The 144,179-nt window shown below is 44.1% G+C and overlaps 2 protein-coding genes and 1 non-coding gene across 6 annotated transcripts; 2 read left to right on the forward strand and 1 right to left on the reverse strand.

Annotated features, from left to right (window-relative positions):
• Window positions 1-58,908: 58,908 nt before the first annotated feature.
• On the forward strand, window positions 58,909-81,233 carry Cep68 (centrosomal protein 68). Of its 4 annotated transcripts, XM_029483147.2 has the most exons (8): window positions 58,909-59,025; window positions 60,632-60,758; window positions 65,928-66,280; window positions 67,822-69,324; window positions 69,907-70,029; window positions 72,415-72,511; window positions 77,696-77,866; window positions 78,799-81,233. In XM_029483147.2, the coding sequence occupies exons 3-7, from the start codon at window positions 65,969-65,971 to the stop codon at window positions 77,860-77,862; spliced, it is 2,202 nt and encodes a 733-aa protein (XP_029339007.1). In that variant the 5' UTR covers window positions 58,909-59,025; window positions 60,632-60,758; window positions 65,928-65,968; the 3' UTR covers window positions 77,863-77,866; window positions 78,799-81,233. The 4 variants fall into 4 exon arrangements, with proteins under 4 accessions (XP_029339007.1, XP_021031220.1, XP_085685220.1 ...); XM_021175561.2 differs by lacking the exon at window positions 60,632-60,758; XM_029483148.2 differs by lacking the exons at window positions 58,909-59,025; window positions 60,632-60,758; window positions 65,928-66,280 and adding an exon at window positions 66,299-67,243.
• A 627-nt stretch (window positions 81,234-81,860) lies between these two features.
• Window positions 81,861-106,574, reverse strand: Rab1a (RAB1A, member RAS oncogene family). Its single transcript, XM_021175562.3, has 6 exons — window positions 106,327-106,574; window positions 92,500-92,572; window positions 89,484-89,579; window positions 85,200-85,295; window positions 83,831-83,962; window positions 81,861-83,676 (listed from the first exon to the last, which is right to left on the reverse strand). The coding sequence occupies exons 1-6, from the start codon at window positions 106,347-106,349 to the stop codon at window positions 83,479-83,481; spliced, it is 618 nt and encodes a 205-aa protein (XP_021031221.1). The 5' UTR covers window positions 106,350-106,574; the 3' UTR covers window positions 81,861-83,478.
• Window positions 106,575-113,383: 6,809 nt separating this feature from the next.
• On the forward strand, window positions 113,384-113,486 carry LOC115032609 (U6 spliceosomal RNA). Its single transcript, XR_015045091.1, has one exon. It is a non-coding gene; the product is annotated as a U6 spliceosomal RNA (small nuclear RNA).
• Window positions 113,487-144,179: the final 30,693 nt, after the last annotated feature.

A 144,179-nucleotide genomic window follows, 5' to 3' on the forward strand; every position in this document is an offset into this window, starting at 1 on the left:
GTTTCAGGCCAGCCAGAAATATATAGTGAGACCCTGATTCCAAAAAAATTGGAGTGGTGGCACATGCCTTTAATCCCAGGACTTGGGAATCAGAGGCAGGTAGACCTCAAGGCCAGCCTGGTCAATAGAGCTAGTTCCAGGACAGCCAGGGCTACACAGAGAAACCCTGTTTTGGAAAAAAAAAAAAAAAAAAAGACAAAAGACAAAAAAAAAAAGAGAAGAGAAAAACCTTTCTCTCTCCCTACTCATTACTGAGGGGTAGTGAGATAGGCTCTCGTGCTCTGTCCTGGTAAGCCCCAATCTCAGGGCCTTTGGCTCAGGTTCAGTGTGTGCAGGGTAACGCAGAAAGGGAGAACTAGAGAACCTCCTGGAATTTCTCAAGTCAGATTCTCAAATTTGAGTTATGTGTCATAGGTGCTATCAGCCATTTTCTGTTGCTAATAGCATAGCACTCAAGACTAGGGGAGTTAAAAAGAAAATGGTTCATGGGTCTGGATGTCCAAGGTTGGAGGCTTGAATCTAATGATGTACTCACAATCTGGAGTGGAACAGGGCAACATAGCAGCTACGACACTGCTAGCCCCTTCTAGCCTCTCTGCTGATGCAGGTATCAGGAGTCAACAATGAAGGCTTTAATACTAATGATTTTAAAAAGGACACATCTCTAAAGATTGTAAAGATCACGAAGATGTTTGGATCATCTGCCTCTTACCTCACCATAGACACTAAATTCCAGCGGGTTCAAATGGCTGTTACAACTAAGTTTCCCAGGACTCCGTACAGCTGTGTCCCAGCTCTGCCCAGAGCAGGAAGAGAATGGCTCAGAAGTCTTCCGTCATCAAAACTAGTTTCAGAGATGTTCTGAGCTCAGTGAAGAACCACAGTCTCAATATGTTATTTCTCGGGTGGCTAGGATATAATGCATATGCCTTAACATTCACCCCTGTGCTCCAGAGGCTGGAGAGATGGCTCAGTGTTTTTAGAGCATTTACTGCTTTTACAGAAGACCCAAGTTCATCTCTGAGCACCTTTATTGATCCATTTACCTGCAACTCCAACTCCAGGGGCCCAACACCTCTGGTCAGCTACACACATATGCAGATACACACAGAGATAGATACATATGCTTATAATTTTTTTAAAAAATCTTCAAAATATAAGTGTGTGTGTGTGTGTGTGTGTACAATGCAACACTTTCCAGTATTTTAGAAGCTTGGAGAAAACACCACAACAGTGATGAATTAAAGACTCTCACCCTCACCCAAACAAAAAACCTGCTTCTGTCTCTATGGCTGTGCCTACTCTGACATGTCATATACCTGGGATGGTAACATCATTTTTCTTTTATAGAGGAAACCCCAGGTAACAGTGACTGATGTTAAATGTGACCCCTACCCAGTTCCCACTCTTCTCACACATCAGAGGGAGCCTTACAAACCATGATCACTAAAACAACAAATTCAGCATAGAGCATGCGGCTCATTCTGTCTGCTCAGCAGGGTCTTCTCCATTGGGGATTGAGTCGGGGAAAGATGGACATCTGGATTCATAGATTAAATAGAACACACACTGATTAAAAGAGCCTTCAGACCCTTCCATCATAACTGATGTTGATCCATGGATCTAAACCACATGCTAAGTTAAAATGTGGTGGAATCCTGGGAACATATTCTGCTAATACTGGTCTGGCTGTGTGACACTGTGTTGCTCCATCAAGGCACAATGCATAGTGTGTGCTGTGTGAATGACTCTCCCTACAGTTGTGAAGTGCACAGTCTTCATACTTGTACATGACAGCCCTGGGCTGCAAAGGTGAGTGATAGCTTAAAATTTTGACTCACACTCTGTTGTTGTTGTTTTGTTTTGTTTTGTTTTATTTTGAGATAGGGTTCTTCTAGCTGTCCTGGAACTCACTCTGTTGACTAGGCTGGCCTCAAACTCAGAGATCCAGCTGCCTCTGCCTCCTGAGTGCCGGGATTAAAGGCGTGATCCAATTGCCTGACTCGACTCACACTCTTAACATAAAGCATATTTCATCCTGTTTAAAAACAAAACAAAACAGATTTTTGGTTTGAGTTTTTGTTGGTTTGGTTTTTGTTTTTTACTTCTTTTCCTCCTAACAGGTGTGGGTAATGAGTGAGTCTTAGAGGCAGTAGGATTGTGGTCGAGAGGAGTCTCCTTATTCATATTTACCACTCACATGGCCTTTTCTCTTTCTCTGTGATGCCCATGTAGCAAGACACCTTGCTTCATGCTAGGTACTTTGTAGTTCTGATGTACTATCTTTGTCTGAGATAGAGTCTGGCTACACAACCCAGCTGGCCTAGAACTGTGTAGCCCAGGTTATCTCAAATTCATGATCCTATTGCCTTAGCCTCTAGAATGCTGGGATTGTAGGCATATGTACCATGTCTGTCATTGGGTGGATCTTTGATCTCTGTTCCTCTGGTCACCTAGGCTGGTTGACCAGCTTACAGGCTCCTTCACCTGACATAAAGGTGACCACAAAGCCTAATGAATGGCCACAGGGTAGCCAGGACTAGGTGAGGCTACATTGCAAAGAGTGGAGTATTACCTGTAATATTATTCAATTTATTTCAGGTTCTTCCTAGGAGGTTAATGGAGCTACCCACAGTGTGGGTCTTCCCCTAATTAACCCAGTCTAGGAAATCCCTCAGAGATCTGCCCAGAGGCTTGCTTCCCTAGTAAATCTTGATCCGGTCAAGTATAATATACAATCTCTCCTTTCCAAGACCATGTCTTACTCCGTATCCCAGGCTGTCCTGGAACTTATTCTGTAGCACTGGCTGGCCTCAAACTCAAGGCAATTCACCTGCCCTCATCCGTTTAAGGAATAGGTTTGCAAGCATAAGTCAGCAGGCCTGGCTAATCTTTTCTCCCATAAGTGGTTTTTCTCAGACATTTTGTCACACAATGGAAAGCTGACTGACACCGGATAATGTGCCACATCACTACAGAGAAAATAGATAGCTTGATCGGAAAAGAAATAGAAATCTCCAGACTGTGCCTAGAACTATGAGAAACTAGAGAAAACTAACGTCTCGACTAAAAAAAAAAAATGTTTAACAACACTTAACTGTGGTTTTCCATACATTCTCTTGGGATATAAAAATATTATCCTTGAGCTAAACCAGAGGTTAGTTGATAGATTGCTTACCAAACATGAACAAGGTCCATCCTACCTCATAACCAGTCATGTGCCATAATCCTGTTATCCCAGCACCCAGAAGGCCAAGGTCATCCAGAACTGCACAGTGAGCTTGAGATTTGCACTATAAGGGATGCTGCCTTAAAAAAAAATATCATCTTCATCTTTTTTCTTTGTTCTGGCTGTTTGACACACAGGGAAAATCCATGAACTTCACAAGGATTGCTACTCAATTAGTTTTCATCCAAATGTTTTGAAAGGGATGGATTCTCACTGTGTTTCCTGAGTTGGTACCAAACTCCTGGACACAAACAGTCCTCCTGCCTCAGCTTTCTAAGTAGGTAAGACTAGAGAGATACACAACAACCCCTGACCTTCAGAGACTGTATTTTGTGTGTATGAATGGGCATGAATGTCTATGTACCACTTGTGTGCCGGATGTTCACAGTAGCCAGGAGAAGGCATTTGATCCCCAGGTGTTGTGGATAGCCCAGGCGCTAATTATATTTGATGTTAATTCCATTCTCCTGTGAGTGGCTTTGAACAAGGAATGAGTCAGCACTCAGGTGATTTTCTGTAAACCTGCTTCCCACCTTAATTTGTAAAATAAAGGAGAGTTGATGATTGGGCAGATAAAAGGAAAGGTGGGAAGGGAGAAGGAGAAAATGGAAGAGGAAGAGGACAAAGAGGAAGAGGAAGAGGAAGAAAAGCAGAACAGAAGCACACGGCTTGGAGAAATCATAAGTTCTAAGGGGTCTCATAAATGTGGAAGATGGTAGTGTAGCAGTAGATCTGCCCAATCTAGGTGCACAGCACGTAATAATATTAACTGAGTCATGTTTTCATTGCTAGGGCATATTTGGGTGGAGATTTACCACAACACCCAGGAACTAGAGTAACAGAGAAGCGAGCAATGGGAGTTGACTCTAAGTCTGCTGGAAGAGTATCCAGTACTCTTACACGAAGCCATCTCTCTTGCCCCACTCAAAAGCATTTTTTAAATTTTTACAGAGATAGAATTCACATACCATACCAGTATAGTTAAATTGTTTTAAGGTTTCAGGTTGTGCAAATAACATCATAACTTTTAGAACATTTTATCATTTTCAAAAGAACCTCCTACTCATCAGAAGTTTCCTTCACTGACTCGGTCCCTTGCAAGCCCCACAGCCTGAGACCGTCAATGTCTGGGCTTTGTTTTGTAGAAATATAGTTGTAGCAGTCAAAATGACCAGACCAAGTCTACAGCAGCCTAAACAAGACTAGCAGTTCTCTGAAAAATAACCATAACAAAAAATAGCAGTTCTCAGAAAAAATTCTCCTGCCCTGCCTCACACTAAATTCTGAGAAAACCACAAACTGCCTTGACCTTGCTGCCAGAATTCCCTGAGACATTAGTAGCTGACCAATGAGTTTAAAAATATATTGCTGCATTGCTGACCAATCATAATATGACTCCACCAAAAAAAAAAAAAAAAGTATAAAAGAACTGTGCTTTTTGAGCTCAGGGTTGACTCTCCCTGAGAGGCTGAGCAATCCCACGCACGTCGGAACAATAAACCTCTTGCCATTGCAGCAAGTTGTGTTTTGGGGGGGTCGCACACCCAGTGTAAGGCCTCAGGGGTCTTACATTGGGGGCTCGTCCGGGATAGTGCTCCCCCAGACCCACAATTGGTGAAGAGATCAGAGGTACGCTCCAGCAGGTCTATGTTACTTTCTGTTTTGTGTTGTCTGCGTCTGCTGTCTGTGTTTGTCGTTTGCAAGGCTATTTTGGTCCTGGGAAGGGACCAACCAGTCTCAGGTTCTTGGGGGGGGGGGGGGTCTTGGGAGTGACCTGTCTGATTGGTCGTTGTGATGGGCAGACATGCCAGGACGTCACAGGCCACAGGAAACTGGAGGATGCTCCAGAATCCCTCTGGGAGGTTGGATAGGAGGCGGTCCTTCTCTACCCAGAGATTCAGCTACCACCCAATATGAACAGTATCAGGCTTCTGTGGGACTCGCATATTGGACACCCTGTGTTGGTCTTGTTTGTCTTGGTTGCTTTCTGTGATATTACTGTGATGCTTTATCTGGACGAAACGATGAGACTGATGACTTCTACTCCCTTGACTACTACCCTTCACCACTGGACGGACATAAAACCTAGGGCACACAATTTGTCTGTTGAAGTTAAAAAGGAAAAGTGGCAGACTCTGTGCGCTTTGGAGTGGCCTTCCTTTCAGACTGGAGAGCCACCTGAGGGCTCCTTCTTTTTAGATAAGATAGAAAAGATTAAAGAGAAGATCTTCTTGGGACCAGGGGGACACCCTGACCAGGTTCCTTATATTGTTGTCTGGGAAGATTTGGTCCTGTCTCCCCCTTCATGGGTTCACCCTTTTGTTTCACTTTCAGAACCAGGTCTATCGAGAGTATGTGCCATGAAAACTGAGATGAAAAAGAAGACTGTTCTGCCCTCTGGAGATACAGACCTACTTCTTTTAGATCCTCCCTCCTCCTTACCCCCCCCCACTCAGCCCCCAGTACCGGCCCTGCAGGGAGTGGTAGCTACCCCAGAACCCACAGCACCCCTGGCTCTGCCGGTATGGGCTCTCCAGGGGAAGGAGACAAGCACAACAGGAGAGTGGGCCCAGAAGCTGGGACATGGAGCGAGTGGGTGGGGACCCTGATGCCTCTATTTTACCCCTCCGGGCCTACGGCCCCCTAGATAACCAAGGCAACGAACCTCTCCAGTATTGGCCATTTTCCTCGGCCAATCTCTATACCTGGAAAATTCAAAACCCCTCATTCTCTGAAAACCCCCAGGCTTTGACCAATCTTTTGGATTCTATTCTCTTTTTCTACCAACCAACTTGGGATGACTGCCAACAGTTGCTGCAAACTCTCTTCACAACGGAGGAGAGGCAACGGATCCTCCTTGAAGCTAGGAAGAATGTACCCAGGCCAGATGGGATACCTTCCCTTCTGTCCAATGAGATAGATACTGGGTTTCCCCTTACTAGGCCTTTGTGGGACTACAACTCTCCTGAAGGTAGGGAGCACCTGAAGGTGCCAGACTCTAATGGCAGGTCTCCGAGGGGCAGCATGATGCCCCACCAATTTGGCCAAGGTAGGGAAACAGTCCAGGGCTCGATGAAATCTCCCTCAGCGTTCCTTGAACGCCTGATGGAGGCATTCCGTCAGTTTACATCCTATGACCCTACGGCAGAAGAACATAAGGCTACCATTACTGTAGCCTTTATAGATCAGTCAACCAAAGACATTAAGAAGTTGCAGAAGTTAGAAGGGTTACAAGATAAGTCGTTGAGGGAACTTGTGCAAGTAGCTGAGAAAGTGTTTTATAACAGAGAGACAGAGGAGGAAAAAGAAGAGAGAAGGCAGAAAGAGCAGGAGGCTAGGGAGCTGAAAAGAGACAAGAGACAAGAAAGAAATCTTTTTTTCGGCTTTCGGCTTGGAGGAGGCTACGGTGCAACTTTCTTCAGTCGTCCTGAATCCGGGTTCATCTGACACCAGCTGCCTCCACCATGCTGCCCAAGTTCAACCCTGAGATCAAAGTCATGTACCTGAGGTGCACCAGAGGCGAGGTTGGCGCCACATCCACCTTGGTCTTTAAGATCGGTCCTCTGGGTCTGGCTCCAAGAAAAGTTGGTGATGACATTGCCAAGGCTTTTGGTGACTGGAAAGGTCTCAGGGTTACAGTGAAACTGACCATCCAGAACAGACAGGCCCGGACTGAGGTGATGCCCTCTGCCTCCGCCCTGATCATCAAAGCCCTCAAAGAGCCACCGAGAGACAGGACGAAGCAGAAGAACATTAACACAGTGGGAACATCACATTTGATGAGAAATCTTCATAGAATCCTGGCCACTAGTAATGAGACAGAGTTATGATTTTAAGATTAAAACCATGCCAAAGAAAAAGGGGGGGTGTAGAAATATAGTTTTAGCAGTCAAAATGACCAGACCAAGTCTACAGCTGCCAAAACAAGATTAGCTATTCTCGGAAAAATAACCATAACAAAAAATAGTAGTTCTCAGAAAAATTCTCCTGCCCAACCTCGCACTAAATTCTGAGAAAAACCACAAACTGCCCTGACCTTGCTGCCAGAATTCCCTGTGACATTAGTAGCTAACCAATGAGTTTAAAAATCATAATATGATTGTTGAACCCTCCACAAAGAAAAAAAAACAGTATAAAAGAACTGTGCTTTTTGAGCTCAGGGTTGACTCTCCCAGGGTAAGGCCTCGGGGATCTTACAGTTTCTATAGCTTGTTCTACTCTTTAAAAAAAACTCAAGTAAATGAAATGATACAACATTTTGTTTGTAGATTGCTGGGTAAGAAGGTAATTGTGGGACACTAGAAACATTCACTTCAGGGAGGGAACCAATGACAGACCAGTGTATAGTCGGTCCAACTTGCTAAACCAGTGAGTTTTACTGGGGTTAGTAGCAGGAACATAGGTGAGAACAGTTAGTTACAGGAGCAGAAATGACTCAATAATAATAATAATAATAATAATAATAATAATAATAATAAAGCTGATATATCAACAAAGTGTACCCCAGTATGGGTGACAGCTCACAAGAGCTGGTAACTTGGAGCTCACTCTAGCTTGCCTGCAGCTCAGGGGGTTAAAGAACACCCTCTCCTGGTCCATTTGTTGATCTGAGTCGCCTCCAAGCAGCTCAGGTTGTCTGTGGGTCTCCCTGGAAGTTCAGATGAGTCCTTGCTTCTTTCAGGCTGCTGGGCTTTTCTGAGAAGGACTCTCAGCTCGCTTTACTGTTTGCATATGCCTGGGGAGGGAGGGGCCTAATGAATCTGATCAGTTTCATGGACTTCCTGAAGCTATTTTTAGATGTTTATTTCCTTGCATGATGGAATACTTCATCTCCCTTTAGAACATCTTATCGTTTCACCTCCCTATAAACATCATGTCTTAAAACCTCCCCTTTCACATGCTATCTTGAGAAGTTCCCCCCAGAGGGAACTGCTGCCCAGCAGATAAAGACTCTTGTTCAGCCTTCTGAAGAGCTGTCAGACTATTTCTACAGTGGTTTGGCCATTTTCCATCCTACCAGCCATTATGAGGGACTTTGGTACCTTCATACCCTTGCCAACATGTTTAGCCTATGGTATGGTATATGAAGATATGTACACATTTACAGGTTCACTCACATATATGAGCCAGAGGTCACAGTCAGAGGCCCTCCTCTTTTCTACCTTTTTAACAGACAGCCTCTCACTGAACCCTGGCTGGCTGGTCAGCAAGTCCCAGGGATCCTCCTGTCCCTGCCTCCCAGCACTGGGCTTACAGGCAAGCACCTCCATATCTGGCCATTTCATGTGGGTCTATGGATCTGAACTCAGGAGTTCATGCTTACAACAGCAAACACTACCCACTGAGCCATCCCCCTAGCTCTGCTGAGCATCTTTCATGTGCCCACTGGCCATTTACATATTCTCTTTGGCTAACAATTTATTACTATTATTATCATTATTATTAATGTATTTGCATTGTGAAGAATATAAATTTCTATTTAACTATTTTTTATAAAAATTATACATTTTATGACTTGAGAAGGATCCTCTTTTATCAAGTTCTATAAAACCTGGTTGTAAATTTGAAGTTTCCTCTTTTAAGTTAAAGTCATTTTCACAATAGCAGGCAGAAAGAACTGAGTAAGTCTTTGAAATGAGATTATTCCTGGAAAATTTGTATTTCTAATTCTGAAGTCTAAGGTCGTTATTTTTGTTGTTTTGCTTTTTGTAGGTTTGCTGTTGTTTTTTGGTGGTGCAGGGACCTGAACTTACAAGTGCTATGTAAGCATTCGACCAATGAACCCTGTTCCCAGTTCCAAATGTGTTTTTAATACATGTCAGAACTGATAAGCATCACTTCAGACTGGATCATTACCATTCCCTTAAACACTCAGATGTCTCTGTTCATTGGCAGGGATTACTTGGAGAGACCTCAGCCTCCAGGAAAGGATCCAGCTTCCTCTGCGTGGCTCAGTCCCAAAGCTTACCTTATAACATGGTAAGCACTTGGTAAATGTCTGTGAAGAGAGTAGAAGGAATGAGCAATGGATGGAGAATTGGTTCCCCCAGGGCACGAAGACGATATCCACCGCAGCTTGAGTCCAACAGCAGAGCTGTGTGGGCGGGCTTTCTATCAGCAATTCTGTTCTCAGACAAATGAAACTTCTTCTATAAAAACAGGCCCATGTCCCTCAACAGAGGAATGGATACAGAAATTATGGTACATTTACACAATGGAGTACTACTCAGCTATTAAAAGGAATGAATTTATGAAATTCCTAGCCAAATGGATGAACCTGGAGGGCATCATCTTGAGTGAAGTAACACAATCACAAAAGAACTCACACAATATGTATTCATTGATAAGTGGATATTAGCCCAAAACTTAGGATACCCAAGATATAAGATACAATTTGATAAACGCATGAAACTCAAGAAGAATGAAGACCAAAGTGTGGACACTGTGCACCTTCTTAGAATTGGGAACAAAACACCCAGGGAAGGAGTTACAGAGACAAAGTTCGTAGCTGTGATGAAAGGATGGACCATTTAGAGACTGCTGTATCCAGGGATCCGTCCCATAATCAGCTTCTAAACGCTGACACCATTGCATACACTAGCAAGATTTTGCTGAAAGGACCCAAATGAGACGATGCCGGGGCCTAGCAAACACAGGAGTGGATGTTCACAGTCAGCTATTGGATGTATCACAGGGCTCCCAATGGAGAAGCTAGAGAAAGTACCCAAGGAGCTAAAGGGATCTGCAACCCTATTGTTGGAACAACATGATGTACTAACCAGAACCCCGGAGCTCTTGTCTCTAGCTGCATATGTATCGAAAGATGGCCTAGTCGGCCATCAATGGAAAGAGAGGCCCATTGGACTTGCAAACTTTATATGCCCCAATATAGGGGAATGCCAGGGCCAAAAGAATGGGAATGGGTGGGTAGGGAAGTGGGGGGCCCTATGGGGGACTTTTGGGATAGCATTGGAAATGTAATTGAGGAAAATATGTAATAAAAATATTAAAAAAAAAAAAAAACAGGCACCAAGCCCCTTGCTTAGCATTCCCCAGTCTTAAGATAGCCAAATACACACTCACAGTGTGAAGGGCTCTGCAAGGGAGCAACCATTTCTAACTACACATGGACAACCCTTCGTGCAAAGAACAAGGTCATGTGACAGCCTCAGTCTCCTCAGCTGCTGTGTGAGACGCTCTACAGGGTACCATGTCCCAAGCAGCCTCAACTTTCCTAGGAAGCATTAAACAGCATGAACCCCAGCTGTTAGCCTCGCATACGCAAAGCCCATGTTCAGTTACCAGCACCACACAAAACAGGGCACGGTGCTGTGGCCTGCGATCTTAGCATGGGGGTGTAGACATGAGAGGAGCAGAAAATGGCTAAGTGAGCTCAGTGCTAGCCTGTGCTATATGAGACCCTATACCCCCCCAAAAAAAATAGTAATATTTTCAAGACAGGATTTTTTTTTTTTTTTTTGTAGCCCTCTCTGTCTTGGAACTCACTTTGTAGACCAGGCTGGCCTCAAACTCAAAGATCTGCCTGCCTCTGCCTCCCAAACATTGGGATCAAAGGTGTGTGGCCCCACTACCTGACCAAAAGCAAGTAACATTTTTTAATTAAAATAAATGAAAGGTATAGTCTTGATATGCACAATATACCAGATATACACCTATTTGTAGAGATTTAGGAAAGAAAAACAACTAAGATCTCCATCAGATTCCAAATCCAACCAGCTTCTGAGAGTCAGAGCCAGAGCCAGCGACAAGAGCACATCCACTGTCAGGAAACCTGGGGCCGGATAAGAACGTTGGCAACTTCCCCTGGCACATAGCATCCCTTTATAAATACTGAAGGTTATACATACAAAGTTACAAACAGTGGGAAGGAGTAGAGATCTTTAAAGAACTATGTGATGGTTTGTATATGTTTGCCCAGGGCACTATTAGAAAGTGGCACTATTAGAAAGTGTGGCCCTGTTGGAGCAGGTGTTTCACTGTGGGCATGGGCTTTAAGTCTCTCATCCTAGCTGCCTGGAAGTGAGTATTCTGCTAGCAGCCTTCAGATGAAGATGTAGAGCTCTCAGCTCCTCCTGCACCATGCCTGCCTGGATGCTGCTATGCTCCCACCTTGATGATAATGGACGGAACCTCTGAACCTGTAAGCCAGTCGCAATTAAATGTTGTCCTTATAAGAGTTGCCTTGGTCATGGTGCCTGTTCACAGCAGTAAAACCCTAACTAAAACAAACTAAATAAAGTGGTATTGCTCTGCTGGTATTTTGTATTTCCTGACAGAAAATGGGTCAGGGACCCTGTGTCCTGCAGCCACTTGTGCAGTCACTATGTGTCCTTAGGAAAGTCATATAACTTTCCTGCCCTCAGTTAGGTGTCTGGTCTCTTAGTTCTTAGTCTCCTCTAATCCTTTGTGATAGAATGTGAAATGGAAGGAAGGAAGGAAGGAAGGAAGGAAGGAAGGAAGGAAGGAAGGAAGGATGAAAGGAAGGGAGGAAAGAAGGGAGGAAGGAGGGAGGGAAGGAGAGAAGGAGGAAGGAAAGGATGGAGGGAGGGAGAGAGGGAGGGAGGGATGGAGGGAGGGAGGGAGGGAAGGAGGGAGGGAAGGAGGGAGGAAATAACAACAACCAGGAAGCCAAACACTGTGGCACTCACCTTTAATATCAGCAATCAGGAGGCAGAGGCAGGCAGATCTCTGAGTTCCTGGCCAATCTGGTCTACATAGTGAGTTCCAGGCTGCTAGGATTAAATAGCAGAAGTACCTTGGCAGGAGTCAAAGTATGGCACCAAGGCCACACCACACAACAGATTTCATGAAAGAGATTTACTGGGGAGGAGGGAGCAAAAGGATGGCTCAGAGCAGGTACATTCGAGAAAAACAGACAGACACACAGACAGGGAGAGAGGGCTGGGATGATGGGGACCTTTTAAAGGCTATGCCTGTTGCATATGGAGAATGTGTGACTCATGGCAACAGTGGAATGGTGTTGAATTTGGTAGCAGTGGGTGATGACATGACACTGAGACCCTGAAGACAGGCTGGGAAATCACCTGACTTCTAACAAAGATCACCCAAGGCTACATAGTAAGATCCTGTCTCAGGAAGAAAAAAAAAAAGGGAGGAAAGAAAAGAAGAAATAAAGACAAGAAAGGAAAGAAAGACTTAATTTGACTTTTGTCTTTGTGATTATGAGTGTGTGTGTGTGTGTGTGTGTGTGTGTGTGTGTGTGTGTGTGGTTTGGAAGGGGGTATGCACACATGCACGTAGGTACCCAAAGAAGCTACAAGTGGGCATTGGCTCCCCTGAAGCTGAAGGTGTATACTGTTTGAGCCTCCAGTGTGGGTATTGAAAACTGAGCTCTGGTCCTCTGGAAGAGCAGCAAACACTCTCTTCAGCCCCTACCACCATCTCCCACAGCTTTGTGTTTGTGTTTGTTTGAGACAAGTTCTCACTGTGTATCCCAGGCTGACCTGGAATTCATAGTCCTCTTGCTCCAGCCTTCCAAGAACTAGGTGCTCTCTCTCTCTCTCTCTCTCTCTCTCTCTCTCTCTCTCTCTCTCTCTCTCTCTCTCTCTCTCTCTCTCTCTCGCACACGCACCATGGCATTTTTCTTTCCAGTGGTTCCCAGTCTGGGTTGCACGTTAGACTCCACTGGGAGCATCTCCATGCCATGTCACACCCTGTCAAGAGTGATCTTCATTGTCAGTGTTACTGGGATTAGCTTCCCTGAGGAGATTGGCAAGGCTCGACTCTGGATATGCCAGGGCATTTCCAGAGAGGATTAACTTATGGAGATAGCTCTACCCTGGGTAGGTGGCAACATTCATGAATGGAGCCAGAACAGAATGGAAGAAATAGAGAGCAAGTCCCTCTCTCTGCATTCTTTACTCTATACAGTGAGCTTCTCTGTTCTGTTCTACCATAGTCTTCCCACCGTGAGGGCTAAATCAGCTGAAATCATGAACAAAACACTTGTCTCTAACTAAGTGTTCTCTTGGGTACTTGTCACGGTGCAGTATTTACACTTCTGTTGATGTGATGCAATGTTATGGCCAAACCCAGTTCATAGAAGAGATTATTCTGGCTTATGGTTCCACAATGGCAAGCAAGGTGTGGGGGCAGGAACAGGAAGTTGAGAGATCACATCTTAACCACACACAGGTAGCAGAGAGAGAGAGAGAGAGAGAGAGAGAGAGAGAGAGAGAGAGAGAACAGGAAATGGACAGTGGTGGATATAAAACCTCCAAGCCTGCCCCCAGCCATACACTTCCTTGAGCAAAGCCCTAACTTTTCAAGGTTCCATACCTTTCTGAAGCAGTGCCACCAACAGGGAACCAAATGTTCAGATACATGGACCTAAGAGGGACATTTCTCCTTCAAACAATCATTCATGGCCACTGTAAAACTGAGCAATGCACAAACCAAATCATCACACTTTCTCGGGGTAGGACCCACGCCGTAGTATTTTCAAGCTTCCCATACTCCAGTGTGGATCTAAGGTTGGACAGGGCTGGTGGAGCAGCCATGTGGCTAGATAGTGACATCAGCGTCTGACAAGCTTGCCCCTGAGTCATGAGCGTCACAGACCCAGAAGCTTCAGCACCCATAGGTGCTCCTGCGCCACTATCTTTGCTAGAAACTCGATTCCACATAATTCTCCAAATGCTTTAGCTAGAGTGGCCAGGAGGGGAATTATCTGTACAGACTCTGCTTGGTTTGCATCTAGCTACCAATCAGGGCATCTTGCTGGGAATTAGAGATAATATTTTGGTGCAATTCTACCCTGGTGGTTGTTCTCAAAACAGGATTTCTCTGTGTAGTCCTGACTGTCCTGGAACTGTCTCTACAGACCAAGCTGGTCTTCAACTCAGAGATCCACCTGCCTCTGCCTCTCCTGGGATTAAAGGTGTGTGCCTGCATGCCCAGTTTTCTACCCTGGGTTTTTTTTTAAGATTTTATTTATTTATTTTATGAATATGAGCACACTGTAGCTGTACAGATGGTTGTAAGCCTTTATGTGGTTGTTGGGAATTGAATTTTAGGACCTCTGCTCGCTTTGGCCCAAAGATTTATTTATTATTATACATAAGTACACTGTAGCTGTCTTCAGACACACCAGAAGAGGGTGTCAGATCTCATTACGGATGGTTGTGAGCCACCATGTGGTTGCTGGGATTTGAACTCAGGACCTTTGGAAGAGCAGTCAGTGCTCTTACCCACTGAGCCATCTCACCAGCCCTCTACCCTGGTTTTTAATCGTAGGATAATTATAGCCTTGTTTTCATTTTTCCTCTTGATGACTGCCTATGTTTCCATTAGGATTAGAGGGTCCCCAGCCTGATGTTGAGTAGAAGCATCTGAATTCTTTCCAGTAAAACAATCTTTGACTGAGATGCTGCCCTCTTGCTACAAATGGTACCAACTAGAGAAACCTGTGTCTGCTTCCTCTGAATGCCTCAGATGACACCTGTGAAGAGAAAAGAAAAAGCCACATTCACAGAGATAACAAAGAGTGTTATCCAACCAGTGTTTCTCTGCCTTGACTTCCCATTAAACTAACCCAGGCTCAACAGCTGCCAGTGCTCACAGGTCAATGGATCTAGGCCTGGGGCTGAACATTGATGTGCTATAAAAATGTTGTGGGTGATTCTATGTGCGAAGCTTGGGCTGGCCACGTTAGCACTGCCTTGTGATGTGCACAGGTGCCTCTCTCACTGTCTGGTCAATGCTGCTTACATGCAGAGGCTCCAGGAGTTTTCAGCTTCTGCAGAGGTGTGTTCTCAGCCATCTGCCCCTTTGTACAACCGTTCACTAGGCCAGTGGTTTCCAACCTAATGTCACAACCTTTGAGACAGTCCCTCATGTTGTGGTGACTCCCAACCATAAATTGATTTTTGTTGCTTCATAACTGTGGTTTTGCTACTGTCATGAATCATAACACAAATATTTTTTGGAGATAGAGGTTTGCCAACGAGGTCACAACCCACAGGTTGAAAATGACTGATCCATTTGAAGATGACAGTGGTGTTCATATGAGACATTACATTATTAAGTAATAAGTTTTGCATAATTTCAATACTACCCATCAGCCAGTATAGCAAACATCACTGAAGGCTCTAACCATTGGTGATTTCATTATGAGTCATACAATTAGGTATGTTTACTTCCTGATAATCTTTGTTTCCATGGTAACAGTTTATAACAACAACCACCCAAAAACCCCATACAAATGATAGTTTCCATGAAATGCCAAGTAGACATGTCAAGCTAATTTCAGGATGAAAGCCTCCCAAGAAATGCATAAGAGGCTGAGTATAGGAGCAGCAGCCAGAAGGCATTCAGAAAAGTGATAAACATCTGGTCAGTGAGACAGAGGGCGGGCACATCTGTGAGCAAGAACTGAAAACAGTGCACCAGGACACAGGTCGAAACCCAAAGAGGTTTAAGGAGGATGAAAAGCCACGTGGAGGAGTCTCCCCTGCAGCCATGTCCCATGCTCAGGGTGACACATCTGGTGAGTCCCAGACTGGGCCTTGAGCACTAGTCTGAGGTATCTGCTGCACCTTTATCCACAGGACACATTCTCTTTTCCAGGCAAGTTCTGAGCTCCCGTGAGCATCTGCTGTGTGTCAAATGCAGATTTTCATGAAAGAGTGGTGACTGGTTCCAGCTCCCTCACTGTGCTGCTTTTGTGTTGGTAGCATCTTGGGGAAGTGACTCTGGAATGACTTGGAGCTTGGGTTAATTTGTGTTGCTCCACAAGGGCAGCTCCTAGCACTCACCATGTGGCCCATGCAGCCCAGCTCCACCTTCTGGGTACTAATACAATGCCTCTGGGATAGCCCTGGAAGGTGGCACTTCAGGGCATTGGTCCTCCATCTTTGTTCATGCTTGTCCACACACTAAAGAAGGGCATCTGGGATCTGAAGGAACAGGTCCTCATCAGTGTGGGTTTGAAGGTGTTAGTCCAGCACTTACAGGGTGCCCACAGTGTGTAGGGAGCATGGACTACTTGTGGGTGGTTGTACTTGTGGGTGGCTGTTTCTCCTGTGCATGGGTCTACCTTTGGGGTTACTGGGGAGGCCAGGTCCCATGTCTGGCTTACAAACTTACTTTCATATACTGTTTTCAACTGACAGTAGAGACTTCCATCTGACTCACATTGCCAAGGAAAATGCAATACCAGCATGCCCCACTATGTTACATGTTGGCCTGCTGCAAACAGTAAAGCACTGGTCAGGGACGAGGACGTTGCTCTATGGTTGCTCTCCAAGCATGAAAACCTGAGTTCAAATGCCTGCTACCCATGCAGAAGCCTGGTGTGGCTCCTTATGTCTGTAACCGCAGCATTTGGTGGCTAGAGAGCCAAGAACTTACGGGCTAGCTAGCCTAGCCAAACGGCAAGCTTGGGGGCTGGTGAGAGACCCCAGTTCAGGGCATGATGCTTGGTGTCCTGCTTTGGTCTCCTTATGGAAGTGCTTACTTGTGAATGCTTACTACACACTCACATACATGTGAGCATGCACACACACACAGGCATGCACACACAATCTCAGAGCCAAATTCACCTTTATTATTTTTCAGAGAAATGGCTTAGGACTTCTCCAAATAAGAACAGCTGTTTTAATGGAGGCCCGTGGAGCACTGCCAGATCTAGATAAACACTCCTGCAGCAGTCTCCCTGTAACAAGGACTTAGAGGCCACTCTTGCAGAGGCACTGACTGTGCCCTGAGGCTTCCTGATGCCCACTGGCTAATTCAAAGTTTCATCTCCATGATGTCATCCCCGCTTCTCTTTTCTCTGAGTTATTTGGTCTTTGTGTCAAGGTTGGATTTGTTGGAGGCCCTCAGAATGTGAAGAAACAGAACAGCAAGTAACATTCCTTTATATCAGTGGTTCTCAACCTCCCTACTGCTGTGACCCTTTAATATAGTTCCTTACGTTGTGGTAACCCCCAACCATAAATTTATTTTCATTGCTACTTCATAACTAATTTTGCTAGTGTCATGAGTCGTAATGTAGATACCTGTGTCTTATGATGGTCTTTGGCAGCCCCTGTAAAAGGATCCTTTGACCCCAGGCTGAGAGCCACTGCTTCATACGTAAGTTGGTTTGGGTTATGATACATTGAATAACACAATGAATCCATTGTACAAACATGTGATCCATACAAACAACTTCTGATACATATTCGTGTGTAAACACAGCTGATATGTACCACCGATAGCTCTGCACCTTGGTGGGCACCAGCATTGTCTGTCCAGCACCACACATGGCACAGATCATAAAGCTTATTCTAAATGTGAAAAAGAGTGCCACCTTATACATTTATCACAACACACTGTGGACATCTGAGCACCTGGACTTATCAAAGTCCTCTCAGGAGGCTGGGTGTGGTGGGGGCGCTTCTTTAACTCCAGAAGAGGCAGGCAGGTCTCTGTGTGTTCCAGGCCAGCCAGAGTCACCTAGTGAGACCCTGTCTTGAAGCAAAACAACAACACCAAAAAAGACTGGGACAAAGAAACTGTGTTCTCCTCAGCTGACTGTCAAGGGAAACTGGGATTACTTAGTAAACTGCTGTCAGAAAATCCAGTGAAGTATTCTTTAAACAAATATTTTAATAGGAAGATTATAGGTTGTTTTACCCTTCCATACAACTCACCAATTCCTTGTCTGTTTGTTTGGGTGCATGTTCATGTGTGTGCATGTTCATGTGTGTGCATGCGTTTCTTGTGGTTTCTCCTCAGACAATGTCCACCTTGGTTTTTAAGACAAAACCTCTCCCTGGGATCTGGGGCTCAGAGATTAGGCTAAGCTGCCCAGCCAGGAAGCATCAGGAACCCAGCCCTCTCAGCCTCCTAACACTCATATTTAAGTGAGTGGCCACTCCAGCCTGCTTCTCACGTACACTCTAGAGACTAAGCTTGAGGCTTTTACAGACAGAGCTATTATTCCACTCTTCAAATTCCTTTTTTTTTTTTTTAGACAAAATATTTTATCCTTTGCTGTCTTAGGATTATTTATAATTTGTATGTGTATATGTGTCGTTGTCTGTGTAAATGTATGCATATGTATGTGTGCTGGTGCACAAAGAGGCCCAGGAAGAAAGGCATCAGATGCCCTGGGGCTGCAGTGTCAGACACCTGTGAACTGCCTGACACGGGTGCTGGCATCTGAACTCTGGTCCTCATGACAATACAGCAGTGTGCACTCCAAACTACTGAGCCAGCTCCTGGCCTCTTGGTCTCCTTTAACAAAAACACATTTGAACTTTGTTGTGTTGGATTCCAAAGACAGTACTTTTCTACACTGTTACCTATCATGTAAGTAGCTGTTCTTGTGGTGGTGAGTGGCTGAGAGCACACAGTGCTCTTGCCAGAGAGTGGCGTTGGGTTCCCAGCACCCATGTGGGTGGCCCACAACCACCTGTAAAGGTACCTGATGCCTTTAGCCTCAAGGCAGGGGTACCTGCACTGGTACGCATACCCACATGTGGCCTCCCTTCCCCCAGCCTGGAACCTGCCTGCTCAAGGGTGGAGCTACCGGCTCATTCGTCTTGCCACGCCTACCTACTGCTGGAACCTGCCTTTGCCGTCTGGAGGCACACACGTGTTCGTCCTGCTACTGGACCCCGAGTTACTTGGCGGGAAATTGGGTTCCCTCCCCCTTCCTTTATTAACTGAGTGTCTGGAATTAATAAAATTGAGTCTTGATCAGAATGTTTGTTGTCTTGACTCCATTGTTTCTTCCGCCCCGTCTAGTTACCTCTCTTTCAGCCTGAACTGCCATTTTCAGTTAAACCGTTCATGTTGTGGACCGCGGGCGGGCCACAACAGTTGGCGCCCGAACAGGGACCTGAAGAATGGCAGAGAGATGCTAAGAGAAACGACTGCTGTGTGGAGCTCCACAAGAAAGGAAAGAATCTTCGTATCGGAGGAGCATCGGAGCAACGGACAGGTACACATGCTAGCGCTAGCCTAAAAAATTTCAGTTTTGTAAAGTGTTGCTGAGGATGCGGTAGGATACGAAGCAAGTTTGAATCAGTGCTGACCCAACACTGTTTCTGCTTGGGGTCAGCAGTTCGTTAATCGGAACTAGATACGGAGACAGGCGGTGTGCCGCAGTTTTTTAGAAAACTGCTTAGGTGGAAGAAAGAAGGGTTCAAAATCATGGATCAGGCAGTTGTTTTTAGTTTTCAGGAGTTGCTTAAGGAAAAAGGAGTAAGGCTTGAAGTACAATTAGTAAGAAATTTTTTAGATAAGATAGATAGCTGTTGTCCATGGTTCAAAAAAGAAGAAACGATAGATTGTGGAACCTGGGAGAAAGTTGGTGAGGCCCTGAATATCGCTCAGACAAATAATTTTACCCTAGGTCTCTGGGCGCTTGTAAATGATGCTATAAAAGATGCAACTTCCCCAGGGCTAAATTGCCCTCAGGCGGAACTTGTGGTATTTCAGGAGGAGTGCCTATCAGAGAAGGCCTCCTCAGAAAAAGATCTTCTTAACTCAAAAATTGATAAATGTGGAAACTCTGATGATGGACTGAATTTTAACAAAAATCACTCAGATAGAGGAATTGCCCATTACCCTAATGAGAATTGGTCCTCTTGCGAATCTCCCGCTTCACCCATAGTCACCACTTCGGGAGGTGCTACACATAGGGACACACGGCTAAGCGAGTTAGAATTTGAGATTAAGCTTCAGAGGCTGACTAATGAGCTTCGGGAACTAAAAAAGATCTCAAAAGCAGAGAAGAGTAACTCTTCTGTAGTTCACCAAGTGCCGCTAAAAAGAGTTGTGAGTCAGACTCATGGAAAAGGACAAAATTCGTCTAATACGCTGGCCTTTCCTGTGGTCGAGGTAGTTGATCAGCAAGATGCTAAGACCAGACATTACCAGACCTTAGATTTCAAGTTGTTAAAAGAGTTAAAGGCAGCTGTTGTACAATATGGTCCTTCAGCCCCATTTACTCAAGCATTACTGGACACAGTTGCGGAGTCAAACTTAACCCCCTCAGATTGGAAGACTCTGTCCAAGGCTACCCTGTCAGGAGGAGATTTTTTGCTTTGGAATTCTGAATGGCGAGACGCCAGTAAGAAAACTGCTGCTTCTAATGCTCACGCTGGTAACCCAGACTGGAATAGCAACATGCTTTTAGGAGAGGGTCCATATAAGGGACAGACAAATCAGATTGATTTTCCCGTTGCAGTGTACGTGCAAGTTGCGACAGCCGCACGCCGTGCTTGGGGAAAGTTGCCAGTTAAAGGAGATACTAGTGGAAGTTTAGCTAGCATTCGGCAGGGTTCTGATGAACCATATCAGGACTTTGTAGACAGGCTGTTGATTTCCGCTAGTAAAATCCTTGGAAGTCCAGACACAGGTAGCTACCTATTCAGCACTAATTAGCATTATAAAGTCAGAGCCTACAGCCCAGCGCTGCTATTCAGTCAGTGCCTTAAAGACAGTCTTAGCCAGATACAGTTTACCATTAAAAAAGTTAGAGAACCCCACGGAAACAAGTTTTTTCTTTAGCCCTAAGAACTCAGGCAGAACTATTGAACATAGATAATTTTTCTGCCACAGGCCACCCCCTTTTTATTTTTGTTTTGTTATCTAATGGGGGGAAATGTGGCCTCCCTTCCCCCAGCCTGGAACCTGCCTGCTCAAGGGTGGAGCTACCGGCTCATTCGTCCTGCCACGCCTACCTACTGCTGGAACCTGCCTTTGCCGTCTGGAGGCACACACGTGTTCGTCCTGCTACTGGACCCCGAGTTACTTGGCGGGAAATTGGGTTCCCTCCCCCTTCCTTTATTAACTGAGTGTCTGGAATTAATAAAATTGAGTCTTGATCAGAATGTTTGTTGTCTTGACTCCATTGTTTCTTCCGCCCCGTCTAGTTACCTCTCTTTCAGCCTGAACTGCCATTTTCAGTTAAACCGTTCATGTTGTGGACCGCGGGCGGGCCACAACACCCACACATAGACACAATTAAAACTAAATGTTTAAGGTGACTGAGAGCTACTCTTCATGACACATGAAGAAAGAGGATTCCTTGGGTTTTGAGACAGGGTTTTTCTATGTAGGCATGGATGTCCTAGTAGACCAGGCTGGCTTCCATCTCAGAGATCTGCTTCCCAAGTGCTAGGACTAAAGGTGTGTGTCACCACTGCCTGCCGAAACAGGATTCTTTCCTCAATCTCTGCTTTTATTTCCCCTGCTGTGCAAACCAGCAACAATTCTGTGTGCAAGCACCTTTAACATGTACTACAGCGCTACCACCATTCAGCAGGCAGACCCAACCATTTAGAACGCAGGTATGTATGGACAAATTCCCAAGCCACACTTAAGGGCTTCAGAAGTGTGTCTAAAATTAAGGTTAATGATTTAACAAGTTTAATTATATGGCTTCCTCTGGCAGCCACCCAGTCTTCCCAACTCTTATCTAACTCAGTAAATGTGCTTACAGCACACAGAGTGACCTTAGACTGTGATGATGAACGGGGAGAAAGGGCAGAGATTACAATTCCACCGCAGGCAGAGGTAGCAGACATGCTGATTGCAGCCAGGGAGGAAGCTGGATATTCCTGGCTCTGAGCTTTGAGTGGTTATGATGACACCAGATAATGAGATGGCCCCTCTATTGGATCACAGCAGGATGGCGCCTGAGGATCGTGGCAATGACTGAGACATTGTAGAAAGAAAAAAATCCAGTGAGTAAAATTACTTGTCATTCACCAAGCCTGACCACCCAAGTTCAATCCATAAAAACTATGAAAGGAGAAACCAGCTCTGGAAAAGCGCCCTCTGACCTACACACACACACACATACACACACACATACATACACACACACACATACACACACACACCCATACACACACACACCCATACACACACACACCCATACACACACACACCCATACACACACACACCCATACACACACATGCATACATATATACACATAATACACATATACACACATATACATAATACATATACACACATATGCACAAATACATCCACATATACTTAAATACACAAACATATACACACATACATGTACACAAGCACACACATATATACACAGAGACACATTTATATACATAGATACATGCATACACACATACACCCACAATTAATAAAATAAATATCTAACAGTTTAAAAAAGAAAAAAATGAAGTGACTCAGTTCTCTCTCTCAGTTTTTTGAGACAGGGTTTCTCTGTGTAGCCCTGGCTGTCCTGGAACTAGCTCTGTAGACCAGGCTGGCCTTGAACTCATGGAGATCTACCTGGTTCTGCCTCTTGAGTGCTGGCATCAAAGGCATGCACCACCACCACATGGCTATTAACTCAGTTTTCTATGGCAGGCAACTATAAGACATTTTAGGAAAAGCCATACAAACAATAAGCATTAACTTAAGGGGAACATTTTTAGTGACCTAAATGACTGCTTGCATCAGGCTATCTCATTTCCAGTAGGATGTTACTGTAAATATGTCTAGATAAGTAAGTTTTACAAAATATGGCTCAGAAGCTGGACTTAGTAGCTTGTTCCTTTAATTCTCAGCACTCAGGAAACAAAGGCAGGTGGTGGATCTATATGAGTTCCAGACCAGCCACAGATACATAGTGACACCCTGTCTCAAAATAGCAGAGAGAGAGAGAGAGAGAGAGAGAGAGCACTCAGAGGTAGCAGGCTTGCTTAGTGTGCAAGTCCTAAGCCTGATTCCCCAAGCCAACCCTGCCAGTCAACCAACCAGCAACAAAAGGGGATTATCCTCAACTGCTTAGCTCAGTATGGTGGTTCACACTTCTAACTCCAGCAATTGGGAGTCTGAGAAAGAAGGATTGCTGCGAATTCAAGACATGCCTGAGCTATAAAGTGAGACCCTATATCAACAATTTGGGGTCCAGTGTACCTGTAATCCCAGCACCCAGGAAATTGAGACAGGAAAATCACAAGTTTAAGGTCAGCCATAGTAAGACCTTGTCTCAAAATAATAATCAAGATCTGCAATCGACTGCACCATCTTCCAGGCAACATGTTGCTATTTGGCTAGAAATCTTCCTGCAGCATGCATTTGCAGATTACAGCTCCTTAGTGACATCATTGGTACGGTCCCTTCCTTGCCTTCAGTCTCTATAAACTGCCAGTGAAAACAAGAAGCTGAGAGGCTGGAGAGAAGGCTCAGCAGTTAAGAACACTGACTACTCTTCCAGAGGTCCTGAGTTAAATTCGCAGCTACCTCATGGTGGCTCATAACCATCTGTAAGGGAATCCAATGCCCTCTTCTGGTGTGTCTGAAGACAGCTACAGTATACTCATATACATAAAATAAATAAATATATTTTAAAAAAAAAAGGAAACAAGCAACTCCTTTAGACATGTGCTTCTTTCTGCAGAAGTATTTCATGAGTACTGATGTACTCTTTTGGAGGGTCCTCAAGTTTGGCAGTATCCTTTACTTCTCACTTTGACAAAACAAATGTCCTGGAACACAGGACAGCCTATAAAATGATGACAGGCCAACCATTCCTTACACATCATTCAGTAGAAAACACCATCAACCATATGTAAAGGGTGGTATACTTCCCATAAAAAACAGGAGAAGGTGCCAGGCAGTGGTGGCGCACGCCTTTAATCCCAGCACTTGGGAAGCAGAGACAGGTGGATTTCTGAGTTTGAGGCCAGCCTGGTCTGAGTTCCAGGACAGCCAGGGCTACACAGAGAAACCCTGTCTCAAAAAACAAAAACAAACAAACAAACAAACAAACAAACCAGGAGAAGGAGACCATATGTATGGGGTGATACACTTTACATAGAAAAATAGGAGAAGGAGCCAGGGTGCTGACGAATGCCTACAGTCTTAGCACTTCAAAGGCTGATGGAGGAGGCTTCAAAGCTTCAGGCCAGCCTAGGCTACATAGTGTGAACCTGTCCAAAAAAAAAAAAAAAAAGGAAGAAAGGGAGGGAGAAAGGGAGGGAGAGAGGGAGGCAAGGAGGAAGAAAGGGAGAAAAAGGGGAAGGGAGAGGAGAGGAGAAGAGAGGAGAGGAGAGGAGAGGAGAGGAGAGGAGAGGAGAGGAGAGGAGAGGAGAGGAGAGGAGAGGAGAGGAGAGGAGAGGAGAGGAGAGGAGAGGAGAGGAGAGGAGAGGAGAGGAGAGGAGAAGACAGGGGAGGGAAGGAGGGAGGGGAGGGGGGAGAGGAGAGGAGAGAAGAGGAGAGGAGAGGAGAGGGGAGGGGGGGAGGAGAGGAGAGGAGAGGAGAGGAGAGGGGAGGGGAGGGGAGGGGAGGGGAGGGGAGGGGAGGGGAGGGGAGGGGAGGAGACCCACCCAACAAGGAGAAAAATTTAAATCTGTTTCAACCAGTATGCTGAATGAGTTGATTTCTCAGCATTCTCTAAGCGGGAACAATACATCTGCCCTAGTCGGAGTTACAATTGCTTCAGTGAATTGCCATGACCAAAGTAATTTGGGGAAGGAAGGTGTTATTGGCTTACTCTTCCAGATTACTGCTCCTGTCCAAGAAAGTCAGGATAGGAACTCAAATAGGGCAGGAATCTGGAGTCAGGAGCTGATGCAGAGACCATGGAGGAATGTGGCTTTCTGGCTTGCTCATCATGGCTTGCTCAGTCTGCTTTCTTGTTGAACCCAGAACCATTAAAGCAGGGGTGGCTCCACCCACAATTGGCTGGGCCCTCCTCTTCAATTATTAAAGAAAATGTCTTACTCTGGGTAGTGGTGGTGTGTGCCTCTAGTCCCAGTATTTGGGAGGCAGAGGCAGGTAGATCTGAGTTGAAGGCCAGCCTGGTCTACAGAACAAGTCCCAAAACAGCCAGGGCTACACAAAGATAATTTGTTTCAAAAAATAAAATAAAATCACAGTCATCTTTAAGGGAAGTCAGGCAGATATTCATGACAGGAAGTAAAGCAGACATGGTGGGAAAACTCTGTTTACATCAATCCCTCCTACATCAATCAAAATTCAAAACGGTTTCCCCACAGACATGGTCACAGGCTAATCTGGTCTGTGTGTTGTCTTTAAGTTGAGACACCCTCTTCCCAGGTGACTCTTGGTTATGTCAAGTGAACAATAAGCACAGGAGGGAGAGGATAGACCTGCCAAATGCCCTACCAGGAAGTGCTGACCACACAGGCAGACTGTAAATACCTACAAGCACGCCGGCCACCATGCCCTGCAGTACAGACAGAGATGGTACCCAGAGGCCTGCCAGCAGGAGCCGCTAGAATGTGGGAGTCTATGGTGGTCAGAAGGGAGAGACAGAGAGGAGGAGCAGCCCCAGCATTAAGAAGAGAGATGGAACTGGAGACAGGATGGAGAGGAATAGCCTGTTGTGAGTAGCCAGCCCCACCACCTGAGGCCATGGTAAAGTTCCAGCCTGTGCTGTCGCTGGGGGCCATGTCTAGGTCTGTGGTTGTGCGGCAGCAGGGGTCAGTGTCGATGTCCATGGTTCATATTACCACTAGACTTCACGGGGACATCCCTGGCCTGGGCAGCTGCCTGAGACCAAGCAGATATCCAGGGGCTGTACAGAGTTGCCCCCACCCCTCGCCAGCAGCAGCACTAGGAATATTGGGCTGTGTGCCTCCCCCGGGGCAGTACAGTGGAACTAGCTCAGGGATGGGGACATGAATGATTAGCTGGAGGGTGAGAGTGTCTGAGTACTTCCCCCACCTCCGCACTTCTGCACTTGACCACCACGAGACAGAGAGGGAGCAGAGATGATGCCTGCCCCCTCCATCACCATACCCTGCTTTACCATGAGTTCTGGGGCTCAGAACCTGTTTGCATGGTGGGCACTTTATTGAGCTGAATTCTTCCTTAACCCTAGTGAATTTTTTCATGTTGGCTTCCAAGTCCCTTTTGGATGGATGACTTTGGAAGCTTTCATACGGAAGGATCGTAACAAGATTCTTTCAGGCTCATGTCATATATTTTCTTCCCAAGATCTAGATGAATTGATGTCTCTGAAGAGTCCTGGTTCCCTTTTGTGGAAAATAATCATTTCAGACCATGATCTGGAGGCTTGGATGGTTAGTCTTTAGCATTGATCTTTCTCCCTTCCTTCCTTCCTTCCTTCCTTCCTTCCTTCCTTCCTTCCTTCCTTCCTTCCTTCCTTCCTCCCCTTTCTTTCTGTCTGTCTTTCTCCTCTCCTCTCCCCTCCTCTCCCCCCTTCCCCTCCCCTCTCCTCTCTTTTCCTTCTTCCTTTCTTTTTTGGAGACAGGATGTCATGTACCCTAGGATGGCTCTGAACTTCTGAAGTTCCTTTCTCCACCTTTGAAGTGCTAGGATTCCAGATGTTGGCCACCACGCCTGGTTTTTAGTGTGGTTCTGAAATTGAACCATGAATTTCTATGTTCTAGACAAGCATAGCTGGGCTGTGGTGGCATGCGCCTTTAATCCCAGCACTCGGGAGGCAGAGGCAGGCGGATTTGTGAATTCGACACCAGCCTGGTCTACAAAGTGAGTTCCAGGACAGGCAGGGCTACACAGAGAAACCCTGTCTCGGAAAAAAAAAAAAAAAAAAGACAAGCACAACATCAGCTGAAATCTACACACCTTTAGCCCCAGGAGTCTAGTTTTCATTGCTTTGGGAATGACAAAAATATACAGTTACACATCACATTGCTTTATCATAACAGATAGCTAACAAACAGAAAGTGACAATTTTTCTGGCAAAATTACAATTGTTTCTTCAAATGATCTATTTTTCTTTTTAAAGATTTATTTATTTATTATAAGTAAGTACACTGTAGCTGTCTTCAGACACTCCAGAAGAGGGCCCCAGATCTTGTTACGGATGGTTGTGAGCCACCATGTGGTTGCTGGGATTTGAACTCTGGACCTTCCGGAAGAGCAGTCGGGTGCTCTTACCCGCTGAGCCATCTCACCAGCCCATGATCTGTTTTTCAAAGTGTTCTATGTAACCCTCTGTTGCAGGGCTGGTCTGGTGATGCTATGTATTTAAATGCTAAATTCTGTACTTCAAGATCTCCTTGCCCTAAGGGGAGTGAACTCCCATGCACATCAGCTTTTGTTGTGCAAACCTTGCTGCCCAATTTAAAACTATTGGTTAAATAAGTGTGGCGCAGCTAATCACTAGAGGGAATAAAGGTAAACAGGTTTTCAGTTTCCTGGCTGGGGGTCACAGGTAGGGACCACAGGGAGAAAAGAGGAGGAAGAAAACTAGTGATTTTTGTTCCCTCACTAGTGTTTTGTGATTTTTGTAAAATAATATTTATGTACATTTCATTCAGTATGTAAATGGGCAAAATACTTGTATAAATAAATATTCAGGTGTTGTTTGTTTGCTCTTTTGAGACAAGGTCTCACTATGTAGCTGGCTGGCCCTAGAGCTCACTATGTAAACCAGACTAGCACTGAATCCTAGAGATGCCTGCCTTTGCTATCACACTGGGCATTGTCTGTCTGTCAGTCTGTCTGTCTGTGACAAGGTCTTATGTATCCCAGGCTGGCCTCAGAACTGGTGTCAATAAGGATAATATTTTACTTTGTTACCTCATGAGTGCTAGGATTCCCAGTGTGTGAGAACACATCTGGTTTATGTAGTACCAGGGCTCTAAGTAGAGCCTTACTCATGCTAGGCTAGCACAGCATGGCTGAGCCACATCCCAACCCTGTATTTTTCTAATATACATTACAGTTAATAACGCACTTACTTGTGTGTATATGATGTCTAGTATTTCCCAAAATCTAACAAATTAATAGGCTGTTTTGTGAAAACTTTAGGTTTTTTTTTCCTTCTTCCCATTGCTTGCTAGTAATAAGCATCAAAAAAAAAAAAAAAAAAAAAAAGTTAACTCAAGAATAGTGGAAGGGAGTGTTTGTTAGCCAAGTGTTTGTTAGGGGAGGTTTAGAAGTGCCCAACCATTGAGCTAGTCAAAGCATATCAAAATAAGATCATGTGCATGCACTGGTGTGTGTGTGTGTGTGTGTGTATCCAGAATTCTGGGTGGATGCAGCACACACACACATGACCCACCAGGAGCCAAAGCAAAATAACTAACCACTACATTGATCTACCTTTTTTTTCCTCTTTTTTACATTGGTCTACCTTACAGTGTATCATTGTATAGTTGAGCAAGCAGGCAGAAAGCTTAAACAGACATGTAAGATAATCTGAAAGATATCTTTGAGAGCTATTTTAATGTGAATAAAAACTGTTTGAGTTATACAGGTGGTGAGGTAATGTGAGTAGAGAGCAGAGCAGGTGACTTGAGTTGAGGGCAGAGCAGGTACAGAGCAGGTGCAGAATGGGTACAGTGCAGGTGCAGAGCAGGTGCAGAGCAGGTGCAGAATGGGTACAGTACAGGTGCAGAGCAGGTGGAGAATGGGTACAGTGCAGGTGCAGAGCAGGTGCAGAGCAGGTGCACAGCAGGTGCAGAGCAGGTGCACAGCAGGTGCACAGCAGGTGCACAGCAGGTGCAGAATGGGTACAGTGCAGGTGCAGAGCAGGTGCAGAGCAGGTGCAGAACAGGTGCACAGCAGGTGCACAGCAGGTGAAGCCATTTTAGGGCTGTCAACTTCAGGGATGCTGAACCAGGTGTTTTGCTTCTTACTCAGTGTTTTTTTAGGTCAACTCAACTCCCCCACTTCCTGCTTCCTGCAGCTATCCCTACCCCAGGGCACATGGAACCATGCCTAGAGCGAGGAAATAGCTGGAATCCCAGGCTTCATGTTTTGCTTTCTAGCTACCTACCTCTTATCACCTCAGCCAGTTCAGGGCCAGGTGGCCACCAACCCAAGGCAAGCCTTTTAGACTTGTGCAATTTGCTATTAGGACCCAGAGACACTGGGCAGTCTTTCTGCCCACTAATGCCCTGCCTTCCCCCGTAACTTAGAACACAGGCCAGAGACTGCAGAGTCAGCCTCTGTGCTTTCACCTCCATCCTCCACTCACCACTGCTTCATCCACCTCTGCCTCAAAGTGTTAGATTGTTAGGTCTCCTCCATGTCCACAGCTGGTGCCCTGTCTGAATTCCTGCTACCTGTTAGACAGCACAGTGTCTCCCTAATGAGAGTCCATACATCCAAAGGGATCTTAATATGTTTTTTTTTTAATTTAGAAATGGGGGGGGGGCATCGTGTGGTGGTAGTGGTGGCGGTGACGGTGTGGAAAGGAAAGGAAAGGAAAGGAAAGGAAGGAAAGAGAGAGAGAGAGAGAGAGGGAGGGAGGGAGGGAGGAAGGAAGGAAGGAAGGAAGGAAGGAAGAAAGAAAGAAAGAAAGAAAGAAAGAAAGAAAGAAAGAAAGAAAGAAAGAAGTTGGGCGTGGTGGCGCACGCCTTTAATCCCAGCACTCGGGAGGCAGAGGCAGGCAGATTTCTGAGTTTGAGGCCAGCCTGGTCTACAAAGTGAGTTCCAGGACAGCCAGGGCTATACAGAGAAACCCTGTCTCAAAAAAAAAAAAAAAGAAAGAAAGAAAGGAAGGAAGGAAGGAAGGAGGAAAGAAGGAAGGAAGAAGGAAGAAAGGAAGGAAGGAAGGAAAGAAAGAAAGAAAGAAAGAAAGAAAGAAAGAAAGAAAAGAAAGAAAGAAAGAAAGACTCACACTACCCAAGCTGGCCTGTGTAAATGTAATTCTAGGTGTGGGGGTTCTCATACTGCTTTTGTTTCAAATTACTGCAGGGCATTTCTACATCCACTCCAGCCCATTTTAGCTCCTGAGACACAGAGACCTGGTATTTCTATTAAGCTGCAAGTCTAAGCCGTGTAAGTTTTAAAGTATCCTAACCTGACTAGGCTGCTACTACCCAACCACATGCTCCATCACTTGTCATGTGATCTCGTCCTGGCTCTGGTCCACATGTATCCTCATGGCTGTGCTCTCAGTGCACCCTCATGGCAAATCCTCCTGGGCCACCCACATGTTCTCACCTCTCTCTCTCTCTCTCTCTCTCTCTCTCTCTCTCTCTCTCTCTCTCTCTCTCTTGGGACCCCTGACTTGGATCAGAACTCCTGCCTCAGTATCCCCAGATCTGGAAATACAAGCATGTGTTACCATGCCCCACTCAATCCATACCTTCTAAGTTGTGGGTTGTGATTCCACATAAGTTGAGTGAATGTGGAGGTTGTGGTAACTTTGACAACAGTAAAGGGTCTCTGAATATGCAATGACCAAAGCTCAATGTCAAACATGTAAGGATTGGAGTTGTTTGCAACAGTGCTTGGTGGTGTGATATCATGAACCTCACCACAGCCTTGGCTCTAAACTCAGAGCATGCACATTTTGTACTACTATATATGCTGTCCTATTAACAAACACTGCTTGGAGGTCCTCAACTCGGATCCTATACTATTGTAGTTTTAAAAACTGCAATATAGTTTAGCTATACAATATAGTGTAGCCGGGAATGGGGGTACACACCTTTAATCTTAGCACTTGAGAGGCTGGTAGATCTCTGTAAGTTCAAGGCCAGTCTGGTCAATATAGTATAGTTCCAAGGTTACTCTCATTCAAAAAACAAACAAAGAGGAATTGCAGAGTTGCACTGTATACTGCTGTTCTAACATACAATGAAAAATGCGGAGGGTGTTTTCTACCCCACAGCCTTCCATTCATTATCTAAAATAAACAAACCCATCCAATTCATCCATACGCAAATTTGTTTTTCTTTCTTAAGATTTATTTCATGTATGAGTACACTGTTGCTCTCTTCAGACACACCAGAAGAGGGCATCAGATCCCATTACAGATGGTTATGAGCCACCATGTGGTTGCTGGGAATTGAACTCCAAACCTCTGGAAGAGCAGCCACTGCTCTTAACTGCTGGGCCATCTTGCCAACACATGCTTTTATTTTTAATAAATGGTGAAATGTATGCATGCCAAAGAATTGTTTTCCAGTAAATTTATGATTTATCATCAGTAAATGATCAATTTGTATATATAGCTTATATCCCCACATACTCAGAGTCTGCAAAAACATCTTGGGTATTGATGAACCAGTCTGGCTCCACCTTGGGCTTGAAAGGCATCTTAATGAAGACAAACTAGGTTCATTGCTGTTTGTGATTAAATCTGTTTCCTGGGTATTGGCCTCTGTCCCACCTGTAACCTGAAGGGCGAATGGTTCTGTACTGTCTGTTCTAGGACATGACAACCGTACCTTTGTTTCAAGAGGTTGTTATGACCAGCTTGTTATGCCTACCTTGTACCCACACCTTTGTGTGAAGAGGTTATGGCCAGATTGATATATATATATTGATATATATATATATATATATTCTGCTTCTGTGACCCTCATTTATTTGCCTACCAATCCTCCATTTGGAAACCCACTACTCCTAAGCTATAAAAGCCTTATATTCTATATGTCCAGAGCCGCTCTCTGAAACTCACATTAGGGGAGACAGCTTCCAGACCAGCTATATTCTGTAGTGCACAATAAAATGGCTTGTTCCATTTTGGCCACTTGAGTTGGTGGCTTGCTGGATGCAACAGTATAAAAAGATAACAAACAGAAAATTTTAACAATGTCTGCTTTGCTCCCTTGGTCTTAGCACCACTGTATTTGAAACTTCTGCACCATGAGAGGAAGTGGCAGAAGAAGCCAATATGCAGGCTGAAGCGCAGAGAAGAAAGACGGGGCAGAGGTCCCAGTAAACCAGCTTGTACATCCACAAAGGCTTCGGGAGCAGAGCTAAGGCCGCCAAAGGCTGGGGTGCTGATACAAGTTGTTGGACTGTTTGCTGCTGGTGGTAATAAGTCTCAGTGGACCTGGAACATCACTGAGACCAGCTTTGAAACTGACTGCCTTTCCTATAACCAAACAGTCCAGCTAGCCCCTACCATGCACCTGTGGTATTCTGGACTAGTTCTGTTCTCACTTGTGGCCAAGTGTAACTCGTGCACAATAAATCATAATTCTCACTGTCTTAGCTGAATTAAAGAAAAAAAAAAGTCCCACTTCAAGTTGGATATGGTGGTGCACTCCTATAATCCCAACATTTAGCAAATAGAGACCAGCCTGAACCATGTGAGATCCAATCCCAACCAACCAGCAAACTAACCAATGAAAAAGCAAAGCAACGGATGGGAAAGAAGAGAAGGGAAGGGAAGATAAGGGGAAGGGAAGATGAGGGGAGGGGAGGGAAGATGAGGGGAGGGGAGGGGAGGGGAGGGGAGGGGAGGGGAGGGGAGGGGAGGAGAGGAGAGGAGAGGGGAGGGGAGGGGAGGGGAGGGGAGGAGAGGGGAGGGGAGGGGAGGGGAGGGGAGGGGAGGAGAGGAGAGGAGAGGAGAGGAGAGGAGAGGAGAGGAGAGGAGAGGAGAGGAGAGGAGAGGAGAGGAGAGGAGAGGAGAGGAGAGGAGAGGAGAGGAGAGAAGAGAAGAGAAGAGAAGAGAAGAGAAGAGAAGAGAAGAGAAGAGAAGAGAAGAGAAGAGAAGAGAAGAGAAGAGAAGAGAAGAGAAGAGAAGAGAAGAGAAGAAGAGAATCAAGCCAGGGAGCCTCTGTGCAGCAGGGCCCCAGACCTCAGCATAACTGACCCCATGATGGACACGCTACTCAGGTTGTAAAGCTCAGCACAAAGACAGCACCACTTGCCAAAAATAAAAACAAAGTCCTGGTCCATCAAAGTCCAAATAGTTCTGGGAAAGTCTAAAGATGCACTATCCTTGATCTTTAGCTTCTGTCGCTCCACTTCTAGCTAACTATTCTTGTTAACTGAAGTATGTCAACCCAGATCATGGTTTCTGTGTTTAAAAGCTCATCCTGAGAAAGGCTCAGTGCTGCACCAGCATCCCAAACACGCAGTGTAGTTGTTAGCTGGCCAAGAAAGACTTTCTACTGGCAAGCATCAGTAAAGGTCAGGATGGACTATGGATTGTTGGTCTATGGTCACACTAGCTAATGCCTTCCCTGTATCTGTCTTCATAAGTTTTTAGTCTAGGCCTGAGGACAGTGTGGGTTGGACCCTGTATTCATATCTATAGTGTGAGACTCAGTAGGGATTAGAGGAACAGGGAATAAAGGGCCTGGGGCCTAATGAAACTTCAATTTTAATGGGTCCACGGTCCAGGAGACAATACATTTGGCAGCAGTGTCTGGCTTCTGCTTTTTTATGGCAGCTACCTTCACAACCACAGGAGTGGAGAGAACCACCACGTGAGGTCCTTTCCTTGTTGGTTTCAGTGCCTCTTTGGCCAGTTGTTTGACCCATACAGTGTCATCAGACTACAACAAGCAGACATTGGAAATTTCTGGTTTCTTTGGAAACTCAACTGTGTCATGTGATGGTTTTCTGGAAGCTGTCATAAGAGAGGATGTTCTGTTGAAGCAGATACGTGAGAGGGAATTTGCTGAAGTGGAGACTTGAGTGGGTGCATGGTGTTTTGAAAGGGTAGAAATAGAGCCCCACAAACAGTGAGAGGCTGCTCTTGCATTATGACACCGTACAATGCTTCGCTGGTGTTCACTGGTTTTTGCTTGCCTCTGGCTGTTCAACCCATTGCTGGTCTTGCTTCTTTGCTGGTCTTTGCTGATCTTCACTTGTCTTGACTTTGTTGTAGAGAGAAAGGCACCAAACAATTTCTTGTGGTATTCCAGCTGATCCTTGCCACTTTTGATGACTTGTGCTGATTTGGTGGAGCCTTGTGGTTCCTGCTGCTACTGCTGCTATTCATGTTTGGTGTTTGCTATTGATCTGGACTGCTGGTATCCTGACAATGATATCCATTTTGTGATGCCTTTTGTTTAGTTTGAGGCCAGATCAGGGGCTTAGCACCCCATTTGTGCTAGCATATAAAGGTCTTGCAATTACCACAAACTCTGGTATCGAGGCAGCAACATCCAGAAGTACCTAGGAACTCTTGAATCTGTCTCTTGGTCTTTGAAATTGGGATCTGAAGGATGGCAGCAATCCTACTCTGATCTAGGCTCTTTGTTCCTCCCTTTATTCAAGATAGGTAACCTTCTACAAAACTGGGCTTTCTTATTCGGCAAGGTCTGTAACTCTTACAGCAGTCCTCAATGGCACTTTTATAATCTATTTTCTCCAGGAAACTTCTGATGGAAGGGCAGGAAGGCTGTCTTAATTCCTGGGGCGTTCTGGTGGTTCAGGTATTGTTGCCTGATGTAACCTCCCATTGGGTCTGTTCGTTTAAAAGCAAAGAGATGGGTTGACCCACCGCTGTCAATGGGAGGCTAAAGAGCAGATCTTTCAGGTTCAAGAGGGTGAATACCTGTTTCTCTGGAAGAATTAGATTCATGGGAATCAGCAGTCTTACGTTTCTTTATAGGCAAGACAGGTGTATTCCAGGGTGACTGGCAGGGCACCAGGATGCCTGTCTCTTTAAGCCAGGCAATATGGACTACAATTTCTCCTTTTGTTTCCAGGGTCATTGTTTAATCTGAATGGAGCTAGCTGAACTGGTTAATTGAACAATTATCAGAACTTGGTGTTCGGTCAGTTCTGGAGTATTGCCTTTTTCCCATACTTCCAGCAATCTTTGTTGTCAATCTGAGAGATAGACCAACTGTATCTTGATTAGAGACAGAACTTTCAGCTAGGACATAATCCTCTGACAGAGTGTAAGATACAAAGCCCTTCTGGGTATTCTAAGTCTAACTATATCTCATCATCAGAGAAGGTGATGTTGGCTTTCCGTTTATGCAGAAGGTCTCATCCCAAGCAGCTCTGCATTGTTAAACACCCTGTAAGCTACCTCCAGCAACTGGGGCTTACTTATATATTTACATTTTAAAATTTTTTATAACTTTTCCCCTAATTTCTGGAGCTGACAAGGTGACAGAAAATGAAATCTTTTTAGCAGTTGCCTTTACTCCTCTAAAAAAGACCTAGAAAAAGTTGTTTAAAGTCTCTCTGTCTTTGTTGGACAGAAGGGAAAATCTGTTCAAGGCTAGGCTATGTTATCTGACAGTGATGTCCCAGCCCAGTGCAGGGACTGTTTGTTTGTTTGCTTTGTTTTTTGTCTTTTTCCTACCATTTTCAGAGAATAGCCAGTTTTACAGACCACTGGTTGAAAAAGACATCAATCACAAGAAAGGGGTGGACTTTCTTTTTTTCCTTCAGGCTCAGCCCAAGGGGAACTTTACCCTCCTATCCCCGCCCCCACAATGCTTGGAGCAGGCACAGAGCTGAGGGATGCTCCCCTCCCTGGTATAAGTGTGTGTGTGTGTGTGTGTGTGTGTGTGTGTGTGTGTGTGTGTATGAGAGAGAGAGCAGAATTTATCTTTTGAAGTAAAAATACAGAATTTACAATGGAAACAAGGGAGTTTCCATTGCAAAAATTAGGTTTATAAAACAGGATTCCTGAAAAAAAAAAATCCTTTAAAAAGATTGTGGCCTTTGAGAAACAGGAAAAATCTGGAGAGTCAGATTCTTTGTCACAGGAAGGGGACCCTAGGGGTAAAGTTAATCATCCCAGCCTGAAACTGGCCAGGATTGCTGCTTATGCCGAAACACCGAGACCCTGTACTACACAGGGGTAAGAACTAATCAGACTGCCAACACATTGGCTGATACAGCTCACCGAGACTGGTAGTAGCCTAATTTAATGTTAAAAGACTTATAAAGGCTAAAACTTATCAAATATTCAAAACTTTAAACCTAGGCACTTCTGATATCTGCTATTCTGCCTTATAGGTTAATTCTTATAAATAACAATATAACTGAGACGACTTTGTAGGCATGTATTAATAGTTTGACTAAATATACCCCTTCTGATGTTTTCCAAACTATTGATAGGTTGATCAGGACCTAGAGATATTAAAACAACAGTTAGATTCCTTTACAGAAATGACCCTACAAATTGGAGAGGCTTAGAGTTACTTCTCATGGGCTTTAAAAACAACAGCAACAACACCACCTATGTCTGGCTTTTGGAAAAGCCTATTGTTTCCATACAAACTGATCAAGAGAAATTAAAAACAAGACAGAAAACCTTGCCATTGCTGGGGAAATACTTGAGTCCCTGGCTAACTACTCTGCTATCAAGCACTGGCCAGGTCCTTAATTCTCATTCTGATTAGATTGACACCAGGTTCCTGCATCAAAACTAAAACAGGATAAGTCCATGATTTGACTCGTTTACTAAGACCAGTGAGGAATGTAACAGGCCCAGACCTTAGCACATCTGACCCCATGATGGAAATGCTGTTCAGGTTATAAAACTCAGCACATAGGCTGTATCATCTGCCAAAACCAAAACCAAAACAAACCAAAATCAAAGACTTATTCTGTCAAAGCCATAGTTCTTGTAAAGTCTCTAAATGAACTAACCTTGCTTTTTGGCTTCTGTAGTTCTGCTTCTGGCTAACTGTTCTTCTTAACTGAAGTGTGTCAACCCATGGCATAGTTTTCACGCTTAAAAGTTTACCCTGAAGAAGGCTTAGGGCTACACTGGTATCCTGAATGCCTAGTATTGTTGCTGGCCAGCTAATAAAACCTTGAAAACCCAAGCCTGAGTAGTCTTCTCTAGTGACTACCCGACACCATTATGGAAGGCTGAGTGTAGTGCAGAGAATCTTTGAGGCCCAAGTGTTTTACACTCCTGTACTAAATTGGTTGCCAGTGTAAGCTCTTTAGGATACAGTAGACTCCATCTTGTGGTCATAATGTAGGACTACACCACTGTCTTTCATGGTGACAGCAGGTTCTAGCTATCCTATATGTTAGTCCCTCATACCTTCAGATGTCAGAGGGTGTGTGTGTGTGTGTGTGTGTGTGTGTGTGTGTGTGTGTGTGTGAGAGAGAGAGAGAGAGAGAGAGAGAGAGAGATCCCATGCCTTAAACACAACTCACCTGGAATTAAACATGGACACACATGGATAGATAGAGAGAGAGAGAGAGAGATGATAGATCAGTGGATGATAAATATATGAGTGGATGATAGATAGATAGATAGATAGATAGATAGATAGATAGATAGATAGATGGATAGATAGATAGATAGATAGATAGATGAATGATAGATAAACAGGTGAGAGAGGGAGGGAGGAAGGGAGGGAGGGAGGGAGGGAGAGAGGGAGGGAGGGAGAGAGAGAGAGAGTCTTCCTATATATCCCACACTAGGCACAAACTCCCAGCAATCTCCATGCTTCCTTGGTTTGGGATTATAGGCATCCACCCCACTCTATTCATCTTCTAATAATATAATAATCTTCTAATAAGATTTTGTTAATTTCTTCAATACCCCATAGACCACTGCCCAACTTTGCTTCTCTGTTGCTGTGATACATACCACAACCAAAAGCAACTTGCAGAGTAAAGAGCTTGTTTTGACTTGCATGTTTTTGTCTCTCTTTGTGGGAAGCCAGGGCAAGACACCTGGAAGCAGGAACTGAAGCAGAGGCCATGGAGGAGTGCTGCTTACTGGCTTGTTCAGTGAGCTCTATTATACAACTGAAGATCACCTGCCAAGGGGATGAACCACCCACAGTGGTCTAGGTCCTCCTGCATCAATCATTAAATACCTCCCAGACATGCCCACAGGCCAATCTGATGGAGGCAAGTCCTCAATTGAAGTTTCTTCTTCCTAGGTGACTCTAGTTTGTGTCAAGTAGACAAAACCTAACCAACACAGCCAGTTTCTTAAACACATTTTCAACTTGATCCTACCTGTAATCTGGGAGATAATGTTTCTATCCTTATTTCCCAAAGAAGGAAATTAAGGCCCATAGGGTCAGAGTTTCAGGACAGACTCATGGCTACGTGTCTATAGTGGGGAGGTTGCTATCTGGGTAAGATATTGATAAATTTACATTTATTTACATATGGGGTGGGACTGCCTATGCATGTGACACCACACTCATGTGGTAGTCAAGGATGACTTTTAGGAATCTATACTCGATTTCCAGCATTTAAAGCCCCACAATTGAACTCAGGTCATCAAGCTTGACATCTGTATGTTGCTGGAATGTCTAGCCCAAATAAGCCCATATTAAAAAAAAACATAATCTAGTTATTATAATTAAAAGCTATATTCCTAGACTGGATAGATCTAACACTATACTAACTTATTCCCCAGCTATAAGACCCCGTTGTTACAGCTTCCTCCTCCTCTTCTTCAGTCCTCTCTCCTTCCCCTCTCATCTCATCTCTTCTCAACCTGCCTCCACTCTCAAAAACCTCTTGTCCCATCTTTCCCTCCCACTGCCCAATCATAGGCTCTAGCTTTTATTGACCAGTTAAAATGGGGAGAAGGTTCCCATGAGATCACCTGAGTACATGATCAACTGCTGGTCCAGGACAACCCCTCTTGAGGAAGCAGAATTAACATCAGAATACAAACAACATCAGGACAACTCACAACATGTCCCCCTTTTTGTCCAATTGAAAAAGGTTTTTTTCTCTTGGATATAAATTGAACACAACTATAACAATTATGTAAAGTATAAGGTATGATATACATGTAACATTCAGTCTATCAGACTTGTCAATTTAAAGAAAGTACTCTATCATCTATCTTAGATTAAAGAGTTTACAAATCTGTGCCTGAATTATGTTGATTTTAATTTGCATTACGATCTGAAATCTATCTTTTCAAATCTGGAACTTCTTCTTTAATGCTAAACAATTTTTTTAAAAATTGATTTATTATATGTAAGTATACTGTACCTGTCTTAAGACATTCTAGAAGAAGGCATCAGATCTCATTACAGATGGTTGTGAGCCACCGTGTGGTTGCTGGGAATTGAACTCAGAACCTTTGGCAGAGCAGTCAGTGCTCTAAACCACTGAGCCATCTCTCCAGCCCAATGCTAAACAATTTAAGTTCAATTATGAGACTATGACTAGTCTTCAAGCCCATCAGAGATCTGAGAAGGAACTAAATATTTCCTGAATATGTAGGAAGCACAAAGACCTAACTTCTAAAACTATATAATTTGTAGAAACAGCTGACTGACTGGACAGTCCTCTGATTTCTTGAAGCATCTGTCTTTAGCCTTCTAGCCCAGAACCATTTGACAGACCCACATTAAGTGACACAGGAATTCTGAAGGACGAGCTTACCTTGTCTTGGCAGAGCTTATCGTCAACTATCCCACCTCTGTTTGTCCTTTTTTGGACAGTGTTCTTGTCTGCAGATGAATTAGGGCAATTCTTGCCCTGTGACTACCTTGCCACAACTGAAGCGACTCCACCTGAAGGTGATGATGTTCATATCTTCCTTGAAGTGGAATGGGATACTGTCAGGAGCACACATGTGTCATCTTTAATAATGAAATAACATTAATTCTATGGATCTCTGACATTTTAGAAGAATATCTATATATATAGCATAACTGAATTGTCAAACATTGATTATTTTTAGTTACTTAGTATTTGAATAATCTTGAAAAAAACTTGTAAATAACTAAATTAGAATCTAATATGACCATGAGTTTCACGCTCTATGAACTTGCATTATTTGTCTTAAATAGTTTGCAAAAGCTATTAAAAGAACTGGATCTAAGCCTTGAATCTTTTTTTCTAAAAGATTTATTTATTTATTATATGTAAGTACACTGTAACCGTCTTCAGACACATCAGAAGAGGGCATCTGATCTCATTACAGATGGTTGTGGGCCACCATGTGGTTCCTGAGATTTGAACTCAGGACCTCTGGAAGAGCAGTCAGTGCTCTTATCCACTGAGCCATCTTTCCAGCCCCAAGCCTTGAATTATTAAATGAGTTGCATAGGCACAATGTGTATCTAAGAGTAACAATATTAATTTTAAATTTTGTATCAATATACCAATGAAAACCCTAAACCTTTATCTATATATAAATTCTGTACCAATGTAAGAAATTATAACTTCAATTTTGTATCAAATATAAAGATTTCTACCAATGAAGATTATGGCTGCATAATGTTTTAAGAGTAAATTTAGGGAAGGTGAGATGGCTCAGCAAGTAAGAACATTGACTGCTCTTCCAAAGGTCCTGAGTTCAAATTCCAGCAACCACACAGTGGCTCACAACCATCTGTAATGAGATCCGATGCCCTCTTCTGGTGTGTCTGAAGTCAGCTACAGTGTACTTATGTATAATAATAAATAAATATTTTTAAAAAGAGTAAATTTAATATCCTATTTCTATTTGTCTATTTCTCTAATTTTTATAAAATTACTATATCCCCCTTTTCTTTTCTAGCCCCCTTCTTTTTAACCTAAGATAAAAGAATAGAGGAGAGGAAAGGAAGGGAGGGGAGGGGAGGAGAGGGGAGGGGGAGAGGAGGAGAGGGGAGGGGGGAGGGGAGGGGAGGGGAGGGGGAGAGGAGGAGAGGGGGAGGGAGAGGAAAGGAGGAGGGGAGAGGAAAGGTAGAAATTGCTGAGTCTAAGCTCTCTACTTTCCTCCCTGACCAAAGCTATAAAACTTGTAAATTACCTCTTTAAATGACAACCTAACTATAATTTATAAAATATAAACCATCTATGGCAAATTAAGGGACTGAGATGATGATTTTTTTTAATTGTTTTTTGTTGAAATGGGGTGAAGAATTGTTGGGGGGGGGGCTGAAGGGAAATAGGAAAGTTGGTTAAGGCTAGCTGGCATCATTTGCTGTCCAGTCTCTGTGTTGAGGAAGTGTATGGCTTAGCTGAAGTCCTGACTTAACAGTCTGAAAGGCTGGATGGGCAAACTAGGTGTTTTAGAAATGTCCTGGAAGCAAGCCTTTAGAGGAAATAGTTTCGATGTAGTTGAGATAGGATCAAGCAGGGAGCTGGAATGGAAGGTTCCAGAATCTCAGCATCCCAGAGTGTGAATCTTGTCAGGGCTGTCTTTCTCCTCTAAATAGATAAACTTTACAAGCAATACATAGTTTTGTAAAGACATTTGTATAGAACATGTAAAGTGTAGGGATCGATTAAGGAAGATCAATAACAACAACTGCCCTGCTTTAGAGGGTAATTTGATCACATAATCAAGCTACAATATAAATTTCCATTTATGTCATCTTAAAGGATGGTATGTAATAATAAGTCATGAGAATTTTTGTTCCCAATAAGAGTTATTGGCTGAATATAGACATTTAAGTCTCAGCTGGCCCCAGAGCTGCCTCTGTGTACATACATCACCTATCTTGTTGATCTTGTTAGTCTCCTTCTTGTCCATAGCCAAGATCTTGGGGGGGGGGGGGGCTCTCTCTTTGTCATGTCTGATTTTTATCAACTTGAAAGAAACCCATACCTTTTCTTTTCCCGTGGAAACATAGACATAACCTCTCCCCCAGAGTGACACATTTCTTGTTTTCTATTCTGATGTTAGAGCCTCCTTAAAATAAGCAGGCTGATTTAGTTTAGTAGATTTTCCCACAATCTAATGTCTCTTAGTAGCCATAGTTTTTTTGTTCATTAGCACTTAAAAATTTTAAGGTTAATAAAGTACTATATAGGGCTGGAGAGATGGCTCAGTGATTTAGAGCACCAACTGCTCTTCCAGAGGTCCTGAGTTCAATTCCCAGCAACAAATGGTGACTCACAGCCATCTGTAATGGGATCTGATGCTCTCTTCTGGTGTGTCCCAAGAGTGACAGTGTAGCTACATTAAATAAACAAATCTTTAAAAAATAAAGTACTATATAATCTATCTTTAGAGGTCTTCATTGCCCCCTTTTGTTTTATATTATCTTATGTTTAAAATTTGTTTTATCTTATTAGATAGATATGTCAGACCATTGTTCGTTTTAATTTGTATGGGTATATAATGGCCATAACTTCTAACAAATGTGTAATTATAGAATCAGCCTTTTCTGAAGTTAAGGCAGTTGCCCATTGAAATCTTGAATATGTGTCTATTGTATGATGCACATATCTCAGTTTACTAAACTGAACACATCTATTGCCAAATTTCACTTCTTTGAGTACCTTTAGGGTTAATTCATGTAGGTAATGGAGTTTGCTTATATAATGTAAGTAGCACATTGTCTCACAATTTTCTTGGCTTGTTGCCAGGTGATAGGGAATTCTTTCTTTAAACATTTACTATTAACATGGTGTTTTTTTAATGGCATTTTGAAGCGTCTAATACACTTCCAATCAATAGGTGATCAATTTTATTATTACCTTGTGCCGGAGGGCCTGGCAGACCTGTATGGGATCTCATGTGGGCTAGAGATAGTGGATGACTCCTAGTCTTGCTTATTTGTTGTGGCTGAATAAACAGTAGGTCAATTTAGAATCATCCTGAGTAAGTTAAGCAGTCTCCATGTGCAAAACAACCCTTTTGTATATTGAGATTCAGTTACTATATTAAGAGGCTCTTGAAAATCTGATAACATCATAAGTATTGTATTTATTGTTGAACTGATTTATAGAGATTATTTGTCAATTTTTATCTTGTGTCCATAACAAGACAATCTCTATATTCATAAAAGGTACAACAATTTTAGCTGGATCCATTACAGCTAACTGTCAACATCTCATTTTTCCTTTTAGCATCAATTTAGAAAACTTTGCTATGGAGGTTTTTAATTTCTTACTGTTTCTGTGTTTTTAAACAGTATATATCCATTTTAAGATATAATCTTGCCTCTGCCTGAGAATTCCTATAGGGGAATGAGTAGAAGGCAAAATAACTAAGATGCAGGCCATCTTTGGATTAATATGATCTAGATGTGTATCTTGAAATTTACTTTCTACCAAAGCGAACTCCTTTTCAGCCTAAACAGATAATTTTCTCGGGTTACTTAAATTTTTATCAACTTGTAAGGTTTGAAAAAAATCGTTTACCTCTTGAGTAGTCAAGCCAATTGCAGGTCACAGCCAGTTAATATCTTCTAGTAGCTTCTGAAAAATCATTAAGAATCTTTAATTGGTTTTTTTTTTCTGATTTGCATCTTTTGTGGCCTACCCTTTTGTAGATTTATTCTATATCCTAGATAATTAATGTAATCCTCTCTTTGTGTCTTTTCAGGGATGATTTATAACTACCAGAAAGTCAAGGCAGGGATTTTTAGAAGAGGTTGCTTGTTTGTTTATTTGTTTGTTTTTCTTTTTATTTATTATATGAGTACACTGTTGATATCTTCAGACACACCAGAAGAGGGCATTGGATTCCATTACAGACGGTTGTGAGCCACCATGTCATTGCTGGGAATTGAACTCAGGACCTCTGGAAGAGCAGTCAGTGCTCTTAACCCCTGAGCCATCTCTCCAGCCCTTTGTTTGTTTTTCTTCATCTAACATTCTTTTTAGGATATTTATATCTTAATCAGTCAATATGATATCATCTATATAATAATAAATAATGTGTTAAGGAAATTGTTTATGAATCATCTATAATGGCTGTTATACAAAATACTGACACGAGGTAGGGCTATTTAACATTCTTTGTGGCAGGACTTTCCAATGATATCTTTTTATTGTCCAACCTCTATTAAAGGTAGGTACTAAGAAAGCCAACCTTTCCTTATCATGTTCATATAAAGGAATTGCGAGAAAAAAAAAACAATCTTTTAGATCAATCACTATGATAGGCCATTCCTTAGGCAACAAGAAAGGCAATGGGGTTCCAGGCTGCAGGGAACCCATTGGCTGAATAATCTTATTGATTGCTCTGAGATCTGTCAACATCTTTCATTGGCCAGACTTCTTTCTAATGACAAATACTGTCAACATCTTTCATTGGCCAGACTTCTTTTTAATGACAAATACTGGAGAATTCCAAGGGCTGGTGGACTCTTCTGAATATTGAGCCTCTAGCTGTTCCTGGACTAGCTGTTCTAGTGCCTGTAGTTTTTCTTTTGTCATATACCATTGACCAATTCAAATGGATTGGTCAGTCAGCCACATTAGTGGTAAGGCTATTGGTGTCTTATCAGCAGTGGCTCTTTGAGGTAGAGCTGAATTGCCAGCCTCTGCTGTGTCTTGTTTATGGACAGCCTGGACAGTCTGTAACTGCCTTTGATAACATTCCTTAACTAATTTGATGTTTTTATTAGGATCCTGACTGGTTTTGCAAACTGAAAGGATATTAATTTGTATTTTGCACTACTGTAACAGATCTCTTCCCCATAAGTTTATGGCTATATCGGCCATCTATGACTTTAATTTTCCTATTTGACTTTTAGGTCCTATATACTAAATCATTTGCTTTATTTGGAATAAAGCTCCAACTCCTTGAAATTGGATGTCTATTTCTTGAAGTGGCTAACCTATAGACTAAAATTTTGAAGTGATAATGTGACATCTGCTTCATTGTTGACCATTCCTTTAATTTCAATATTGTTTACTAATATTCTTAGCTTGGGCCTTTGATCCTCTATTGAAGTTTGTCAAAATATTTGGTTTTGGCCCCTTTTTAGTTTTTTAAATTGTCTATAGAATTTGACTCCACCTTGTTATCTGGTCTCACAATGTCTGTTTTCAGAGCAGTAGAGTTTAATTGTCCTGAGAAAGAAAACTCTCCCTGTTTAGCATTGGGGCCTGCAAGAGCCCCACCCCCACCCCCAGGAGACTTTTGGTAAAATGTTGCCCCATTTGTCTGCTGTTGCTCTACATTCCCTAGTCCTACAGCCTTTGCCATATCTTTTACATATTCCAGAAGGCATAGACTCCCTTTGGGATTAATCTGTTTTTCTCTGTAGTTTATCTTGAAATGACCCTGCTCACCACAATTAAAACATTTGAAATTTTGGGTCATCTCAAGGACGCTAGTGGCAGGCTTCTCTTATTAAGGTCATATCAGGCAAACGAGGCCCAACATCAGCAGTATATCTAATCCACTCCATCTATCGATGCTGACCTTGCCCTCAGTGGTCTGATTACGTCTTTGCATTCAGCATTCACATTTTCAAAAGCTAAAGACTCGATTGGTGCCTCTCTTGCTGATGGATCCCATACACTTCTTTCTATAGCAGAAGTCAACCTTTGTAAAAAGTCAGGGAAATTTTTTCTTTGGACCTTGTATGACTTGGTTCAAGAAAATGGTTCAAGTCTTTTACCTGTTTCTGTGACCTTGTCCCAGGCCTTTAAGGCTGTCAAGCAACAAAACACCAAGGTTTCTTCATCATATTCAGCCTGAACCTCAGCAAAGCGACCCTCACCAAGCAGTCGATCTCTAGAAACATTGTTACTTCTGGTTTTATTTTTGACCTGTTATCTCCTTCACCTCTTCTCTCCACCATGAGAACCACTGTAAATGTGACCCAAGTTTTAATATTGTTTTTGCCATATCTTCCCAGTCTTGGGGGTGGGGGTGATCTATGTTTAATAGACCAAGAAGTCAGGATTTGATTTTAAAACAGTGAATTCATTCTAAAATTAGTGACATGTTCCTTAAATTTTCTCAGTTCTAACATATCTATGGGTTGTCATTCGAATTCCTGATAATTCTGTGGATGGTTATCATCTGTAGGTCTTTGTTGAATACTCACCAGATAAACTAAAGTTTGTTTTTCAACAACCTTTGGTTGGTTTTCTCTAATTTATCTTCTGTCCCCACCTGAGTATTCTCCCTAACTAATATTGTAAGTTCCTCCCGTAGGGGCTGTGCCCATGTTTCCTATCTCTCCTTGTGCTGCTCCTCCTGCTCAGTACGTTCCTGCATTCTCTGTTCAGGTTCTGCTTCTACATTTCAGTTGTTTCTTTATATTGTAATTCGGATACTCTGACGTCTATTTTATTTTGATTAATTTTAAAAGATTCTCCTCCAAGCCTTGTTTCTAATCTTCAATATTTTCTCTCTGCCACTCAGTCTGATCTATGAGCTCTCCCATCTTTTGTTCTAGTGTCTTCTCCAGCTCCTGTCTCCAAACTTCATTTTCCTCTCTGTTGTTTATCATGACCTATTAATTCCTGTACCTTTAGTCTAGTCAAGTCTTAAACGTATCCCTTTGTTGGTCAGTCTCAGTCTCAGCTATGAATGTGTATATGTGTATATATATATATGCATATACGTGTATGTGTGTGTATACATATATATATATTCAGTTTATAATTCTTATTACCTAGTCTGGAGCTTCTTGTATCTTTGTCTCCCTCTGGTGTTCAACTCAGGATACTGTAGTTCTCTCTAATTCTTTATTAGAAGGGAGGGGCTAACTGTAGAGAGACTAGCAGCTTTTTGTGGTTTTGTCTCTGTCTTTTTTTAGGTTATGGCCGTCAGTATGCGTGTCAGTCTCAGGTAGTCTGTAGTGTAAGAGCGGGTCTGACTGTCCCACGTCCTGTTTAGACGTGGAGGATATGGGAAATCAAGCACAAGAAGGATTGCTCAGTGGAGAGTCCCAGATAGAGCCTGTTGTGTCTGTGAGAAGGCTTTGTGAAGTTAACTGTCAGTTTTTTAGTTGTTGATCTTTAGTTGTGAAGGCTGTTTTACAGGCAGTCATAACCCAGGGTCCTTGGTCTTTCTTTAGGCTCGGGGAACCCTGTATTGTGGCACTGTAAGTCCCAGCTCATGGTTGGGGTGCTGTCTCTGGTTGCTGTGGTTTGCTTGGGGCTTAGGAAGGAGCCTCTCAGTAGCTCTCTGTAGAACCCTTAGACCCACTCAGCATTTAACTTATACAGTGCTGCAGCTTTTGAGCACAGCCCTAGCTGCTTATTTGGTGGTGGGGGAGAGGGGGGAACCTCTGGTTAGTTGAATTCTAAGTCTCACATTGGGCGCCAATTTGTTGCTGAAATTTCCAACCCCAATATGCCTGTATAAAAACCACACAATCCAGTTATTATAATTCTAAGCTATAAGCCTAAATTAGTCATATCTAATACTATACCAACTTCTTCTGCAGCCATAAGTCCCCTTGCTACTTGCCATTTCTCCTAGCCACATGCTGATGCTTCATAATGGCTTCCTCCTCCTCTTCTTCAGTCCTCTCTTTTTCCCCTCACATCTCATCTCTTCTCTACCTGCCCCCACTCTCAAAAGCCTCTAGACCCATCTTTCCCCTCCACTGCCCAATCACAGGCTCTGGCTTTTATTTACCAGTTAAAATGGGGAGAAGGTTCCCATGAGATCACCTGGGTAAGTGACCAACTGCTTGTCGAAAACAGCAGTTTTGAAGAAACAAAATAAACACCAAAATACAAACAACATCAAGACAACCCACAACATCTGTAGCTTAGAGTTTTCAAAACCTACTTTTAATAAGGGTTCTTACATGTTTTAATCTCCCTTCTAGCCCACCACCCACTAGAGGTAGTGGAAAGGGAAGGCTAATAGAGCAAAGGAGGATGTGGGCCTCTTTAGAAATAGTTCCTTAGAACAAATTCAATCTGTCTTGTCGGGATATCAGCAGTTCAGGTCACACAAATCAGCAATGGCAGCTCAATCTACCTGCAAACACTATTCATGAATCAGTAATGGCAGGTCAATCCACAAGAAACCACAAGGCTCTGCCAATCAGCATGAGTTAGCAGAAGTGGCAAGAAGATGCAGTGTCTTAGTCAGGGTTTCTATTCCTGCACAAGAAGCTGGGGAGGAAAGGGTTTATTCTGCTTATACTTCCACACTACTGTTTATCCACAAAGGAAGTCAGTACTGGAATTCAAGCAGGTCAGGAAGCAGGAGCTGATGCAGAGGCCATGGAGGGGTGTTCCTTACTGTCTTGCTTCCCCTGGCTTGCTCAGCTTTCTTTTCTTTTCTTTTCTTTTCTTTTCTTTTCTTTTCTTTTCTTTTCTTTTCTTTTCTTTTCTTTTCTTTTTTGTTTGTTTGTTTCGAGACAGGGTTTCTCTTGTAGCCCTGGATGTCCTGGAACTCACTCTGTAGACCAGGTTGGCCTCAAACTCAGAAATCTGCCTGCCTCTGCATCCCAAGTGCTGGGATTAAAGGCGTGTGCCACTACATCTGGCCCTCAGCTTGCTTTCTTAGAGAACCCAAGACTACCAGCCCAGGGATGGTCCCACCCACAAAGGGGTCCTCTCCACTGGATCACTAATTGAGAAAAAATGCCTTACAGCTGGATCTCACAGAGGCATTTCCCCAACTGAAGCTCCTTTCTCTGTGATAACTCCAGCCTGTTTCAAGTTAACACACAAAACCAGCCAGTACATGCAGGAATATCACTACAAGTTTTTTGGTGCATTTCTCTCTAAAAAATCACAACAAAGGATGACCAGCAAAAAATGGTAAGGCATACTAATACTGCTCAGAATCCACAAAGCCCAATGATGATGCAAACAAATGGCAAGGCGTACCAATACCATCCAGCATCATCTAGCAAAACATCACATGCCCCAGGCTCCTCCCTCCAAAGAAACACTGTATGTCTACTGTTAGCAAAACATCCTCTCATGTGCCTGCTTCAGCAAAAACATCCTCTCATAAGGCAGTTTCCAGAAAAACATCACATGACACAATTGAGTCTCCAAGAAAACCAGAAATTTCCACTTCAGACATCAAATCCCTTTACCCTGCTGAGCCATCTCACTAGCCCAAGAGATATCAGATCCATAAAGTGGGCTCTACCAAACCATACTGCCTCTTAGGATTCTCATCTGCTCTCATTTGCACACGGGATGTTATAAGGGGGCTTTGGTTGCTGCCTGTTTCATCCACCTGCAGAAACGGCTTCATAGTATCATGCCCTGAAGGTCAGTGGACTCCCCTCTTTCCCCACAACCATAATCTCACTTTGACCCTGCCTCCTACCTCATATAAAGTGGGGAGGGGAGATCTGTATAGAGTTATTCATTTAAAATGTTTACATTTATTTTATTTGGTTTTTGTGGAGAATGTTTTGGGCTGCTTGGCAGGAATTTGACATGGGACCAGGACAAAGAAGTGGGTTTCAGGCAGGAATCTGACATTAGGCCATGACAAGGAAGTAAGGTCAGGCAGGAATCTAATTTTAGGCTAGATCAAAAAAGTAGACTTCAGGCAGGAATATGACTTTGGGCTAGGACTGGGAAGTAGGCTCAGATATCTTGGTCATCCTGATAAGCCCCAAGAAACAGTGATCAAGGGACTTTGTTTATTGCCTTGCTTGTTCCTCAACCTAGGACTGCCTTATTACTTGCATGTAATTAAAATGGTATAAAAGCAGATTGGGGGGGGGCTGGAGAGATGGCTCAGCGGTTAAGAGCACTGACTGCTCTTCCAGAGGTCCCGAGTTCAAATCCCAGTAACCACATGGTGGCTCACAACCATCTGTAATGCGATCAGATGCCCTCTTCTGGTGTGTCAGACAACAGCTACAATGTATTTACGTATGATAAATAAATTTTTTTTTAAAGCAGAATGGGAAAAAAATAAACCCCCCTCAACCTCAGAACTGGCTGGGGCCATGCTACAATGTTGTCTTATTGTCTTTTTTCTTTTTAATTGTTGTTCCTGCTCTAGAGAATCTATTGACTGACTGAGCTGGCTTGGTCAGGTTCTGTATATAAATGAGTGTAGTTCAGAGAACAGTTTGTGAGAAGTGAGTTCTTTCCTTCTATCATGTGAGTTCTGGAGACTGTGTTTGGTTTTAATGTCACTGGCCACAAATTAGAATCATCTGACTAGGGAGCCTTACCTGAAGAATTGTCCCGATTACCTTGATTGATGTAGGAAGGCCACCCAACTAAGAGCAGCACCCTCAGGTAGCAGCCCAGATAAAAATGAATATTTCAGAGAAATGTATTCTGGCCTTCGCTGGTTCGGTCTTTCCTCCTGCTGCTAGGGTGAATTCACCCTGGTGTGGATGCCAGCCCTAATTCCTTTGCTGGAAGCAAAATCAGCATTTCCAAGTATTCATCGTAGACTAGGACACTCTCTCTTCTTCACTTGCTCGCCTTGTAGGACTAAGCAACTGCTAGAGCCTGTTAGTCTACGATGAAGACTTGGGACCAGTTGCTCTTTAGAAACTTCATGGGCTTTAACTGGGACTACAGAGGTCTTGTGGACTAAGTGACCACTGGTTGTCAAACCCCATCCTCTCCCCAATGAGCGACAGGTATTCTGGGACTACTCAAGAGGCACAAACCTCAAGGACTGACTACTGGTTTCTCAGCATCCCAGGTATGATTCGTTATTATTTTAAAGCCTTAATAAGTTCATATATATTCCGGGTGGTGGTGGCGTATGCCTTTAATCCCAGCACTTGGGAGGCAGAAGCAGGTGGATTTCTGAGTTCGAGGTCAACCTGGTTTACAGAGTGAGTTCCAGGACAGCCAGGGCTATACAGAGAAACCCTGTCTTGAAAAACCAAAAACCAAAAACCAAAAAAAAAAAAAAATCATATATGTATTATATATATACACATATACACACATATAGACAAGCATACACACATATGAATATATATTCATCCCCTGATTCTGTCCCTCTAGAGAACCTGACTAAAATAAGTTGGTACCAAAAATTATTCTGGAGAAACAAAATTTTAAGGATGAGTTTCTCAAGCAGGCTTAGTGGTACTTGGAACTAGATCTTCATTCAGCTGGATACATAGAAATTATTATCATGGAAGACTCCTCAGTATTAGGAGCACTGAAAATCCATGGTGTGCACTATTTAAAGAACTTGTCTAGATAAATACACTTGATCTCGATTCACCTCTTGTGAGGTGTAAAGAATTTAGTGACTCTATATATGAAATTTTTTGAACGTTTGTGGGAAATGCAGTTTGGCTCCTTTTAGCATCTTTGAACAAAGTTACAGAAGACAATAGGCTGAGTAATAGAACTGACTGATTCCAGACACACATAAACATCCCAAGGGTTTCTAAATGTGCACTGGAAGAGATTCTTTCCTCCTGAAGTCATAGAGCTCAGGTTTCAGAAAACCAAACCCAAGCTCTCATTATACGATTAGCTGAGTTCCAACATAAACTTAACTGTCAGCTTCGTTGAGTGTCAGCAGTTACAGTAAGTGCACTGAGTTTTAAAAGAATAGGATCCTTAAGACTTGGTCTTAAGGTGTGGGGGGGCCCTAATGAGGTTGAACTGCTAACCAGTCAGATTCTGAGGAGTCCTCTCTGCCTGGAAATAGTCTGTTCACTACTAGCCCCTGAAGTGTTGCCCACTCTGCCTTTGCCTAACTTAATTAATCCTGTCCCCTATGTAGAGCAGGCAATGACCTTTCCTAAAGACGTCAGACACAGCAGTGCTGCTGTCCCTCAGGAGCCACCTATGGTGACCTTTAGATCTGTACCTAGACTCAGGGTTAAGCAAGCCCCTAGAGGTGATGTGGCAAGTGTGACGCTATGAGAGCTGCACTTCACCGCTAAAGAACCTAAGGAGTTTCTACTCAGTCTAGCAGAAGTCTGGGTAACGGGAACGGCAACGGCTTTTATGGACATGGAGTAATGGTGGAAGGAAGGTAAAACTGGATCCAGCTGAGTTTAGCATCAGCAAGGGGTTGCTGAGCAAAGATCCCAAGCTTGATATTGACACTGGAACCATTAAAAAACAACAGATAGCAAGAATTTGAAGTATTTGTGAAAAAAAAAAGGGCCTACTGAAAATGAGCTAGAGGTGCCTAGTATTCCTTAGTTTCAGGCTGATGGAGAGATTTTTTTTTTAAGGCTTAAAGAAATTGGAATGCTGGAGTGAATTTTTTGCTTAAAGCCTAATCCTTGAAGATGGAGAGATGGCTCAGAGATTAAGAGCTCCATCTGCTCTTCCAGAGGACCTGGGTTTAAATCTCAGCACCACATGGCAGCTCACAACCATCTGTAACTCCAGTTCCAGGGGAGCTGTACTGGCTGGTTTTGTGTCAACTTGACACAGCTGGAGTTATCACAGAGAAAGGAGCTTCAGTTGAGGAAATGCCTCCATGAGAACCAGCTGTAAGGCATTTTCTCAATTAGTGATCAAGAGGGAAAGACCTCTTGTGGGTGGTGCCATCCCTGGGCTGGTAGTCTTGGGTTCTATAAGAGAGCAGGCTGAGCAAGCCGGGGAGGCAAGCCAGTAAAGAACATCCCTCCATGGCCTCTGCATCAGCTCCTGCTTCCTGACCTGCTTGAGTTCCTGTCCTGACTTCTTTCAGTGATGAACAGCAATGTGGAAATGTAAGCTGAATAAACCCTTTCCTCCCCAACTGCTTCTTGGTCATGATGTTTGTGCAGGAATAGAAACCCTGACTAAGACAGGATCTGACACCCTCATACAAGCATACATATAGGCAAAATACCAATGTAACATATATATATATGTATACATATGTGTTATTAGATGTGGCCTCCCTTCCCCCAGCCTGGAACCTGCTTGCTCAAGGGTGGAGCTACCTGCTCATTCGTCCTGCCACGCCTACTGCTGGAACCTGCCTTTGCTGCCTGGAGGCACACACGTGTTCGTCCTGCTACTGGACTCTGAGTTACTTGGCGGGATATTGGGTTCCCTCCCCCTTCCTTTATAACTGAGTGTCTGGAAATAGTAAAATTGAGCTTTGATCAGAATGTTGTCTTAGCTCCATTCTTTCTTCTGCCCCGTCTAGATTCCTCTCTTTTCAGCTTGAACTGCCATTCTCAGTTGAACCGTTCGTGTTGTGGACTGCGGGCAGGCCGCAACAATTATATACAATATGTACATATGTATATTATATGTGTATATGTGTGTATATGTATAATATATATGTCTAAAAATAATTATATGTATTCTAATCTTCAACACTGGGAGGACCCAGTGTTATCCCTTCACTAATACTATAAGATGAAAAACAACTAGAGGGGCACCAGCACATTTGAAGAGTTCTGTTGTTGCCCATCTCCTTGTGCCAGACCTTAGGGTGTGAGATGCTGATGCTCAACTGGATGAATTAAATATAATAGGTTTAATTGTACCTCAGAGTAGTAGGGGCCAAGTGGCAAGGTTGACTTGCAAAGGCAAGGTGAGCAGTCATCATATAGGTAGTCTGTGCAAATCGATGGCCATAATCCCCTGGCTTGTATGGAACATGGCGACTGGCTAATCAATCATGGTTTTCTGGAATGGAATAGATAAGATTATTCATTTTTTGTTCTGTCTACACATGTGGGAAAACTCTAGAACAAATGAAAACCTACAATGGATCATGGTAACAGAAAATCACAGCCAAATAATTTCCAGACTGGAGCCAGTTTAAGGGGCAGTTCCCCAGAGGAAGGACCTTCCCGATACCTAAGGGTTTTCCTGTTAGCCTTTCTCCATCCCACCCAAGGACCTATGGTGTTTTACCAAAGTAACTGCACATTGGGGAAAAGGATTCTGGGTGACTCACTAGATACTGACTCTGAGTTGTCACTGATTCCAGGAGACTACCCTCCCCAAACAATGTGGGCCTCCTGTTAAAGTAGACACAAGCTGGCAAGCAGCCTTACTCCATGGTCTCTGTGTCAGTTCCTGCCAACAGATTCCTGCCAGGGTTCCCTGGATGATGGAATAAACCCTTTCCTCCCCAAGCCTTTAGGTCATGGCGTTTTGTCACAGCAATAAAAACCCTAAGACAAAAATCAAACTCAAGTTGTCAGCATTGGTAACAAGTGTCTCCCCCGCACTTAACCATCTTGCCATCACATCCATGGATGTGATGACTTTTTGAGGAAGAGTCATAAAGCCCAAGTTGATCTGGAACTTACTACACAACTGGCACTGTCCTGAACCTTGCCTCTCCTTCTCGGTGCTGGAATCACAGGCAAGTGCCACCACTCCAGATTTATATGGAACGTCAACTAGCTCTTCACAGGCTTCCAGTCCCCATCCTGCCTCCAAGGAGAGTATTCCGGTTTTATTTATATTTATTGTTTTAACTTTTGGAGAGTGGATCAAAACATGGAGTTCATGCTGGTGTTGAACTCCAGATCTTCCTCAGACTTTTGAGAGGGTTCTAGTTTTAAAATCCAAACCTAGAAGGCACAATGCATTCAGGATGGATTGGAACCTACTGTATAGCCCAGGTTGGCCTCAAACTGCAGCAATCCTCTTGCCCAAGGACTCTTAGAATACTGATAGTTGAGGCATGAGTCACAGGTGTGATGGTAATTTTTAAAAGTGACATTTCATGTGTGTGCATGTTCATTTGTGTGTGTATCTATGTGCATGTTTGTGTGCATGTGTAGGTTAGGGGTCATTCCTTAAAGTCACCACTTCATTTTATTTTGTGACAATATCCTTCTTTGACCTGGGGCTTACTGATTACGCTAGGTTGGCTGCCCAGTGAGTTCTAGCTATCTGCCTGTCTCTTTCTCCCCAGTGCTGGGATTGCAAGGATACAAGACCATGTCTGGCTTTATTTCTTTTCTTTTTTTTTTTTTTTTTTGGTTTTTCGAGACAGGGTTTCTCTTTATAGCTCTGGCTGTCCTGGAGCTCACTTTGTAGACCAGGCTGGCCTCGAACTCAGAAATCCGCCTGCCTCTGCCTCCTGAGTGCTGGGATTAAAGGCGTGCGCCACCACGCCCGGCTCCTGGCTTTATTTCTTAAGTGTTTTAGTCTCGGGGGTCTGGGGGGTTGTACTCAGGTCCTCATGTCTGCACAGTAGGCACTTTGCCAACTGAGTCCACAATGGTTCATCTTTATCATTAACCTGGCTGGATTTAGAATCGCTTTAAAAGATATTGAGAGATACCTTTAGGTGTGTCTGTGGGGGCATTCACAGAGAGAATTAACTGAGGGTAAAGATCCACCCTGAAGGCAGGTAGTCCATGGGCTGGGGGCCGTACTGAACGGAAGGGGGAAGGAGAAAGCCAGCTGGGCAGTACCATTCCCTTCCTCCTTCCTAGCTACCAGGATGTGAACTGTCTTGCTCTGACATGTCTTTCAAGCAAAGATGGACTGACACTCTTGAAAACATGAGCCAAAATAAACCCCTCTCTTAGAAAGAAAGAAAAGAAAGAAGGAAGGGAGGGAGGGAGGGAGGGAGCCAGGAAGGAAGGTGAGTTGCAGGTACCCTTAGCTTTCAGCCTGCCATAAATATCCCCCAAGGAACATAAAACAACCCTGCTGCCTTCTTGGGAAGGAGAAAGGGAGAAACTTGGGGGAGAATTCCACTTGTAGCCCAAAACATTGCTCAACCTCAAAAAGCTTAATAACATGATATTGTGAGCCACAGATGTTAACATGCAGTCTGTGGGCTGAACACGAATTCCAACAGCCTGACACCATACATTTGGCAAAACTGACTCAGTTTGTTCCAGATTTCAAATTCTAAACTTATTACAGAAGATGGCTGAATAAGGACAACTCAGTGGGTGTAGACGATTGCTGCCAAGTCTGACGAACGAGGTTCAGTGTCTTGGACCCACATAATAAAAGCAGAGAACCAACTCTTATCTCCACATGTGACATGGCACAGCACACACAGAGACACTAAATAAGACGTGGTAAAACTTTTAGAAAAACAAAACAGCAGAAGATGGCTGAGTAGATTACTACAGCACCTGCTCCTGGCTTTTCAGCCCTACATTCTTCTCGGCACCTAAGGGTTCTCTTTCCTGACTACAGTTCTAGTGCGTCTGTACAGCAGAACACCCTTCACTTCTCCAGCCATGACTTCTAACTTCACCTTTGTGTCTGTGGTGCCGATGCCACAGGACAGAGCCGTCTGAGCACTTCACTGTTGCTCTGTATCCTAACCCCTCACTTTTCCTCAGATAGCTGTCTCTATACACACTTCCTTGTCAGGGAGACAGCGGAGTGACATTCACGCCAAGCTTATTCCTTTATACTGTCCTCGGTTAGAAGTTTCTACATATCTGCTGAAGTTCCTAACATGGGGTTGCTACGCAGAAGGCAGACCTATGGGGGGAGCAGGAATTCCAAGGATATTCAAGTTGTCAGCAAATCCAGACCTGAAGATGAATGAAAACACCAGTCAATCGGGACCAGGCCAACATTCAGAGCTTCCTTGGGACTTTAGGGAGACAAGAGGTTGGTATGGGCTGGCCACAGAAGGACAGGTTCCAGCAAGGGACTCTGCTGACCTTATTCTTCACAAGGTGGTGGGCGAGAAAATATAGTAAAAGCAGGTGTTTCCCCTTCTTTTCCCTCCCTTCTTTTTCTTGTTTATTATTTGTTATTTATTAATGTGCTTTTCTCAAGTGTCTGCAAATGTCCCTGATGGAGAGTAATACCCATCGAGCAAATCTGGCAGTCTGCAGGGCCAGAATTCCTACTATGGACGCCATTGCCATCTTGTTAGCAATGAAGACCATTGCTCCAATCCTGATGACCTGAATTCGATCTCTGGAACCACAGTGTGAAAAAAGGGGGAATGAACTCCCACAGTTGTCCTCTGTTATCTACACTCCCACTGTGGTGCGTGACACCCCCCCCAACACACACACAAATAATGTCATAAAAAATAAAATAAAAAGACTCGGAGTATAATGCAAAAATATTATTTGCACCTATATTCAGAAAGTATCAATGAATAAGATGAATATGACACAGGAATAAGTGTCTCCTAGGAATCACATCTTCCTGTTTTGGAGAATGTTAAAGTTTCAGTCACTGGTACACTTTACTGTTTTGGTTGTGATCATGTAAAGTCCTGCTAATCACTAACATACTCTGCAGGCTCAGAAAAATCAACTTGCCTTATTAAGACAACAAACGAAACTATAGTAGGTTCTTCTTTATGCCAAGGATTAAAAAGAGGAAGGGTCTGGTGATGTGATGTAGCTCAGTTGTTTGAGCACTTGCTGAGCATACATGAGGCCCTAGGTTGCCTGTCCCAGCACATCTACCAGGTGTGGTGGCATGGATCTCCAATCCCAGTCCTGCGAATGCAGTGGGAGGAGGACCTTAGACATTCAGTGATTCCAGTCTAGCCTGGGATATATGAGCCCTTGTCTCAATCAGGAGGGGGAGGGAGAGAAAGGAGAAGGATAGTGGGGAAGGGGAGGAGAAAGGGGGAGATGATTGGGGAGAGGAAGAAGAGGAGGAGGAGCAAATAGGGTAGAAGGTGAGAAGGTGGTGTAGTCCCTGAGTGGAGCAAGATCTGTCACACTGGTGCCAGCCTGCCTCTGTAAAATACCACCACCACAGGAGTTATCAAAAAACAGCAACTATCAAAACAACTACATCTCCTCAGTCTGCAGGAGGTACCCCACAGAAGCTGGTAGCACTTTTCCCATCTCATCTTACGGCCTTCGGCCTTCGTGAAATACCATGAAATAACCATCACAGGAGCTGTTCACAATGGCAACACCTCCTCCAGCTTCCCCAAGCAGCTGAGCAGTGATGGAGCCTCAGCCAAAGCAGCCTGTGGCTGGGAAGGTCCTCTGATCCCAACCCATAGGTCCGAGGCAAGGAAAAGGGGTGGGGGTGGGGGTGTGGAAACCACCAATCCCTGAGCTTCAAACAAAAACATAGTAATCCCTGAGCACAAAAATCCACCAATCCCCGAGCTCCCCAAACTCAGGACTTGAAATCCTACCAATCCTCACCCTGGAAATCTCTGCCCTGAAAAGCCCCACCCGCTAAGAAACCCTATATTAGCCCTGCTCTTTGTTCAATTCCCTGCTCTCTGCTCCTGGAGCAGAGGTGGCCACTCCTGGATTCATCCCTCCACATCTTGAACCCTCCAATAAATATCTTTTATGAGCTTTGCTGCCTGGTGGTACTCTCTCATCAGAAGAAGAGTAGGAAAGAACTGGAGTGGGGCTGAGCTGGGGATACCCTCCCCCTGGGAGCTGCAACACCTCTGCTGAGGAGGCTTCCTCTTAGAGCAGTGTGGTTCCTGGGCTTCTGTGTTTCAGGACGCCCTTCCAACTGAGCAAGAACACTTAGAGAAGGCCAGTGGGCCAAAGTCAAAGAAGAGTACTGAACACATCTTGTTCAGACCATCCAGGTGCTCAATCACATTACCATATTTACTGCTAAACGACTTCATACGTCCTTTATTATTTATTTTTCCTTTAAACAAGTAACTGGATACACACTAGTAAATGCTAACTACCTATTTGACACATTTCGGTCCTGAATTCTTTTTTAACTTTTTTCTTCTGGGTTGAAGAGAGAACTCAAGGCCTTGCATATAACAATACACTTTTACTTTAAAACACCCAGTACGTGGAAGACAGAGACAAAATCAGGAGTTCAAATTCAGCCTGGGATACGATGAAATTTACTCACACACACACACACAAAACAAAGCCAAATAAAAAGCTGGGTATGATAGGGTTGCCTGTACTCCCTGCACTGGGGAAGCCGAGGCAGAAGGAGCACTATGACCAGGCAGGCCAGCCTGGCAGTTAAGTTTGTGATCTTGGGTTGGAATAAGTCTCTGTCGTGTTAGCATCAGTCCAGCTCCTTCTCTAAACTTCACAGGCCCAGGACACTGTGGAAGTCCCTTCTCCCACAGAGAGACAGGCTGGGCCTCCTGCGCCTCAGAGTCTCTGGACGGTGGCGAGGGGCCGGGGCCGGGGTGGGGGTGGGGGGAACGCTCGATCCACACCTGGTCCTCGCCCAACTTCTGCCCGATGCCCTGATTCGGACATGCCCTGGGGGTTCCACACAACGCAAAAGGGGAGCACCAAGCCTGGAACCACCCTCCCAGCCGCGGAGAGCACGTCGACCCAAACACCGCAAGCCTTCGATCCGCGGAGAGCGCGCCTTGCTATCCGCGTGGGCCTGCGTGGACGCCAGGACCGCGAACACCCAGCTGGCACGCGCGTCGGGACAGCGGAGAAAGAAGCTCGGGCCACCCATAGGCCAGGGTCCTGCAGGGGGCGGGCTCCCGTGGCAGACGCGAGCTGTGGATTGGTGAAGCATCCGAACGGAGGGTTTGGATTGGTTGCTTCATGGGGCGTGCTCCGCGGAGAAGCGGCAAGGGCGGAGGGCGTGGCGGGCGCCTGGCCCTCCCTCCCCAGGAGTGCGGGCGCCCGGGGGAGGCCCCGTCGTCGTCGCCGCCTGGGACCCTGGCCCAGCTACGCGGGTCGCTCGGGACGTGCGGCGGTGCGGAGTGAGGTAAAAAGGCTGTGGCCGGCTCGAGTGTCGCGGCGCCAAGACTCGAGACCGGGCATTCCCCTCGTGCCCGGGGCTCCGCGTGGGGGACCCTGGGGGAGGCCCGCGGCCTGGAGGGCACAAAGGCTGGCCGCGATGGGGGCGCCTCGCGCGTTCGCCTCCATCTTGCGGACCGTGCGGGGTGGAGGCGAGCGGAGGGGCAGGCTGTGGAGGGCCAGCGCGGCCTGCAGAGCGCGTGGGGCCGCACCTCTGGCAGCCCCATGCAGCTGTGCGCGCGTCGACCTTGGTCGCGGGGAACCGGAGGGTCACAGCCACAGCCGCTCGCGTCTGCACAGCCGCTGCTTCCCTGGCCCAGTGAACGCATCGGAGGAGGAAAGCAAAGGGGCGCACTTTTTATCTCTAAGATCTACCCTTGTCATCTGTCACCTGTTAGCCAGTCTCAGCAGCCTGGGAGCACATGCCCCAAACTTAGTAACTTTATAATTACCATGTTTTACTCAATTAAAAATTTAAAAAATAATAATAAAAGCTAAAAATTCCCAGTGCCAGGGCAGAGAAGACCTTACTGGGAATTGATGGGGTCCGAGACAAGGAAAGAGGTAGTCTGGTATACAGCTTGCGACACTTTTTGCTTTGGGCTTGGTTCAAATACAAGCCATTACTCACCTAGTGCTCTCCAGCGGACTGGGTTAAATTCTGGATCACTTAGGAACAGTGAGTGTAAGGGAACCCAGCTTCACATCATCACAGAAGCTTTTAAAAACGTTTTCCCTACCCCCACAACTGAAAAACATACCATTCTCTGAGCAGCCCTTATGGGCCTGTGTTGGCAATGACGTGGTTTCCCGTCCCCTAACAGGATGAAAGGTCTGTAAGGGAAGGAAATCAAAAGAAAACAAGAACAAGTGAAGCCCAACGTTGAGAAAACCGGAACTTTTAAAAGCCTTTAAGTTGTTGGATTATTTTTACAGGTTAAGGAAGCAGCTGGGCTCTCTGAATCAATTCAGACTTTAGTCCCTTTCATGCTACTAATTCAGGATAAATTCACGTGTACCTTAGTTCTCTCATCTATAAAGTGGAATTTAGACCCCAGCACGACCAGGACAAAAAAAACATGGATAGGAAGAGTAATATAGTGCCAATTCCAAGGGTTATAAAATACCTAAGATAAGAAGAAATACTTAGACCTACCAGAGCACTCAGGAGAGAGAGGCAGGTGGACCTCTGAGACTGAGCGTGGCCAGGATAGCCAGAGCTATATAAACACAGAGACCTGTCTCAAGATGCCCCCCCACCCCCCACCCAAGTACCACTACCAAACATCTGTATAACTCTTGCTTCTTCCCGGTCTCTGTCTTTCGATCTTGAGGCCATCCCTCAAACCTTTTGTGATTGCTTGCTCTGACCTGGGAGAGTATTCTTAGATTTATGCTTTTAAAGTCCTTACCCTGTTGTGGCAGGAAGAGTCTCTGAAACTATGTACCAGGCCTTGGACCACCACTGCCTACCCCTATGTCAGGGCAGCACCACTACACCACCACTATCTACCCACATGACCACAAAGTTGAAACTCCTTAAAAATTTTAATTTTTTTGAACATTTCATATAGGGGCTGGAGAGGTCGCTTAGCAGTTACGTGCACTGGCTGCCGTTCTAGAGGACCCAGGCTCAGTTCCCAACACCAACCTGGCCTCTACAACTTCAGTCCCAGGGGACCCACCCCTCTTCTGACTTCAGTAGGTACAACATACATGTGCACAAACAAAAATAAAACCTCAAAGCTAATTCTAAAGAGGAAATGTTCCTATGTGTATGCAGTGTGTGTTGTTTGTATCTGTCCCTCACTATGGCTCTCCCCAGGAATCCCCATCACGTGAAACAGTTATTTTGTGTGGAGGTCAGAGGCAGCATCCTGCATGTGGTGGGGAGAGGGCAGTTTGTGAGAACGTGTTTCCTTTCTTCAATCTGTGACCACAGTTTTCCTGATATCCACCCTGCTTGAAGCTAGCCTCAGGGCCAGCACAAGCCTGTCTTCTCTTTGTCATTACGGACTTCACTGTTGCCATCCTGCCTAGCGGGACATCCGCTGTGACACCCCAGAAGCCTTGAAGCTCCAAGCCCTGCTGGGCTCCATCTTCCCACTCACTCCCTTCCTCTTTCTTGCTTACTAGACGTGATCTGCTGCTGGGTATTTATGGCATTTCTCTCTGCTTCTGAGTCCTGTGAAGTTTCATTGTTGAGGCCCCAAACTGAAAGGGGGCATCCCTGCCATTACAGGTGGCTGTCAGTGGCCATGGGTACACAGACAGCACTTGTCAGAACAGAAATGTTGACAGTTGGGATATATGCATTTGTCTCCAAGGGAGTTGCTACTTAAAGAATCACACGGGAATGTTTTGTTGTTCAGAGATTTGCTCCTTGGTGAATCATTCATCTATTTGAGTGAGTTAGACAGAAGTGAAAGTGCCCCCCCCACTGACTTGCCAGTTCTCTCCCATTTGCTCTAAACAGGAATGTGTGGGAAGAAGGCAGACAGCTGGGATGAGCTTGCTTGAGGGTGACTCAACAGATACCAGGAAAGGTCAGGTGTCCCCCGATGTTAACATATACACAGTGCTGAACATGGTGATAGCTGAAGGGTCATTGTAGCCTTTGCAGGTTCTGAGAACTAACTGAGAAGTTTAAGGGTGAATTTGTGGTGCTCCCTGGAAGATGCTAGAGCATAAGTAGTCCCTTGATTAGCAGTTCTGTGCTCAGGCCTTTCTCATAAAGAGGAGCAGGGTGCAGTGTTTATGTTTTATGCTGGCAATGACTAAGGACATGGTACATCTGTAAAGGAAAGCTGCATGTGTGAACTGGGGCCTACTCAAGAGAGGTTGTACAAGCATCTGGAAAGGCAGGGCTACCCAAGCCCTTTGGAACCCAAAGTGTTGCATTATGGGTCCCAGATGCCAGCTCCCGTGGAGCTGCAAGACTTGGTGTTTGCTCCCCTGCGCTTGGTCTTGCTTTGCTCGTATTCTTTGCTCTCGGTGCATTCCTCCCTGTGGGGGTGGGAGTGTATATCCTAGACACTCGAGGCTGAAAGTCTGTAACTTTGTGTTTTGACTCTATAGGAGCTTACACATCAGAGATTTATTGAGTTTCAGAAGAGACTTAGTGGTGGCTATACTTTTTTTAAATATGTGTATGAGTGTTTTGGCTGTATGTATATCTATGTATGTACCACATTCGAGTCTGATGCCTGAGGAGGCCAGAATAGATAATCAGATCCCAAGAACTGGCATTTCAGATGGTTGTGAGCCACGATGTAGATGCTGGGAATCAAACCTGGGTCCTCTGGTAGAGCAGTCAGTGCTCTTCACCTCAGGCCGTCTCTCTAGCCCCCTGCAGTTACATGTTTAATCAGTATTGGATCTGTTAAAGTGTGTCTTTTCTTTTTATGTTGGACTGAACGTGTTTTGCATTACAAGATAACCATGAACCTATTAGTGTGTGGGGGACAAAAGAAGGAAGGTCATGACTTGACAGCGGTTAAGTGTGTTTGGGTGTGGAATCATGTAGGAAACAGTTTTCTGGGTGTATCTATACAGATTGTTAGATTTGGTTAATTGAGGTGGGTACCACCTTACCTGTGGCTGGGGCCCCAGAATGGATGACAAGGAAGAATGTGAGCATCGTCTCTCAAGCAGGCATCCCTTCATGCGATACTGCACATGCAGTGTCACCAGCAGCCATGGGTACCCTTCCAGGATTTCCCCGTGGTGGCAGACTGCATTCTTGAACTGTGAGCCAAAGTACACCACAGCGTCATAGTCACTTTTACAGAGCAGCAAGACGACAGTGCAGGATAGACCGTGATTTAGTAGGCAGATTCATAATCAGATTGTAAAGAACTCCATTCTCCGAACTCGGAGAGTAACCACATATATTCTATCTTTAGAAGTACTATTTCAGTGGAAATCACCAAGTTTCAGGCCTTTCTAAAAAGAAAAGCTTTTATTACATTTACTTACGTGTTGTAGGTGCGAATGCTCATTTAAAAAGAAACACATTTTTATTACATGAGTTTTCGTGCAGCCAGATTCTCCTCACTTCCCGAATCTTGTGCATGCTAAGGAGTCAAGTCCAGAACCCAGCTCTTGATGAACCAAAGAAGGATCAGTAAGAACACACCACACACACAAGTAATATGTGCAGTTTTTTAAGGAGCCACAAGGTGAGGATGTGGTCCCACGAAAATCTCTCATCAGAACTTGCCACTCCCTCTCCCGGTCTTCGCCCACCCTCTTTGGCTCTGGGTGTCTTTGGACATGTTTTCTTACTGATTTTTGTTTGGTTCATCAAGAGCTGGGTTCTAGACTTGGCTCCTTAGCATGCAGACGATTCTAGATGTGAGATGTGAAAGGGATCTAGCTTCATCTGTCTCCCCATTAATAGCCAGAGTGGATTTAGTGCATCTGGCTGGTGAGGCAGACATCCCTTTCTTCTTCACTCCCCTGTGTGTGTCCATCCTGGCTGGATGTGGAGGGCCTGTGTACACAGATAAACAGTGGAGGATGCAGGACAGTTAAACACACAGCTTACCTCTTCATTGGAGTGAGGTGTGTGTGTAGCTGCTCTTCCTAGAATGCCAGGGGTGATGGAGGTTTAGAGCCTGGTGATCCCTTGCTGTCTTCCAGACCCTTTTCCCTAAATCTTGAGCATTGCTTTCAGCCCGCAAAGCCCATTCTTATGCGTGATATCACTTGTGCATTACAACAGCCTATGTGACTTCTCGGTTATCTTAGAGCCAGGCCAGTCCTGACACCCACACCCATTATCTTTACCACAGTCATTCTCCCTAAACCCTTATCCTGAGCACTGTTTCTGAGGCATCAAGAACCCAGCTTACTTATGGTTGAAGCCATATGGACTTTGTAAAGAGCTTCAGTGTGAGCCTTCCTTAAGCTGTGTTGTATTCAGGGGGCTGAAGTTAATTGTTACCGGGAAACTTTGTTTCCAAAATTGTGCTGTGCTTAAATATACTTAAAGTAAAATGATGTGGGGCAGACTCTAGAAGTCCTAGTCCAGTGCCAGTTATAATAAAGCCAAGTGAGCCGGTTTCATTCTAACCTCACCCTTCCTGGCTTTTTTTTTTGTTTTTTTCTTTTTCCCTGCTTGCTATAAAGCCTGTGGGGAAATCAACACAGTTGAAGGGAATAACTTTCCTTAACAGAGGACTGGTCACTAATCAAGGCTATACCGGGAGCTATACGGCCCTTAGATCGCCAGATGAGCTCTGAGATTCTAGGTTCAATCCCTAGTGCTGTTTGGGGGCTATTTCCTTGCAGGGGGAGCTTGTTTTGAGGTGAGGAGAGACAAGGTTTGGAATACTATGTCTTGCCCTGTTCAGCACTTTTCAAGTATAGGTGTGGAAAGTAACTTGTGTTTGTGTATGTATCAAGTGATAGGAGTCACACAAAAACTAAATAACACTGCTTGCCTGTGTTTGTGGGACTGTTGAGTGGTCAGTACTTGGCTTGTTATGTGAAAGGTTAGGCACTGTTTCTAACAGAAAACAGGTGGGGTCTCATTAGCCCTGAAGGGCCTGGCGCTTACAAGAGTGAGCTGGCTGCATTTAAAGTGCATGCTTTTCTCTGAAGTCCTGTCCGAATGGCCTGAGCCGCACGTGCCCAGTTAAGGGGGAGCAGGAATCTCAAATGTTCTACCTGAGCTGCATTTCCTAGTGTGAAAGCCAAACAGCATGAGCCTGAGGAGGCCACTTCTACCTGCCTTCTAGTCAGCTTCTAGTCTCAGGAAAATGAGGCAGTTCCTGTCCAGGTTTTAGTCTTGAGGTTAGTCCCAGTGCAGGTGACTGCACACACTCCGGTGTGCACTGTTGCCTTGTACCCACGTGCATGCCCTTCAGGCTAGATCTCCTCCTGTCGGCCCCCCAGTGGCAGGAGGAGCACTGGCTGGCCTGTTGAGGCCAACCTGCTTTCCCTCTGTTGTGTGGAGCTCCTGTTCTGTAGCTCCTCCCTCCCCAGTCTGCCTGGGCTGCTCTGCTTTCTCACGTGAACTCACCCCATTATCACCCAGCTTTCTATGGCTTCCTGGGGCTGCCAAGGTCAGCACACACCACAGCAGCCTGAGAAGGGGTGCTGATCTGTTTCTGGTCATTGGTCAGTGAATGAGAAGCCCCATCCAGTCTATATAGTCTGGTTGTCTCCTCCCACCAAAAATAGTTCGAAGCATCCTCCTGAGCCCAGTGAGGGTCTAGGCTACCTGAACTTGCTATCCTCTGGGATAGAAAGGACAGACCCAGACTCAGGCTGCTAGCCAACAAGCCATTGGCTGAAGAGAACCACTATGGGGGCTGTGCCTGGCAAAGACCAGCTGGACATCTTAATGAGGTTGAGGTAAAGAGGTGACGACACACACAGGGCCCAAGCCTTTTCCTGAACTGCATCTGTGGAGCTGCACTCAAAAGCATCTCAGGCCAGCCAAGGTCAGGGTGTTAGTCACACCCGTTAGCCTGCACTTACCTTCTTTGTGTGCTTCCTGTCCCTTCAGCTTCCAGGCAAGGAAGATGGCCTTGGGGTGTGGTCTTCCTCACAGATCAGCTGGTTTATACACTTTTTTCTTCTGTTGCCTTGTTTTTTTTGCAGCACAGGCTGCCCAAGTCTTTTGCTTGGTTACACCTGTCCTGACTCTTGGGAGACAAAACCACAACTACAGAGGACAGAGTCATACTTGGACATTCCCTTTGGAAGCGTCTGGGGCTGAGGACGAGTCAGACCTTGGTACTTGGCCATGGAAATGGCCACTATTCCTTTGGCCAGAAAAGTGTGTCTTCACTTAAAATCAAGATTTTGATGCACACATCAAGAAAATCTGTTTTTCTTTTTCTTTCTCTGGTTTTGTAGGTTCCTGAAGGCTTCAAAGGAAACCTGATAGGGGAGGCTCAATGGCCCTGAGTGAAGATGAGGCTGAGGCAGAAGTGTCTGTCAACACAAAGGTCCCATCCTATGGCAGGTGGAAGTCTGGGAAGCTGCTGCCCCCAGGGCTTGAACCAGATCAGCCCCTACATCTGGATGTTGAAGGGGGGCCACTGTGGAGGGCTGAAGCTGACCCTGGCTGCATCTCGGGAGTTTTCTTGTCACAGGTCCATACTGCCAGCAAAGAACCAGTAGCAGATAGGTCTAAGCCTCCCCTCAGTGGCCCACTTCCTTCTGCCAGTGTGGGCACTGGAGAGGTTTTACACTCTGTGGGCAGCCGAGTAAGTATGGTGGGAGCTGAGGCTGGAGCTGTGGTGGGGTGTCCTTTCCTTGACTGTTAACCTCTGTCCTGGCCACTGTAAGGTGGGAGCTGAGGCTGGAGCTGCGGTGGGGGTGTCCTTTCCTTGACTGTTAACCTCTGTCCTGGCCACTGTAAGGTGGGAGCTGAGGCTGGAGCTGCAGTGGGGGTGTCCTTTCCTTGACTGTTAACCTCTGTCCTGGCCACTGTAAGGTGGGAGCTGAGGCTGGAGCTGCGGTGGGGTGTCCTTTCCTTGACTGTTAACCTCTGTCCTGGCCACTGTAAGGTGGAAGCTGAGGCTGGAGCTGCGGTGGGGTGTCCTTTCCTTGACTGTTAACCTCTGTCCTGGCCACTGTAAGGTGGAAGCTGTGGGATCTGGGTATGAGGTGTTCCACAGGTTCTCTTGGAGAGCTGAACCTTCCCAAAGAGTCCCTGAGGACCTCTTGAGGACAGTGCCAAGTTCATCAGGAGCCTACAGTGCAGAAGACTAGGATCAGGGGTCTCATTACAAGGGACCCCCCCTCCTGGTTCTGATTTAGTGATCTGAAAGCTTCTAGGGGACCCTGGGAAGATTTGGTAGAGGGCTGTGGGTTCCCAGATCAAATCCTCTTGGACTGGTCAGAACCTGTCGCTCCTTTGGTGGGCACCTGTCTCTGCTCTCCATGACTGGAGGACAAGGCAGCACCCGCTCTAGTGAGCCATGTGGGCCAAGGAATCCCCCATCTTCTAAGGCCAATGCAAGACTCTGGGTCTTTTAAGCCCTTGTAGTGGGAGAGACTCTGCTCCTCCTGGCTCTGCAACTGATTCTATTCAGCCTACCTCAGCCCAGGACCAGCTTTGATCTGAGCATTGTGGCCGTTGGCTCTGTCTTTGGAGCCCCGTCCTGTGAGAAGAATAGTACCTGGGGTCCTTACGGAAGGCGGTAGAAACAGTGCATTAACATCAGGTCAGTCCCGTCCTAAGGCCTCATGTTAGTTACCCTGTCTCCTTCTGTGGTGAGTTACTCACTAAAGATGAAAGGTCCAGAGTGAAGAGGGACTCCTTTTGCCAGAGTATACTGGGGCATGAACTGAAGAGGGTACACCCACCCTACCCCCATGGTTAATGGTGATGGAGAGATCTTTCACTTGCCACGACCCACAGTCAAAGAGGTGGCATTGATTTCCCACTTCTGCATGCAGAACTGTCTTTGAGTTCTCCTCTCACAAAGTGACCAAGTAACTTAGGAAAAGGTGGTTAGGGCTTCATTACAGGAGATTTCCGAAATAGGATGAGTCCCGGCACTAACCTCTAGCAGCGGGCACCCTGAAATCGCCCCTGAATACTCTGTTCACCTCCCTTTCTTGTCTTTTCCTCTTCTTAGTATACTAAGCAGTGGGTTTAACCGTAGGATCCTTAGACCAACTTTGTTTTCATTGATAATCTTCCTATTCCTCTCCCTCAATCTTGTGAAGAAAACTGTTCTTTAGAAACAAGAAGTCCGCTTAGTTTCCACACAGTGCCCTTTCCCCCTTGTTATTGCAGATGGAGGAAGGCAGGCTTCCTGCCTCCCAGGACCTACTTCCAGCTCTTCAAGTCTTTGGAACTATAACTGTTTGCTCAGGACAGGAGGCTGACAGTGAAGACTTCCAGGCCACACTTGATCCATCTCGGGTGTTGGGCCTCAGCCAGCAACCACACACCTCAGGTCTCCCTCTCCTGCCACAGTGGAAGTCCACGGTGAGCCCAGGTGCTCCTCGGCTCCCTGGCAGAAGCGTCTCTGCCTCCTCGGTGGGCAGCAGTCTCCAGGATCACCAAGAGAAAGCAGAACCTCAGAGGAGCTCTTTTGCCAATGTCTCCTCTCCCGAGTTGACTGTACCCCAGGCAACCCACTCTGTGGTGGGGGCAGGGCCTGAGCTCCAGGGGTCAGCACAGCCTGTGACCTCTGGCAGTGATGCTACAGGCCTAGGTAAGAGACACCTCTCCTTTCAGGCAGAATACTGGGCCTGTGTGCTGCCAAATTCTCTGCCTCCTTCCCCTAACCGCCACTCCGCACTCTGGAACCCAAATAAAGAGTATGAAGATCTGCTTGACTACACTTACCCACTGAGGCCTGGGCCTCAGCTCCCAAAGCAACCTGAAAGTCATGTGCTGGCTGACCCTGTTATGCAGGACTCGGGTGTAGATCTGGACAGTTTATCTGTGTCCCCAGCAAGTACTCTAAAGTCACCCACTAATGTCTCCCACAATTGCTCATCAGCAGAAGTGCCTACTCTGCCATTTTCTGGAGCCAAAGAGTCATGTCTTAATCGCTGGCCCTTGGGAATATTCCAGAAACAGGGTGGCACAAGCTTGTCATCCTGGAACCAGCTTGCATCGACCCCTAGAGCCCCAGGCACTGAAGATGCTTCTTGGGAGAACAGAGAGGCAGCCCTGAGGGACACAGTGGAGGACTGCCTCCCTATAGGTGAGGACCTCCGTATGGGCTCTCCCCAGCTGAAGACGAAGGAGAAAGAGCCACCCTTTCCCAGACAGAAGAGAGGCAGGCAGCATGTTGGCTGCCCGGCCTGTGTGACGCCTGGATGGCCATCAGAAGAGGAGGTGGGAAGTGACGAGGAGTACCTTGCTCTGCCCACCAGGCTCACTCAGGTCTCTAGTTTGGTGTCCTACTCAGGTGCCAGGCCCACCTTTGTGAACATACCCACTGGGGCTGCTGAGGAACACAGTTCACTACAAGTCTCAGACAGTGACAAGCCAGCATCCCCCACAATGGACTCCAGCCACAGGCAGCATCCTTCTGGTACTTCCTTCCAAGGGCCTGTGGGCCAGAACCCCTGCTTCAGGCATTCTATCCAGCCCCAGGACTCTAGAGGCCAAAGTGGTCTGCTGAGTAAACAGACCCTCGGCGTCTCTTCAAAACAACTGAAAGCTCACCCCGCCTCACAAGCTCTGACGGACAGGCGGCTGTTCTCCGAGCTAGTGGCTGGAGAGAAGCTTCCCAGGAAGACAGATGAGCAGGAGAAAGCTTCTCTAGTGCAGTGTGTGCAGGTAAAGATGTTCACGGAGAAGCTTCTGGAAGGAGTGATGTTTCCCCAGCCCACCAACAGCATGTCTCAGCACCTCAACATATATGGCCCCAAATTATAGGTATCGTTCTCCTTTAATGATTGCAAGAAAATGGCAGAGAAGTCAGGTAACGTAGCAGCAGTGTTCCGTGTGCTTTGGTAGACGCTGATCCACAGTTTTACTAGTTTACTCACTCATCCTGCATCAGCTTTTCTGCAGAGAAAGTTTAGTGGTCGGTAACGGCCGTTGTTCCTCTCACCTTCAGGGCTGTGCATTCTGAGCCTAGTTCTGATATCACATCCGGCTGAGGCACAGCCCGTTATGGCATTCAGAAAATCTGGAGTCTTGGGATGGAGGTGGAGACAAATGACCGTCTGAAAGAAAACTCTGGAAAATTTGCATGCCAAAATGCTGGTAATTTTAGCCTTCGGACAAGTTAAATAGCAGCTCAGTCAGATGTACCGTGTAGACTTCTTTTGTTGTACTGAGCCCTGAACATGCCTGAAGTAGGCAGACTTCATCACTGAGCTCAGTCCAGCCCACCAATTGTTCTTGTCTCCACAGACATTTTGCTGTCAGCTGGAAGAGCTGATCTGCTGGTTGTATAATGTCACAGATGTTGCTGACCTCAGTGCTCCACCCAGGACCAGCCTTACAGGTCTCAAGTCTTCTCTGCAGCTTTACAGGGTAATATGTAGTCCTGGCTTGTTTATCCATGGGGATGGGAGTTAAGTCACAAATTTTACAAAATAAAATCTCAAGTAACTGGAGTCTTGTAGCTCAGTTGACTATTTTATCTGATAAATGGAATTAGGATGTCCTTTTCAAATTCCCAGTGTTGAACACTATAAAACATGCTAAGTGAGGGAAGAGGGTAATTACATACACTGGAACCAGAATGCTTTAGAGGAGTTTGCATGGGATTCTGGCAGATCCCTCAGGGCTAGAATCCTGGGCTTTGACTTACAGACACTAATCAAGTATGACAATTAGTTAAGACACAAGCACCACAGCTATGCAGTGGCCACCACACCAGGCAGTGCAGACACAAAACATGCCAGCCTCACCGAAAGTTCTTTTGGACTGTGTTGGTGTTTATGGGGTTGAGCTGAAACTACTGGATCCAGGCACAGACAAGGTGATGTGATAGGACAGATTTAGGCCAGATTTACCCCAAAATTTGACATCAGTTTGTGCCTGTGTTTGGGACTTTGGGTTTTATTTCTGCCTTTTTGTTACTACGGTCTGTTATTTCACACCTGTGAATTTTAGTTAACTTGATACTAGATTAAAATTATTTTGAATCCCAGCACTCGGGAGGCAGAGGCAGAGGCAGGTGGATTTCTGAGTTCGAGGCCAGCCTGGTCTACAGAGTGAGTTCCAGGACAGCCAGGGCTACACAGAGAAACCCTGTCTTGAAAAACTAAAAAAAAAAAAAAAAAAATGTATTTTGAATTGGAGGGTAAGTCAGTAACTGCGACCTCAGTTAACCTTGGCTGACTTCGATCACATATTGGTGGGTAGTGTTTATGGCCCAGGCCTCCTGCTTGTCTGGATGGGAAGAGAAAAACACAGATCTATCTGTATAACCTAACACTTCTTCAAGCAGGAGAGGGTAAGATTTACTACCAGGCTCTGACTCAGCATCATGGGGCCCACACCTCATCTGGAGAGGAGGGCCTTTGTTTTCTGTCTTGGAATCAACTAAAATCTAGCCTGGGCTAGCCAGCTGTTCCACCCTGGTAGGAATGTTTTAGATATAGTGTAGAGATAGAGAGAAACTTGAGCATGGCTGAGTCTGAAGTTCTCTCAGTTTAAGCACACTGGGAGAGTCCAGTTTAAGTCCCAGGTAGAGGAATTGCTCTATCTGACTTTCCTGGACTAGCTGAGCAAGTCAGATAGACTTAGAACAGTCTCCACTTTAGCCCTCAGAACACCCTCTGTGACTTGACTTTACTTGCATTGTAGGTGGCTGGAATCTGGGCCAGGAGTCACTCCTGCATATCGGTCCAGCCTCGGCCTCTGTGTACAGAGCTGTGTCAGTGAGAGTACTCTGTGGCCACTTTCTCAGAGTGCTTGGGCGTACGTGTGCTCACATTTTAGCTGGAACTCGGACTCTCCTCTCCTAGCCTGGAACTTCATCTTAATGCAGCAGGGACAAGGCAGCATCTAAACTGCTAAACACAGGAGAGTAAGACAGGAAAACAAATCCAAGAATAAAATAAACACTTTCAAAATACTAACCAGTGATGTCTGTTCCATGTCATGGGTTCAATTCTATACAGTTCTTAGTGGCTAAAAGAAAGATTTGGAAATAAAAAAATTGCCATAGCTGACAGTGGTGGCCCTTGCCTTTAATCTCAGCACTGAGCAAACAGGCAAGCATAGCTCTATGAGTTTGTGGTCAGCCCAGTCTACACAGTGAGTTCAAGGATAGCCTGCACTGCACAGTGAGACCCTATCTTTAAAGAAAATAAGAATCATCAAGGCCTTGTAGCTGAGAGGAGGAACTTGCTTGGAATGAGCTCTTCAGAAAATAGCTACTCTGATGCGAACAAAGGTGTTGCATGGAGGTGAACAGAGGTGGCATAAAGAGAGAGGTCCCAGCTCTGCATGGTCAGTGCAGTGGCAAACTGCTGCTGTAGTTCTTACCTACCCTGTTCATTTTAAGGGTGTGGTTTATCTTGTCAACCCCATTTGTCTGACCAACAACACCATCAAGTAGGATACAAAGTGGAACCACCTGTTCAAGACAGCCTCTTCTGGGGAAAATCTTGTATTGAGCGAGGCTTGACGGTGCAGGTTTATAATTCTACCACTAGGGAAAGTGAAGAGTCTCTATAAGACCAGCCCAAGCTAAATCAAGACCTTGTCTCAAAAAACAAAACAGAAACAATGAATGTATTCTATAGGCTCAAAGAAGCTGAGAATAGACTAGACCACTGAGGGATTCTTGAATGCATGTCACCTGTCTTCCATGTTAGGTCTAATGTAACGCAGTGGTACAGTGTTCATCTTAGATGATTTCTACAGGCAATAGTATTAAAACTTTTGTTTCCCTAATGTCTTAAGCAATTTAAAAAAGATGTAGACGAGCATCAGTCCCTGACAGAGAGCGTCTTGGAGAAGGGAGAGATTCTTCTTCAGTGCCTGTTGGATAACACCCCAGGTGGGTAACCAAGAACAGCTTTTGTTTGTTATGTTTAAATACACAACATTTACTTATCTATGACACCACCACCACCACCATTTTACTTGCCATTTTAACTGAAGATTATGAATCACTAGTCTTTTCCGCATTAGTAATAATACTGAGTATTTTTCATAGATTTGTTAGCCTTTTCTAATACCCGCTTCTGAAGTATCTATGTCATTGATCGGTCTTTTTTAATCAGATGACTATTAACACTAGTAGTTTTTTTGTTTCTTATTGCTTGGGTAGCCAAGAACTCACCAGCCTTGACTCTAAGGATTCCTGCCTCTGCCTTGAGTCCTGGGATTAGAGGCTTGAGCCACCATGGCTGCAGAGCCACCAAGCCTCTGATTGTGTGAGACAGAGTCTCCTAGCTCCTGGTAGCCTTATTGTGTGTGTTCATTTGAATTCCTGTGTATTATGTGGGTTCCAGAGGTCAAAGTCAAGTCGTTAGACTTGGCAGCAACACCTTTAAGACATACTGTGCTGGCCCTGTAATGTCTTTTGTTTGTTTTGAGACAGGGTCTCACTATATAATAGCCCTAGCTATCTTGGAACTCACCAAGCTAGCCTTGAACTCACAGAGATCCACTTGCCTCTGTCTCCCAAGTGCTTGGATTAGAGGCTATGCCACCATGCCCAGTGCCGTCCCCCACCCCCACCCCTGTAAAGATTTTATTTTTAAGTATAGATGTATCTCTGTAAAGGTATGTGCATAAGTACAGGTCCCCTTGGAGGCCAGGACATCAAATCCCCTAGAGCTACAGTGGGCTGTTAGCCTTACAATGCAATGAACTCAGGTCCTCTGGAAGAACTCTGTTATACTAATCACTGAGACACCTCTAGCACCATGCATGTCTGTCTGTATTTGTTTGAAGTGTTTTGTTTTCAACTGTGTATGTGTACCTGAGTGTGTATGTATACCACATGCATGCAAGAACATGTGGAGATCAAAAGAAGGTGTTGGATCCCCTGCAGCTGTAGTTAAAGGGTAATTGTGAGTCTCCGGGTAGGTGTTAGGAACCAAAGTTGGGTATTCTTCAAGAGCAGTGAGTGTACTTAGCCATCTCTCCAATCTTGAGTGGGGTTTTTGGTTGTTGTTTTGTTTTTTTGTTGCCTTTGTTTGCTTGAATCTACTACCAAGGAATCAAATCCATGGCTGTGAGCATGCAAGATACATGCTACCACTGGGCTGCATCTCTAGCCTTGTGCTTCAAGTCTCAAATTTAGCCAAAGCTTTCCTTTTCTATTGCAAGAAAAGATGCACACCACCTAAAAGAATTCTATAAAGAACACCTGCTGGCTCCCTTCCATCACTGTTCCTCAACCCATGATGGTAGAGTTATGGGCATAAAGTAAGTTTGCAAATCAGGCACCAAGCCGGGCGTGGTGGCGCACGCCTTTAATCCCAGCACTCGGGAGGCAGAGGCAGGCGGATTTCTGAGTTCGAGGCCAGCCTGGTCTACAAAGTGAGTGCCAGGACAGCCAGGGCTACACAGAGAAACCCTGTCTCGAAAAACCAAAAAGAAAAAAAAAAAAAGCAAATCAGGCACCAAGCCTACAAGAAACATATTCTTTTTAAAAAATAATATTTTTAATGTAGTGTGTGAGGCTTCTTCCATCTTGTTTGTGAGATATAGGCATGCAGCCCCTGGCTTCTTCCCCACTGCCATCTTGCTGAATCACTTTTTTTTTTTTTTTTTTTTAAGATTTAGCATTCTGCCTGCGAGAATGTCAGCAGGCCTGAAGAGGGCACCAGATCTCATTACAGGTGATTATGAACCACCACATGTGGTTGCTGGGAATTAAACTCAGGACCTCTGGAAGAACTGCCAGTGCTTTTAACCTTGGAGCCATTTCTCCAACCCCTTCCTTCAGCATTTTTAATATGGCTTCCATGTATCAAGGTTTGTGAAGGCTGCAGAGCAAGCACTGACCTCTGAGCCATCTTGCCAGACCCCAAGAAATGTAGTCTTTTATCAGTCTCTGGTGATGTTCTGCGTTAAGTGTGATGTGTGCATTCAGGTGTGTGTGCATGGCACAGGTGTAGAAATAAGAGGTCAAAATCAGGCCCAGGAATTTGATCTAGCAGTCCTTAGCTGTGTGTGACTGGCTAGTCAAAGTAAGCCCTCAAATTTCCTATTTAGCTCAAGTTTAACTGGCAAGTTTCTCTGCTGTATGTTCTCTACTTTAGGGAAGGGTTTCTCTCCAAAAAAAAAAAAAAAAACAAAAAGACATCATATTGGCTATAGACAATTATTGCTGCTGCCTAGCAGTTGGGTTACAGACCAGCCTGGACTCCTATGTCAAAAAAAAAAAAAAAAAAGTTAACAGTTTGTTTTCAGGAACACACTGGTTAAAGAATTAGATTTATTAGGGGAATGAGTGGGGAACTGATCAGAACACATAAATTTCACAAATGGATAGATGGGTGGGTGGGTGGGTGAATGGATTTTGAGAATTAAACAGGAGTTGGGCACAGTAATGCATGCTTTTGATCGCAGCACTCAGGAGACAAGCAGTTAAATCTGAATTCAAGGCTAGCCTGGTCTACAAAGTAAGTTCCAGGACAGCCAGGGCTGTCTGTTTGGGGCAGGTGGTGGTGGTAGTAGAGAAATGAACTGGTAGGGGTCAGGGTAACAGTCACATACAAGCCAGACTCAAACCCATTTGCAGGATAAGTTCCAAATTGAGCAAAATATGAGAACTTCAAGAGTATTTTCAACTGCTTATTGCCAAGAACTGATGCCCTTATGTATTCATAAATTGACTGATTAGTAGCTACTAATGTTGTGTAGACAGGTAGGTGCTGGAAGAATCCAGTTATATTATGCCTCAGCTCTAGGGAGAGGATTTACATGGGAACTAAATGTCATACACACATCCGTGATGAGCCTTGCTTGTGAGAGGTGATGGCAAGTATACCTACTGGAAAAATTACAGAACAAGGTTTCCCAGGGTTGGTACTGCTGCCATATACAACTAGGTAGCTCTTTGTTTTAGGGGTTTTGCAGCACAGAAGCCCTCAGACCCCTGCAACCTTTCCAGGCAGTGCCAGTTGTACCCTGGGAAGTGAACACATGGAGAGGTTTTGATGGAAAGCAACCACTAACAGGTCTGCACCAGTGTGAACTAGTGAGCCCTTTGCCTCCCCCACTTCTCTGAAGACCTGCTTTGAAATTCCTCCTATGTTCTCTTACATAGGATTTTTAGGTGTTGCTTTTGTGGCTACACCTTAATGGTTATGTTTTCATTGTTTTGTATATGAATGTTATGTGGTTGTGTGTGTCTGTGCCATCCCATGGGTGTGGAGGTGGTCAGGTAGTTAGTTCTTTTCTACCCTTATACATATTTTAAAGATTGAATTCAGGTTGCAAGCCTTAACTTGCTAAGCCATCACACCAGCCTCGAGTTTTATATTAAGGCAGAAATTTGATATAGCAAGCCTTATTATTGCTTCTGACTACACTGGTGTTTACCAAACAAGCTTAGCATGGGGCTTGAGAAACCTGCAGCTGCTCTCTAGGGTCTGAAGAAACAGGGCCTGAGCAGAAAGAGCTCAGTATAGGCCTCTTCACAGAGGCCATGTGTAATGGAAAGCTGCCTTAAGTAAGCTATCAACAGCCCACTTTGTCCTACTCTGAGAAGAGACTTAGGGGTCGGGTCAGCCTGGCCTCTTAGAAGAGGCTTTTGGTTTTCTTTGAATCTCAGATATGAACCCAGACACCTTCGGTCTGGTACTCTAATCACTCCCAGCCCTCAGTCTGGAGCAACTGGAAAGCTTAGCTGTTCTGTTCAAGTTTCAAGTTACTCTTTATACTTTCTACTTCCTCTTCCCAGAAGCGTCCTGTCAGCACACACGCCAAACCATCCTGCTTCTTCAGAGTCTGCTTTCTTACTTGGCTCCAAGTGTAACTGCAGGAGTGACTGAGGCTTGCCCCTACCTACCACCAAGAGGGCCCTATGTCAGCACCCTGCCAAAGGAAGTTTGACCTAGTTACAGAAATACAGGCTGACATTTTGTTCTACACTCTGAACTGCTTATGAGTCATGTGACTGGGACTCATGGGAATTACACCAAATGAAGCCCCCCATATGTATGTGTACAATTAAAGTGCCCTGCACGCACACACATACACACACCAAAAACAGGAAAAGGGTTGGAGAGATGGCTCAGAGGTTAAGAACATTGTCTGCCCTTCCAAAGGTCCTGAGTTCAATTCTCAGCTACCACATGGTGGCTCACAACCATCTACAGTGAGATTTGGTGCCTCTTCTGGTCTGCGGGCATAATGCAGGCAGAACACTACATAATAAATCTTAAGAAAAAGAAACCTGTACCCTTTCTAGCCTTTCTTCCCTGACCTGTTTAAAGTTTCAAATAAAAAGCCCCAGAATTCCACTGACACACAGACTGAACAGAGCTTGGCTCAGCCACCCTGACAACATTCCTCTGCCACCAGCTCCAAGAAATTGTTAGGCCAGCACTTTTGCCTCACTATGGCTTCCTAAGGGAAAGGGGCTGACCTCAACACACCCAGCCTGTTCCTTCCCTTCCTGCCCCATCTAGTCCACATTGTGAGCAGAACAAAGACTTCCCCTTTCTTATCCTCTGCTGGCAGATGTTGCTCTCTGGCAGGAAGCTAGGGAGCATTTGACCCAGCTGATAAAGCACAGGAAGCAAGCAGCTTTTGTATTTAACAAAAGCAAGCAGCCAGCCATTTTGAGTACTCTAATCCTAGCACCTCCCTCTTTAGACATGCATAGTCTATTCTCAAATCATTCCTCCAGTTTTGGTCACTGATCCTTCTTACCCCCCAAAGTCCACAAACTTCCTGAATACATTACACAAGCTCTGGAACCTTTGGAACATCACTATTTAAAGGGAGAAGATTAAATGGACTGGGAGTTTGGCTCAGTTGTTAGAATGTTTGCCTAACTTACATAAAACTTTGGCTCCAGTCCCCAGAACTGCATAAACTACTGTAGTGTGCATGCTGTGGTATATACCTGTATCAAAAGTTCAAGGTCATATTCAGGTAGAAAGGTTAGAGGTCAGCCTGAGCTACATGAGACCCCGTTAGGGTAGGGAGGAGTCACTGTGAACCTTACAGACCTATGTGAGCAAACTGCTGTACCTTTTTATAACTTGACCATTAGTTTTAAAGGATGTCCTTGGGAGGATTGCGAAGCAGTCTGGTGAGCTGGAGAGCCGTGCAGATCATCTTTATGACTCTATCTTAGCGTCTTTGGACATGTTGGCTGGCTGCACCCTCATCCCTGACAACAAGCCAACAGCAGCACAACACCCACATGAAGGGCTTTAACACCGTAAGTAGAGAAACCCAAGAAGAGAACTTACTGTCCAACCACTGTGCTAATAAGGGCACAAGGCTGTCCTAGTAAATAATTACTTCTTACATACTTGGCTGGGGTAATACTCATTGAAACAAATGTAGTATTGAAGGTAGACTACCCATGGCACTGAAGGAGTCACTACCCTGGCCAGGAAAGCGGGTCTTTCACTCTTCCAACGTCTGTTAACATGTGCTTGCTGAGCTGCATATCCCACATTCCCATACAGTGTTCTTTACCTCTACTGCTACACCACACGGCAGACAGCAGCAGTAATCCTTTACAGTGCTGTGATCAAACTGTCCCTGTCCTTTAGACACTCTTGCCCAACTCACTCAGCACCTGTCTCCAAGCATCTCTGACAACACAAACGTCTACAAAAACCCAGTTACTTGCCAGATCTCTATGCTACAAAGGACCTTTGCAGATCTCCTATACCACACCATTCCCCAAAGACTGGGGGATGACACATCTTACAGACTTAACAATCAATACTACTTGTTAAATACAACTTTTAGAAAGTCAAACTGGCAATGAGAGAGGAAGAAGCTCAAGAAAAAAGCAGGGTTATCTGGTACCTCTCCTGGGCAGAATCCCAGGTTGTACTGATTTTTTCCTCTTGCACAATGTTTATCAAATAAATCTCAGTGAGCAAATGCTGGAAGAATGTCAAGAGCAGAGCCTCCAGCAGCGGGAGGATGGTGCTGCAGACCTGTAATCTCACCTTCTAGAGGCCGAAGCATGAGAGTTCCTAGAAGCCAGCCCAAGCTACTCCACAGACCATCTTTAAAAAATAGTAGTGGTAAAGGGGCCCTGCATTTGCGTCAGTGATGTGAGTGGTGTGAGTACATGTGGTAGCACACTGCTGCCTCTGCAGCAGGCCGTAACCTTGCTCTTCTCTCCTTCAGGCAGAGGTGGAGTCAGTCACTGGCGAGATGGCAGCTGGGAAGAAGACTCAAGAACTCCTTGTAAGAGCCATGGAAGTTAATTAAGGAAGGGGAGGAAATCAACTTGAACACACGTTAAGATGCCTTTCTCGCCTCTGAAGGGTTCTTAGTCACTGCCCTCATTTACTATGAATCCCTCCAAAACTAAGGCTGTTTCATTTGGTGCTTCTCTACAAAAATTATGTGGCTTTATAATTAGTTGATAAAATACTAAGACTTGTGGGTCTCGTGTTTAAAAACCAGCAGATAAAATGTGTTGAGGCCATTTACAGAAAGCTGCTGGAGAAATAAGGTTCCACGTACTTAGGATTCTCAGGCATACAGGGGGGTGGGATCTAAGAGAGAAAATGTTAGTGGCCAAAACTGTAGAATGAAATGTTCGCCCTTAGTAAGTCGAGAGAACCTCTACAGCATCCTATGAGTTGCCACCTATAGTGGTCACTCTCCACTTCAACCATGTCAAGAATGCTCAGGAGCTGGCCTGCCATGCTTCTGAACTGCATGCTTGTAATCACCTCTGGGGATCTCGGTCCACAGTTCCTCTTCCCCTGGGAAGACTCGTCAGAGGACTGGGACGGGTAGAGACAACCACATGGTCTGATCGTACATAAATTAAAGCAGCCATTGGTGATGAAAAGGGGGGAGTCTTTGTAGTTTGGGAGTGAACAGGAAGTTGTGCCTTGTCAGGAAGAAAAAAATTCTATGGACCTATCATAGGTCCATATGTTCAAAGCATCAGTTACAGCTTTCCAAGCAAAGTGTTTGTATGTTGGCTGCCACAAATTCCACAAAGTATCAAAGGTGGGCTTTTCAGGTTTAAAAAGAAAATAGCTGTTTAGATAAGCATGTACATGACTTTAATCCTAGTACTTGAGAGTAGCTCTGTGAGTTTGAGGACATTCTGGCATGTTTATTAAGAGTCCAGGCTAGCTAGGGCTTTATAAAGAAGAAAAAAAAAAGATTAGTTCTTCAGTAAGTATGCATAAAATACAGTATTTTTACATGCCTGATGCTACACAGCATGATTTACCATAATGCTTATGGGTATGATCCAAATTAAAGAGTTTTGTTGTTAACTGGTTTGTTTTGGGGTTTTTGAGACAAGGTTTCTCTGTGTAACAGAACCCTGGCTGTCCCGGGACTCCCTCTGTAGACTAGGCTGGCCTCAAACTCAAGAGAGATCCTGTGCCTCCCCAAGTGTTGGGATTAAAGTCATGCACCAGCTCACATTAGTTTTATTCTACCATCTCTAAGTTAAACTTATTTCTTATACTGTACATGGTACATAAAGTGCTTTCAAGAGGCTAAAACAAAACCTTTCTAGCAAATAATTAAGTTAAATGTAAAATATCCTATAAAACCTAGAATTGGTCAAAAGTTCATCTTACCTCTTTGATGTGGCTTTAAACTACCTTCCCACCAATATATTAGAGGAGCCCTCAGGTATTAAAACCATTTGTCAAACATGAAAATCAGAGGAGACTCATAGAGCTAGCCAGCTGCACCAACTGAATGCAAAACGGGGCACTCCTCTTCTTTTGCTGTATAATTACAATTGATTCAACTGACAGTGAACATGGTTTCCCAACAGCAGAATACTGGCCTGAACGTGCTCTATGCTTTTGCTCATCCTCTTTGTAACAAGAAGACAGACTTTGTAACTAAAGGGTGTAACTCTGACCTTGGCTGTGAATGCCACTTAGGACTATCAATACAACTGTTAATTATATCTTCTAGTGTGTGTTATGTTTGAGCTAAAATTGTCTCAGCCTTGGGTGTCACTGCCATTTTCATCTGTAAATGTGGCCAGGCTAGACTCAAATAGCCTTTTTAGAGTTTATAAATGGCCCTTACCTTAAAGTTCAGAGTGCACAGTAAAGTAGCATCTTGAGACAGGGTTCTTACAGGTCTACAGCAAAGCTCTAGCACAAAACGAGAATTCAAACAGTTTTGAAACTTAAGATGGAACCCAGAAGAGACATCGTGGTACAAGATGTGGCCCAATATAAGCCTGAGGGCACTGTCCACGTGAGCACTGGACTTAGGGGAGCCGTGGCCAACAGAGAGAGAGTGCTTTTCATTATGCACGTTTCTCTGTGGCAGTCATTTTAAAATATATCAAGGAACAGTTTTCTATTATGTGAACATATTAGAGCCCCCAAGAGTCTTGAAATATTTATACTTGAAAAATGGGTCATTTCCCACTCTAAAACAGCAATTATCAGCACATACATAAAAGCAAATAGGGAAGCATGCTGAAATAGTCTGGTAAGCCCTAATCTTGCTGCCAGTGGGGAAAGAGCACTAGAATTTTAGTCTGTAAATATGTTTATATTAAAAATAAATTCATGTAATGTTTTCTGCTAACAGAATAAACTGATAGTTTGAACAACTTTTGCTGTGTAAAATTAAAGTGCTTGGCACCATTTCATCTTATATTGGTGTTGTATCATTTAGTTATGATAGAAAACAGTTTATGAACTCTTTCTCCCTTTATATTGACAAAAAACCAACAGCTACAAAAAAATAAAAGATATTGACCCAATTACTGGTGACTTGAGGAATTTCCAGTTACCTTTTTATATATAAGGATGAATAGACCCAACAAGCGCATCTATAATACAAAGTAAACTATGATTTTATTGTGAAATTCTCATAGATGGAAAATTAAATTGAATATTTATTCTGTCCATTTTTCATTTTACAATAATCTTACCACTTATTTTTGTACCATGTATTTCAATTGTCTGTTTAGTGAAAAATAAACCTGTAATTTTTGGCTTATTTTTAGTTTAATATTTTATCATTAAAGACCCCATGATAAAATGTGTTATCAACAGCCATACCCTACCCTAAGCCCCCAACTGAAGAATGCTTGGCTGCTCCTTAAACCAAAGGAAACAATCTCTGACCTTTGTCACCTTAAAATGCTAGTGTCTGCAAGAGACTGTTTCCCACAGTAAGACAAAAGCAAAGTCTAGGATTTCGAAGATCCTAGTTAACAAACTTTCACACATGCAAAATTTCACCGAAATAAATATATTATTTCTCCCATCATTCCCATCTAGCGTTCATGTTTTCAGTTAATTTGGGGGGGGGGGATAGAATTTCTACAATTAGGGCAATCACATTTCCTGCTTTCTATTCTAATGCTTAAACTCTCCACCAACATGATTCATACAATTGGAAAGAATAAAGTTGACACCTGGAAGTGGAGGCAGGAGGATCAGGAGTTCAAGGGCATCCTTGGTTACAAGTGAATTTGAGGCCTCTTGAGCTATGTGAGACATTGTCTCAAAAAACAGGTGCAGTCTGGGACATCTTTTAATCCCAGCACTTTTGAGGAAAAGGCAGGTGAATGGGGGAGGGGGGCAGCCTGTTGTACATACTTAAGTTCCAGGCTAGCCAGGGCTACATAGTAAGACCCTGTCTCAAAAAAGAAAGGGGAAAAAAGCCCGGCGTGGCGGCACACACCTTCAGTCTCAGCACTCAGAGACAGAGACAGGTGGATCCCTCAGTTTGGGGCCAGCCTGGTCTACAGAGAGTGTTCCAGGACAGCCAGAGATACACAGAGAAACCCTGTCTCCAATAGCCAAAAAGAAAAAAGAAAGAAAAAGGTGTGTGCGCCGTCAGACTGAGCATGAAGAAACACCAGCACTATTGCCGGATCACTGCCTGGGAGGAAGCATGGCCTGCTCGCCATCTCTACCACAGATGCAGGGAAAAGGGTTGCTGGGGAAGCCACTTCAGGTGGTCTGTGCTGGAGATGAAGCACTAGGAAGCTCACATTCTTTCCATAGAGTTTGAGTTCCTTGAACCAATGAAGGTGGTGAAGTCTCTACACAGCACAAAAGCTTCTCTAGGTCACTCATCAGACCTATTACTAGAAAGCAAACCCTGGATGCTGTGCTATTAAGATAGGTCTACAGTGCCCTTGCTGCACACACGTGGCTGCTGAGTAGAATGCAAAGCTCTATTTCCCTTTAATCATAGGAATTAAAACAATACTTATCACCATACAGTTTGATATTACTTCCAATAAGTACAATATTTATTAAACATATCTTCAGTTTTGTTACATAGTGTGCAACAAATTACAATATTCTGCAGCCACAAATTATATGCAGAGTATGAAGAAACTATTAATCAGATAGTGTAATCTTTCCATTTATAACTCTACCAGGAAGAACTAGCAAATCAGATCTTACATATAACGTCTCACTAAACTTTATGCATGGAAACTGACAGACACTGGTTGTGCTGTGTGATACAAAATGGCTGAACTTCATCTTCAGAAGACTAAACCCAACATCTAAACATGCCAATATAAACATCAAAACAAAATATATTCTAACCAACCACGGGAAACGATCTGGTATCAGGAAAGCAACAAGGATTACACACATTATTTTATAAACCAGCACACAAAGGTTTAAAACAGTTCTGAAAATGAAGTTAGCGGTCTTGAGTCAAGGGAATAAAAAAAAAAGTCAGTATTGACCATTTACAATCTCTGACCTTGTGGAAACGGTAAGAATCTGTTGTAGTGCAGCTACATACAGTACAATTCAGGCAATTTTGTTTTTTCACTTGGGTTCAGATTGCGAATTCATTGCTGTGAGAAAAGGACGGAGGCAGATTTTAGCAGCAGCCTCCACCTGACTGCTTGACTGGAGTGCTCTGGATTTTAACATTGGACTTCTCAGCACCACCAGCTGTTGCTCCAGGACCCATTCGTTTTTTAATCTCAGCTGCCATCGTCATGAAAGACTGTTCTACATTCGTTGCGTTCTTAGCACTGGTTTCCAAAAATGGAATTCCAAGGGAATCTGCAAATTCCTGAGAGAATAATAAGGCACAATGAACAATGGAAAATCTTTCTGACTTAAGTCTTCTGAAATAAATGGGAATGGGGGACTAAGCTCACTGGCTTTTACAGGGTGAGGCAGTCCCCATAATTAAATTCAGTGTCAAAGTCAAACCTCATACATACCTTTGCTGTTGTGTAGTCTACTACTTTCTTTGTGGTCAGGTCACATTTGTTCCCTACCAACAACTTGTTGACATTTTCACTGGCATAGCGATCTATCTCCTGCAGCCACTGTTTAACGTTATTGAAGGACTCCTAGAGAGAGAAGAATGGTGATACAGTTGCTTGAGGCCACTGGTGCTCTAACTAAGGAAAGAAATCAACTAACTTGAAGTGTACACCCAGTCAATGATAAGAAAGACTCAAAGGCCTGAAGTGAAAAGAGCTTATTTGGAAGGGGAAACAGTTGAAGTTTAATGGCAGGCAAGCCCAATTTTAAACTGAAATTTTAAAATATTGACAAGACCTAGTTTCTGAAACAGTAAAATCCTGTTAAATAAATAATGAGTAGAATGCAAAGCTCTACTGGGTTTTGCTGGGTGCAGTGGCACAGATTTAATTCCAGTACTTGGGAGACAGACACAGACTGAACTCTTGAGTTCCAGGCCAGCCCAATCTACAAAAGCAGTTGCAGGTCAGCCAGAACTACACAGTGAGATCCTGACTCAAAAACAAACAAACAAAAAACTGGTTATGAAGAACAACAGTGTCACTACTATTATTTGGCCTAGGATGCACCTCAATGCTGACAATTTGCTGGGCATACAGAAAGCCCTGATCTTAAACCCCACTACAAGCAAGATGTGGGATGCAGAAGAGAAGTCTTGTAAAAAAAACAGGTGACAATTTTCCTTGTTTTGTTTTTCACATAAAATTATGCTGGGCATGGTAGTGAATGCCTTTAATTCCAGTGCTTAGGGGACAGAGGCAGGCAGATCTTTGAGCTCAAGGTCAGGTTTGTCTATACACAGCCAAGATCACAGGGAAACTTGTCTTGAAGAACAAATTATGGTAATAGATTACATGTTTAAACTTAACCAGTTATGTCTGCTTTGGGTGTTTGCTTTACTGAGATGAGGTTTTGCTCTGCTGCCTAGACAGGTCTCAATCTCCTGAGCTCCTATTTCAGCCTCCCAAGTAGCTGAAGGTACATGACATCAGGCTAAGGTAGCATTTTCTTTCCCTATTCATATTCGCTTATCTTTTGCTTGTAATGGTAAATCTCTTAATTTCTCTCCAAATTAACAATATAATTCAGATCGTTCAGATTTAACATTTGCTTATAACGAAATGAGTTGTTTGTTTTTATTTCTCGAATAGTAAAAATAAATTTCTAGCCAAAAGTTTCAGGGCTGATCAAAAGCATTCAAGGGCAGCCTGACCACATAGTGAGTTCAGGTAAGCCAGAACTACACAGTGAGATTGTGTCAAAATCCACACACATACACTACTTTCTACTCTGTTGGTAACATAACATTCTCTAGAAACTTACCTGATCTGTCACATCATACACAACTATGATGCCATGGGCTCCTCTGTAATAACTGGAAGTGATTGTTCGAAATCTTTCCTGGCCTGCTGTGTCCCACTATAGAAAACAATCAGAGAAGGCAAACAATTCCATTAAAACATACTTTGGAGAAAGTACAGGAAAAAATTGTAGATTATTAGGATTTGAAATGCCAGCAGTATTTAATGCTTACATTATTAAATTGCATTGCAGGTATCAAATATGTTAAAAATCCAGAAGAGAAGATAATGCCTATGGTTTAGCAGGTAGTACTGATACCAAAATTCTAATTTCTTTAAGAACATAAGCTATGCTAGGCTATTCTAGGCTGTTGGTATAAAATATAGAGTCCAGAGCCCAGAGCTTACTTCCTGGCTGCAGTATTTGTCACAGACCAGGCTTGGCCATGCCCTAGGGTAACAAGGAGGTGCTATCTTAGGCTGAGCAAAAATAACGTAAGGAAAATGTTTCTACTAAACACCTTTAAAATAAAACTCATTTTTCTAAGCGGAGAAGGGGCATGGAGAGATGGCTTAATGGTTAAGAGGATATATTGGTCTTCTAGAGAACCTGAGTTCAATTCCTAGGACCCATATTAAGTGGTTTACCAATGCTTGTAACTCTAGCTTCAAAGGCATCCAGTGCCTCTGGTTTCTTTGGGCACATGCATTCATATACACTTCACTTAATAAAAATATTTTTTAATGGGGGAAAGCAAGCAAGATAGGCCAGCAAAAGCTATGCAAACCTGACAACCAGAAGTCAATCCCTAAAACCCATGATAGAAGGAAGAAACTATAAAAAGTTGTCCTCTGACCAAGTATGGTGGTTAGTGCTTATAGTCTCTGCACTGAGGAGGCAAAAGCAGGGGTGGAACTCTGTGGGTTCAAGACTGTCTTTATCTATACAGCAAGTTCTAGGACAACTAGGGCTATATAGTGAGAGACCCTCTTTCAAACATAAAAATCCTCTGACCTCCACAGATGTGCCATAGCATAGAGGTCCCTCCCACACACGATAATATTAATAGGGCTTTTTAAATTTTGTTTTGATTTTGGCTTTTCAACATAGGGTTTCTGTATAGTCCTGACTGTCCTGGAACTCATTTTGTAGACCAGATTATCCTCCAACTCAGAAATCCACCTGCCTCTGCCTCCCCAGTGCTAGAATTAAAGGTGTGCGCAATCATGCCTGGTTAATAATTATTAATTATGTTTTTAAAGACAAAAATTGATAACTCATTTTAAGGATACCTTACCATTTAGGCGCGCGCGCGCGCGCGCGCGCGCACACACACACACACACACACACACACACACGAGGAAATGTGAGAACTAGATATATTAATGTTAATTCTGTTAAACATAATGGTGCAATAGATACAAAATCCAGATGGCTATTTATTACTTTATAGTAGCTGTCATTCCTTTTGTAAGATTGGGCATGGTGGTGCATAACTGCAGTCCCAGGAGCAGTGAGGAAGCAGCAGCAGTGAGGAAGATCATCACCACAAACTCTAAGCCAGCCAAGGTTATACAGTCAGTCAGTCTCAAAATGCCCCAAAGCCTATAACATTAACACATTTCCAGATGAAAAAGAAAGCAGCCAGTTGTGGTGGCCCACATCTTTAATCCCAGCACTTGGGAAGCAGAAGCAGGTGGATCTGTGAGTTCAGGGCCAACTTGATCTACAAAACAGTTTCCAGGAGAGCCAGGTCTATTAAATGGTAAAGAGAGGAAGAGAGAAAGAAAAGAAAAAGAAAGCAAATACTATTCAAAGTTAGCAGCTACTTATCTAAAATCCAAAATAAAATCAATACTGGCTTCATTTCATTCCCCCCCACCCCCAGGGATCTTTCAACCTGACTATCAGTGAAGACCTGGCCATCATGACTAAACAATAAAACATGAAAGGAAAAGACTTAGAGTACTTGGGAGAAAAAACACAGCCCATCAAGTTGAAATGCAATGGGTTAGACACACAATTTTGCATTTAAATTTTTATAACACCAATTCACAGAATATTCTCATTCATATTCTCTCTCTCTCTCTCTCACACACACACACACACACACACACACACACACACACACACACGCTGGGAAATTAAACCCCCCAGTGCACAGAGCCACCTCTTCACACCCAAAGGGAGAAAATTTTTAAGAAATTCAGAAAAGTTTGTCTCACATACTGTATTGTACTATATTTTAGGAAGCCCTTTTTATAAAAGGTACTTGAAAATGCAAGACTAACCCGAATTTAAAAGTTTCTAAAAACAACTCCAAAAAGGAATGATAACTGAGTAAGAAGAAGGGTGTGATCACGTCAACATGAAAGTTGGATGCCAACAGAAAAATAATTATCCTGATTCATACAGCTTCAAACTGCAGAGGAATTCCATAGAAGTTAAAGGACACTGGCTCCAGCCCAATATAAAGAATGGATAGCTAGAGCCATTTGTAAACTGAAAGTAGCTGCTCTTGAAAATGGTGACTTTCCTCAGTATGATTATGTAACAGCACCAGATAAGAAAAGAAAATTCCTGTTGAAGATGAAACTGAGAGTAACCTGAAAGATCCTTTCCAGACAAAGGAAGTAACAGAATTAAAATATCTCAAATATACAAATATCCTGTAGAGATTAATGACCACATACGCTATTGATACCTAGGCTGCAGGCTTGAGTGGGTCTTTTCTACAATAGTGTATCACAACACAGCATATCATATAATAGCACATCACAGAATCCACTCATCTGCTGTCTCCCAGGTCATAAAGGTAGACAAATAGCAAGAGCCATGTGATCCTCAAAACTACCTCATACACTAGTAAACCATGAGACATAAACTAGTAAACCATGAGACATAAACTAGTAAACCATGAGACATAAACTAGTAAACCATGAGGCTGGAGCTGAGCAAACTTGTTATTTTTCTAAGTCAAATCAAAAGGCTTGGCATACCCCCATAACACCAGCACAGTAGAGGCAGAGGCAAGCAGATCTCTGAGTTGTAGGCTAGTCTGATCTACAAAGTGAGTTCCAGAACAGCCAGGGATACACAGAGAAACCCTGCCTCAAAAACCCAAGAGAAAGAGAAAAGAAAGAATATCAAAAACAAAATAATAATTTTGACTCAAAATTCAGGACTTCATCACAGAGCAATACCCAATACCATGAAAAGAGCAATGGTCAGCCTTCAGTGGTCCTTTACACTAAGCCTGCCTACAACATACTGATTGTTAAAAATTAAAGCTCTACTTAAAACAAACAAAAAACCTATTAGCTGTGTGTGCGTACACACTCTACTTGTGTGTCTGTGTGAGTGTGATGATGCTCACTTAGAACAACCTTACCATGACACGCACACACAGGTCAAAGGACAACTTGCAGGAAGTTATTTCTCTCCACATAGGACAAACAGGTCCTGGGAATCGAACTCGGATCATCAACCTTAACTGATCAAGCATATGCTGCGCTTTCATGCTGACCCCAGGATTACTTGTTTCTTAAGATCACAGACATGCTAGCAGTACCTAGACTCATACTAAAGACATAGAAGCATTCAATTGGAGGTGGGAGTGAAGGATGGATAAGGTCCTTAAGATAGCACAGGGAAACATGTTGAAAATGGAGAGCTATGGTTCTCCATCTTTGTTCTCCTAGACAAACATTTCTCTTAGCATCCTTTTCTTTTTTTAGAGAGTAAAACAAGCATATAAAGATGTTCCTTCCAATAAATTCTGTTTTTCTACAGTTGGAATATATAATCTTAAGAAAGGAGAAACCCCACAGAACTAAAGAGCTATCTTTAAAGCCTAAGCAGAGAGGCCCCCCAGGCCCTTCTAGCGTGCACACACTCAGCACAGTAGGAGACACACCCGATATGCCAAGGGACACTCCCTGTTAGACAAGGAAAGCTCAGACTTTTCACTTGATAGGAGAAAAACTGACTTAATGTGATTATTAAGTAAAGTCTACTTTAACTAATAATTAAGTTTGCTATACAAACAGAATTTCAACATAGGGGACCTGCGATGCAGCTCCATGGAAACAGTGCAGACTTAGCACATGGGAGACCTTCGAAACAGATCATCAACAAAAGGAAGGAAGAAAGAATTTCAATGAGAAAAGTAAACCTGGGAAATGCCTTTTGGTCTAAAATCTGTATCAGTGCATGACTCTTAAGAAACTTTATGTTCAACTTTGTTAGCATACTAAATACATTTACACTGAACATTTACCAAAATTAATTTCCAAGACCACTTACTATCTGTAGCTTGATTGTTTTCCCATCTAACTCTATAGTTCGTATCTTGAAATCCACACCAATTGTGCTGATGTAGCTTTCCGTATACGTATCATCCTGAGGGGGAACAGTTAATGAAATCAATGTTTAACAGAGACAATTTGTTAAAGTTTACTTGCATTATAAACAAAGTTTTTAATATCTGATAATTATCTCATTACAAAATACCAACTAGTTAGAAAGTTTCTTTTTGCTTTGAGATATTTCTCAAGTGTCCTTTTTTTTTCATACATCTGTAATGGTTTGTGTATGCTCAGCCCAGGGAGTGGTGCTATTAGAAGGTGTGGCCCTGCTGAACTAGGTGTATCACTGTGGGTGTAGGCTCTAAGACCCTCATCCTAGCTGCCTGGAAGCCAGTCTTCTGCTAGCAGCCTTCAGATGAAGATGCAGCTCCTCCTGCACCATGCCTGCCTGGATGTTACCATGTTCCCGTCTGGATGATAACGGACTGAACCTCTAAACCTGTAAGCCAACCCCAATTAAATGTTGTCCTTATAAGAATTGCCTTGGTCATGGTGCCTGTTCACAGCAATGGAAACCCTAACAAAGACAACATCTCTTGGTAAATTCTTTACATGTGTCAGGAAAAGGATTTTGTAATTGTCAGAGCTCTCCACTCCCCGTGAGTTCTCCTAACTGCCAATCTGTAAAGTTCTTGTACTTCAAATATCCGATTCATTTACCACAAAGCAATGATCCCTTCACTTCCCTCTTAGGCATGTGTTCCAGAGTCCGTTTTACATCCTGGTTGAGTTTTTACATTGAAATTTAATGCATGTACGGATCCCTCATTTAGTGTGCAATTCAGTGGTTTTTAGTAAACACATAACATTTTACAATCATTATTTAATTCCAGAACATTTCACTATCCCAAAAGCAAACTCATTAGCAGTTTATACTTTTCTCTTTCGGATCATGGCAACCAAACTGTTTACTATCCATGGAACTTTCCTAGAGAACATTTCACAGACATGAAAATCTTGCTGCTAGCTTGTGCTCAAACATGAGCCTCCTACTCAGACTTTGGAATATTGAGATTACAGGCACACCACATCTTACTCAGATTAATAAGTTAGTTTTTTTTTTTAAATTATATTACTTAAGTTGGGCATGGTGGCACACACTTTTAATCCCAGCACTCAGGAGGCAGGGATAGGCAGATCTCTATGAATTTAAGGTCAGCCTGGACTATAATAAAGAGTTCGTCAAAGGGTACATAGTGAGACCCTGTCTCAAAAAACTTATTGTGTGTATGTGTATAGACATGTGCGTGCCTAGTTTGTACATGCGGAGGTCATAGGACAGTCTTTGATAGTCAGCTTTCTCCTTCCACCCTGTTAGTTCTGGGCACAAAGCTCAGGTTATCAGGCTTGGCAGCAGGCATTTTACCTACTGATGCATTTCACCAGCCACATTTTTTTAAACTAAGTCCTTTTTGGTAGCTGAATACAAGCCTATTGGTACATTCTGTTTGTGAAAGAATTAGGTAGTTTCCATTTGGGGGTCATTATCATGTGGCTTGTCAATTTTTTTTTAACCAGTGTTTCTTTTTTGTAACTTGCCAGTAATCTCAGTACTTGGGGGTCTGGGGCAGAAAGGGGACTAAAAATCTGAGGCCATGCTGGTCTAGGAAATTAAAGGCCAGCAGGAGTACTCAGTGAGGCTCTATTTCAAATGAAAGAACTCATGAGGGCCCCTGAAATGGCTCTGAGAATAAAACTGCCTGTCATCATTGAGTTTAGCCCCAGGACCCAAAAAGTACGAGGAGGGAATCAACTCCTACAAACTGTCTTCTGCATGCTACTGTGCTTGTCTGTGCTCCTACCCCATGTAAACACACACAGAAAAACAAGTAACTGGGTGGGGTGTGTGAGTGTGTGTGTGTGTGTGTGTGTGTGTGTGTGTGTGTGTGTGTTTGGAGACAGGGTTTTTCTCTGTGTAGCCCAGGCTGTCCTGAATTCTCTCTGTAGACCAGGGTGATCTCAAACTCACAGAGATCCACCTGCCTCTGCCTCCCAAGTGCTGGGATTAAAGGTTTGTGCCACCATATGGAATAAGTAACTATTTTAAAAGAAGCTTTCATTAAAAAAAAGAATTCCAAACTTGGGGCTGGAGAGATGGCTCAGTGGTTAAGAGCCTGGCTGCTTTTCTAGAGGTCCTGAGTTCAACTTCCAGCAACCACATAGTGGCTCACAACCATTTTATAATAGGATCTAATGCCCTCTTCTGGCACAATGGTGCACGTGCAGTTAGAGCACTCACACATAAAATAAATAACTCTTTTTCTTCTTTAAAAAAAAAAAAATCCAGAATGGATGACTGATCATCACAGAACTGTAAGGCAATACCTAAGATAATTCTGCCATGATGGCCCTCAACTATGACATAAACTACTAGGCAATATGGTAGCCCCTAGCCCCAAGTGGCTTATGAAATGAGTAGCTTAAATTTAAAGTTAAAGGAATGTTTAGTCTATTACAATATGGCTAAGTCTTTCTTTTCAGGTCACTTTCAATACAAGCCAAGCACTGCACCTTGCTCTCCCCTGTATGGGAATCTCAGAGTCTACAAAGAGCACTAGATACGAACGTTACCATCATGCTGCACTGCATTTCTTTCTTGGCTTTTTCTTTTCTTTCCCTTTCTTTCTTTTTTTTTTTTCTGAACTGACTTCAAGCCCAAAGTGATGCCCCTCCTTCACCTCCCAAGTGGAAAGATTACAGGCATGCACTACCACACCCAGCTTCCCCTTCAATTTCTTTTAAAAACAACATTTAACAGTCCAAGATACCACTGGGGATGGGGCGCATTGTTTGGGAGCACTAAGGCACTTAGATATATAAACTCTGAAAGAATTAACTATATAAAATTGTTTGATTTCTGTCTAACTAAAACAAAACAAACAAAAAACACTGTATTATTTGTATAGCTAATAAGCACACCATTATTTGTGAAAAGTATTTTAATTTCAACTTACTGCAAACCTAAGGAGAAGGCAGGACTTTCCAACCCCAGAATCGCCAATCAGAAGTAACTTGAATAAATAATCACTGCAAAAAGAGAAGGAAAGTCATATTAATAAAAAGCATGTTGTATTGTAAGTTCTATGAGAAAGCAAAGCTAGTAAGCAGCGGCTTGCTGTGAAGACTCCAGGTCCTGAAGAGGCCAACAGCAGCCTCAGTACACAGCTGAACATGTGACTCACTCACTCAAGTGAAGTAGCCAATGCCACCATGGTCGCTCTGATGAGTGGACTTCTCTTCCAAAGGAAAAAACAATAGGAATCTCATATGATTCCTATTTTTAGGGGACTGAAGAGACTTAAATGCTAATCAAATCCCAGCCCCCTACCCTATCAGACTAGAGAGGTTGTGTTCCATCCAGTAAAATTAACCCCTCCTAGCTTTGTGGCCCATTCCTATAATCTCAGCAAGCATTTGAAAGGTAGAAACTGGAAAATCATGAGTTGTAGGCAAGCCTAGAATACATGAGACCCTCTCTTAACAACTGGACAAGTAGGTTCTGAAGCTAGAGATAATAGCTATGGATAGAGAGCTCACCTAGCATACACACTCCATATGAAATCCCCAAGCTGGGCGCTCAGGAGTCATGTTGGCTCTGAAGCCAGTCATGGTGACAGGCCTCTAAGGGGGCAAGGTAAGACTGCTAATCTACATGGAGAGCTCCAGGCCAGCCTAGACTACAGGGTTAAGACCCCATCAAAAAGGGTAGGAGGGAAACTTGCTAGACTCTGATTATACATCTATTCATCAGTGTAACCATAATGCCTAAAATGAAAGAGAAATTTTTCTAAAGCTTTTTTGTTGGTGCTGTTTTGATTTAGTTTTGTTTTTTATCACTATGTATCTCGTGATGTCCTGAAACCTGCTATGTAGATCAGGCTGTTTTCCAACTCAGAGAGATACATCCAGACTCCTAAGAACTGAGATGAAAGGCATGAGACACTACTACATCCAGCTTTCTTTTTACATTAACTGTGTGTGTTCATGCACACACCATATGGAGGTCAGAGGACACCTTGCAGGAGAGGAGTTAGTCCTCTCTGCCATGCACATTCTAGAAAATTACCTGAAGTTGTCAAGTTTGATGGACAAGTCTTTACCCACTGAACCAACTTCCTGGTCCAGAAATGAGAATACTTCAAAGAGAAACTTTAGTTTCCCCTTTAGCTATGCCACTACTGGAAACATCAGAACCCAGGGAATTGAAAGATCCTCCAGGAATCTCATGCTCGGAAAAGAAAAGCACTGAAGCCTGGTGCCAGCACAGTTCTAGCAATTTCTCAGACCACCTTGTAGGATGAGACTGAAGGCAGATAATAATAGACAAGAATTTACCTTGACAGAGACTGATTGGTTGCATAGAGAACTCTGGCCCTCTACTTAGACCTCAACCTCATGTCAGAGTCCTAAAGAGGGACTCAAGGTGTTGCTGGCTCTCTTTGCCCTTCTTCCCAATGTGACACACTGAATAAATGTCCCCCTCTCTGCTTTTTGCTATTAATTTGGCTCTTTTGACTGGCTTACCATAGAGGAATGGCTGAACCTAGCTTCCTGGGGCCACCCACGGCACTGGCTTGATTTTGATTCCAGTATCACCACTGCTAGGACTGACTCAAAAACCACCACTAAAAGTTATCTTTCATGACCTAAAGGCAACAGAGTATCTGTTCACTGTCTCCTGAAGGAATCTCCATCCTCCCTAAGCCTCACTACTCCCATAGCCTAAGCACTTTCAAAAAGAACACACCCCAAAAATCAAGACTATATTTTCAGAAGGTACACTTCATTTAAAAAACAACTACTTTCCTATTAAAATTAATTTTATTATAGAAAATATCATTTCAATGTAAGCAAGATATACAACTTTTAGAGATAATTATCTTCAGGACTATTCATAAATTGTTACCTATCTCTATTCACATAGCAGTATGTACTATTAAACATCTTTTTGATTTTACCCGATTACCACAGTATACTTACTCCTAAATATATCTGAGCAAAAGAATTAAAAGGATAAATCTCAACTGCTGGTCAGCAGTAAAATAGAGGTCACAGAAGAAAATAAAAAGCTTTTTTAAACAAATCAGTACTGGGGGCATAATAGCTCAGTTGGCAGAACACGAGTCTATCACACATGATACTCTACATTCAATCCTCAGTACATTATACACAGTTGCACGTGCCTATAATCCCTGTACTTGGGAGGTGAAGACAGGAAGATCAGCCTGAGATCATGAGACCCTACCTCTAAAACAAACAAAAAGTTTCAGGGCTGGAAATGGCTCAGTGATTAAGATCAATGGTTGCTGCTCCAGGGTCCTAGGTTAAATGCTTAGCTCACAACCATATGTAACTCCAGGCCCAGGGGATCTGACACCTTCTGGACTCCAGGACACTGCATACACATGGTAAATGGGCATACATGCAAACAAAACACACACACAATAAAATGCTTTCATCAGTAAAGGAGGGCTGGGCAAGTATAGCTTAACAACAAAGTATTTGCCTAGCACATACCTAACCCTAAATTTCATGTCCAGGCCTTTTACAAATCAAGAAGAAACACAGACAAACTGCCAAATTTGAGATTTCCAATTTGATAGAACAAGCATACCCTCCACCAGATGACCTGGGTCCTGTTACAATACAGGACTGAACTGGGCCACCAATGATGCCTGACGTGTCACTGATTTTTTTTTTTAAATTAGATATTTTCTTTATATACTTTTTTAAAGAATTATTTATTTTTTATATATGAGTACACTGTGGCTGACGTCAGACACACCGGAAGAGGGCATTGGATACCACTGCAGATTGCTGTGAGCCACCATGTGATTGCTGGAAATTGAACTCAGAACCTCTGAAACAACAGTCAAGTGTTCTTAACCACTGAGCTCTCTCTCCAGCCTAGTGTCACTGCTTAAAGGTCAACTACTCTGGTTTATTCAGCACAATGACAAGGATGGAAGATACATAATAGATATACTATTACTAGCTATAGCATTGACCTTTAAAAAAAAAATCACTTAACATATTCTAAAATTTTGCAAATATTATTTTTGAGCATGGAGTTTCAAGTAATTCAAAGCCATTACAGAAGCTGGGGTTGGTGGTACATGCCTGTAATCCAGCACTCTGGAGGCTGAGGTAACAAGACTGCCACCAGTTCAAGACCAGCTTGGGTTACCTTGAAGATTGGTTGTCTCAAGACAACAAAACAAAACCACAGGCAGCCAACCAAAACTGGAGGTAATATTAAAGAACCTAGCTCCTAAACCATAAGTGTTACTAGCAAACAGTGGCATGAAAAAGATAATTTATAATCATCTTTACTCAGGTTTTTTTAAAAAGATATGAGAGCAAATTTTTAGGCTCTCTCAAAGGCAAAGCCAGAAAAATTTGAGCCACAACCACATTTTGGATTATAACTTAAACAATAAATATACAAATTATTCTATTGTGGTATGAATGGTTAGCTAAATAAACTAAATAAACAACTCTTCCTCATGGAATTTCCATGCACATACAGAAGGAAAACAGAAAACAAGTAGATCACCAAGAGGAAAACCTGCAGGTGAAGTTAAAATTAGTAGATAGAACTTAAGAGAAAAATAAGGTGTTAATGTGGCTTCAAGTTCTATCCTCCCGAGTATTTATTGCACTGGTGGGTTTTGTTGTTGTTTGGGCGGAACTTCTTATGAAATAGGGTCTCATATAACCCAGGCTGGCTCTGACTCCAAATGAAGCAAAGGCTGCCCAAGAACTCTTCATCACCCACCCTGCCCAAGAGCTGGTTTTACAGCCATGCACACCTGTCATTACATAGCTGGTCTTAGCATATTCTAACCAATAATTGTCTTAAATCCTTCTTCCCTGGGAGATGGAGCTGCACTTAACATTACAACTGGTCACTGTCTAATAAAATAGAGAAAGGGGGAAAGGCACTTGAGAAGGGCATTAGTGTTAAAGGGCACTAGCAGTTCTCCCAAAGTCAAGTCATTTCCAGTGCGGGCAGTTATAAATACAACAATGTTCCAATAACAGCAACACCAGTAAAATACCATACTGGTTTACCATTAGACTTCTGATACAATGCAGTGAATAGAGAGAGCACTGACTTCTGTGGCATTCTCCCAAAATCTAGAACCTTAATCTAGTTATAAATTAACTAGATGAATTCATTATACTTGTAATTCCAACACTTGAGAGGCAGAGACAAGGATAAAGCCAACCTAGTCAACTCCAGATCAGAAAGGGCTACACAGTAAGATCCTATCTCAAGGGGGAAATGGTGTGGCTGGAAGGCGGCCCAGCAGTGAGTGACTGTCTGCAAAAGACTAAGGCCCTGCTCCCAGCACCTGCATGGCAGCTCACAACAATCTGTAACTCCACTCCTAGGAGATCCAACACTCTCTTTTGGCCTGTGCTGACATCAGGAACACATGTGGTGCATATATATACATGAAAGTGAAAAACATACACATAAAAGAAATATAAAGAAATCTTTAAAAAAGAAAAATAGGGCTGGTGAGATGGCTCAGTGGGTAAGAGCACCCGACTGCTCTTCCGAAGGTCCAGAGTTCAAATCCCAGCAACCACATGGTGGCTCACAACCATCCGTAACGAGATCTGGCGCCCTCTTCTGGAGTGTCTGAAGACAGCTACAGTGTACTTACATATAACCAATAAATAAATCTTTAAAAAAAAAAAAAAAAAGAAAAAGAAAGCAACAGACAAATGTAAAGTAAGAAGCAGTCTAAGCACACTTCAGAGACATCTGGATCAGGGCTGAGGACTGCTCAGTAGGAAGAATGTCTGCTTAGCATGCATGAAGCCCTGGGTTTAGTCACCAGTACCATGTTAGCCCAGCCTAAAGACACATGCCCATACTGCAATCCTAGCCTGGAGAAGATAAAGGAGGACATAAACCCAAGGGCATGCACAGCTAAACTGTGAGGTGAAGGCTAGCCCTGAGTACAAGAAACCTATCTTGGGGCTGGAGAAATGGCTCAGGGATTATTAATGTCACATACTGCTCTTTCAGAGGATATGAATTTGGCTCACAACCACCTGTAACTCCAGCTCCAGAGAGATCCCATGCCTCAGTCCTCCACAAGCACCTACATTAAATTTCAAACACTTCCACAAAGATATACATAGATAGAGATAAAGTAAAAAAATTAAAATAAACATATGGGACTGGAGAGATGGCTTAGTGGTTAAGAGCATTGGCTGCTGTACCAGAAGACCTAGGTTCAATTCCCATTCCCTACACTGCAACTCACAACGATCAATAACCACTTCCATGGGATCCAAGTTTTCTGGCCTCCACAGGCACCAGCCATACACACGATATAGAGATGTATGTGCATGTAACACACCCATCCACATAAAAAACAGACAAAGAAACTTTAAAAATAGGAACCTGGCCAGGTAGTGGTAGCGCACACTTTTAGTCCCAGCACTTGGGAGGCAAAGGTAGGCCGATTTCGAGTTCGGAGTTCGAGGCCAGCCTGATCTACAAAGTGAGTTCCAGGACAGCCAGGGCTATACAGAGAAACCCTGTCTCAAAAATAAAATAAAATAAAATAAAATAAAATAAAGGAACCTGTCTCAAATAATAATTGTTGACCAGGCGATGCTGGCACATGCCTTTAATCCCAGCACTCAGGAAGCAAAGACAGGAGGATCTCTGTGAGTTCAAGACCAGCCTGGTCTACAGAGTGAATTCCAGGACAGCCAGAGCTACACAGAGAAAACCTGTCTCAAAAAGAAAAAGGGAAAGAAAAGGGGGGCTAGAAAGATGGCTCAGTGGTTAAGAGCACCAATTGTTCTTCCAGAAGTTCTGAGTTCAATTCCTAGCAACCACATGGTGTGGCTCAAAACCATCTGCAATGGGATCTGATGCCCTCTTCTGGTGTGTCTGAGGTGTACTCATATACATAAAATAATAAGTCTAAAAAAAGAAAACAAAGAACGAATAACTGTCAAAATCATTAAGCCAAGCACTTGCCTATAATCCTAGTACTCTGGAGACATTAAAAGAATGCTCTCCTACAAGTTTCCAGCCTGCTGCAGGCCAACAATGGCTAAGACTGCAACACAACATAAGCAAGATCCTGTCTCAAAAAGACAAAAGCCCTAACAAGTGCCAAGATCATGAAAAAGGAGAGACCTCAGAGAACAAAGCTAACTAATGTGACATAAACAGAGAATGGTAATCTGGATTGAACCTTAGGCCAGAAAAAGAACACTAGTGGAAACAGTAATGAATCAGAATTTTAAAAATTTCAATTAAAAAATAAAAATAAAAAACACCCAGGTGGTGGAGGCTCACACTTTTAATCCTAGCACTTGGGAAGCTCCGAATTTGAGGCCAGTCTGGTGGTCTACAAAGCAACTTTCAGGATGGTAAGGGCTACACAGAAAAACCTTGTTTTGAAAAACCAAAAGGAAAAAAGGAAACAAACAAACAAACAAAACCCACCAAACCAAACAAACAAAAACAGCACAGCACACTTGTAATCCCAACACTAGGGAGACCAAAGGATTGCTGTGGCTTCTTGTCTGCCAATCTAGCCAAATTAGTCCTTTTCTTTACATGAAACTGAATACAACTTTGACACTAAGTCTCTGGAACTGAGACTGACTTTTTCAAAATACTTACTAGCATCCAGTATACACTGGACTTTAGTATGGCATTTCATATCTATCTTGGTCATACTCACATGGCCCTCTCTCCTGCTCCCAAGGATCACAGATGCCCTTCAACTAATCCTCCCTCTACTTCCATGGGGGGGGGAGGGATGACAATGAATTTCATTAGGGTTGTTTACAGGAGCACAGGCACCTTGCCAGTGGCTACTCCACTGAGGAAAATGTATCTTCCTCCTGCAAATGTCCCGAGTATTCTTAGGGAAGGCTGTGTTGGAGAACCCTTGATAATCCATGACAGGAAGTCAATGGTTGGAATTGTGGGAAGGTCTTGCATAAGTGCTCATGGCTGCTTCAGTTCAATGGCTTGCTTCCATGATTTTTCAAACTCTCAGAAAGACTTCACAACTTCTAAGGTCCCAATAAAAACATCCAATAGACAAGAAAGAGAAAAGCAAAACAGATACACTTAACTTAAACACTTAGGAAAAAGACCAACTCACACAGTATTTAAGAGGTCAAAGGGCGGGGGGTGGGGGGTGGGGGAAGGGTGGAGAGATGCCTCAGATGATTAAGAACACTGACTGCTCTTCCAGAGGTCCAGAGTTCAATTCCCAGCAACCACATAGTGGCTCACAACCATCTGTGATGGGATCCGATGCCCTCTAGTGGTGTGTCTGAAGAAAGCTACAGTGTACTCATATACATTAAATAAATAAATCTTAAAAAAAAAAAAAAAAAGGGGTCAAAGGCCACTTAGACCTAACTATAGATTTCATATTCTGTGGCTGCTGCCATCTCTACATTTTAAGACTTAGAACTGGAGTTTACAATTCGGCCTCAGCCACAGACATGCATACACCAATAGACATAAGATAAAACTAACCCTTTTTAAAAGCGTGCGTGTGTGTGTGTGTGTGTGTGTGTAATAAAAACTTCTCCATGAATATTTAAAGTAGATGTTTATCTAAATGTTATCTGGCTTAAATTTAAAAAATTTAGGGTTGGGGGGATGCACTTGGAGGCCATAAATTCAATCCCTGTTGGCACGAAAAGCAGAGGTTTTTTTGTTTGTTTGTTTTTCCCTTAAATTATATTCTAGGGATGCTGAAGAGATAGCCCAGGATTTAAGAGCACTAGATGCAGAATGTTCCAGAGGATCCAGGTTCAATTCCCGTAATTCCAGTTCCAGGGGATTCAACTCCCTTTTCTACCTTCCTCTGACACTAGGCATCCATTAAGTGCAGACAAATATGAGGGAAAAGCACCCATAAACATAAATACTAATTTTTAAAAAATTAATATTATAGTACCAAAGCACCAATTTCAGCCCCAACTTCTTCAGGAAAACAAGAATAGACTAACCACTCCCTTCTCCTTAAAAGGCAAAGGGAAGCCGGGCGTTGGTGGCGCACGCCTTTAATCCCAGCACTCGGGAGGCAGAGGCAGGTGGATTTCTGAGTTCGAGGCCAGCCTGGTCTACAGAGTGAGCGCCAGGACAGCCAGGGCTACATAGAGAAACCCTGTCTCGAAAAAACCAAAAAAAAAAAAAAAAAAAAAGGCAAAGGGAGCAATTTACCAATGTCTCTTACCAAGAAAATTCAATATGAAATTCAGACAGAGTAATAAAAAGTAAGTCATGTCTAAAATAGCTCACGTAACGGCACTAAGGTTTTTGTTTTCTCTCCCTTCCTTCTACCCTTTCTCTGAGAAAAGTCTATAGGCCAGACTGCCCTGCAACCAAGACTGGCTTTAAACTCCTGATTCTCCTGGGTACTGAAATTTGCAGCCTGGACATTTTGTAAAGACTGCAAGCAGCTGCCTATCAACCTGACAATTATAGATAGTGATGCTCTAAACACTTAAAAATCACATTCTACACAGTAAGAGTCCTAATTACTTTTTTTCTTCCAATTTTTCTCCAATGGTTGGAGTGTAGAATGACAGAGGCCATCTGTCTGGCATGTGCAAGTACTGGATTTGATTACCAGTCACATACACACTCACAAACTAAACAGTAAAAAACAACACTCTACTGAAAACTACATGAAAGCTGGGAATGATATTAATACACTGTCAGACAGATAATTGATTTGCCCAATTTTATACTTACATACTTAAAAGGGAGAGGCACTTAATTGAAACAGCTCTAACCATTTCAGAAAAGCAAAGTACTACTGCTTAGATTTTCAGGGAATCTGGAGTCTGATTTTAAAGTGGAGGAGGGATGGGAAGAAAAGATCACCATCATTAAACTGCTCTGCACAAGCTCAGGGATGGCTGCTCACTTTTAATCTAAGCATCTGGGAAGTGGGCATTCAGTCATTCCCATCTATACAGTGAGGTTTGATTTGGTTTAGCTTTTTAAAACAAAGCCCAGGCTGGTCTGGAATTCACTATGTACCCCAACCTGGCCTCAAACTTCAGGCAATCCTCCTCCTTCAACCTCCCAAGTACTGGAATCACACAATGAGCCACCATACTAAGCTACTTTGTCACTTTAATTAGTAAACAAGCCTGATGACTTCAGCTCAATTCTTAAGGCCCACATGGTATAAGGAGAACCTAGCCATTTCTGTGAAGCCCAGGTGCTAGTGAGAAACCTTGTCTCAAGAAAATAAATAAAAACAGGGGCTGGAGAAGTGGCTCAGTGGTTAAGAACACTGGTCCTTCCAGAAGCCCCTAGTTTGGTTTCTAGCAACCACATGAGAACCTACAACTGTCTGTAATTCAGAAGACCTCTTCTGACCTGCTAGGGCACTGCATGAACACAATAAGGGGAAACACTCACACACATAAAATAAAATAATAAAGGTAAAAATAAATAAAATGGACAGCTCCTAAGGAATGAAACCCAAGGTTGACCTTTGACCACCAAATGCATGCACACATGTATACACGTACATCCACACTCATACAAATTCAGCTTCAAATACACATATACACACGAGTTTAAGGCCAGTGATAGAGCTCAGCTGGTAGAATGCTGGCCTTTTAACTACATCTCAGCACTTGGCAGGTAGAGACAGAGAATCAGAACTTGAAGGTCATCCTCAGTTATAAAGTGAGCTTGAGGCCAGGCTGGGATCCTTGAGACTCTGTCTCACAATAAAAAAATAAATAAAACTTCCCTAGAAACTAATAGACTATGACAAATACTTCTTGTATGAGGCTAATATTAAGTCTGTGTTTATTTCTGTCTATCGCTCTTTCAAGACAAAATCCCTATGTAGCCGTTGACAGTCTGGAATTCACTAATGTACACCAGGGTGGCCTGGAACCTTCAGTGACCCTCCTGCCACTGCTTCATGTGCTCAAAGTACAGACTCCTACACCCCTAGCACTGTTTAGTATTTCAATCAGTGTGTTAGAATAATCACTGCCTGCTTCATTACCTAGCTCTGAAAATCAAATCTTGGACCAGCAACATATCTCAGTGCCTACAGCCAAGACTAAAGACAGTACGATGATCCCCAGGACCCAAATAGAGATAACTGATTCTTGCAAGTTGCCCTTTGACCTCCACACAATCACTGTAGCAGTCACATGCCCCCTCTCTAAACATACAATAAATGTAAAAAGTCAAAGCTTTCTTCAGATCTCCAGAAAAAAAAAGGTTTTGGCCCTTTCTATATACTGTACCAGTTCAGATCACACTTTCGGTTAAGCAAGTGATTCAGACATTACCTTTAACTCCTGTCATAAAGATAACAGGTTTTAGCTGGGCGGTGGTGGCGCACGCCTTTAATCCCAGCCTTTAATCCCGGCACTCAGGAGGCAGAAGCAGGCAGACTTCTGACTTGGAGGCCAGCCTGGTCTACAAAGTGAGTTCCAGGACAGCCAGGGCTATACAGAGAAACCCTGTCTGAAAAAAAAACCAAAAAAAACAAAAAAAACAAAACAGATTTTTTTTGTTTCTCCCAAATTAGTTTTCCTTCGGATCATAAAAAGGGGGGGGGGGGGGAGGCCACACGACACATACAATGAGACAAACTATAACTTAATCATTATTGATATATTGCTTGCATTTATGATAGTAATAAAATATCTATCATCACCACTAATCTTAAAGCAGGTTTCATAAATCCTTTCCTCAAACTCCTGGACAACTTATCACATAGACTAGAATGCAAATATAACCCAGACACTGGCACACTTGAGAACTCAGAGAGAATGACTAAATGACTGTCCATTCAGGGCATGGTGACTCGTATCTGTAATGTCAGCACTGGGGAGGCAGAAACAGGAAGACTGCTGATAATATAAAGTCAGCCTCATTTACACACAGGGTGTTTCAGTAGAGCTGGAATGACATCACAATGAGATCTTGTCTTAAAACTAAGGGAGGAGAAAAAAATTATTCTTGCTATTTATTAGCCATTCCTCTTCCTTTTCCCTCCTGAAAAGCCTTCCTTGCTTCACTTCTGTGCTAATAATTCTCCTTTTCACCCTGTCTGTTTAGATTATTGGGGGAGGGACACATGTGGAGAGACCAGAGAACAACCTGCAGGAACCAGTTCTCTCCTTCCACCAAGCAGGTCCCAAAGATGGAACTCATAATGCCTTGTCTGCTGAACTACCTTACTGGTACCCTGCTAAGTTTCTTACTCAGCTCTTCTGTAACAATCTTCCAAAGCCCAGCAGCCAGCCAGAACAAGTGGCTCTCCCCTAAAACCACACTGATCTGACCCATGTTGCACATCTGCAGGCTGTATCTCCTAATATTTGACATGTATAGAATCTATTTTGTATGTTACATCACGGGCCCCTTGAGGCTAAGGCTCACACTCCTAAGTCCAAGCTTACATTAAAATGATTTACTCTACTTACAGCATGATCTGGATGGAGAGCTGTCCAAAACATTTTTTACGTACTCATGAGCCACACTACTACCTTAGTAGGCAGTAAAAATGGCTGGTTTTTATACTACTTTATAAAAAGAGAAGCAACGTCTGAGTAACATCAAATTTTTGTTGCTTAGTTAAATCTCTTACAGTATTAAAAAATAAACACATAACATGGGCTGGAGAGATCAAGTAGTAGTTAAGAATATGTATTGTTCTTGCAGAAAACTCTAGTTCCATTCCCAGCACCCACATCAGCTGGTCACAAGTACTCTAACTCCAGCTCCAGGAGGTGTCTCTAACCTCAGCAGTCCTCAATCTGTGAGTGGCAACCCCTTTGGGGTTCAAAGGACCCTTTCACAGGGGTCACATACCAGATATCCTATATCAGCTACTTACATTACAATTCGTACAGTATTGAAATTACAGTTATGAAGTAGCAATGAAAATGTTATGGATAGGGGTCACCACAACAGGAAGAATTGAAGGGTCGTAGCATTAGGAAATTTGAGAAGCATAATAAAAATATTTAAATACACACCTAACAAATACAGGAATCTCCTCAAATAGAACAGGAATCTCAAATAGAAATTAAAAACCTTCCTAATATAACAAATTCATCTTCTTTTTGGTTTCCACAAAAATCTAATTAGGACCCCAATTCAGCTTTGCTTAACTAAACTAATTTTGTCCTGAGAGAGGGGCTGCACACACAGCACCTGTGTCTCCATGTGAACTGTTCCCAACTTCTTCAAGTACAGAAGCCTGGCCAACCACATAGCTCTGTGGATACAGTGCTTATCTCAGTTCAATCCCCTGAAGCCACAAAGGAAGAATAAGCTCCCAAAAGTTGTCCCCTGACCTCTGAAGCAAGCATGGTAACACCTGTGCACCTGAAATCACAGGCATCACACACACATTCACACAATTTAAAAAGTATATAAAATTCTACCAAGATACTAAGACCTCTGCTTAACACAAACGGAAAAACCATCTCAGTATTAAACCAGTCTTAGAAAACCTGAACTTAGAATGTCTTTTGCAAGAGTCATGTGACACGCACATGACAAGTCAGCCGAGCTGATGGATGGACCTTTCATGGGGGCACACTTAGCGGTAACTGACCAAAGCAACAAATAAAGCCCAGCTTTTAGGGCAATACTGATTTCTCTTATTAAAAACAAACAAAAATCCCTCTCCCTTAAAGATTTCTGACACTAAAGTATAATAAAAATGGCATCTCTTAAAGTTATTTTCATATATGGAAACCATAGGAGAATTTTGGGTTCAAAGAGAGAGCCTAACAATGTCTATCCAAGAAAAGAGAAGAGCAGGTCCCATGAAGGGTGCCAGGTGTGTCACATCTGCTACAGTGACTTCTTGAGTAAGCAAGAAAAAGGAATGCATTAACTTTTCATGACACGTCACGGAACCTCATTCCCTATCTACAGGCATTCAACCAGGTAATCTAAAACCTACAGCTCTATCATCAAAGGCCCCATTAGTTTCTTTTCAAATTTGTCTGCAAACTTGTACTTTAACTTGGTGGTCCCAGGAAGACATTTCTAGTTTATTTTTAGTTCATTTTTGTTGTTCTTCTTCTTCTTAACCTACTGGAGACAAAAGGTGACTGGGAGACTCATGTGTCCCCTAAAACAAAAATTTCACAAATGTCCAGGATTTATTTTATAAGGGTCACGTCTCACAAGTCTAACAGGACTCTTCCAGGAGACAAGCCCAAAAGCAAACTAAACATTATAAATAGCTCCTCACCATCTCCTCATCCCCCTCAAGCCCACGCAGTCCCAAGAAGCATCCATATTACCTAAAACCCAACAGGGAGAGAGAGAGCTCTAACAAGCTCGGGATTTACAAGTAAAGCTGGATTCCTCCCTGCCGACGCTGACAGCTCCGCAGGGCCGGCGCAGGGTCTGACAGTGCCCTCTAGCAGAGCTCTCCCACCTACCTCCCCTTAAAACCAAGTCCTCCTCCAGCCGTCACTGCCTCCAGAGACGCGCCCCTCCTGGCTACTGTCCGAGGCCCTCTCCCCAACGCCCAGCCGCGGCACCTAGCTCCCCGCCGGCTGCGGTCGGGACCCGGCCCGCAGGCCCGACCCCTCCCCGCTGCCGCTGCGGCCCTCGGCCTTCAGACAATGGGGCCCTCAGGCTGCTCCGTCTCCTTCGCCCGGCCGACCTTCCCGGCGCTGCGCAGCGAGCCTCCCGGCGGCCCTCACCCCCGGCCGACCGCTCTCACCCCGGCCCGCCCCGGCTCTCCTGCACTCACTATTCGGGATTCATGCTGGACATGTCACTGCAGCTGCCGCCGCCGCCACCGCCCTTGCTGACGCAGCCGCCGCCCCAACTCTCCGCGCCACAGGGAATGGAAAAGGAGGAATGGGCTAAGCTGTTCCGGTAGAGCAAACGTCGACCCCACTCCGACCCTTAGAACACAATCAGCAGCCGCCGCCACTCAGTGATCGCTTCCACCCAAAATGGCCGCCGGCGAACCAGGAACTGGGGAAGCCTAGGCCAAGGGGCCTGGCGCGGCCCAGAGGGCGGCAGCGTCGCGGGGCACGCTGGGAAAGAGAGTCATGAGCACACCGCGCGCTGGACAGCCCGACGGGGCCGAGGGCCGCCTGCACTCAGCTTCCCACTAAGCCCCGCGCCCTGGACGCATGCGCACTTGCGAGCTTGTAGCCCGCCCCGTCCCGATTCCCTCACCCCCACACCCCGCCCTTCCTGCTCCCCTCCCCGCTGGCCTGCTGGCTAGGACTTCGCTCGGACTCCCCCTAGCGGATTGGCTAAGGCCGACCGGGCTGTGTTGATGTCATCAGTGAGACGTGGCAGCAGGGCGAGTCGGTGCCCCACCGGGAGGGGAGGAGGAAGGAACTCGGCGGAGGGCGGTGCCGCAGTAGAGGGGGAGGGGGCTCCCAGGAAGCCTGGGACAGTGAGGAGGGGTGGAGACAGCTTGACGAGCTCTGCTCTGGCAAGACCGCAGGGGCCATCACCATCAGGGGCTGAGGCTGCTCTAAGGACAGCAGGAAACTCAAGCGGCCTCTGTAGACCTTGCGCTTTCTCACTCACCCACCCGACTCCTTCTCAATTTTTTTTTTTTAACCGTTTTACTCTAGCAACTTGATGTTGCAATAGCTGCAAATGGACCCTGTTCTAGTCTCTCTTCTGCTCCCGTCTATTTGCACACACAGCCAGATTTCCCTGTCTGAAACTGCTCCTCCATCTGGACCTCCAACCTTTAACATTGTGTTGTTGAGACACAGGCTAAAGTCAGCCTTAACCAGTCTTCCTACTTGAGGCCTAGACTTAAAAGTTGAATTGTTTTCGGGGGTAGGGTTGGGTTGGGTTGGGTTGTTAAGTTTTGTTTTGTTTTGTTTTGTGGGGGAGGGTTGCAGTTGCTTTTGCTGCTGTTTGTTTTTTATTAGTATAAGTATTTTCTTTAAGCCATGGACTCCAGAACTAATATTAATACATTTTTTTATACCTAATGGTGTCAACTTTAATCAGCTCAGGAATTTAAATCTCCGCTAAACTTTAACACATTATCTTGGGTTATTTATTACAAAGGGCATAGTATAATACACTGTCCAAAGTTTATCTTCCAACTTGTTCTAAGCAAGAATATTATCTCCTGGGGCCAACTGTAGATTTAATTTCTGAATTTCTGTGACATCAAAATATGCAAAAGAGGCTGTTCTCATGTCTAACCATATACTCAGAACATATTTACACATCCCTCTGGCATTCCTCTGTGTGTCCTGACAGCCTCATCAGACCACACATACATAGCTTTGGGGGTTTTCTTGTTATTGTCTGGGTTTTGGTTTTTGGTTTTCTGAGACAGAGTTTCTCTGTGTAGCCCTAGCTGTCCTGGAACTCCCTCTGTAGACCAGGCTGGCCTCGAACTCAGTGTTTCCCTGGCCTCTGCCTCCTGGGTTCTTTTCCAGACTAACTTCTGAAATGACCCTAGATGGAGGTTTACAGCCCTGGACCCTGAAGCCCACCATACTTCCTCTTATCATTTCACAGAATAAAAACTCCGAAGTGTCCCAAAACACAATTTTTCAAGCAAAAATTTTGTTGTTATTGTTGTTTTGTTTTGTTTTGTCTTAGGATTTATCGTGTAAGCCAGACATAGTATGCCTTTGACCCCAGTCCTCAGGAGGCAGAGATGGGTGCTTCTCTGTGAGTTTGAGACCAGCCTGGTCTACATAGCAAGTTGCAAGTTTCAGAACAGAGCTATATAGTGAACCTCTGTCCCAACACCCACCCCAAATCTGTCATTTAATTTTATGTATGAGTGTCTTGCCTGTGTGTGTGTGTGTGTGTGTGTGTGTGTGTGTGTGTGGTTTGCTATGCATGTGCCTCTTGGCCTCAAAGCCCAGAATAGGGCATTTGATACTCTGAAACGTGAGTTACAGTTGGTTATGCTGGGTTCTGGAAACTGAAAACAGGTCCTCAGCAAGAACAAAAAGTGTCCTTACCAGAGAAGCCATCTCTCCAGCCCTAGCTGGGGTTTTATTACTGATATTTTAATATAGACTTAAACATAAAGGTTAAGGAAGAAAGCAGACTCTCAGAAAGAAAAAGACTACGGAGTGTACTACCCCCATACATACAGATACTACCACCGAAACTCCATTGTTTATCTCTGTCTCTTTGGAGGTAAATTTGCTCCACTTTCATTAACTATTTCATTTCCCAACAAATTATCTCCTAGTAAACTTTAACCTAGTTGAAAAACAGAACAATGTGAAGTATATATAACAGTTCTTCCTTGACACCCCCAAAGCCTGACTGTACCTGTGTATGTGGAGGACATACTGTGCTACAGTATGAAAATAAATGAGAGACTGTCGTGGCTGTGGAATAATGAGTGCCGGCTTCCTACACCCCTACTGCATCATAGGTGTTATTGATATTAAGATTCCTTCTCATGGGCAGTACATGTCAAGGGACACATTCAAGGGCAGAGATGTGTAGGTGTTGGGGGGTACGTGTCAGAGTGTACATGTGAGGAAAGAGAAAAAGTTCCAGGACTTGATTGTCTCAGCAAATGGATCCTGAGATTTAGCTCAGAATACCAGACAACAAGCACCTCTACCTATTGATCTCTCTGCAGCCCTTCTGGGTTTTCCCTTCTTTTTCTCTTTTTTTTTTTCTCCCTCATTCCCACTTTTTTTCAGATATACATGACCCAGAACTTCATAACTGTATATGGACCTTGATCTGGGTTTGCGGGGAGCAGGGTGGGTTTATTTTGCTATTTTGAGATAGGTTCTCATGGAATGGAACTCAGGCTGGCCTCAAATTCACTGGGTAGTTGAGGATGGCTTTGAACTCCCCTCAGCTCCCTGTTCTGCGATTCCAAGCACACCCTACCATGCCTGGCTGCACTTGAAATGTATGCTTAAACAATATAAAATTGAAGATTACAGCTCTTTGTCTTTAAGGAGATTGATTACCATTCAGTTAGAAAGTCCTGAGAATACAGGTGAGGCCCGCAGGGGAAAGTCCAAAAAGACACTTAAAGGGCATGGCCTTTAGAGACTGCTAGGAATGAAGGATGGGAGGGATTCTCTGAAAAGAGACACAAAGGATTTGTGATGGAAATCCTTTTGATTTGATGGAAATAGCCTGTATCTTCATTGTAATGATGGCTAGTTATATAACTATACACACTTGTCAAAGCCCAGGTCACTTGGGTTTGAGTCCCAACATCACCAAAAGAACTCACAGTCCTATACATTCAAAAAAATAAATAAATAAATTAGGACCAGCAAGATGGCCCATGGCTCATGGCACTTGGCACTTGGCATGAAAGCCTGGCAAACTGAGTTTGTTCCCCAAACCACCTAAAGGTGGAAAGAGAGACTTGGCTCCTCAGAGTTGACCTCTGGCTGCCACAGGTGTGCTGTGATATGTACCTATGCACACACACACACCACCACAACAACAATAACCACAACAAGATTTCATTAAAAATTAAAGTTGTAATTTACTTATATATAAACTGTATGCTACTGTATAGCTCTACCCTCAGAGCAAACCAGCAGCCATCTCTATGCTTCAGCTGTTCCTGTTTGCAAAAGATCATCCCAACTGGACTTCTCCATTGTCTGACCTTCCTTCGTGAATGGAAGGGGTGGAAGGGCCATGGGACTCCAGCCTGAGTGTCCAGTATCCACTCCCCACCTACTTGTATGAAATTTTGCCCTAATTGCATGTTGCCTGGTGATCTCAGGGAGGGCCTAAAGTATATGTGAAGACTAAGGTAGGGAGCTCCATCCATGTGGCTAGTGGGGAGCCATCATCCCTGCTAGGTAAAGATTTTCCAGTGCAGCTTTGTATCTACCCCCCTGTCAGTAACCACCCCCCATGTTCAGTGTGTACATCCAACATAGGATTGACCTCCTTGTTGTTGGGATCTTAGCAAGGGAGCGGGGTGGACATTGCCTAGTTTCCCAACAGGAGGAAATTCTTGTAATATACCTCAGTTGTCAATTATAAATCAGGCATTTAGGAAATGGTAAGAAGTAAGTGAAGTTTTAGAAGAAAATGGTTTTGGTATTTTCAGCTAGATCACTGGTATGAACAAGGTCAGAAGAAAAAAAAAAAGGCTGAAATTTTGATCAGCAGAAATTAGAGAGAAGAAGCCACTTAACTTGGAACGTGCACACTGAGTTGAAGATTACTAGTCCAAGTTCTTGTGGAGCTAAGATAAGAGCTGTCTTGGCCTAGGTGAGGTCATGAGGAGCCCCTGCTTACTGGGAAGTTTATACTAGTCAGCGACAAGCAGAGCAGCACGTGGAGGAGTGTGAGGTGCAGAGCTTACTGTGGAACTGTTAATCAGATGCCTATGGTAAGAGCATGTCTGCCCAGTCCAGAGGAATCTACCAGGAACAGAGAGGAGGAAAGATTCCTAAAGGAGATGGAATCTGCCAGTTTGCAGGGAAGGGTAGAGCTAAAAATAACAGAAATATCCAGCTCACCTGCCAACAGGGTACAAGGCCCCAGCAAAGTGAAAGAACAGAACGAAATGGAATAGAGAAGGAAGGCTCTGTGCTGTGAGGACTGACAGAGCTGGCTGCTGTGGATTCCACACATGCACGCACACACAGCCTGGGTGCTAGAGATGAGACTCAATGGGAGAGAACGCTCTTACTAGCTTGTGCAAGGCCCTGTTCAATGCCCCTCACACACACTCTATTTACCTTGCTAAAATAGAAATCTGTCAAAGGGGAACAAAGCTAGACTTGGGCTTTGGAACTCACCTTCCAGGCAACATGAGGCAGGAAATGCTTTAAAGCTAAGTGATGGTCTTGGGAAAGACTGTGGAACTAGAGTTGACCCATTTAACTGGGCCAAATGAGTTTGTTTGTCCAGCTTTATTTGGAGGAAAAACAAACACTACGACTACTACTACTACTATTACTGATAAATTATTTCTCTGTCAGTGAAATGAGTCAATGCAAGCCAGATCAGATTATATTAAATGCAGGTTTATTGGAAAGCTGCTCTCAGGTGAGTTCTCAGCCCACCAAGGAAGCAGGACAGGGAAGTCACCATGGGAAGAGAGAGGGGAAAGGGGGAAAAGAATAAAAGAGCACATGTGCAAAGAGAGTGAAAGAACCTAGTGGGGAAACCCCCACTCAATTCCCGTTCGGTGTGCACCCACGAATCACGAACAGACGACCATCTTGATGTAAAAGCATGAGGTAGTTTAATGACGGAGCTCCGGGTCGAAACGTGTCAGGAGACAGTGGTTCCGACCATTTAATGGTGGAGCCATAATGGCAGAGCTACGGGTCGAACGGTATCTCATGCAGGAGACAGTGGATTCGACTCTGAGGCTTGGAAGCTAGGGGTTTTTATAGAAAAGGGGTGGGGCTGGGGGAGGAATTGGCGAGGTTTCACATGATTGGTCCATTTAAACATTAGCAGCCTGTTAACATTTAACTCGGGTCAGAAGGGTGGGAGATAGGGAGGTGCCGGGCCAGTTCGGCATGTCTGGCATGTCATTCTCTTTATCTTTATGGCTAAGCAGCCTCAGGAAAGTCTTAACAACGGGCCTGCCCGGGCATGTCCTAGCCTGTTCTGCTATGTTATCAGCCCCAGGTTTCAAAGCTCACAAACAACTCTTTGGGCTATTTGACATACATTTCATGAATCACAGGTCTCAAGTTTTATTTCCTTTCAAGAGAAAGAACGATAGAGAAGGAGAGAGAGAGGAGAGACCAAAATATCTGTGTTATATAGGGATAGGAGGAGCCTCTGAGGGAAGGGCAGCCCAGCCCTAGACTGGAAAGTTCAAGGTTGAGGGCAGGTATGCTAGGTAGGGACTCAGGGATGCTGAGAGAACCTAGAGGCCAGGTCTGCTTTGGTATGTAAAAATATGTACCTCAGTCCCTTGTCCTGGGGTCTGAAACCAAGCAATTATTAATGTTTTTCTTTTTAATTTTCTAAATGTGTTTGTGAGTATAAGACTCATGTGTGCAGGTGCTGCTGAGGGCAGAAGAGGGTGATAACTCCCTGGAGCTAGAGTTAAAGGCAGTTATAAGCTGCCAACAATAGGTGTAGGGTAAAAGGATCAGGGTAATAGGAAAAACACCCTAACCTAACTTGACACCAAGCCCAAGCCAGGGTCAAGACCCAGAATCCCACCAATCCCTGAGCACAAAAATCCCACCAATCACTAAGCTTGCTCCTAAGACCACAAAACTGTCCCCAGTCGCACACACAGCCCTCCCAAGGAGCCCCAGAGAGGCCGTGTCTTCTGCTCAGCTCCCTGCTGCTGCTTTTCTCCTCCCCTTCCCTAGCAGAGGCAGCCACACTCCAGGGTTTGTCCCTCTCAACAAATCCATTAGGTGAGGTTTGCTGTGTGGTGTGACTTTGTAGTATTCCTTGGCTCCTGACTGCCAGGATACCTCTTGGAACAAAGCTGTAACCTTTACAACTGGTGCTAGGAATCTCTAGAAGAGCACCAAGAGCTTTTAACTGCTGTGCCACTTCTCCAGCCCCATAACAAACTCTTTGAATCTCCATGACCAAAGCCAGTGATAGAAGTTAAAAGCAAGGCACACACTGGGCTTGGGAGTGAGAGCAAGAGTTAACTCCCTAAAGGTCTCCTTGTGTTTTAGAGAAAAGCTTTCAAGTTGGGGGGTGTAGCTCTGCAGAGGGCTTGCCTAGCTTGTCAGAGGCCCTTTAGTTCAGTCCCCAGGTTGGTAGGATTGATAGTTCAGTGAAAGGAGTTGATAGTCACCTCTTAAGCCTGTAAATCTCCCAACTTGAGAGGTGAGGCAGGAGGATCAGAAATTCGATGTCCTTTGCTTGCTTTGGCAGCACATAAATTAAAATTGGGAAGATACAGAGATTAGCAAGGCCCCTCAGAAGGACGGCATGCAAATCTGTAAAATATTCCATATATTTTTATCTGTTCAGTTTTGTTCACATAACTTTAGAACCTGGAAAAGCTGTTGCTGATCTTAGTTCAGAACATAATGTTGTTACTAGTCCAACATATATTTATATATACATATGTAAATACATACATACAATTATATATTACATATATAATTTGAGATTTTGGAAACTTCTGCTATGCTGTCAATTTTGGTGGCTGGAACCTACGGTGGCAGTAGTGGCCGTCAGTAGGACTGGAGAGGCATAACAGTACACAGCCCCACCAGCTGTTATTTCTGCCATCCACAGACTGTGTATCCATGGGCTGGAGAGATGGCTCATTGGGTAAGAACACATGTTGGTCTTTGAGAGGACCTGGCTTGATTCCCAGCACCCACAGGTAGTTCACAACCATCCAAAACTCCAGTTCTAGAGGATCTATGTCCTCTTCTAACACCCATGGGCATTAGGCACACACATGGTACACAGACATACATGCAGACAAAACCTTCTCACATAAAATATAAAAATCTAATTAAAAAAAAATTAACTACCTGTCTAGAAAAAATTCCTGCCTCTTTCTCTCTCTCTCTCTCTCTCTCTCTCTCTCTCTCTGTCTGTCTCTGCCTCTGTCTCTCTCTCTCTCTGTCTCTCTCTCTCTCTGTCTCTCTCTCTCTCTGTCTCTCTCGCTCTGTCTCTCTCCTTCTGTCTCTCTCACTCTCTCTCTCTCTTTTCCGTTTGTCTCCACCCCCCCCCATAAACCTCTGCCACATGGGAAAAAAATTCTTTGAGGAAGAGGCAGGCCCTTCTTTTTCTAGCTCACAATGATTGCATAATTAAGTCATTTTATTTCAGTAACTCTAAGATACAATGTTTGATTTGTGAATAGTAAATAATAGGGATGGAAAGTTTCAGGGCTATGAAGTCAAAAGATGTTCTCAGGACTCAAATGTCCTAGTCACCACCACCCAGTTAGCCCCTCCCCATCCTCAGCCCTGCCTCAACCACCTTTAACTATGGCCCACTTCCTTTTCCGGTGCTTTCCACCACTGTGCAGCCTTTATCTCCTCTCCAAACTTGCAGACACTCTCCTATTGAGCTTCACCTCTGCTTCCTCCAGGATGGGAAGGTAGAACCGTTGTGGCTCTGGCATTCCTGTATTCCTTCAGCTGAGACCTTTTCTCGTGGAGCAGGGTGGGCTGCACCAGCCTATATCCTTAAATTCTCATGAGAGGACAGCATACTGGTGCAGTACGGAAACTTGGAGAGCATCCAGTTCAGAACCACTGATTCTTTTTAGACAGGAAGCCAAGCCCAGAGGGAAGTTAATGGTCTTGTCTCCTGACTCTCCCAAGCTCTTCCTACTGCTTTATAAAGGAAGTATCAGAGACCACTAAGGAGAGAGAATTTGGTAGATGTGGTGGCATGTGCCTGAAACCAATAACTGAGAGACCGAGGCAGGAGTACCATTGCAAGTTTGAGGCCAGCATGGACCATATAGAGTTCTAGACAGTGAAGGCTACTTCTTGAGACTTTGCCTCAAACAAAAGGCAACCAGGGGCTGAGTAGATATGTCAGTGGTTAAAAGTATATGCTGAGCAAACGTGAGTACTAGATGTACCAAAACCCATGTAGGGATGCGTGTAGTGGCTATTCCTGGTTGTCAGCTTGACTGTATTTGGAATGAACTACAATCCAGAATTGGAGACTCACCAGTGATCCTAATCTGGAGGCTGGGAGATACAAGTTTCTGATCTGGATCTTGGCATGGAGATCTTGAGGCATAGCAGCTATGAATTCCAGAAGATTAAGACACAGAGACCTCTGAGTTCAAGGTCATCTGGGACTAAAGGCGTGGTGGCATATAACTTTAATCTGGGCTACACGTTCTGCTGGAGACCTACATAAGGACATTGAAATAAGGAAGATTGACACTCTTTCTCTCCTTCACCTGCTTGCCTGATCCTTGGACTTCCATTCACAGATGCTGCTGACCATTGTTGGGAGTTGGACTGCAGACTGTAAGTTATCAACAAATTCCTTTACTATATAGAGACTACCCATAAATCCTGTGACTCTAGAGAACCTGACTAGTACACTGGGATCACATACCTGTAATCTCAGCACTGCTATGGGCAATTGGGAGGCAGCAGGAAACTCTGGGAGCTTGTGGCTCAGATATCCTGGCATAATCAACAGCAACAATAGTCCGTCTCAAGGTAGAAGATAGGGACCAAGACCCAAGGTGGTTCTCCAAATTCCACATGTGTGCCACAGCCCATACATGCATTGCATCTCCCCAGCTCCAAGGCAGCTAAGAACAACATTTAACTGGGGTTGGCTTACAGATTCAGAGGTTCAGTCCATTATCACCAAGGTGGGAGCATGGCAGCATCCAGGCACACATGATGCTAGAGGAGCTGAGAGTCCTACATCTTGTTCTAAAGGCAAACAGGGGAAGACTGTCTCATGGGAAGCTAGGAGGAGGGTCCCAAAGCCCACCCACCCAGTGACACACTTTCTCCAACAAGACCACAACTACTCCAACAAGGCCACACCTCCAAGTAGTACCATTCCCTGGGCCAAGCATATTCAAACCACCACATCATCCTATAGAAACTCCTATAGTAAGTACCCTGGTGTGGTAGCTTATATAATTCTAGAATTTGGGGGTTGGGGGAAGGAAGAGAGTCAGGAGTTCCAGGTCAGCCTGAGCTATATCAAATTCTGTCTTCAAAAATAAGAAAGAAAAAGGTAATTCTATAGAGGAGAGGGAAGATGTAGCTTAGTGGGAGAAGTTTCTTAGCAAGCAGAAGCCTCAAGTTTGCTCCCCAGAATCACAAAAGGAAAACAAGGTAAAATAAATTTTTTAAATTTATTTTATTTTATTTATTTATTTATTTTTGGTTTTTTCGAGACAGGGTTTCTCTGTATCGCCCTGGCTGTCCTGGAACTCACTCTGTAGATCAGGCTGGCCTTGAACTCAGAAATCCACTTGCCTTTGCCTTCCAAGTGCTGGCAAGGTAAAATTTTTGAAAACCTAGAAAATCTTACACTGTTGTATCACCAGTGATTGACATCTAGACTGAATATTTCCAGGTTGTTGGTCTTTTAGTCAAAGAATTGTAATAAAGGTTCAAAGAGACTGCTACACAGCAAGAAAATATTACCAAGACTGGCGAGATGGCTCAGTGGGTAAGAGCACTGACTGCTCTTCCGAAGGTCCTGAGTTCAAATCCCAGCAACCACATGGTGGCTCACAACCACCCATAATGAGATCTGACGCCCTCTTCTGGCACATCTGAAGACAGCTACAGTGTACTTATGCATAATAATAAATAACTCTTTGGGCCTGAGCAAGCAGAGTTGACCAAAGGGAGCAGGGCTGACCAGATCGAGCAGAAGTTGTAAAAATTCAATTCCCAACAACCAAATGAAGGCTCACAACCATCTGTATAGCTAATAAAATAGATAAATCTTTAAATAAAAAAAAAGAAAATATTATCAAAAGCAAAGCCTTAATACCAATTATAATTATGCTATCAAAAGTGCCAGCAGTCTACATGAACAAGAGTGTATGCTAGGCCCCAGGTTATTACATGGGGCTTCTTTTATGGCCTCTAAAGGAAGTGGGGGTTTGCTTGGGCAGAGCCACTGTTTTAGTTGACAGATGGGTTATATAACCTTTCTTTACCGTGCTTATCCCATCCTGAGATGTCTCTAATTTTAATCATATGCATATCTAATTATATAGGCATAAGACAGCAAATCAGGATTTTTTTTTTTTCTTAAAAGTTCACTCAGGCCGGGCGTGGTGGCGCACGCCTTTAATCCCAGCACTCGGGAGGCAGAGGCAGGCGGATTTCTGAGTTCGAGGCCAGCCTGGTCTACAAAGTGAGTGCCAGGACAGCCAGGGCTACACAGAGAAACCCTGTCTCGAAAAACCAAAAAAAAAAAAAAAAAAGTTCACTCAGGGGACACAGTCTGCCCTATTTTACATGTGCCCAAAACTAGTTCAGAACAGATTTGCCCCTTACTCCCCAAAGATTGAATGGAAGCCATCTACAAATAAGGGTTGTCTAGAGAAGAGAAAACTCTGTGTTTGAAGTGTGTGTGTGTGTCTGTGTGTCTGTGTGCGTCTGTGTGTGTGTGTCTGTCTGTCTGTCTGTCTGTCTGTGTGTGTCTGTGTGTGTGTAGCTCCCTAAAGACTGAGTTACAGATTTCTAGGTACATTGTGAGGAGGTGGGTATGTATACAGTCCAAACAGGTTGCTAAGCCTATGTTTACCTGTCTCAGTGGGGAGGTATCCATGGAACTGGGTCAAAGTAGAAGGGTAAGAAGGTGGGCTTGGCAGTACTTGTCAGTAATTCTAACACTTGAGACACAGCGGCAGGAGGATCAGAGTTCAGAGCCATTCTTTGCTACACAGTGTGTTCAAGGCCAGGCTCCACTGCCTGAGAACTAACCAAAACAGACTGACAAAGTAGAATTTTTATCCAGATGGGGTTTCTCTGTTTAACAGTTCTGGCTATCCTGGAACTTGCTCTGTAGATCAGGCTGGGCTCAAACTCACAGAGATCCACTTGCCTCTGCCTCCCGAGTGCTGGGATTAAAGGTATGTACCACCATGACAAACTGGCCACAAGGTGAAAATTCTTTTTCTTGCTTTTATTTCCTTCTTAAGACAGGATCTTAGTATGGAGACCAAGCTACCCTCAAACTCACAGAGATCTACTTGCCTCTGGCTTTGTCTCTGCCTCCCAAGCCCTGGGATTAATGACTTCCCCACCCCCATCCCATTCCCACTTTGTTTTCATCAAGAGGCTCAACCGGAAAGTCTTATCCAGAAAAGTTGCCTCTGCACCCCTCAGGGACTTGGTTTTTATCTGTTCATTGAGCCATCCTACCCCATCAATTATAATCTAAGCATCTATTCTTTACAGCATTGTGATCAAAGCTGACCAGGTCTATGTCCTCATGAAGAACATAAATTGATGAGAGAGAACTGTCTATCAGTTTCAATTATTTCCTCGAATTTGTAGTATCACTGATAAATCCACCATGGCTTTAATTACAGCTTCCTAGAAAGGGCAAAGAAGTAGAAGAGGGAGGAGAAGAAGAAAGTGAAAGAGGAGGAGGAAGAGGAAGAGGAGGAACAAACACTAAATATACATATTTGTTAGATGTTAATATTAAAAATACCTCTCCGTATGAGCTGGATGTGATAGTGCATTCCCTAATCCCAGCACTCAGGAGGCAGAGGCAGGCGGATTTCTGAGTTCGAGGCCATCCTGGGCTACAAAGTGAGTTCCAGGACAGCCAAGACTACACAGAGAAACCCTGTCTCAAAAAACCAAACCAAACCAAACAAAACAAAACCACACACACACAATAGGGGCCAGAGAACAGAGACGCCTCCGTTAGCATTGTATGAGGGTTGCTTATGGACTGGTAGGACTGTGCAGAAACTGAGTGAGGAGATTCCAAGAATCTTGGTAAATAAATTGTCATCCTGATGTTTTATTTTGAAGGGTTAGTCTTCCTGTAAGTCCCTGGAATCAACAATATAGTTATTCACAACTTTTATCTTTCTGGGTCAGAGTTTCCTAGAACAGTTTTATCTTGATAAAAGCATCAGATAATAGAAGATCAACCCTGAAGATGGCTCTTGAGTGAGCATATAAAAAATGTTCTCCTTTTTTTTTTTTTTTTTGGTTTTTCGAGACAGGGTTTCTCTGTGTAGCCCTGGCTGTCCTGGCACTCACTTTGTAGACCAGGCTGGCCTCGAACTCAGAAATCCGCCTGCCTCTGCCTCCCGAGTGCTGGGATTAAAGGCGTGCGCCACCACGCCCGGCAAAAATGTTCTCCTTGAGAGAAACTGCCCAACTGAAGATATGTAGTTATGATTACAAAACAAGCTATGAAAAAAGAAAGTGCTATGGAAATATACAACTGGGGCATCTCATGTCCTCCCCTGAGGTTAACAAGAACAACCTGTGTTAGAACAGAGGCAAAAACAATGCTTACTTAGATGAAGGAATGGAGGAGTGGGAGTGGGAGGAGCAGAGAGCATGGGCAAAGGTCCTGTGGCAGAAAAGAATCTTGTTAGTGTTTGAGAACTTGTTGACAGATAAGCAAGATAGGAAAGGGAACAGATACACTGTGAGGGTGAATGAAGGGGACATCCTTATTGCTGACTACCGCTGTGCTTTCCAGTGACCGACCGCCCACCTGCCTTCCTTCCCTCCCTGTTTTTAATTTTTGTGTCAGGTTCTCATGTGGCTTAGACTGGCCTTGAACTCCTGACCCTCCTGACTCTGCCTCTGGAATGTCCACATTACAAGTGTGCATCACCTGCCTGACTAAGGCAGGAGAAACACTACAGGCTCAAGACTACAAAGCAAAGCTTTGCCTCAAAACAAACAAACAAAAACACCACACACACACAGAGGCACATGTGCACACACAAAACCCTCTATGTCCTGCCCTGATATCTGAATATTTTATCCTCAGAAACATGACCAAAGCTCTAAAAACTGGTAATAGTATTCTTATATAAGCCTATTTTATTCTTAAATAAATACATTTTTAAAAAGCAGGACAAATGAACATCCATGCCCAGCTACCTTAACATCAGATTAAAATTCTTGCCCAACAATGGTAAAACCAGTTCCAGAATGTCCTCCTACCTGAGCTCAGCCGTGGTCGAACGGGTTGTCTGGATTCTGGTTTGGAGAGGTGTCTGTGCCCAAGAGGAAACAAGGAAGCCACAGCAACTGCATAGTTTGAAAGAGCAAGGCAGGGTTTTAACTTTGGGTTGAAGGTGTGCTTTGCGGTGATTCGTTTAATAGACAGCTATTCTTTAGCTTCTACAAGACCTTCCTCATGCCTCTGAGGTTCAAGCTGCTCTAATAAAACTTTGAGTAAAACTGTGCCAAAGGCCGTAATGACAACTGAGTTTAATCTTTGTTGGCTTTATGTTCTTTGGGAACAGGCACCCCTTCTTCCCATAAACTGTAAGAAGCGACCTGTCCTCTCCTAAGCAGAACAGTTTGGGTTTTATGGACAGGAAGGGGTGAAGAAGACAGAAACAGGAGACAAAGAGCTGACTTTACCTGCATGCCAAGGGCAGGGGCAAAGGGCTGACCTCACTTCTTTTCAGGTGAGAGGATTAGAGAGAGTTAGAGAGGAGGGTGTGATTCATTATCATGCCAATTAGAGTGAGTTTGGGAGATTCACTCCTGTGGTTGATTTCTCACAGAGCTTCAGCTGGCAGCAGGCTCTGCAGCTCAAAGGACACTATGATTTTCTGAATCAGTTTAGACAAACCTGTGGGTCGAATGGGGTTGCCGAAGACCAGAAAACACAGATATTTACATTACCATTCATAATAGTAGCAAAATTACAGTTATGAAGTACTAACAAAGATAATTTTATAATTGGGAGTCATCAAATCATGAGTTACTGTGTTAAAGGTCACAGCTCTAGAAAGGCTGAGATCCTGGTGCATATAGGACTCAGCCAAAACAGTAGCCTCCTGTAATCCTTTCCCAGTATTCTCATTGATTCTTTGAGTATTTCACAACATACATCCCTATCACATTCAAGTCCCAATCCTGTCCTGTCCACCACCACCCCACACCTTTGTGACCTCTCCCCAGAAAAATAAGTAAATTTGTGTTATCCACATAATCACTGGGGCTTGGTCAAACTCTCAGTGGCCTGTCCCCTTATATAGAGCTGAATCCTTTCCTTCTCCCATCCCTGCTGGAAGTAATCTGTTGGGGAGGGCTACATCCCAACATTCTATCACAGTTTTGGGGTTTTTTTTGTTTTTTGTTTTTTTTTTTTGGTTTTTCGAGACAGGGTTTCTCTGTATAGCCCTGACTGTCCTGGAACTCACTTTGTAGACCAGGCTGGCCTCGAACTCAGAAACCCGCCTGCCTCTGCCTCCCGAGTGCTGGGATTAAAGGCGTGCACCACCACGCCCGGCTCTATCACAGTTTTTAAGATTTCTCTCCAATGACTTCCTGTCTAGGCTGTTCGTATTGGGGGGAGTGGAAAGGTAAAGGAAGAGGTTGTCACAGAAGTCTTCCATGTCCCTCTTTATCAACAGTGCATTTGCTGTCATTGATATCATTGCCAAAATAGTAATTTGCTCTTTATGGACCTTGGGGTATATATAGTTCATGGGCTTCCACAGGGTTTCTGTCATCAGCACAGATCACAAACAGGGCTCCTGATGATGTCAGCACTGCCCATAGACATCAGCATGGCTACAGGCTGTGGCACAGACCACAGTCATCCATGTGGTCTTCAGTAGTATAACACTCCATAGACATCAACAAAGACCAGGCCACAGAGCCTCCTGTAACGTTTATTTAATGTAACATTTGTTTCCTGCCTTGAAATATCCTGGCTGTCCTGGATGGAACTCTATATGTAGACAGACCAGGCTGGCTGGCCTTGAACTCAGAGATCTGCCTACCTCTGCTTTCTGAACAAAAATTAAGACATGACAGTTCCTAATCACCCTTAGCCCCAATGTCTTCCATATTCCTATTAGGATGGTCCATTAAGCCCCAGTTAAAGCATCCCACTTGCTCCCATAACCAAAGTCCCAAAATCTGCATTCCTCCAAACAAAAGCATAGTCAGTCCTATCCCAGCAATACCCCAGTTCCTGGTAACAACTTCTGTCTTAGTTAGGGTTTCCATTGCTGTGAAGAAACACCATGATGAAGGCAACTCTTTTTTTTTTTTTTTTTTTTTTTTTTTTTGGTTTTTTTGAGACAGGGTTTCTCTGTATAGACCTGGCTGTCCTGGAACTCACTTTGTAGACCAGGCTAGCCTTGAACTTAGAAATCTACCTGCCTCTGCCTCCCAAGTGCTAGGATTAAAGGCATGTGCCACCAAAGGCAACTCTTATAAGGACAACACTTAATTGGGGCTGGCTTAAAGTTTAGAGGTTCAGTCTAATAACATCAAGGCAAGAAGCAAGCGTGGCAGCATCCAGGCAGGTATGGCCCTGGAGAAGGTGAGAGTTCTATGTCTTGTTTCAAAGGCAAACAGGAAAAGATTGTCTCATGGGCAGCTAGGAGGAGGGTCTCAAAGCCCACTCCCACAGTGACACACTTCCTCCAACAAGGCCACACCTCCCTGGGCCAAGCATATTCAAACCACCACACTAGGTATGTGATAATTTATTTCTCCACCGTTGAAATGAGCTAATTCAAGGCAAATTTAAAAACATATACACGTGGATTTATTAGGAAAGTGCTCTTTGGTGAGTTTACTTGACCGAAGGACCAAGGTGAGGGAAGACACCATGTAAAGGAGAAAGGGGTGTGGGGAGGGAATGAGAGAAAGAACATGTGAGCACAGAAGAGAAGAAGAGACATGACAGACCAAAATGTCTGCATTGTATAGGGAGGAGCCTCTGTGGGAAGGACAGCCTAGCCTCAGGGCTAGAAAAGTCAGGGTTGGGGACAGGGAATGCAGGTAGGGACTGAGGGATGCTGGGAGAACCTGGAAACCAGGTCTGCTTTGGTATGTGAAATATGCACCTCAGCACTTGTTCTAAGTAGGGCATGAAACCAAACAGTATGGTTGAGGAGAAGGTTTTTATTGTAGATATGAGAATTCAGCCACAGGCATCTGTAGGAGTCCAGGGCAAAGAGAGAAAGGAGTGAATTGAACAAGGCCAAAAAAACCCAGCATGAGAAGAGGCGGGGCCATGAGAAGAGGCAGAGCCCGGAGAAAAGGCAGGGAGGGATTGGGGAAGCAAGGGAGGAAGAGAAGAGTGCAAGGGAGTACAAGGGGAAAAGTGCAGGATTAAATAGGAATGAGAAACTGGGGGAAGGGAAGCTGAGCCCTTGGGCTGAAGAGATTTAGTGTAAGAGGCAGGTGCGAAAAGCCAGGAAGGACCGAGTGAGCCTGGAGACCAAACATGTGCTTTGGCATGCTTATAGACACCACAGTTAGCTAGCTGTCCTGGGTTTGAGACCTGACATTCCATCCTTTGTGTTGATAAGGGATGACAGAATCTATTCTGTAACTGCTTACAGAGGATGTGGTCAAAGGCTAGGAAGGGAGAGAGGAGTACCAGGTGGGAGACATGTTTCACTCACTGCCCAGTTGTGTGGGACCAATTCAAACAGATTAGATTATACTAATACCCGAAGATTAGATTTTACAGATTAGCTTGTTACTGGGAAGTTGTGGGCGAGTTCACTACCCCCAAAGATTGAAGCCGGGGGAGTCACCATGGGGAGAGATGGAGAGAGTGATGGGGAGAGGGGGAAGACACAGAGAAGAGAACGGGAGCAGAAACTGAGACTGAGGCAGAGTACACAAAATGTAAGGATTATATAGGGAGGGGCCTCTGGGGGAAGGGCAGTCCAGCTCTTGGGCAGGAAGATTGGGGGCAGGGTATTCCAGGTGGGAACTGAGGGATGCTGGGAGAATCTGGGGGCCAGGTCTGCTTTGGTATGTAAAATATGCGCCCCAGTCCCTTGTCCCCACTCCTAAATCTAGAGCATCTGGGAGCGTCTGAAAGAACATCTAAGGTTTGGAGAATTTGCACTCTTCAATTGACTGCAAATCTGTTAGCAATCTGTCTAAGCTCCACCCCACAGTTACCTCTCTATGAGTTCATGGCTGGCCACTACTCTCATACTCTGATAACTTCTCTTCTCTTTCTCTTTCTCTTTCTCTTTCTCTTTCTCTTTCTCTTTCTCTTTCTCTTTCTCTTTCTCTTTCTCTTTCTCTTTCTCTTTCTCTTTCTCTTTCTCTTTCTCTTTCTCTTTCTCTCTTTCTCTCTTTCTCTCTTTCTCTTTCTCTCTTTCTCTTTCTCTTTCTCCCCCTCCCCCTCCCCCTCCCCTCTCCCCTCCCCCTTCCCCTTCCTTCCCCTTCCCCTTCCCCTTCCTTCCCCTTCTCCTTCCCCTTCCTTCCCCTTCCCCTTCCTTCCCCTTCCCCTTCCTCTTCCTCCTTCCCTTCTCTTCTTTTCCTCCTTCTCCTCCTCCTCTTCCTCCTCCTCCTTTTTCTTCTTCTTCTTCTTCTTCTTCTTCTTCTTCTTCTTCTTCTTCTTCTTCTTCTTCTCTCTCTCTCTCTCTCTCTCTCTCTCTCTCTCTCTCTCTCCTATCCCTTTAACTCCCCTCCCCATGAGTTACAAGACCAGAGGGAGGTGGAGTTCAACCTGAGGGGTAGACAATAGTAGTAGGCTTGGGATATATATATATATATGTGTGTGTGTGTGTGTGTATACATACATACGTGTGTGTGTGTGTAGTCACAAAAATAGATAAGAGCTTTAGGTATGTTAGCATCACCACTGTCTGGATTCAGCACTGAAATCCACACTCTAAAAGAGAAAAAAAAAGCTGTAGGTTCCTGCTGTTGAGCCAAAGTGTGATGGTTTGTATATCCTTGGACCAGGGAGTGGCACCATCTGAAGGTGTGGCCTTGATGGAATAGGTGTGACCTGGTTGGAATGGGTGTGTCACTGTGGGTGTGGGTATAAGATCCTCACCCTAGTTGCCTGGAAGTCAGTCTTCCACTAGCAGCCTTTGGATGAAGACATAGAACTCTCAGCTCCTCCTGTGCCATGCCTGCCTGGATACTGCCATGCTCCCACCTTGATGATAATGGACTGAACCTCTGAACCTGTAAGCCAGCCCCAATTAAATGTTTTTTTTTTTTTTTTAATAAGACTTGCCTTGGTCATAGTGTCTGTTCACAGCAGTAAAACCCTAACTAAGACAGAAGTTGGTACCAGGAGTGGGGTATTGCTGTGATAGGCCTGACGATGCTTTTATTTGAAAGAATGTGAATTTTTGGACTTTGGATTTGGAACACAGTGGAATGCTTTAAATGGGGCTTAATGGGTCATCCTAGTAGGAATATGGAAGACTTTGTTGCTGAGACAGCTGGTGTGGGGGAAGGAGGTTCAGCCACAGAGAGCAGTTATGTTCCACAGGGAGTCATTCTGGAGAAGATGCAGGTGGGGCATCATGATGGGCACTTGGGACACCTTGATGGCACTAGGGTCACATGTCTGTTTGCTCCCAATAGTGAAGGGAGTGAGGGACTTTTCTTATGACTATAGTGGTTGACAAGACACAATCCACTAGCCGGGCATGGTGGCGCATGCCTTGAATCCCAGCACTCAGGAGTTAAAGGCAGGCGGATTTCTGAGTTCGAGGTCAGCCTGGTCTACAAAGTGAGTTCCAGGACAGCCAGGGCTACACAGAGAAACCCTATCTCGACCCCCCTCCCCCCCCAAAAAAAAACACCCACAATCCACACATTGTATGCATGTACTGGCTGGTTTTGTGTCAACTTGGCACAAGCTGGAGTTATCACAGAGAAAGGAGTTTCAGTTGGGGAAATGCCTCCATGAGATCCAGCTGTAAGGCATTTTTTCAATAAGTGATCAAGTGGGAATGGCCCCTTGTGGGTGGTGCCATATCTAGGCTGGTAGTCTTGGGTTCTAGAAGAAAGCAAGCTGAGCAAGTCAAGGGAAGCAAGCCAGTAAGGAACATCCCTCCATGGCCTCTGCATCAGCTCCTGCTTCCTGACCTGCTTGAGTTCCAGTCCTGGCTTCCTTTGGTGATGAACAGCAACATGGAAGTGTAAGCTGAATAAACCCTTTCCTCCCCAACTTGCTTCTTGGTCATGATGTGTGTGCAGGAATAGAAACCCTGACTAAGACAATGCATTCCTTGATATGTTTTGTAAAACACCTTATGATGCAGTGAGAGGGGGTGCCTTAGGGGGTCCATAGTGCGGCACCCATCACCACCAAGATATCAGCCACACGGAGGGTCTAGTATAAAATGAAGTTTATTTGGGGCATAGGAAGTGGGGGTTGAGAAGGAAGGAGAGGCAGAGAAAGAGAGGGGACAGAGAAGGACAGTGAGACACACATGGGGGTTGGGGGAAGAGAGAGAGAGAGAAGAGGCCAGCCAGGAACACGTTGGGGAGTGGCCAGAGAAAGGTGTGTGTGTGTGTGTGTGAGAGAGAGAGAGAGAGAGAGAGAGAGAGAGATCAGAGAAAGCCTGAGAAAGGCCAAACAGTTCATACCTGGCTGTTGCTAGGTAACTATTGGGCAGAGCCTAGAAGAAAGGCTAACATGCTAACATTACTTATTTGTGGTTGTCACCAAAAAACACAATATAAATAACCTGGGGAAGAAAACGCTTGTTTTAGTCCAGGTTTCAAAGGCTACTGGCAGCATGGAGTAATTTATGTAATGGGGTGGGGGGTGAGGGTGGGGCCAGGATACAGAGGAGGAAACCTGTTCTCTGGTTCCTTTTATTGCCTCTCATTCCACCTAGACTGGTGCCACCAAAGCTCAGGGTCAGTCCCTCCAACGATACCAAACCTCCTCCAATTTGTCCTCTGGTAAGTTCCACAGATACATCCAGAGATGTTTCCTTGGTCTCCTAGGTGATTCTAAATCTGGTCAAGTTAATTATAAAGATAAACCCTTGTGTGGGTTCCCAAGCCAGACCAAGGACTATAGAGCACTGCCTATACCAGACAGCTCTCCGAACAGCCCTCAGAGAGCACCACAGGAGTGGGGTTGCTCCCTACCCAAATCAGGCTTCGGCTTACTCCATAGAGAAAAAGACCACATTAAGATAAGTCACCTTAGGCCTCTGTTTTCCCTTGCTAGAGAACTGGCTTCTCGGGCATCACGTGACCGGCAGTCTGCTAATCTAGCTGATCCGCTTCTAAACTTCTAAGGCCCCTGCCTCCACCGCAGCACCTTCTCCCCCTGCAGCACCTTCTCCTTGCCCTTTGTCCTTCCCTTTGCCTGTGACTCTGTTTCAATAAATGAGTTGTCTCCCCTCTGCACCCCGCCGCCCACCCTCTTCCCTGCACACAGTCTCTGGGGTCGATTATGACTGCCATACTCACACTTAAGACCCTGCTCCCCAGCTCCTCACAGCAGCCGATCAGGTGGGAGACCAATACCCTTAAACTAAATGACTTGTTATTTTGACTCCTACAATAACCCCATCACATTCGCCAACTGAGTTATCTCTCCAGCCCCTCGTTTCTTTTCTGCAGTGTTCCTTTCTTTCTTCCAGAAGTTAATAATCACGTACCCCAGTGTTGGAATGAAAGATCCCAAACAATACTGTGTCTACATGACTGCCTTGTTCTAGAATTACAAATACGATCTAAAAACAACATTTGTTGTTATTTTGTCTTTTCATATCAAATTATATGAATGGAAAGAGGTGTTCTGCACTGTCTTAGGGTTTTATTGATGTGAAGAGACAGCATGGCCATAGCAAATCTTATAAAGAAAACCATTTAATTGGGACTGGCTTACAGTTCAGAGATTTAGTCCATTAGTCATGGCAAGAGGCATGGTGGTATGCAGTCAGACACGGTGCTCGAGAAAGAGCTGAGAGTTCTACAGCTTGATCTGAAGACAACAGGAGACTGTGCACCACACTGGGTGTAGTTTGAGCATATGAATCTTAAAGCATGTTCTCATAGTGACACACTTCTAATAATGTCACTCCCTAGGGCCTTTTTCATTCAAACCACCACACACACACATACAAAAAGGAGTTAGAGACCCTACATAAGCCCTCTGGCAGTTACAGCTTCTGCCTTTGGAGTCTGGCCTGGACTTGATGCAGACCCCTGATTTCAGTAACCCAGCTAATCTCCAGGGTTTCCTAAATCCTTCCACCTTGTGTTTTGAAACCTGACCTAGGGATGAGGTCTCTTTCATCAGAAACCACATGCCCACGGGAATTCTGCAGAGTGGCTGACAGGAGGATGGGTAGAAGCTGAAAGGAAAGCTTGCTGGGTGGCTAAGATGCTGGCTGGATGGCATGCTTTCTGTTGGCCTTCTAGGGTCATCCTGGACCCCTAACACTGGCATCATGCCACTGAATCAGAATCTGTGTCCCTGCACAATACAGTTAGTTTCCTTGGGGAAACAATAAACATAGCAGACAATTATTCAAGGCCATTTTCCTCACCTTCTTCCTAGACATTGTCCTTGTTTCTGTATCAATGTTTTTGGCATGATAGCACAATCGTAAGGCTATTTTATTTATTTAAGTTTTAATTACATTTTTGTTTTCTTTTGTGTGAATATTCTGACTGCATGTATGTATATGCACCGTGTATGTTTAGGTTAGAAGAGGGTATAATTAGATCTTTAGGTGTGGAGTTGTCTATGGTATGAACCACCTTATGGACACTGGGGACCTTGTGGTCTCCCGCAAGAGCAACAAGTGCTCTTAAGCACTGAACCATCTCTCCAACCAACACTTTAATAATAATAATACATCTATTTTTATTTATTTTTTTTAAGATTTATTTATTTATTATATGTAAGTACACTGTAGTTGTCTTCAGACGCACCAGAAGAGGGCGCCAGATCTCATTATGGATGGTTGTGAGCCACCATGTGGTTGCTAGGATTTGAACTCAGGACCTTCGGAAGAGCAGTCAGTGCACTTACCCGCTGAGCCTATTTTTATTTTTGAAATAGGGTTCTACTATGTAGCCCTGGGTGACCTGAAACTTGTTATATAGACCAGGCTAGCTTTGAACACACAGAGATCTGACTGCCTCTGCCTCCCAAATGCTGAGATTAAAGGTATGCACCACCATACGTGGCAATTTTTAAAAGATTTGTTTTATGCATTCAAATGTTTTGCTCCCATATGTACATCCTGGTGCCCATAGAGGCCAAGAGAAGGTGTCAGCTCCCCTGAAGCTGGAGTCATGTAGTTAAACCACTTTGGCTCCTGGCAGGGCAACTGCATGCTGCACCCTCCTAAAAGCTCTCTGGATTCATGAATGAAACACACACACACACACACACACACACACACCACCTAATTTTTATATGCCTTGTTTAGCCCAATGGTTGAGCACTCCTAAACTTCTCAGTAGCAAACACTCCCCTCTAGTATTCCTGAATAACATCTTTTTTTTTTTTAAGATTTATTTATTTATTATATGTAAGTACACTGTAGCTATCTTCAGACACTCCAGAAGAGGGCATCAGATCCCATTACAGATGGTTGTGAGCCACCATGTAGTTGCTGGGAATTGAACACAGGACCTTCGGAAGAGCAGTCAGTGCTCTTAACAGCTGAGCCATCTCTCCAGCCCGGGGTCCTTTCTTTATATATGGGTGATGAATTAAGCTAGGCGGTGAGCCAATTGGATACTGGGAATATGGTCACTGTTGCCTTGGCAACAGTTCAGCAGGTCCCTCAAGGGTTTCAGAGGTCCTAATACCAACAGGAGGTGTTAGTTACTGGAAACTCTGGGGAGCCCTACATTACGAAGCAGGTTGTTACCAGAGGAAAACAGTGTACTTACTTATAATAAAAATAAATATATCTTAAATAAAATATATAAAATATATAAAAATAAAATATATAAAAATAAATATATCTTAAATAAAATATATAAAATATATAAAAATAAAATATATAAAATATATAAAAATAAATATATCTTAAAAAAAAAAAAGAAAGGGCCCCAGATCTCTCTCTCTCTTTCCCCCTTCTCTTTCTGCCTCCACCTTGCCCCTCTCTCTCTTCCAATAAACCTCATGTGGAACTGTTTGGCCTGGTGTTGTCCTTCTGAAGTCCTGTGATGTTCAAGACCACAACACCTCCACTTCCCACGTACTGAGATTATAGGCCTTTAACACCAAAGCTGGCTGGATTAGGCCTTAAAAAAATCTGTTGACAAGTTCAAAAATGTGCACAATGCATCTTGATTATAACCACCTCCCATTCCCTCCTACCAATTCCCGCGGGGTCATCTGACATATTCCTTCCCAATTTTTAACTTTTTCTCTTCCAGGTCCAGTGAGTGCTGCCCACATACACATTGGTGTTGGGTCACCCGTTGGAGTGTGAGCAACCTACAAATGGCCATCCCGACCCCTGCCACTAGACAACGGAAAAAGAGAGGATTCTTACACTGACTTTAATCCATCCAGATTCTTGGAAATTCTACCACATTCTTTCACGTGCAGGAAGTGGTGAGTGAAATCGCAGAATTGACATGAGGTCTGCAAATTGCAACATACAAGGAGAAAAAAAAAAAAAAAGAGAAGCGAGACGCCATCCTTCGCAGAAGAGGCTCTTCACCAGCTAGTGAAAAACCAGAGAGCTGAGCTGGACAGTGGTGTAACATGTCTTTATCCCAGCACTTGGGAGACAGCGGCAGGATCTCTGAGTTTCAGGCCAGCTGGTCTATAGAGCGAGTACAGGACAGCCAGGGCTACACAGAGAAACCCTATCTTGGAAAACAACAACAAAAATACAAAAATTAATTAAAAAAAAAAAAGAAGAAAGAAGCTGGAATGAAGAAAAAGTACAGTGTGGATTTACTAGGAATCCAATGTCTAATTTGTGGTTCACCCTTTCCTTTAGAGTTAGCGAGCAGCTTCTACAGGGGCACAATAAGTACGTAAATCAGTAAACATCACTGACACACACAGCACTCCAGTATGAATTTTGTATTTTAAACAAGTTTTGGAGCCTGGTAGGGTGTCACATGCCAGTGTCTAGCACCCAGGAGGAGGCATTCAGAGGCAGGAGGATTCCCACAAATTCAAGGCCACTGTAGTCTATGCAGTAATATCTTTCTTTTTTTGTTTTGTTTTGGTTTTGTTTGTGTTTTCAAGACAAGGTCTCTCTATGAAGCCCTAGCTGTCCTAGAACTCACTGTGTAGACCAGACTGGCCTAGAACTCACAGAGATCCACCTGACTCAGCTTTCAGTGTGCTGGGATCAAAGGCATGCACCACTTTGCCTGGCTGTGTGTAACAATTTCTAACTAAGTCAATCTGGGCTGCGAGGTGAGACCATGCCTCAAAAAAAAGTATGTTTTGTTTTTTGATTAAGTTAAATTTATGGTCTGTGACAGTCAAATCATAGGATTGGGCTAGCAGTCAGCTAACAGAGTGCTTACCCTGCATGCATAAAGTCCTGACTTCCACTCCCAGCACTGCCTAAACCAGGCAAGGTAGTGCACCCCTAGAATCCCAGCCTTCAGAAAGCAGAGGCAGAGAAGTAAGAAGACAAGGCCATCATCTGATATATAATGAGTTTAAAGCACTCTGGGAGTCATGAGGCTGTCTTAAAACACTCCTGTATAAGGAAATTGGGTAGTGTGTTAGAAGCTGGTAGGGACATTCTGGAGAAAGAGAAAGGTTAGAAGGAGCAATACAGGGGCTGGTGAGATGGCTCAGTGGGTAAGAGCACCCGACTGCTCTTCCAAAGGTCCGAAGTTCAAATCCCAGCAACCACATGGTGGCTCACAACCACCCGTAATGAGATCTGATGCCCTCTTCTGGTGCATCTGAAGACAAAGACAGCTACAGTGTACTTACATATAATAAATAAATAAATCTTAAAAAAAAAAAAAAAGGAGCAATACATGCAGAAAGTTGCAGTCTCAAGGGTAGGCTTTATTGAGTCCTAACTTGAGACTTGAAGCCAAGTACAGAGACACATACTGGTGTCTTTGCTGGAGGCAGGAGAATCACTTGAGCACAGGAGTTTGGGATCAGCTGAGGGAACCTACCAAGCCCCCCATCTCAAAAATAAATAATAGGGCCCGAGAGATGGCTCAATGTTAGAGAGCTTGTTGCTCTTGCATTGGACCCAGGTTCAATTCCCAACAATAACATGGTGGCTCATAACCATCTGTAACTCCGGTTCCAAGGCATCTGATGATATATGTTTATAAAAAGATAAAGGGAAATAAGATATGTTCTATGGGTGCGGGGTGAGTTATAGGCCAAGGCATCCCTTCCCCCGAGGGACCAGCCACAGAATGGTATAGTATAGAATGGACTTTATTCAGTGTATGGGGAGGGTAGTTAAGAGGGTAATAGGGGAGAGAAAGGTGGAGAGAGTAGAGAAGTAGAGGCCAGGCATGACCACTTGGAGAGAAGGGGGAAGGGAGTGGGGAGAGAGGGGAGAAAAGGAAATAGTGAAGATATATCCCTCTCTAAAGGATTTAAATTTATCAAGCTCTGCTTCCAGTGACTCGGAGCTTAGTAAAGATGATGAAGCTGACCTAGAAGAAGAGGCAGCTCAATATGAGAGGGATAGGTATGATCTGGATTGGCCATATAGAGTCAATCCGATGAAAAAGGGAGTATCTGTCAACAAAAGGACAAAAAGAAAAAAAAAGAAAAGAAAAAAAAATTAGAAAAGAAACGATTGTTGCAGGCCGGGCGTGGTGGCGCACGCCTTTAATCCCAGCACTTGGGAGGCAGAGGCAGGCGGATCTCTGAGTTCGAGGCCAGCCTGGTCTACAGAGTGAGTTCCAGGACAGCTGGGCTACACAGAGAAACCCTGTCTCGAAAAACCAAAAAAAAAAAAAAAAAAAAAAAAAAAAAAAAGAAAAGATTGTAGCACCTGACAAAGTTCAAATGGGAGATTTAAGAGAGTTCTTGGGTGCTCGAATTACTCCACATTTTATTACACCTCAAAAGATAGAATTACGTAAAGATCATTTAAAAACATTAAATGATTTCCAGAAATTGCTAGGTGATATAAATTGGATTCGTCCATATATGAGGCTATCAAATTTTGAATTAATCCCTCTTTTTGATATATTGAAGGGCGATCCACAGCTTTCGTCACCTCGTGCTCTCACCCCTGAGGCTCGAGTAGCATTAGAAAAGGTAGAAAGGTGTTTAGAAAAGGCCAAGCTGTATAGATGGAAAGAAGGAGAGGACATCCTCCTATGCGTTTTGAAGACATTCTGTCAACCAACAGGAGTGTTGTGGCAGTCAGGTCCCCTATTGTGGATTTATCTTCATGTGTCTCCCAATAAAACCCTTGAATATTATCCCATTGCTGTAGCTCAATTAGCGATTTTGGGCATTAAATTGTGTATTCAACATTTTGGAGCACCCCCTCAGAAATTCATTACACCTTATAATGCTAATCAAATAACAGATGGTTCTAAAACAGGTGTTGGTGCCTATGTAGTTAATTCTCAAAAACCCATTCTTTTTCAATACAATCCTGGCGTCCCACAACTTACTGAATGTAAAATTGTGTTGGAAGTATTCAAAGCTTTTAATCTAGTCTCTGATTTGGCTTATGAAGTAAATGCAGTGCGTGCATTAGAAGTTGCAGGATCCATTAGACCTACCAGCCCTGTGTGCACCATCTTATTAGAGTTACAAAAATTGATTTGGAAAAGAACACATAAATTCTTTATTCAACATATTCGAGCTCACTCTACCTTGCCAGGCCCTATGGCTGAAAGAAATGCCTTAGTGGACGCTAGCACTCGCATGGAATTTATTTTTCACGCCACCCCACTGGAGCTTGCAAAAGATTTTCATCGATTGTATCATGTTCCTGCTGACACACTTCAGCAGAAATTTGATATCTTTCGAGCCTCAGCATGAGATGTGGTGTTACAATGCCCACAGTGTGTACAATTTCACCACCCTCATGTTGGTATTAACCCTCGCGGATTGCTTCCTTTAAAACTGTGGCAAATGGATGTTACTCATGTCTCAGTATTTGGAAGATTAAAATATGTTCATGTTTCAATTGACACCTGTTCAGGTGTCATTTTTGCCTCCCCCATGTCCGGTGAGAAATCCCGCAACGTGGTTGGCCATTGCCTAGAAGCCTGGGCAGCTTGGGGAAGGCCAGATAGTTTAAAAACTGATAATGGCCCCGCATATACATCAAAATCATTCCAAACCTTTTGCAAAATAATGCAGGTTAGTCACTCTACTGGCCTTCCCTACAATCCACAGGGCCAAGGCATCGTGGAAAGAGCACATCGAACCTTAAAAAGGGTCAAGAACACCCGATTTGGGTACCAGAGAGGCTGACGTGAAAATTGCTCCTCCCAACAGAGATATAGATCTTAATAGTTCCGGAAGGACATGTTTTTTTTTGGGGGGTGGGGTTTTGAGACAGGGTTTCTCTGTGTAGTCCTGGCTGTCATGGAACTCACTTTGTAGACCAGGCTGGCCTCGAACTCAGAAATCTGCCTGCCTCTGCCTCCCGAGTGCTGGGATTAAAGGCGTGCGCCACCACGCCCGGCAAGGACATGTTTTTTAGCAGAGTGTTGGCAGGGTATACTGCTGTGGTTGTGAAACTTCCCACCTTTGTGCCTATAGTAGATTTTGAAATGTTTGCCACCTATGCCCATTGGTGCCCCTTGTATAAAGTTGTACAAGCTAATTTCTCTCAGCCTCTTGAACAGAGTCACCTCTTATCTGAGTAGGAAATTGGTCAGCAAAAGCGGAGCAGTTGTTCAGAAAGCTGCTTCTCCAGATTGCCAAACTCAACAGCACTCGACTGGACCACTTCACCTTGGGGGACTTCACCTACTGGATCACCAATGCCTTCTCATTTTTAAGGAATGGGCGGGAATGTTGGCCTGGGGGGCAGTGGTCCTCCTGGGTTGTGTCTTTTGTATCTGTCTATTGTGTCAACTCAAATGAGAGCACGCTCAGTATAAGGCAGTGGTATACCAAGCATTGATGGCGATTAAAGATGGCACATCTCCCAATGTTTGGCTGGCCTCTTTAAAAAATTAAGAATTCGCCCTAGGTCGTCTGGCAGTTGTAGTCACACAGATCCATGGTATCCAGTGACAGGCAACTTTCCTTATGCACAGACCAGCCTAAGACATGGGGCCTGGAGGCGATAGGGTAACCCTAGGACTGGTAAGGCTGTGACATGAAAGGATCGACCTAAGACAGAAGCCGTGGCCGATGGACAGACTTGCCCAGACCTAGTCCAGCATCATATTATTAAACAAAAAAGGGGGAGATGTAGGCAGCTGGAGCCTAAAAGATGGCGCCGGCCTCTGGTACACCTTCTCCGTAAACAACGGCCACTGCGCAGATGCTAGCCTGAATCTGGCGCCAACCCCTCCCAAGCGCGTGCATGTAAATTAAAGTGCCAGCAGACTGACCAATCCCAGGAGGACACATAGCCCTCCCCAGTGCTGGGGTGTATATAAGCAGTCCTCCCTGGGTTCCTGGAGTTCCCTTGGCATCGAGGTGTTCCTGGAATAAAGCTGTTGAGAAGAATCCGACTGTGTTGCGTTTTTCCTTGCCGGACAAGGTGAGCACAACAGGCCAGGCCTACCTGACTGCTGCCAGGTAACTGTGGGGTAGAGTTTAGATAAAATGCTAACATTCCCCCATTTTGGTTTAATTAAAAAAGAAAAAATTAAGCACTTGGGAGGCAGAGGCAGGCAAATTTCTGAGTTCAAGGCCAGCCTGGTCTACAAAGTGAGTTCCAGGACAGCCAGGGCTATACAGAGAAACCCTGTCTCGAGAAAAAAAAAAAAAAAAAAAAGAAAAGAAAAGAAAAGAAAAAGAAAAAATTAGAAAGAGGTGAAGATGAAGCAGGAATAGGGTCGTCATGGTTACTGTCTGCTACGTTCTTCTAACTGCCATGAGCACCAGGCACATGAGGTGCACGTGTGTACATGCAGGCAAAACACTCTGAATCTAAAATTTTTTAAGAGTAAAACAATTTTTAAAAATTTTAGAGAGAAAGAGACTGACAGAGTTTTAAAGTATGAATTATTTAGCCATACCTGAGGTGCTCTGTAAGGCCAGATCCCTGAGGTAGCAGGAGAATGAGTAGTTCATGGTCTTTTCTGCCTACATACCAAGTTTGAGGCCAGCTGGGGCTACATGACAGCATCTTAAAAAAAAAAAAAAAAAAAAAAGCAAATATATGGCAGAAAAGCATTCCAGGAAGAAGTAACGTAATACAGAGTCCCAAGAAAACAGGAACAGGTTCGCTTATTCCAGAAATCTAGGGAGGCCAGAGTGAATGGAGTAGAGAGCCAGGCCAGAAAGGAACGGGTTGCGGTAGGGGAAGAGGCAGCTATAGAAGGGCTTCAGTTCAGTGTCTTTCTTTCTTTCTTTCTTTCTTTCTTTCTTTCTTTCTTTCTTTCTTTCTTTCTTTTTCTTTTTTTTTTTTTTTTTTGTTGTTGTTGTTGTTTTTTCTAGACAGGGTTTCTCTGTATAGCCCTGGCTGTCCTGGAACTCACTCTGTAGACCAGGCCTCAAACTCAGAAATCTGCCTGCCTCTGCCTCCCAAGTGCTGGGATTAAAGGCATGTGCCATCACCGTCCGGCTTCAACTTCTTTCTGCTTTCCCTCCTTACTCCAGGGTCTTGTTTAGGGAGAGAAAAGGAATTTATTTTACGTTTTTAGAATCTCTCTTGCTTCTTTACTGAAAAGCAGACAGGGACAGTGCAGAAATGAAGCACAGGGAGGCTGTGAGGACAGATCACTGCCACACTCTGAGAGAGGAGCCAAGAAAATACTCAGCCAAAATGGAAGCTTTACCGGGGAATCAAAAGCTGGGGGAAGGAGAAGTTTAAGGACTTGGTCAGTGGTAAGAGCCATGGGTACTTAGGTACGCTAATAGACACCACAGCTAGCCTTTAACCTGGTTTCTTTGGAACTTAAAAATAAAAATAGGAGCAAGATCTGGCAGCATAGCCTCTAAGCTATGTCAGGAAACTGAGGCACAAGAATTGTAAATTCAAAGTCTGTCTGAGGTACAGAGTGAGTTCAACAAGAGCCTAGATAATTTAGTCAGACCCTGTAGCTCCAAGTGGAGCAATGGCCTTAAACAATTAAAATAAGTAAATATTACCCAATATACTCAAAACTCCAAAACCATGTCTCCTGTCCCTGGCCCATTTTCTTTTAATTATTTATTCATTTTTCGTAAGTATTTGTATTTATTTTATGCACATGAGTATGAGTATTTTTGCCTGCATATATGAACATGACTGGCATCCACTAAAGCCAGAAGATCCCTTTGGACTTGAGTTTCCGATGGTTGTGAGCCACTAAGTATACATGCTGGGCCTAGATCCTCTGTAAGAGCAGCCAGGAAAAAAAAAATGCTGGGCAGTGGTGGTATACACTTTTAGTCAAAGCATTTGGGAGGCAGAAACAGGAGGATTTCTGAGTTCAAGGTCAGCCAAGTCTACAGGGTGAGTTCCAGAATAGCCAGGGCTACACACAGAAACCCTGTCTCGAAAAACCCAACCAACCAACCATCCAGACAAACAAACAAAGAGTAGCTGTAAGGGTCCATGATTCACTGAAGAGTGATACCCTAGACTCAAATTGTATGTAAACATAAAGAGTGTTCTATTCTGCAAGAGTCCAGCATGCTGGGTTCTCCCCATTGATAAGATAGAGAGACAACTAAAGGAGCTCTATCTTTCTTTCTTTCTTTTTTTTTTTTTTTTTTTTTTTCGAGACAGGGTTTCTCTGTATAGTCCTGGCTGTCCTGGAACTCACTTTGTAGACCAGGCTGGCCTCGAACTCAGAAATCCACCTGCCTCTGCCTCCCAAGTGTTGGGATTAAAGGCGTGTGCCACCCATACCTAGCAGACCTCTATCTTTCTTTATCTCTGAGAGCATTCCATTACCAGAGCAAGGAGTTCCTGGGTAGGTGGCCTTTATCTTACTTCATCTTTAGAGACATTCCATGGCCCTGGGGGCTAGAATCTGTGGTGGGTAGGTCTGGAAATCTGCTGATCCATTGTCCTTGCTTCTGGCTAGGTGGCTGGGCACTTTTCTAGTTTCTGACCAGCTTGCCTGAAGCCTGGTTTTTTGTTTTTGTTTTTTAGCTGACTTGCCTGGACTTGCCCAGTTCTTTAGGCCTAGTCTCCTAGACTGGCAATTTGAAACCTGTCATGGAGTCAGCTTAGCCTTCTCATAGCAAACATTCTTAGCCATTATGGAGTTCAAGAACACTGGGAAAAGACCCCTACACTCAATTTAAATATCATTAGCTAAACTTATTATAGCTACTAACAGGGCCACAGTCTCTAAATTGAATCAGAGACCTGTCACCCAGAGGTGGATAAAGGAAAGGGCTTTTTTTTTTTTTTTTTTTTTGGTTTTTCGAGACAGGGTTTCTCTGTGTAGCCCTGGCTGTCCTGGCACTCACTTTGTAGACCAGGCTGGCCTCGAATCAGAAATCCGCCTGCCTCTGCCTCCCGAGTGCTGGGACTAAAGGCGTGCGCCACCACGCCTGGCAGGGCTTTTTTTTTTTTTTTAATATTTATTTATTTATATGTATATATGCACTGTTGCTGTCTTCAGACACACCAGAAGAGGACATGAGATCCTATTACAGATGGCTATAAGCCACCATATTGCTGGGAATTGAACTCAGGACCTCTGGAAAAGCAGTCAGTGCTCTTATCCTCTGCGCCAGCTCTCCAGCTCTGAAGAGAAGAGCTTTTAAAGGCAAAAAACAAAAGAGCTGGTCTGCTCTGCCAAGATTAGATGGTCAAGGCAACCTCAAAATAGTCCTTGAATGTCTGCACAAGCGGGTTACAGAAGTCAGAATCAGCAGTTAAGTCATTGCATAACAAGCAGATACTCATAGCTGTACATTCTGGGGTGGGGGTCAAGGAGTTTCAGGGTTGCCAGAAACTTGAAGTCAGAGATAAAAGACTTAGGCACCAAGATGGTTGCCTAGCACAAAATGAAGTTTCTTTCGCCATCACGTTAATCACTGAGCCATCTACAGTTCTCTTTGTTTTTCGTTTTTGTTTTTTTTTTTTTTTTTGGTTTTTTCGAGACAGGGTTTCTCTGTGTAGCCCTGGCTGTCCTGGCACTCACTTTGTAGACCAGGCTGGCCTCGAACTCAGAAATCCGCCTGCCTCTGCCTCCCGAGTGCTGGGATTAAAGGCGTGCGCCACCACGCCCGGCTTCTCTTTGTTTTTATTTTATTATTTCTGTTGGTATGTGTGTGGTGTGCACGTGAGTATGGATGTGTGACTATCATAGAGGTCAGAGAACAGCTTTCAGGAATCTTGAGTTCCAAGGATCAAATTTAGGCCACCAAACCTGGGTGGCAATCATTTTGCCCACTGAAGCATCTAAATGGGCCTTGAGAGTCATCATTCTTGAATACTCCAAAATTCCTGAATGGAATCTAAAGTGGCAAGACTAAATGACAAACAAGTGTTCAGTGGGGTGGGCATGGGCACGATGTTATTGTGCGCTATGTAAAGATTATCCTTGTGTTATTCAAATGCTGGTTTCTCTGTCCCCTATATGTGTCTGCAGTCTTCACATGGCACTGTAATGCTTATTCCATGTATCTCCTTGTCTTAGTTAGGGTTTTACTGCTGTGAACAGACATTATGGCCAAGGCAACTTTTTTTGTTTTGTGTTTTGTTTTGTTTTCTGTTTTTTTGTGTTTTGTTTTGGTTTTGGTTTTGGTTTTTTGGTTTTTTGAGACAGGGTTTCTCTGTGTAGCCCTGGCTGTCCTGGAACTCACTCTGTAGACCAGGCTGACCTCGAACTCAGAAATCTGCCTGCCTCTGCCTCCGGAGTTCTGGGATTAAAGGCATGCGCCACTTCTGCCCAGCAACCAAGGCAACTCTTATAAGGACAACATTAAATCTGGGCTGGCTTACAGGTACAGAGGTTCAGTCTATTTTCATCAAAGTGTGTACATGGCAATATCCAGGTAGGCATGGTACAGGAGGAGCTGAGAGTTCTACATCTCCATCTGAAGGCTGCTAGCAGAATACTGGCTTCCAGGAAGCTAGGATAATGGTCTAAAAGCTCACACCCACAGTGCCATGCCCGCTCCAAAAAGGCCATACCTACTCAAACAGGGCCACATCTTTTAATAGTGCTACTCTCTGGGCCACTCCTGTTTCATGTTTGTGTAAACATCATTCCATATTTTCTCTCCAACTTGTAAATAAAAGCTGATCATCCAATGGCTAGGCAGCGGAGAGAATAGGGCAGGACTTCTGCTTCCCAGGGGAGAGGAGAGAGAGGGAAGGAAAGAAGGATTGGTTATGAGGAAACTGACAGAGAGACATCATGAAAAATACCTGAAGGCAAGAGAGGCGGACCAATGCTATAATGCAAGTATCTTAGAGATTTTAGCTGGGAGGTAGCTAGTCAGTTTAGAGGATTAGAATAGATCAATGACTGCCCAAGCATTGTGTGGTAAAGCTTGATAAAATAAATCTAGTAGTCTCAGTCTCATTTGTTTGTGAGCTAGCCGGGGATAAAGAAAAATAGCCACTGGTGAGATGGTTCAGCAGTTAAGAGCACTGGGTACTCTTCCAAAGGTCCCGAGTTCAATTCCCAGCAACTAACATGGCGGCTTGCAACCATCTGTAATTGGATCTAATGCCCTCTTCTGGTGTGTCTGAAGACAGTGACAGTGTATTCATATATACATAAAATAAATAAATACATCTTTTTTTAAATGCTATTACAGGTGGGCCAGACCAAGAACACAGGTTTAGTAATGTCAGGTTTAGTAATGATGGACCAACAGATACAAGATATTTATTCAAACTGTCCCTCCAACTTAAAACTTTCTCCTTCATACTTACTGGATTAGTTTTTTTGTTGTTCTTGAGGCTATGTTAGAAAGGCTAGAACAGTAGCTTAGCATAGAATTCTTGCCTAGAATGTTCAAGGGCTGGATTTAAACTCTGGATCACAAGAAAAGGAAAGGGGCTATACAGAGAAACCCTGCCTCGAAAAACCTAAAAAAAAAAAAAAAAAAAAAAAAAGAAAGAAAAGGAAAGGGAAGGGAAGGGAAGGGAAGGGAAGGGAAGGGAAGGGAAGGGAAGGGAAGGGAAGGAAAGGAAAGGAAAGGAAAGGAAAGGAAAGGAAAGGAAAGGAAAGGAAAGGAAAGGAAAGGAAAGGAAAGGAAAGGAAAGGAAAAAGAAGAAAAGAAAAGAGAAACGAAGATAAGAGAAGATACCCATCTTTTATGAAAGAAGCCTACCTCCTTTGATTGCTCTGTTGCTGTTGTTGTTGCTGCTGCTGTTGCTGTTTGTTTGTTTGTTTTTGAGACAAGATCTCCCTGTGTAGCCCTGACTGGCCCAGAACTGTTCATGTTGACCAGGCTGGCCTTGAACTCAGAGATACTCATGATTCTGCCCCCAAGTGCTGGGATTGAAGGAATGTGCCACTGTGGTAGTTTGAATAAAAATGACCCTATAGGCTAGTAGGGACTGGTGCTATTAGGAGATGTGGAGAGTTGGAGTAGGTGTGGCCTTATTAGAGAAAATATGTAACTGGGGGTGGACTTTGAGGTTTCAGTTGCTCAAACAAGGCCCAGTGTCACTCTCTTTCCCTGTTGCCTACTCATTCACATGTGGAACTCTCAGGTCCTTCTCCACTACTATGTCTTCCTACATGCCACCATGCTTCCTGCCATGACCATGATGAACTAAATCTCTGAACGTAAGCTACTACCCATAAAATGTTTTCCTTCTGGGCTGGTGAGATGGCTCAGTGGTTAAGAGCACCGACTGCTCTTCCAAAGGTCCCGAGTTCAAATCCCAGCAACCACATGGTGGCTCACAACCATCCGTAACGAGATCTGATGCCCTCTTCTGGAGTGTCTGAAGACAGCTACAGTGTACTTACATATAATAAATAAATCGATCTTTAAAAAAAAAAAAAAAAGTTTTCCTTCAGATGAGTCATCATGGTCACCGTGTCTCATCACAGCAATAGAAACCCCAAGACAGCCACCATTCCTAGATTGCTGTTTTGTTATTTGTTTGTTTGCTTGTTTGTTTATTGGTTTTTTGAGACAGGGTTTCTCTGTATAACCCTGGCTGTCCTGGAACTCACTTTGTAGACCAGGCTGGCCTCGAACTTAGAAATCAGCCTGCCTCTGCCTCCCGAGTGCTGGGATTAAAGGCCCGGCTGTTCTGTTTTTTAAAACAGGGTCTTATCCTATATCCCAGGATAACCTATAATTTACTATGCAGCACAGCCTTAAATAGCTGGCAGTCTTCCTGTATTCTGGTATTACAAGTGTGTTAGGGTTTTATTGCTGTGAAAAGATACCATGGCCACGGCAATTCCACCCCCTCCCCCAACCTCCCGGCAACTTTTATAAAGGAAAACATTCCATTGGGGCTGGCTTACAGTTTCACAGGTTTAGTCCATTATCATCATGACGGAAGCACTGGCACTGTGCTGGCCAACTTGGTGCTGGAGGAGCCTAGAGTTCTAGATCTTGATCCACAGGTAGTAAAACAAGACTATACTAGGTATAGCTTGAACAACCTGAAAGCCTGCTCACACAGTGGTGACACACTTCCTCCAACAAGACCACACCTCCTAATAGTGCCACTTCCTATGGACCAAGTGTTCAAGCACAGGAGTCTATGGGGCCATTCCTATTCAAACAACCAAATAACTCCTACCCACAACTTTTTGTTCAGTTTGGTTTAGTGTGTGTGTGTGTGTGGTGTGTGTGTGTGTGTGTGTGTGTGTGTGTGTGTGTGTGTGGTCAGCTCAGATGTTGTTCCTTAGGCACTATTTACCTTCTGTTTTTGAAGCAAGGTTTCTCACTTGGCCTCACACTGACTTGTCTGGCAGTCTGGCCACTGATTCCCCAGAGATCAGCCTATCTCTACTTTCCATTTCCTCAGTGCTGGGATTAAAGATATTATTTTATATGATGCTAGGGATTGAACTCAGATTTAATCCTTTATTCTTTATCCCCTCTCTTTGTCTCTGTTCTTTGTTTTAGCGGTGTCCACGCTAGACTCATATTTTATCACTGTGTGCATTCACTGCCACTGCCTTCCTCCTCCTCTCATCTGCTCCCACCTCTGCAATGCTGAGGTTACACACATGCACTGCCATACCTGGCCTTTCTTTTTTTTTTAAATCTTAAAAAAAAAAAAAAGAAAGAAAGAAATACAAGTACACTGTAACTACCTTTATACACACCAGAAGAGGGCATCAGGCCCCATTATATAGATGGTTTTGAGCCACCATGTGGCTGCTGGGAATAGAACTCAGGACCTCTGGAAGAGCAGTCAGTGCTTTTAACCTCTGAGCCATCTCTCCAGCCCCATACCTGGCCTTTCTAATGTTTAAGATGATCAACCCTGTGAGCCAGAGTCTCGAACTCCATAATGTACAAGGGACTGAGTCACAGCATTAGTGTCTGAATTAGGAAAGAATAAAATTTATTCCATTTTTCAAACTCACAGTCAAACTCCCAGGATAATTAAGGAAATCAAGAAGCTGGGTAATGATTGTAATTTATTTTCAATTGCAAAGCAGACCCCTTTTTAAAAAGTGATACTCATATCTGCCTACATAAAAGAAACTGTGGTTAAAAACCGAAAATGCTCCTTGCTTCAAGAAATATACTTTGTAGTCCAACAGCTAAGCTGGCTATCCATAGCATCTGAGCAAGTTCCCACCATGTGTCTGGTCCTTGGTCCAAACTCTGAAAGAGTAATTGTTGAAAAAGAATCTAGACGGGCATGGTGACACACTCCTTTAATCCCAGCACTCAGGAGGCAGAAGCAGGTGGATTTCTGAATTTGAGGCCAGCCTGGTCTACAAAGTGAGTTCCAGGACAGCCAGGGCTACACAGAGAAACCCTGTCTCGAAAAACAATCAAAAAGGAAAGAAAGGAAAAGAAGAGAAGAGAAAAGAAGAGAAGAGAAGAGAAGAGAAGAGAAGAGAAGAGAAGAGAAGAGAAGAGAAGAGAAAAGACTCTAACTGGGTAAGCCCAGCTTTTCTTGAGCTTGATATCCTTCTGCCCCAACATGAAAAGTGCTGGGATGTACTACACCATACCCAGTTTGGGATTAATTTTTAAATGTGAGGTTGCTAGACAGTCAAGCCAGTCTAGTCCATTCTTGGG

Source organism: Mus caroli, unplaced genomic scaffold (assembly GCF_978045245.1).
Source record: "Mus caroli unplaced genomic scaffold, Mus_caroli_1 scaffold_13, whole genome shotgun sequence".
NCBI classification, from domain to species: domain Eukaryota; kingdom Metazoa; phylum Chordata; class Mammalia; order Rodentia; family Muridae; genus Mus; species Mus caroli.

Excerpts from the sequence above, each read along its gene's own strand:
- Cep68 (XM_029483147.2), top strand. The coding sequence starts at position 65,969 with ATGGCCCTGAGTGAAGATGAGGCTGAGGCAGAAGTGTCTGTCAACACA. Across the intron at positions 66,281-67,821 it reads TACACTCTGTGGGCAGCCGA|ATGGAGGAAGGCAGGCTTCC; the intron begins GTAAGTATGGTG and ends TTGTTATTGCAG. Across the intron at positions 69,325-69,906 it reads CTCTAGTGCAGTGTGTGCAG|ACATTTTGCTGTCAGCTGGA; the intron begins GTAAAGATGTTC and ends TTGTCTCCACAG.
- Rab1a (XM_021175562.3), bottom strand. The coding sequence starts at position 106,349 with ATGTCCAGCATGAATCCCGAATA. Across the intron at positions 92,573-106,326 it reads TCCAGCATGAATCCCGAATA|TGATTATTTATTCAAGTTAC; the intron begins GTGAGTGCAGGA and ends CTCTTTTTGCAG. Across the intron at positions 83,963-85,199 it reads TGTATGATGTGACAGATCAG|GAGTCCTTCAATAACGTTAA; the intron begins GTAAGTTTCTAG and ends TTCTCTCTCTAG.